A 144179-nucleotide genomic window follows, 5' to 3' on the forward strand; every position below is an offset into this window, starting at 1 on the left:
CGCAATCCACTGCTGATCATGTCACATATTACATCATTCATGACATGGTCAGTGACATCACTGATGACATCACTGATGACATCTCAAATGACATCACTGATGACATCACTGATGACATCTCATTTGACATCAATGACCACATCACTGATGATATCATTCATGTGACAATACAATGCATCTCCTCACATTTTAATATAACCTCTGTTTCACCCAGTGTTAAATACAGAGTATAATTTTTGAAACCATTGACACACCAATACTAGTTACTACATACGTACTCACTGATTCCTACGTCTACACACACATTCACTCATTCACCCATACAATCATTCATACATACAATCACTCATCTTTACAACACTATCATATGCACTCATACACCTATACAGACACTCACACTCTGCCACTCATCCATGGAGTTACTCACACACCTAGTCAGTCCTGTAAAGAATCAATCACACTTCCATTTTCTTGTCTATACAGTTAAACATAGAGCACCTTACATTTTCAAACATATAGTAACACATACTTTCTTATACAATCATTGATACAAGTACACATTGATCTGCACAGAGTCACACACCTCCCAGCCAGCCACACACACACTCAGTCTCCCATACAAATACTTGGACAATCAATCAATAACCCATATAGTTAATCATATAGCTACTGATCAACACATGCAGTAGTTTACAGAACAACAGACATAATGATGCACAAATTAAGACAGTTTAGTCACTAACCCATGCACTCAGTGAGACACATTTAATCACTCACTCATACATTCAGTCATGCACCTACTAAATCCTTCGTCCAGACAGTTATACATCTACTCATTCTTCAATATCTAAAACATATTTAAACTTTACAGAAACACACAGTCACTGGATGATGTCATCAGTGATGTCATCAGTGATGTCATTTGAGATGTCATCAGTGATGTCATCAGTGATGTCACTGACCATGTCATGAATGATGTAATATGTGACATGATCAGCAGTGGATTGCGGGTGCGCGATATATAGTTAGTGCAACTAACTATATATGGAATTTCAATGGTTTTGTGTGAGTAAAATAAGGTTTTTTAAATGCTAATTCCTAACTATATATGGTCTATAACCTATGGTTTTTTCAGTGAATATATATATATACATATATATATATATATTCACTGAAAAAACCATAGGTTATAGACCATATATAGTTAGGAATTAGCATTTACAAAACCTTGAAAATTCACTGAAAAAACCATAGGTTATAGACCATATATAGTTAGGAATTAGCATTTAAAAAACCTTATTTTACTCACACAAAACCATTGAAATTCCATATATAGTTAGTTGCACTAACTATATATTGCGCACCCGCAATCCACTGCTGATCATGTCACATATTACATCATTCATGACATGGTCAGTGACATCACTGATGACATCACTGATGACAACATCCAGTGATTATGTGTTTCTGTAAAGTTTAAATATGTTTTACATATTGAAGAATGAGTGGATGTATAAGTGTCTGAATGAAGGTTTTAGTAGGTGCGTGATTGACTGTATGAGTGAGTGATTAAATGCGTCTTACTGAATGCACGGGTTAGTGACTAAACTGTCTGAAAGTGTGCATCAGTATGTCTGTTGTTGTGCAAGCTGCTTCATGTGTTGATCAGTAGCTATATAAGTAGCTATATGGGTTATTGATTGGTTGCACAAGTATTTGTATGGGAGACTGAGTGTGTGTATGGCTGGCTGGGAGGTGTGTGACTCTGTGCAGATCAATGTGTACTTGTATCAGTGATTCTATAAGAGAGTAAGTATGTGTTAGTATATGTTTAAAAAATGTAAGGTGTTCTGTGTTTAACTGTATAGATGAGAAAATGGAAGTGTGATTGATTCTTTTCAGGACTGACTAGGTGTGTGAGTAACTCCATGGATGAGTGGCAGAGTGTGAGTGTCTGTATAGGTGTATGAGTGCATATGATAGTGTTGTCAAGATGAGTGATTGTATGTATGAATGATTGTATGAGTGAATGTGTGTGTAGACATAGGAATCAGTGAGTGCGTATGTAGTAACTAGTATTGGTGTGTCAATGGTTTCAAAAATTATACTCTGTATTTAACACTGGGTGTAACGGAGGTTATATTAGAGTGTGAGGAGATGCATTGTATTATCACATGAATGATATCATCAGTGATGTGATCATTGATGTCAAGTGAGATGTCATCAGTGATGTCATTTGAGATGTCATCAGTGATGTCATCAGTGATGTCACTGACCATGTCATGAATGATGTAATATGTGACATGATCAGCAGTGGATTGCGGGTGCGCAATATATAGTTAGTGCAACTAACTATATATGGAATTTCAATGGTTTTGTGTGAGTAAAATAAGGTTTTTTAAATGCTAATTCCTAACTATATATGGTCTATAACCTATGGTTTTTTCAGTGAATTTTCAAGGTTTTGTAAATGCTAATTCCTAACTATATATGGTCTATAACCTATGGTTTTTTCAGTGAATTTCAATGGTTTTTTAATAGCAAATATCATAAGCTGTCGAATGTCAAGTACGTGGTAAGTGAAAACATTTTCGTGTTTATGCACACTGATCTGCTTTGAATGGTGCCCCCCCCCTCATTTCTATTAGGAGTACTCTCTCTTTGCAGATAGTGAAAGGTAGTTAACGCAGGCCTTTGCCCCCGTTGTAATCCGTCGTGCCTGCTTCTCTCTCCATTTGATTGATTGTTATCCAAGTATTTACTGTTTTAGAATTAGTTCTCTTTGGTTCATTCTCTATTTACAAACAAACACAGAGTCGCAATACTCTGTTTAGTCTTTGCAGATAACGAAAAATCGTGTAAAAAAAAAGAAAAGGAATCGAGCAAAATCAGTAGGCCACTAATGGGATCTCTTTTTGACCTCGCTAAAATAGAAACATTAGGAACAACCCCTCATGACAAATACAAAACTAGTGAGATGAACTGAACTCCACACAATGATGGCTGCAAAACAGCTCGGCTCCGCCACCCACCCCGCCCAAAATAACGATAAAGAGCGGCTGCCATGATTGGTTGCGGAATGGCCACGACGGAGCTACGAAATGATGCTGCTCTCATGCTAACCCCAGCTTCAGTCTGAAACATCCAGAAACACTGTAGACTACCAATTCGATCAGTTCCGGTAGCGCCCCAATGTAACCCGGTAGAGAAGAACTAGCCCTCCCCTCTTTCACTGATGGTTCTTGTTGCCTGTCCCTTCTGTTCTCATTTAACAGAACTATTTAGCCTGCTGAAAGGGGTTGTGTTCCGACCGCTGGTTGGTGGAGACATTTTGACTATATTCTGGACCTGCGTTGTCGCGTAATGCGTCATATGACGCGCCGCGTTAGCGCATCCGGAAGTCATCCGGGGCGCGCAGCGCGTAACGTAAGCATAACAAGTCATGTGACTTGTTAATAAAACTTTTCATTGGTTCATTTTACTTTTCTTATTGTAATGATGAAAGGCTTGGTCATATGACCTAAAAATTACGCTTTTCATTACTTCCGAACATTATTTTTTCTTAAATATATGTTATAATGTTCCAGGCTAATGTACTTTCCCGGAAATTTTACAACTGTCCTGCAAGTAAAATATATTCTTTTTTCGAGAAAAAGAGCGTTTCTTCGTCCCATGATGGAGCCGTTGAGCAAAAGAGGGTCGACCTGCTGTCTTAGTCGCCGATACGCCTGAATATGAGATTCTTATCGATCACTTTATGTTGCAGGAATAGAAAACACAACAGCCCTTGACCATTTATCTTTACTGCGTTCCTTCGTATTATACCTTTTACCCTTCATGTAATTGGTCTGCTTTATTTCACTTGCCTTTTAATGATTCTAAAACAGTGACTATTATTACAAACTTTACCAATGTATATACTACTACCATGTTTTCTTTTAAAAACCTTTATTGTGAAAATTTCATTATACAAATACGAGCCTATAACCACGTGGGCCGGCCACGGAGCAAACTGTAATCGTATGTGATGAGTAGACATTTACACTGTAGAGGAACGTAACGGGCGGGCCATTAGGTTGCAAGAACTAAGGTGTCTAACAGTTACGGAATCGGTGGACGTACATTTTATAATTAAAATACGACAGGGCCAGTTACAATAAAATTATCTAGATATACATTTGCGGGCAAGTACCATGGGTGACGTTAATTCGAACTTTCAACAGTACAGTAATCAATAACACATCAGAACTTAATATCAATAGGGATGTCGAAATATTCAATCAATTCTCGTCCCCGCCCGCCATGTGCTTCAAAACTGCATACGTATCTCGTGATTTCAAGGTTCTGCAACCAGTACACAACAAGGAGTTACGAGTCCCATTTATTCCGGCGCCATTTTGGGCGAGGACGGGCAGGTCCAGGATATAGTCAAAATGTCTCTACCAACCATCGACTATGATGATGTTCATATGCTGTATTTATTAGAGTAACACTCATCTGTCCACATGAAATTAATTTGCCACAATCTAAACATGTCATTTTAATCTTTCCAAAGTTCTTCTAAATATTTGGGACCGTTTCCCTTGCCTCTGAAGCTCTCAGTGCCACTTCTTTGATGAATGTACTAGCAGGTCAGGGGTTCTCCTCCAAATCTCTCTTTTATGCAGCACTATAATTAATTGGTGCCACCTCTCCATATGACGATGCATGGTATAGTTACCACAACTATATTTTTTTTCGGTTCCTCTGGAGAGTTCATCGTGGCAGATGAAGCGTGTAACGTACCGGGCATTTACCTTTTTTTGCATGTACAGGAAAGGAAAAAAAAATCGAGCGTCCGAGTTCTAAGGTGTCCCAGGGCCATTTTAGTGGAGGACATGATACAGCGATAATGCCCTGGATAAGGACACTTCCTTCGGGCACCCCACGCCGTCTTTCGGCGCAGCATTGTAGGATGGCCACACCAGTGCGGCAACTTGCTAGACACCACCTCGGTGCCATCCGGATCTCGGCGCCCCACTGCAGATGAACTGCCTCCACATGGAGAAGCGGGAGAGGCTCGTTTGCGCCGCCTCCCCCCCCCCCCTTCGGGCACCCCACGCCGACTTTCGGCGCAGCATTGTAGGATGGCCACACCAGTGCGGCAACTTGCTGGACACCACCTCGGTGCCAACCGAATCTCAGCGCCTTGTGTTGTCTTCCATTCCGAAAATATTGTTGGCAGCATTTTGAAAGGAAAGACAAACAGCCGTTTGTGGCCCTCACTACACCGTTCTCCTAGTGAGTCTCACATTGTTACATTTAGGAAGAATGTTGAAGAGTAGTATGTTGAAAATCTGAAGCCATTGTTATACAAACTCTCAACCAGCCTTGGATGGAAAAATCCTGAAGAATGTACAAACTGAAAACCAGTTTTTCTCTGTATAGCATCAGCAGCAACGCTTGAGTCAGCTTTGTGTGAAGCCGCCATTTTGATTCAATCAATAGCGTCCCCCTGCACACATTCAGGGACCTGGTCGTGTCTTCAGGTCAAACGGATTGTGGGACAAGATGCACAAAGGAAAAGGAAAAAAGTTCCGCCGGACCCCGGGAGGTGGCCGCCTATGTCATGGGCGATCTTAGGCCACACCAGGGCAATAGTGAAGCTGCAGCAGGTGCAAATAAGCTTCAGACAGTGTTACAAGCGCTGCTCAGAACTCTCAACTATGACACCACCTCGGTGCCATCCGGATCTTGGCGCCTTGTGCTGGTTCCGGCCTATTCACACATCGGTCCGCTACTGACGCCACCTCACAGGCCAACGGGGCACCCCACGCCGACTTTCGGCGCAGCATTGTAGGATGGCCACACCAGTGCGGCAAATTGCTGGACACCACCTCGGTGCCATCCAGATCTCGGCGCGTTGTGCTGCCTTCGGCCTATTCGCCACAAGTGCGCACGCAACTCAGCTGCATAGCGAGTGAAACACCAAGGGGCGCCCCACTGCAGCCGAGGAACCTCCATCTTGGGGGCGACGCACAGCATCACATTGCTTTCCAATGCAGTCAGATCCTCAAACAGCCCCCACTGACTGACGCGAACTCACAGGCCAACGGGGCGCCCCACGCCGACTTTCGGCGCAGCATTGTAGGATGGCCACACCAGTGCGGCAAGTTGCTGGACACCACCTCGGTGCCATCCGGATCTTGGCGCGTTGTGCTGCCTTTGGCCCCATTCGCACATCAGTCCGCTACTGACGCCATCTCACAGGCTAATGGGGCGCCCCACGCCGACTTTCAGCATTGTAGGATGACCACACCAGTACAGCAACTTGCTAGACATCACCTCGGTGCCATCCGGATCTCGGCGCCCCACTGCAGATGAAGTGCCTCTCAACTATGAAACCACCACTGTGACATCCGGATCTTGGCGCGTTGTGCTGCCTTCGGCCTATTCGCACATCGGTCCGCTACTGACGCCATCTCACAGGCTAATGGGGCGACCCACGCCGAGTTTCAGCATTGTAGGATGACCACACCAACTTGCTAGACATCACCTCGGTGCCATCCGAATCTTGGCATCTCAACGCCTAGTGGTATCTTCCATACAGAAAATATTGTTACGCTGCCTTTGGCCCCATTCGCACATCAGTCCGCAACTTAGACATCACCTCGATGCCATCCGGATCTTGGCATCTCAGCGCCTTGTGGTGTCAGTCAGAAAATATTGTTGCGCTGCCTTTGGCCCCATTCGCACATCAGTCCGCTACTGACACCATCTCACAGGCCAATAGGGCGCCCCACGCCGACTTTTACCATTGTACGATGGCCACACCAGTGGCACAACTTGCTAGACATCACCTCGGTGCCATCCGAATCTTGGCATCTCAACGCCTAGTGGTATCTTCCATACAGAAAATATTGTTACGCTACCTTTGGCCCCATTCGCACATCAGTCCGCAACTTAGACATCACCTCGGTACCATCCGGATCTTGGCATCTCAGCGCCTTGTGGTGTCAGTCAGAAAATATTGTTGCGCTGCCTTTGGCCCCATTCGCACATCAGTCCGCTACTGACACCATCTCACAGGCCAACAGGGCGCCCCACGCCGACTTTCAGCATTGTAGGATGGCCACACCAGTGCGGCAACTTACTAGACACCACCTCGGTGCCATCCGGATCTTGGCGCGTTGTGCTGCCTTCGGCCTATTCGCACATCGGTCCGCTACTGACGCAAACTCACAGGCCAACGGGGCGCCCCACGCCGACTTTCAACATTGTAGGATGGCCACACCAGTGCTGCAACTTGCTGGACACCACCTCGGTGCCATCCGGATCTTGGCGCGCTGTGTTGCCTTCGGCCTATTCGCACATCGGTCCGCTACTGACGCCGCCTCACGTGCCAACGTATTTTCTCCGCATTTTATACCCTATGCCGCATAACAGGTCATGTGACTTGTTTATAAAACTTTTCATTGGTTCATTTTACTTTTGGTTTCCTAATGATGGAAGGCTTGATCATATGACCTAAAAACAACACTTTTCATTGGATGAAAACTTTTTTTTTTTCCAAACGATGAAAGCCCTACCTTGTTTCTGGATGTTTCAGACTGAAGCTGGCGTCAGCATGAGAGCACCACCATCTCGTAGCTCCGTCGTAGTCATTCCGCGAGCAATCATGGCAGCCGCTCCCCACCAGAAGCCTGCAGGAGTCGGGGCCCCCAAAACTTTTGATGAATTCTCAAGGCGGAGGGGACGCTTTCGAGAATGGGGTCCAAGACCTAGCAGACAAGCGTCCGATTTCCAAGGTGTCCCAGGGCCATTTCAGTGGACCAGGCCCAAAAAGGAAAGAGCCTGCCGCCATTTTGAGAGTCCTGTGACAGCCGCCTATCGCTGCACCGCAAGAGTGGGCGCAACTCAGCTGAATTGCGGCTTTTGACACAGTGGACCAAAAACGGACGGAATGGCAACTGAAACGGTAAAGGGGCGCCCCACTAAAACAGATGAGACTCCACCTGGAGAGGCCCGTTCACGCTGCCTCCCCCGGGGCGCTCCACGCCGTTATTCGGAGCAGCATTGTAGGATACCAAAACCAGTGCGGCAACTTACTGGACATCACCTTGGTGCCATCGTTCTGCTGCCTTGGAACTATTCGCACAACAGTTTGCTACTGAAGACCCACCCCCCGCGACGCCCCACGCCGTTATTTGCTGGGTGGCAACTTACTAGACATCACTTTCGTGTCATCTAGATTTCAGCGCGTTCTGCTGCCTTGGAACTATTCGCACAACAGTTTGCTACTGATGACCCACCCCCCGCGACGCCCCACGCCGGAAATCTGGACGTTGTGCTGCGTTGGGACTATTCGCACAGCCGACCGGCTACTTCGTTGTTTTTCCCTAAAAATGTTTATATGTTATTACTATTTTTGTTTTCTTGTATATATTTATAAATTATTAAAGTTTTATAATCTTACTACTTTGTCGGAGTGCTATATATTTTTAATGTGACACATAATTGTAAAAACTTTGATGTACAAAGAGTCATCCCTGGAATCTTCCGCTTCACGCTCGGTCCCCTCCCCAATCACAATACAGGATGGTTTTCAGATAATAGCAACGCTTCTGCTGTGACGGATCTCATCGAGTGTGGGCCTTGATCTACTATAACTCCTTTGAAGAGGGGTGATTCTTTACAGCTGTGGCCATAAACTACATCTGCAGGGCTAGCTGATAGCCTAGGACCGGCCTGGACAATCGGACACAGAGGAAAAGGAGTGTCAGAGGGTGCGGTAGTGAATAGGGCGAAAGGGAGGTGTCGGGCGGGCACAGGGTGTGATTCTCAGGGAAGAGCAGCGCAGATGGGGGGAGGTTTATTACCCATGCATAAGACAGAGAGCGGGGGTGACCACTGCCTGGGGGAGATGCTTGCGAGGGTGGGGAGCCATGCTAAGGATCGACAGCGTGCACAGAGTGGGTCTGGTCAAGGCATCTAAAATGGCTGCCGTGCACGACAAAAGTGTGGCATTTGAAAAAAGACAAGATGGCGCAGACAATGTTTTTCAACACTTCCTGATTTCCTTCGAATCGAACGTTAACAGACGTTGGGGCATATTACCAAAGTTAAGCGATATTTATCCCTAACGATGCATTGCAAAGATTTTTTTACCGTCAGAAATTATCGCAGATAAACCTTGCTATTATCAAAGTTTATCGCAAATACGATAAAAACCGACCGCAATGCATTAATATCGCTGAAAACTCAGCGATATTCATGCATTACCGAGCTAATCCTCTTAGCCATGTTATCCACCTCCCATAGGATAACATGGCTAAGAACTGCTCAGGGCAGCTGTTACTTTTTGGAGATATTCGCGCTTATCTCGAATATTTCCAAAAGTTGATAATAGGAGATAGCGATGTTAGCGACTGTTTCCAGTCGCTAACATCTTGGCATGCCCACTTTGCATGTCATTAGTGATAAATATCACTCACATGCAAAGTGGGGCCCAAGATGGTCGCTATCTCCTACTAGCCGTCGCTAACTGGTGTTAGCAACAGCTAGGTAATACAGATATAATTTTATCTCCGCGAAGCGGAGCGCTGTTACAGATATATATCTTGTTTTTGAACGTTAATTTCTCAAAATGCACTGAAGCACATATATTGAGACCTAGCAAAGGCACATCGGGCTACCAGTCCCTAATATTTTACCAAGTTTCGTGCAAATCCATTCAGCCGTTCGATTATTATTATTATTTATTTTTTTTGCCCCGCGGGGCCCTTTTAAAACCTCCACATCAAACCTAGGGGATCAGCGAGGATCTACTATGCCCCCTTATGGTCATTTGCCCCTTCGCTTTGGCCTCCTCTTGTCTCTCGATCCTACCGAGAGACAAGATGGCGGCCGCTACGGACTGTTTGGAATGTTTACAGACACCGGAGAGCCAATCAGCTTCGCTTCGCAAAGCTCCGTAACGCGAAAAGTACGCGAAGCGGTGCGCTGTTACAGATATATATCTTTTTTTGAACGTTAATTTCTCAAAATCCACTGAAGCACATATATTGAGACCTAGCAAAGGCACATCGGGCTACCAGTCCCTACAATTTTGCCAAGTTTCGTGCAAATCCATTCAGCCGTAAGATTATTATTATAATTTTTTTTTTTTGCCCCGCGGGGCCCTTTTAAAACCTCCACATCAAACCTAGGGGGTCAGCGAGGATCTACTATTCCCCCTTATGGTCATTTGCCCCTTCGCTTTGGCCTCCTCTTGTCTCTCGATCCTACCGAGAGACAAGATGGCGGCCACTACGGACTGTTTGCGGCCACTACGGACTGTTTGGAATGTTGACAGACGCCGGAGAACCAATCAGCTTCGCTTCACAAAGCTCCGTTGCGCGAAAAGTACGCGTCCTAGGCCGCTGCCCGGTCCGCGCTTACAGATATATATCTTTTTTTAAACGTTAATTTCTCAAAATCCACTGGAGCACATATATTGAGACCTACAAAAGGCACATCGGGCTACCAGTCCCTACAATTTTGCCAAGTTTCGTGCAAATCCATTCAGCCGTTCGGGCTAAAAGTGAGGCCAACCGCCCTATGGAAATTAACATGGGAAAAACGCGTTTTGGGACCCCCCTTTTTTCTCGGCCCCCCCTTGACGAACCCCCCCCAAATTTTCAAAGGCTGCTCAGAAACAAAATGTGCCATTTTCCTGAAAATTGCAGCCAATTCCGTCCACAAACGGCAAAGTTATTAGACATAGAATTTTCAAAAATCCCATAGAGAAAAAATCCTAACTATATATACCTACTGGCGACCGCCAGTAGGTAATATATATATATATATATATATATATATATATATATATATATATATATATATATATATATATATATATATATATATATATGTATATATTACCTACTGGCGGTCGCCAGGCAAAGTTGCTGATTCCTCAACCGGCGCCAAAGTTATTCCCAATAGAATGTTGCAATCCTAACTATATATACCTACTGGCGACCGCCAGTAGGTAATATATATATATATATATATATATATATATTATATATATATATATATATATATATATATATATATATATATATATATATATATATGTATATATTACCTACTGGCGGTCGCCAGTAGGTATATATAGTTAGGATTGCAACATTCTATTGGGAATAACTTTGGCGCCGGTTGAGGAATCAGCAACTTTGCCTCGCCGCGCTCCGGTCCTTCCCTGAAAGTTTGGGGGGGGATTCGTCAAGCGGGGGCCGAGATAAAAGGGGGGTCCCAAAACGTGTTTTCTCCATGTTAATTTCCATAGGGCGGTCTGTCGCACTTTTAGCTCAAACTGCTGAATGGATTTTCACCAAACTTGGCAAAATTGTAGGGACTGGTACCCCGATGTGCCTTTGCTATGTCTCAAGATATATGCTCCAGTGGTTTTTATGAAAATTAACTTTGAAAAAATATATATTGGGCTATATATATGTATGAGCCCAAATGTAGCCCAATGTAGCCCAATGTAGCCCAAAGATGGCCACCAGAGACAAAAAAAAACAAATGTAGCCCAAATATCAGCCAGATGTAGCCCAACTATAGCCCAATGACAGAATGTCCCAGAGTGTTCTAAAGAACAACTAGAGCGCTAACAGTCTTACTTATGACAAAAGTATGGCACACCTGAAGTCATCTTGATTGGAATACAGTGTTAACACTTAAAACATTTAATTTGCAAAGGAACAAAATGAGGGGGTTCATTTTGCCATAGAAATTATAATTAGTGCTGAAGAAAGAAGAATTAGGGCACATTTTGAGTGACTTCTCAAATCCTCTTATATTTCATTAAAAAAATTCTGATATGCAGTCTCCCAAGATGGCCACCAGAGACAAAAGAGCCCAAATGTAGCCCAAATATCAGCCAGATGTAGCCCAACTATAGCCCAATGACAGAATGTCCCAGAGTGTTCTAAAGAACAACTAGAACGCTAACAGTCTTACTTATGACAAAAGTATGGCACACCTGAAGTCATCTTGATTGGAATAAAGTGGTAACACTTAATACATTTAATTTGAAAAGGAACAAAATGAGGGGTTTCATTTTGCCATAGAAATTTTATATATATATATATATTCACTGAAAAAACCATAGGTTATAGACCATATATAGTTAGGAATTAGCATTTAAAAAAACTTTTTTTACTCACACAAAACCATTGAAATTCCATATATAGTTAGTTGTACTAACTATATATCGCGCACCCGCAATCCACTGCTGATCATGTCACATATTACATCATTCATGACATGGTCAGTGACATCACTGATGACATCACTGATGACATCTCAAATGACATCACTGATGACATCACTGATGACATCATCCAGTGACTGTGTGTTTCTGTAAAGTTTAAATATGTTTTACATATTGAAGAATGAGTGGATGTATAAGTGTCTGGACGAAGGACTTAGTAGGTGCGTGACTGACTGTATGAGTGAGTGATTAAATGTGTCTCACTGAGTGCATGGGTTAGTGACTAAACTGTCTTAATTTGTGCATCATTATGTCTGTTGTTCTGTAAACTGCTGCATGCAACAACTTTGACACTTACTGAAGCCTCAGCTTCTCCATGCCCCCTACCCAGTCCTAATTATATACATTTTAAACTGACGGTATCTTGCTGGAAATGAACTGAGGCCTATCTTGCAACATGGTGCATCTTTTACACAAAAGTGACGGAACAGCGGCGTAAAAGAGGCACACAGCCTTCATAAAACTGCCCTTAACATTTTAAATGATTGTTTCTAGATGCTGATAAGGTGTAACCTATCCACAGATTTGTTTCGGGTAAGTCCTACTCAGGGTTGCAGATGAAATTTAGGCTTGTTGAAGAGTATAGAGGAGATAATACATGTGCAGGCCTAATAACGAAGTGAGTCATGTCCACTGCACTCTTGAACAAATGTCAGACCTCCTCTGTCTCCTGGAACAGACCTAAACCTCATCTACACAATGTGATGTGTAATGTTAGGAAACACAGGTAATATAATTGAAAAACGTGCAATTTTTTTTGCTCATTCCACAATCACATCACCTGTGTTTCCTTAGCTTAGGTATCTCATTGTGGAAATGTAGTCTATCATATGAAAGACTATGTAGAATGTGAGCACTGTATGCAACAACTTTGACACTTACAGAAGCCTCAGCTTCTCCATGTCTACTACACATTTCTAAATGTATATCATAAGTACAAAAAGTACAGAATTAATTATACATGTTAAATGGTTTATTTTTGCTGTTCTCAGAATTTATCAAATTTCACTAAAAACAGTGACTTGAAGGTATTCATCATATAACAGCGGGGGAAAAAAACCACAATCAAAATGATTGTGTTTAAAAAAACCATATAACATAACCAATCAGAAATCAAAACTCCTCAAAAGTAACTTACTTTCTATGACGTCGAAGGATGTCCTATGAACAGCTTACACTCGGTTGTGCTGTTTTTATTTTCAGCCCGCCACTTTCTGAAAGAAAACCTCCATCGTTTTGAAAAATATGTTACATACAATAAATGACTACCCTTCTTGCTCACTCATGTTCTACATTTCCTATGTCACTGATGCTGCTTACTATGAAGCAGACTTACACTACCTCTATGACTACTACAATTATTTAATTCTCTACATCACTTTTAATCACAAAGCAATATAAAACAGTAGATAAAATTATATCAACCCCTAGAATCATTACACGCCAGTTACCTACCCTAAATTCTCTTTTCTGAAAACAGAAAGTAAGAATATTTTTAAGTAAAAAGACAACATTGTATCGTAGTCAAATGGGAATAATTTCCGAAACAGCAAATTTTTTTACATTTTCAATAAGCTGTGTAATAAGCGGATCTTGTCAAATGACCATCATGCCATATAATAGCTGCAATAAAAATGTTCTTCCTAAAATCAGCGACTGTGTAGCCACAACATTTGTAATTAAAGTTGAAGACTTACTTTCATCAGGTTTATATAGTTGGATTTTTAAAATGACATTATAATCAAAAGTTTGGACCAATAATCTAGACAGCATTGCAGACTTACATTCCCTCTACTCCATGTTTTGATTGGCTGCTTGAATTAGCTTATAAAAAGAAACAGTTTTTCTGAACTCATACAAAGTGCAGTTATTTTTCCATGACGTCAAGTGTTATGGTAAGAACACCGTTTGCTTTGGGAAATACTCTGTTGTCCTTCAACTAATCTCTGCCCACCACTTTCTGTAAGAAAATCTTCTTTTTTTCCAGGAACTATTTAAAACTCAAAAATAACCTTTGACTATGTACTACACTTATCCTCAAGGCCAAATCGTGTAGGAGCCATTAGAATCTCTTGAAATTCCTCAGAGCAAATCCTGAGATTCCTTCCCTAAAATTTTGGTTTTAAAAACACCAGGTAAGAATTTTTAAGGTCAAAAGGCAATTTTTGTTTGAAAGTTAAAACAGAATCATTGCAGAATGACCAGCCATTTCTAGACTTTAAATAAGCTGTGTAATGTCCTGATGTTATTGAAGGACCGTCATGATATATAATTGCTGCAGTTACAAAAGTCCTTCCTGATATTGACAACTGTGAAGCCACAACATTTTTAATTAAAGTTGTCAATTTTGTTCCATCAGGCCTACATCGTTGGAACATTAAAATGACATACTGGCCATATGTTCGTATAAATAATGTTGACAACATTTCAGACTTACATTGGCTACACTCCATGTTGTGATCAGCTGCTTTTACTAGCTTATTAAAGGACACTGATTTACTGTCTGGCAAAGTTAAATATATAAATCTTTCTGAGTCTACACTAGTAGTACTTAATACCCTACAGTTCTCGCAGTCATGCTGCCATTGATAAGAAAGCCCAAACAGGTGATCTACATCTAAACCTTCAGCATGCAATACATCAAGCATATACATTAAAAACTCCTGACAATCTTGCTGAATATTTTGAGAGAATTGTGTTTGACCTGAACATCTGTCTAACAGATTTCGAATTTCAGACACACTTTCTATTTTTGTTCTATCAGTGCTACATTTCTCTAACACAGAATTTAACAAACTGCAAAATCTTTGATCAGAATTGACCACAATCTCTTCTTTTACATTTTCTAGAGAAAACAAAACATTAACCACTACATTAGCATAGCAGTTGACACCAGAACTGTTTTCAAATTGAAAACCAACAACATCTTCAACAGAATCCTTTTTCTTTCTGCTTATAATTTCAGGTTCATCGACTTTTCGTCTTTTTGCTACAACCTCCCTACTATTGGTCACATTTCTTCGTTTCCGGCCTACCACACGTTTCTCAAACAAAGGATATTGAGGCAAATGTGGCGCATACTCTCTTCTTAACCTATTGTATTCCTTAACACAATCTAGATCCGCACAAATGTTTGTGACATCACACTCAATCAAGTACAATCCCGATAAAGTTCTAACTCGTGACAATGCCACATATGCCATACCCTCCTTGAACACAGAACTGCCAATATTCACCAATGCACTGTCTACACTTAAACCTTGCGATTTATGGATTGTCACCGCATATGCCAAGCAAACAGGAAACTGCTTACGGCGAACATATAAGTCTTTTACAAGCAAAAATCTAGCAGAACAACGACCAATTAGCTGTACTTCCTCAATGCCATCACATTTAATTTTTAAAAATTCAATTCCATCTCTATTTCTGTATTTCACAAAATCAACAACATTACCCATTGATCCATTTACCAGACCTCTTTCAACATGTAAATTCCTTCTTAAAATTATACGGCAGTTTAAGCACACATTCAGAGTCTTTTCAAAACCTGCAGTTTTAGATATAGTCTTCTCTAATGAATCCAATTTTGTTTTCAAATTCTCAGACAAAATAATTGTTGATCCCATATGCTCTACTCTGTCAATAGCTTCCAGTTTCACAATCTCTTGGTTTTCTAAATGCAACATTTTGTTGTTGAAGATGGCACATTCTGCAAGAGTTGGCATCAAACATATTCCAGATTTCTTCTCAGTAATTTTCTGAAAAATATTCTCAGGCACAACGTCTTGTTCTGGATATAAATTTGACAGTAATCGTGCATGTAAAGCTTCTTTCCCATGCTCGGTCACTTTTCCAATTCTAACATCTTGTAGAATATTCTTGTAATCTTCATCCTTTGCCTGACGCATATTTTCATGCAGTTCAGCATAATTGAAGTTTAACCATATATTGACGTTGCCAATGCTCCCTAGGCACTTCCTGGTATCTTCATGCGTGAGCATTTTGAACACAGGTTGTCCTTTCACTGGTGTCAGCTGCAGAAGATCTCCGAAAACAATGATGTGTTTGCCACCAAATAACACATCATACTCTGTTTTAAGAACTTCTTGCATTCTCAAATGCACAAAGGCAAGCATGACATTAGAAACCATGCTTACTTCGTCAATGATAAGAAGTTTCATTTTCCTCAAGACTCTTGAAACTTCACAACAAGCATCTCCAGATAACTTGTGGTATTGTAATTTGTTATCATGCTCCACTGGCAGCATCAATAGACGATGCAAAGTAATACCTTTAATGTTATGTGCTGCCAGTCCAGTTGGAGCGGTGACAACACAAGACAGCGATGACTCAGTCCTTTCCTGTAAATAACATGAAATTGCTTTAATGAGGAAACTTTTTCCAGTTCCCGCTTCTCCACTCACGTACTGTCGGACAGGCTTCAACGACGTACATGAGCACTCTTTCTTCTCATGACTTAATCCATGATCAATTTGCTTGGTAACTTCGTCATATATTTTCCTCTGCTCAACGTTGAGTTGTCTTTCCAAGTCTTCTAAGTTAACCACATCCTCTTGAGCATGTGCCATGGCTCTTTCCACTTCATTCATGGCAGTGGCAGCTTCATTTTCGATAACAGGTCCTCCTAGTGGATCCTGACTCAATGAAACAGAACTCTGACTGTCCTGAGAACTGTCTCTGGCAATCTCGGCTGCAATCGTTGCTTCCTGCTCGATTTCCGCCTTCAACATTTCAAGATATTTGGGAAAAGCAGGACATTCTATGGTCTCCTTGGCGGCAGTGAAAGAGTCTTCGTAACAGAGGAAATCTCCAAGCAGTTCCTCTTCTGCACGCCAAGGCTTAAAAAGTTGCAAAAGTGCTAAATAGAAAAACTCCTTTTTTTCAGGAGATTCGCCACTCAATTTTCGATGGTTTACCAAGTGGCATTTTCTTTGCTTGACCAGACATCCCTCACTTCCAATTACAGCATACACTCCTTTATCAATATCTTCTTTGATGTTCCTCTTGAATATGTAATTTTGTAGAACCTCATACAGACAAACATTCTCGAGGTGACTGCTTTGATTTGGATAATATGTATCCAACATGTTGGTCTTCAAAATATCGGTACTGTTTGGCTCCTTTTCCGCCAAATACTCAATTTCCCGCACAGGTTTCAGAACTCGATTACGCGTTGCAGCAAGACCAAGACTCGCCCAAACGATACTCCTAGATTTGGCATAGAGACTTGCTGAAGACAACCGGTCAGAACATTCGTAAGCTCCGATTTCTCGATGCGACAACATCTTCAGACTGAAACTGTACAACTTCTTACTGAGGCTCTTTTCATGGGAAATGTCCTCCCACATATCCTTCAATTCTGTCTTTTCTTTTTTGGTGATGTAAGATGTCACATACCGAGCCACAGCCATACAGTTATCAGCCACAAACTGTATATCCATGTTAGCATTCCACATGGACAAAATCACTGGGTTGTAGTCGTTGATGTACTTGGACTCTTCGTTCCTTTTCAAATTGTATGTGTTTTTAGGTGATTTCTTCATCACATTATGTCGCAGCGAAGACATCAAACTGTTCACTCTTCCTTTAGAAATCACCGGTCGTGGAAAGGCGAAACGACATTTGGTGTAGAACTTGTCCTTGTTTCTGAATTTACGACGACAGTACTTTCCGCAACGATGGCTTTGGAAGCGTAGAACTTGTTCTCTTAGGCTTTTGTCCTCCTTTGCGTTTGGAACAGCACATGTAGAATACTGTTGTATGAAACTCATCCCTAAGTCTTCTGGATCTGTTCCAAACTTAGGTGCATCCTTGATCCACAGCAGCATATGTATATGAGGAGCACCTCTTGCTTGGTACTCCTTTCTCCAGAAGAAATCCAACACCTCTCCAAGAGGTGGATTCTTCTTATTCATGATGAAAGACATCATAGCTTCAAATCTATGATTGAAGTACCTGCATACATTCACTGGATCCAAAGAGCACAGTTCTCCGGGTGTCTTGAATTCGATGTTTTCAATGTTTCCATTTGCCTCTCGTAGAAATTCAAGTAAGTTTTCCCAGCCATACTCGGCACAGCTCAGAGTGAGGAACCATGTGGGAGTTCCTAAGTTCCTCAGCATACATTTTAAATCACCATGACGACGGTACCAGTACTCATTAGTACCACGCTGACACGCCATGAGATTAATCAGGTGACAATCCAAAATACTGTCTTGGACATTGACTTTATCCATAAAGTCACTTGCCGAGATGTTTTGCATCTGTATACCACTTTTCAAGATGTGGTTCACTGCATATGACAGTCCAGACAGATCGCTTTCAAACAGGAGATGAAACAAATAGGGAATGCATTGTCGAAACCTAGCATCTTCTGCATACAATCGTAAAGTCCGGTATTCAGAAGCAGGACTTTGATGAGGTCGCTCATCATATCTTCCTCCTTGACCTGTTGGAAATAGCTGTGGGAAACACCGAGCTTCCAAACTTTCCTCCCAAACACTAATGGGACTCCCTTTGGCTTGTTTCATTTGAAACAACTCAATAGCATTCCCCATGACTTCCTTGGAATGCAAAGGATGAACACTATAATGTTCATATATTTCTTCACTTTTAGAGGGTTCTACTTTCTCAATTTGACCAGCACACAAATCGCTATCCTCTTCCTCACTTACTTCCTCTTCTGCAACATATACATTCTTATAGTACTTATTATGTTTTTTTCAAATACAATGTTGCCTTTTTGACTTTCCTAACATCTACTAAATCTTGCCATATTTTCTTATTCTTTGTCGGAACCCCATTAACTAAGATAACCAGAGGTTCCTCTTCCACTTTTTCTACTCCAATTGTGTTAATGTTTTTCTTCAAATCTAGAGGCAAATAAACAACTCTTCCCTTTAATCCTCTCTGTAAATCTGATGGAGGCAATTTCCCTGTCTTTGGCTCCATTCTTACAATAGCCTGAAAGGGATGGATACTTTGAATCAAAATAGATTCATAAGTATTTAAATCCTTCAATTCAGAAGGAATCTCAACCAATTCCAGATTATTATGAACCGCTCTAGCAGGCATCTGGTTTTGATTTAATTTATTACAACAATAAGTACACACACGTTGATCCAATCCCAAATCAAAACAATTTTCTACCATCAAGTATGTTGCGAAATCCTTCCATTCACTATTATTTTCCCTTTCACTTTTTGCATATAAATCCACTAACTTAGTCTGATTCTTATAATAAGTGCGTCGACAACACACACAAGTGAAATTAGGCCTCTCACTTGATTTCACCTGAAACGTGGCAATTTCCTTCTGAACATTATCTGTACTGGAAACCTGTACACTATCTTCCACATTACCCTCTTCTTCTGGGTCAATTTCAACATTCTCCTCTTTACTTCCAAAGTAACAAAACTCAATTTCTTCACACATATTCTTCACATCTATTTCAGAACCATGCAAAAGAGCAGCGCATAATTGTTTAAGCATAACTGCTGGACTCTTAGCATAATACAACATTCTAACTAATTTCCTCACTTTATTATGATGCACTGCTAGCATCCTGAAATGATGAAAAACACTCTGGCATACTCTCCTGGAAAGACAAGCCAGTGAATGACCATGCAAACCTGTCACTTCTCTCACTCTGCAAGGATCTAATTCTTGCAACAACTTCATTTTCTGCTTCAAACTTTTCTTATTAAATGTCCGTACAAAATCACAAAGCAAATTGATGGAATCCTGTCGCACACTGCAAATACTACTACACTTCCAGGTGTACACAGGTCCCTTAGGACGTCTTCCTAAAACCTCATTACCTAACATCTCTTCTGCCTCTGTTGTCACAAGTTTTTCTTTTTCAACTGGACAACCATCTTTCACCTCATAAGCTCGACCACTGGTGTCAACTGCATGAACCAAATCATTATCCTGGAAATAACTCTCCTCATTAAAAAATGCCTCACAACTTGAACTATGCATCCATTCTCCTGAAAAAACTTCACAAAAATTACTACGATTAACTGTTCTCTTCCATCTACTATTTGTTTTGAAATAATAAATTGCCTTGTTTAGCTTCCTAATTCTATTGATTATCAAAAGAAATAACTTTCGCTTAATTTCGAATGCCTGATCAATAATTTTCTCAACTTTTTTTTTTCTCTTATAAAAAACCACTTTCTGTTGACCTTTCTTAATATTTTTTAACAAATTGCCAATTATCCTGTTGCGGAACATTCGTTTACGAATGTCCCTAAACTGTTGTTTCCTTCTACTATCATGCACAGAGTTATCTTTTGCTCTAGCAGTAACATTTTTGATTGGCCTTTCCTTTCCGTTTAAATTGCTTCTCTTTTTCTGGACTAAAACATTTTCTGTAGTACTACTTTTTTTTTACAAATGTTTCTTATGAATGCTTTCGTTCTCTTACCCGGTGCTTTCTTGGTGACTTGACGATTTTTTATTGTAGAGGACTGCTGCAGTAATTGTTGAACCTGCTGTCTTTGACGTTTTGTAGCCTTTCTGATTCTATCCTTAGACGGCATTCTCAAATTTTGAAATGATCTGCAGTTCAATCTGTGGTAAAATATAATAAAAATTTTTATTAACCACTATTACCAAACAGTAAATCAATAACAGTCATCAAAAACTTAACACACTACTTGTCATTTTTACTTAGAATAATTTTTAGTGCATTGGCAAATTTAGTATTCACAAATATTAGCAAAGAAATTGAATGCTTCTACATTTTACCTGTGCTGTTTTATATGTGAATCTGATCTAATTTTATGAGCATATTTTAATATTTTATTGAAGACACTACACATAACCTGTTTTTGAAGGTGTGTTTAATTTTAAATGAAACGGTTTACATTTTTACTTTTCATTTCTTCTAAATTTTAAAAATAAATGTTTAGAGTTCCATAGGCTCAAGCAGGTCAGCTTCCCACCCTATGTCATACAATTCTGACAAATCGGCATCCTCATCATAGTCTTCATCATCCTCAGGATTTAAATCATCTAAGGGATCCACTTCCACTGACGTTTCAATCACAAGTTCAACGATAAGATCAAGATCAACTGATTGCTCATTATCACTCATGCTTGATGTTGTCGTTATCTTTAAAAAAAGAGAACAACAATGAGATGTTGCAGAGTAAGGCACAAATCTCAGAGACTATAATAGTAAAATTGTTTAACAAGAGTAACATTTTGCAGCTATTATTTAGCCATGTCCAGCGATGCTGAAGAGGTGAGGCCTATGTCCAAGTTTTCAGTAAACAGGACTCATCTCTTCTTAACCTTGGATAAGCCTCACCGACTCTGTGTCCCCTGCACATACTTAAATGTAAAGGGGCAAATTTATGTTAACTGGCGCATCCCCAGGGATGCACCAGTTAACGAGCACCGCTGCTCTGCCACCTATGGTGTGCCGCATTTACAATGTGGAGCACCATTGAGTAAAAACAGCACAGCTGCGTCATGCATCTGTGCCGCAAAAGCAGCACATTGCACGAATCACGTCGTAAACACGACATGTCTACTGCAATGCACAGGAGGAAGCCACACATTGCATGGTGCTTCACTCCTTATGCCTGTTTCAAACAGGCGTAAGGATTTGATTCAGCAATACTATAAAGCTGACTCAGTGAAATCTTCTAAATTTCACTGTGTTAGTTTTACAGGGCTTTCATGCAAATGAATGCCCACCCTGCAACAAAACACCTATATGAAACCTGACGCAGGTTTCATGTGGCACAGGACTTTACAGCATAACACATCTGCCTAGATGCATCAAGTTGTAAATATGTCGCCACATAGCAAATCTTTTGCACCGCCGCTGCGTCACAAAAATGGCGCACAGTGACGCAAAACAGGCATACACCTATCATAAATCTGTCCCTAACATTTTAAATGATTGATTCAAGATGACGATAAAGTGTGGCCTATCCAGAGGTTTGTTTGAGGAGAGGTCTACTCAGGGTTGCAGATGAAATTTACGCTTGTTGAAGAGTACAGAGGAGATAATACATGTGAAGGCCTACCAATGAAGTAAGTCATGTCCACTTCACTCTTGAACAAAGGCCAGACCTTTTCTGTATCCGTGGACAGACCTAAACCTCATCTGCACAATGTCATTCGTAAACTTAGGAAACACAGGTGATGTAATTGAAAAATGTGGAGTTTCTTTTCCTCATTTCACAATCACATCACCTGTGTTTCCTTTGCTTAGGTATCTCATAGTGCAGATGTACTCTAGCATATCAAAGAGTACACATAAGTTGAGCAGTGTATACAACAATTTTGACATTTACAGAAGATTCAGCTTCTTATCTTGTTGGAGATTAAATGAGGCCTGTCTTGCAACATGGTGCATCTTTTGCATCACTGCTGCATCGGTTTCATGTGGCACAGGACTTTACAGCATGACACATCTGCCTAGATGCATCAAGTTGTAAATATGTCGCCACATAGCAAATCTTTTGCACCGCCGCTGCGTCACAAAAGTGACGGACAGTGACGCAAAAGAGACATACACCTATCATAAATCTGTCCCTAACATTTTAAATGATTGATTCAGGATGACGATAAGGTGTGGCCTATCCAGAGGTTTGTTTAAGGTGAGGCCTACTCAGGGTTGCAGATGAAATTTACGCTTGTTGAAGAGTACAGAGGAGATAGTACATGTGAAAGCCTACCAATGAAGTAAGTCACGTCCACTTCACTCTTGAACAAAGGCCAGACCTCTTCTGTGTCCGTGGACAGATCTAAACCTCATCTGCACAATGTCATTCGTAAACTTAGGAAACACAGGTGATGTAATTGAAAAATGTGGAGTTTCTTTTCCTCATTTCACAATCACATCACCTGTGTTTCCTTTGCTTAGGTATCTCATAGTGCAGATGTACTCTAGCATATCAAAGAGTACACATAAGTTGAGCAGTGTATACAACAATTTTTACATTTACAGAAGATTCAGCTTCTTATCTTGTTGGAGATGAAATGAGGCCTGTCTTGCAACATGGTGCATCTTTTGCATCACTGCTGCATCGGTTTCATGTGGCACAGGACTTTACAGCATGACACATCTGCCTAGATGCATCAAGTTGTAAATATGTCGACACATAGCAAATCTTTTGCACCGCTGCTGCGTCACAAAAGTGACGGACAATGACGCAAAAGAGACATACACCTATCATAAATCTGTCCCTAACATTTTAAATGATTGATTCAGGATGACGATGAGGTGTGGCCTATCCAGAGGTTTGTTTAAGGTGAGGCCTACTCAGGGTTGCAGATGAAATTTACGCTTGTTGAAGAGTACAGAGGAGATAGTACATGTGAAAGCCTACCAATGAAGTAAGTCACGTCCACTTCACTCTTGAACAAAGGCCAGACCTCTTCTGTGTTCGTGGACAGATCTAAACCTCATCTGCACAATGTCATTCGTAAACTTAGGAAACACAGGTGATGTAATTGAAAAATGTGGAGTTCTTTTCCTCATTTCACAATCACATCACCTATGTTTCCTTTGCTTAGGTATCTCATAGTGCAGATGGACTCTAGCATATCAAAGAGTACACATAAGTTGAGCAGTGTATACAACAATTTTGACATTTACAGAAGATTCAGCTTCTTATCTTGTTGGAGATGAAATGAGGCCTGTCTTGCAACATGGTGCATGTTTTGCATCACTACTGCATCGGTTTCATGTGGCACAGGACTTTACAGCATGACACATCTGCCTAGATGCATCAAGTTGTAAATATGTCGCCACATAGCAAATCTTTTGCACCGCCGCTGCGTCACAAAAGTCACGCACAGTGACGCAAAATAAGCTTACACCTATCATAAATCTGTCCCTAACATTTTAAATGATTGATTTAGGATGACGATAAAGTGTGGCCTATCCAGAGGTTTGTTTGAGGTGAGGCCTACTCAGGGTTGCAGATGAAATTTACGCTTTTTGAAGAGTACAGAGGAGATAATACATGTGAAGGCCTACCAATGAAGTAAGTCATGTCCACTTCACTCTTGAACAAAGGCCAGACCTTTTCTGTGTCCGTGGACAGACCTAAACCTCATCTGCACAATGTCATTCGTAAACTTAGGAAACACATGTGATGTAATTGAAAAATGTGGAGTTTCTTTTCCTCATTTCACAATCACTTCACCTGTGTTTCCTTTGCTTAGGTATCTCATAGTGCAGATGGACTCTAGCATATCAAAGAGTACACATAAGTTGAGCAGTGTATACAACAATTTTGACATTTACAGAAGATTCAGCTTCTTATCTTGTTGGAGATTAAATGAGGCCTGTCTTGCAACATGGTGCATGTTTTGCATCACTGCTGCATCGGTTTCATGTGGCACAGGACTTTACAGCATGACACATCTGCCTAGATGCATCAAGTTGTAAATATGTCGCCACATAGCAAATCTTTTGCACCGCTGCGTCACAAAAGTGACGCACAGTGACGCAAAAGAGGCATACACCTATCATAAATCTGTCCCTAACATTTTAAATGATTGATTCAGGATGACGATAAGGTGTGGCCTATCCAGAGGTTTGTTTAAGGTGAGGCCTACTCAGGGTTGCAGATGAAATTTACGCTTGTTGAAGAGTACAGAGGAGATAATACATGTGAGGGCCTACCAAGGAAGTAAGTTATGTCCACTTCACTCTTGAACAAAGGCCAGACCTCTTCTGTGTCTGTGGACAGGCCTAAACCTCATCTACACAATGTCATTCGTAAACTTAGGAAACACAGTTGATGTAATTGAAAAATGTGGAGTTTCTTTTCCTCATTTCACAATCACATCACCTGTGTTTCCTTTGCTTAGGTATCTCATAGTGCAGATGGACTCTAGCATATCAAAGAGTACATATAAGTTGAGCAGTGTATACAACAATTTAGACATTTACAGAAGATTCAGCTTCTTATCTTGTTGGAGACGAAGTGAGGCCTGTCTTGCAACATGGTGCATCTTTTGCATCACTGCTGCATCAGTTTCATGTGGCACGGGACTTTACAGCATGACACATCTGCCTAGATGCATCAAGTTGTAAATATGTCGCCACATAGCAAATCTTTTGCACCGCCGCTGTGTCACAAAAGTCACGCACAGTGGCGCAAAAGAGGCACACACCTATCATAAATCTGTCCCAACATTTTAAATGATTGATTCAGGATGACGATAAGGTGTGGCCTATTCAGAGGTTTGTTTGAGGTGAGGCCTACTCAGGGTTGCAGATGAAATTTACGCTTGTTGAAGAGTACAGAGGAGATAATACATGTGAAGGCCTACCAATGAAGTAAGTCATATCCACTTCACTCTTGAACAAAGGCCAGACCTCTTCTGTGTCCGTGGACAGACCCAAACCTCATCTGCACAATGTTATTCGTAAACTTAGGAAACACAGATGATGTAATTGAAAAATATGGAGTTTCTTTTCCTCATTTCACAATCACATCACCTGTGTTTCCTTTGCTTAGGTATCTCATAGTGCAGATGGAGTCTAGCATTTCAAAGACTACGCAGAAGGTTAGAACTGTATGGAACATGGCTATGTAAGTCAAATAATCAAAATCAAAATTTGCCAAGCACACATGGGGGCGTATTTACAAGGACCTTGCACCACAGGGAAAGGTCTTAAATTAAAATGGGAAAAATAACATCAGAGAGACTCAAAGGCCTTATAAATATGCCCCAAGCAACCTATGAAGCTCTAGCATTACATATCAAGAAACCTAATTGATTTCAAAAATCGTTTTTAAATACATCATCTAAATAAATTATATACCTACATTCATCGGGAAGTGACTTAAAATGCCCTAAGACACATGAAAGCGTTTTTTTTAAGCCATTGCTCCATTTTTAGATCACTTTTAACATGGCTATGTAAGTCAAATAATCAAGATCTAAATTTGCCAAGCACAGATGGGGGCGTATTTACAAGGACCTTGCACCACAGGGAAAGGTCTTAAATTAAAATGGGAAAAATAACATCAGAGAGACTCAAAGGCCTTATAAATATGCCCCAAGCAACCTATGAAGCTCTAGCATTACATATCAAGAAACCTAATTGATTTCAAAAATCGTTTTTAAACACATCATCTAAATAAATTATATACCTACATTCAAGGGGAAGTGACTTAAAATGCCCTAAGACACATGAAAGCGTTTTTTTTAAGCCCTTGCTCCATTTTTAGATCACTTTTAACATGGCTATGTAAGTCAAATAATCAAGATCTAAATTTGCCAAGCACAGATGGGGGCGTATTTACAAGGACCTTGCACCACAGGGAAAGGTCTTAAATTAAAATGGGAAAAATAACATCAGAGAGACACAAAGGCCTTATAAATATGCCCCAAGCAACCTATGAAGCTCTAGCAGTACATATCAAGAAACCTAATTATTTTCATAAATCGTTTTTAAACACATCAACTAAATCAATTAGATACCTACATTCAAGGGGAAATGACTTAAAATGGCCTAAGACACATGAAAGCGTTTTTTTTAAGGCCCTTGCAACATTTTTGGGTCACTTTTAACATGGCTATGTTAGTCAAAGAATTAAAATCTGAATTTGCCAAGCACAGATGGGGGCATATTTACAAGGACCTTGCACCACAGGGAAAGGTCTTAAATTAAAATGGGAAAAATTACATCAAAGGAAGTCAAAAGCCTTGAAAATATGCCCCAAGCAACCTATGAAACTCTAGCAGTACATATCAAGAAACCTAATTGATTTCAAAAAACGTTTTTAAACACATCTTCTAAAACAATTGTATACCTACATTCATGGAGAAGTGACTTAAAATACCCTAAGACACATGAAAGCATTTTTGTAAGACCATTGCACTATTTTTGCGTCATTTTTAACATGGCTATGTATCACAAAGAAACAAAATCTATTTGTAAAACACTTGACACGAAGCAACATTTTAAATACACAACTTTCTTCATAATTTTCTCCCTAAACCATACTATTCTCTATCTAAATTAAATGAATCTTTTCTCACCTTAGCAAATACTTTATGAGTTTCAAAACAGTCTCAGAAACACACCAAATTGTCTTTAGCAGAGCAAAAGGTATGCACTCCAGAGTCTGCAGCTATAAAAAGCACAGAAAAGCTGTAATTCATCACACATATCTCTCATGTCACCCAATCAAAACTCTTCCCTCACTTTTTTCAAATCAACACCCTTCCCCCCTCTGCCCTTTCTGCCTTTTTTGCATAGCAACCACCTCCTGAAAGACCTCTGATGTTTGCAAGTTCACACAACAATGTTTCAATTGAACTCTGAACTCTCAGTACACCTGCGTATCCAGTGCAATCTTTCATAAAATTATTTTTTCTTGACCATTCAAATTACATCTTTCAAAGAACTCATCCATGCACCCTAACTTTCTGCTTTCAGCAATCAAAATCCACCAATCACTGCTACTGCTTCATTAACACAGAAACTCCACAGTTTTTTTCATTTTAAACTCTTATTTTTTCAACTGCCATTTCATTGCCACACTTCAACTGACTGCAGCAGAACCTTCTCTCACCAAGTTTTCTGTCTGGATTGTTGGACATAGTTACATCTACTGGGCTCAGAGGTATGCTGATAACAGAAATTTACCTAACCTCAATTTACAAGATGTGGAAATTAAGTGGTTTGGCCACAGAGGATTAAAATGTCACCAATTGATACCATTGGTAAAAACCTTTATGCATTTGCCTAAACCTGACCTGTTAATTGTGCACTGTGGAGGAAATGACTTGGGCACTTTGACTGGGGTAGGTCTGGAAATGCTTTTAAAGGACACCTTTGAGCAATTGATGGCACTTTTTCCTCAAACTGCCTTGGTATATTCAAATATATGCCAAAGACAGAAATGGAGGTGGTCGAACCAATTTTGTCCACAAATTGAGAAATCGAGGAAGCATGTAAACAAATCTGTTTCAGCTTACATGAGAGACCATGGAATGGGCTCCATCTACAACAATAACTTACGTTACTACATGCAAGATATCTACAGAGGAGATGGAGTTCACTTCTCAGATGAAGGGAACAGAGTTTTCATTCTGAATTGAAAACTGTGCATTGGTACCTACTTATAAGTACCTAAATGTACCATAAACCCAAAAGCTCTTCTCAGAGCTACCCTACATCTGATCACTCACAATTATTATTTTACTCTAACTTTTTTCACTAATTTTCAACAAAGTACGCTCCCCGGAGCGCTACCCGGTACGCGAACCGGAAGCTAACCGCGCGAAATTTTTTTTAAAAATGTTTTTTTTTCGCACATATGGGCCTCCTCAGCCACCCTCAGAAAACCTAGGGGGTCAAAATACGTCTACCGTGCCCCCTTCTACCCATTCTCAACATTATTTGCCCTCCATCTTGTATCTTAATTCGACCGAAACACAAAATGGTGGACTCCCGTAACGCTGCCGGTTCGCGTACCGGGGCGCTCACCGGGAAGCGCTCCATTAAAAAAGGTGGGAAAGTAATTTACAGAAGAAACCCTGGAGACACTTTCACCAAATATAGATTAGCTCATACTACATACCAATCCCTACCATTTTCACAAATTTGATTGGAATTCCATTTAGCCATTTAGCCTGTAGACCTCCCTAAATAACCTGAGGTAAATTACTTCACAAAACACATCTGAAGTGTTGGAATTGACAACCAATTAAAATTTTACTTTCATTTTCTACTTTTTTTACCTGACATTTGATTGGTTATGTACCTGAATATATATAAAAAAAGAGAGAGAAACACAGCCATTTTGACCACTACTTCCTGAACTACATTGCAAGATCATTTTCACTCAAAACTTAAACTTGATTTTAAAAGGTAAGATATTATTTTATAAATTTGAAAACATTTTCAGATAGTTATATACTATCCCTCTGTAAGAGTTAGACATTGAGAAAGGCTTGTTTATTATAATTATGGATTGATTTAGGTTTCTGTGGTATAATTATGAATTTACATAGGCTTTTTCACAGGCACTTTTTAATAGTACTACTTCATGCCTCAAAAGTACCTGTCAGAACTTAAACCCAACAGTGCCCTATCTCTACTGATATATTTATTTTTTATTCAAATTTCAGCACAAAAATGCAAGGAGAACAGAACGTTTCCTTTGAAATTGTCCTAGAAATGAACAATGAGGAAATAATTGAACCCATTGACTTGGAATTCATGGATGAATCACGAGACCATGAACTTCTACAATGTGTAGAATCTGTGGATTATTTACTTCATTATGATGACGGTCAAATGTGGGAAGTTATGTTCACTCAACAAGAGGACATATCGGACAGTCAAATGTTAGACGTTCTATTAAATTTTGAAAAAGAATCAGAAAAATAAAATTATATTTAATATTAAAAAATTGTTTGAGTCTTTAATCATTTTTATATGTAATTCATAAACTAGTACCAAATTGATTATAATGTAAAGTCAGACTTATAGTAAACTGTGCACAATTCCAAAAATACATTTATATTTAATAATCATTAATACTGCTACTTAAATAAAAAAAAAACAACAAAAAGAACAATCAATAAACATACACACAATATTTCAAAATATCATAGTCTATCATTCTTTTTTCCTTATAGTATGCTCCTTTTTTTTTTTTGCCCCGCGGGGCCCTTTTAAAGCCTCCACATCAAACCTAGGGGGTCAGGGAGGATCTACTATGCCCCCTTATGGTCATTTCCCCCTTTGTTTTAGCCTCCTCTTGTCTCTCGATCCTACCGAGAGACAAGATGGCGGCCGCTCCGGACTGTTTCGAATGTTGCCAGACACCGGAGAGCCAATCAGCTTCGCTTCGCGAAGTTCCGTTACGCGTCAAGTACGCGAACCGGGGCGCTGCCCGGAGCGCGCTTACAGATATATATATATTTTTTTGAACGTTAATTTCTCAAAATCCACTGGAGCACATATCTTGAGACCTAGCAAAGGCACATCGGGCTAACAGTCCCTACAATTTTGCCAAGTTTCATGCAAATCCATTCAGCCGTTCGGGCTAAAAGTGAGGCCAACCGCCCTATGGAAATTAACATGGGAAAAACGCGTTTTGGGACCCTCCTTTTTTCTCAGCCCCCCCTTGACGAACCCCCCGCCCTATGTTAATTTCCATAGGGCGGTCTGTCGCACTTTTAGCTCGAACGGCTGAATGGATGTTCACCAAACTTGGGAAAATTGTAGGGACTGGTAGCCCGATGTGCCTTTGCTATGTCTCAAGATATATGCTCCAGAGGATTTTGAGTAATTTAGGTTCAAAAAAATTTATATATCTATGGCCGCGCCCCGGTACGCGCACCGGGGAGCGCTCCGGGCGTGCCACGCGACTTGCGCACGGGAAGCTGATTGGTTCTCGGGTGTCTGTAAACATTCGAAACAGTCCGCAGCGGCCGCCATCTTGTGTCTCGGTAGGATTGAGACACAAGAGGTGGCAAAAATCAAAGGGGGAAATGACAAAAAGGGGGCCGGGTAGACCCCCCCTGACTCCCTAGGTTTGATGTGGGGGCCATTTTTTTCATTTTTCGCGGGGGGAGCGCCCGCCCGGTACGCACACCGGGGAGCGTACCGGGGAGCGTACCATGGGGAAAAATAGTGAAAAAAATTATATAATCATAATAATAAATAATAAAATAATCATTTTGAGTGATTACAGGTAGGGTAGCTCTGAAAAGAGCTTTTGGTTCTGTGGCTGTTTTAGGTACCTACAAGTACGTCCCACATACACCCACACACACACAACCCCACACCTCCACACCCACACACTCCCCACACACACCTCACACACGCACACCTCCACCCACACCCAAACACCCCACACCCCCACACCGACACCTTACACATCCACACCCACACCCACACATCCCACACACACTCACTCACACACACACCTCACCCCCCAACACACACACATGCACACACAGATACCTCACAGACACACCTCACACATCCCACACACACACCTCCCCCCACACGCACACACACGCACACCTCACAGACACACCCACACATCCCACACATACACACACATCCTACACACATACCCCCCACACCCACACACACCCCACACACACCTCACACACCCACACCCCCACCTACACCCAAACACCCCACACACCCACACACACAGCTTACACATCCACATCCCCACCCACACCCACATACCCTACACACCTACACACACCTATACACCTCATCCCCCCTCAGACACACACACACACACACCTCACAGACACACCCCACACATCCCCCACACACACCTCACCCCTTCCCCACACACACACACACCTCTGACACACACCTCACACACACACACACACACACACACCACACACCTCATACACACACACACCCACACACACACTCCTCTCACACACACACACCCCCACACCCCCCCACACACACACCCACACACACACCCCACACACACACCCACACATTCTACACACACACACCCCACACACATACCCCCCCACACACACATCCCACACCCACACCCCCACACACACACACCACACACACACTCATTATTTTTTTTATTTTTTTGAGGGGGTGCCCCACACACATACCCCGACACACACACACCCCACACCCACCCCCCCACACACACCCCCCACCATACCTCATACACCCACACCTCCACCCACACCCAAACACCCCACACACCCACACACACACCATACACCCCCACACCCCCACCTACACCCACACACCCCACACACCCCCACCCACACACACCTCACTCCCCCCCACACACACACCTCACAGACACACCCCACACATCCCCCACACACACCTCACCCCCCAAACACACACACCTCTGACACACACCCTCCCACACACCCCACACACACACCCCACACACACACCTCACACACACACACACCCACACACACATTCCTCACCCCCACACACACCCACACACACCCCCACACATACACACACCCACACACACACACCCCACACTGGTTAGAGGCGGCAGACCCGGAAGCAGGAGTCGGCCCGGGACCAGGGTTCAATTCCCGACGCGGTAGGGTCGTGGACCAGGGTCAGCGGACTCGATAAATCTCGCCTCTGTGCCTACTCTAACCAAGGGTCCCACTCGGCAACTCTGGGCATTAGCTTGCCTAATCTCCACAACGGCCCCATCAACGCTGGGGATGCCTGGCTTCACCTTGGGGACTGCCAGTAGGGACCATCCCACAGGGAAAGCCAGGACGGGTTCCCCAGTGGTATACCGCGCCAGGATACTCCGGTAGTAATTGAGCGCGTTACAAAACAGCTTATAACATATAACATATAACTTATAACACACATCTACACATCCTACACACACACACCCCACACACATACCCCCCCACACACACACCCCACACCCACCCCCCCACACACACACCACTCACACACACACTCATTATTCTTTTTTTTTTTGAGGGGGTGCGCGCCCCGGTACACGTATCGGTACACATACCGGTACGCGTACCCTGGAGAAAAAAAGAAAGACAGAGTTTTTTAAAAATGTAGCATTTTTATATAAATTGGAGGTAGTTCTGAAAAGAACAGTTTTTTTATTCTTATTGTTGTTTTATATTTTTTATTGTTTTTTTGTACCCCGCGACTTTTAAAAAAAAAATTGTTTTTATTTATTTTGCCTTTGGGGTCCTTGTGGGACCCCCTGAGCAGGCCTAGGGGGTCAGGGTGTTTCTACTCTGGCCCCTTTGCGAGTTTCACACCTTTGTTTCACTGCGCTCTTGTGCCTTGGTTCGAACAAGGCACAAGATGGCTGCCAGGGACACCCAGTATGCAAGGGGAATTAGTTCCCCCCCTTCAAACATGGACGGGGGCTGCGTTGCAGAGAGGTGTAAAAAAAGGGTGTGGCCTCATTACACCTCTATGCAAATGCAGCCATCTGGCGCATACTGGAGGCTTCTGGTGGGCTAGTTGGCCCCCAGGGACCCCCATTATGCAAGGGGAATTAGTTCCCCCTCTGCAAACGCGCCAGGCGGCTGCGTTGCAGAGAGGTGTAAAAAGGGCCGTGGCTTAATTACACCTCTCTGCAATGCAGTCCCCTGGTGCATACTGGAGATTCCTGGTGGGCTTTCAGGTCTTATATAGTTAGGAATTAGCATTAAAAAAAACTTTGAAATTCACTGAAAAAACATAGGTTTCAGGCTTTATATAGTTAGGAATTAGCATTTAAAAAACCTTTGAAATTCACTGAAAAAACCATAGGTTTTAGGCCTTATATAGTTAGGAAATAGCATTTAAAAAACCTATGAAATTCACTGAAAAAACCATAGGTTTCAGGCCTTATATAGTTAGGAATTAGCATTTAAAAAACCTTTGAAATTCACTGAAAAAACCATAGGTTTCAGGCCTTATATGGTTAGGAATTAGCATTTAAAAAAACCTTGCAAATTCACTGAAAAAACCATAGGTTTCAGGCCTTATATTTAAAAAACCTTTGAAATTCACTCAAAAAACTATAAGTTTTAGTGGTGTTATAGTTAGCTGGACATTTTACTCATACAAAACCATTGAAATTGCTCCTATATAGTTAGTTGTACTAAGTATATATCGCGCACCCGCAATCCACTGCTGATGATGCCACATATTACATCATTCATGACATGGTCAGTGACATCACTGATGACATCTCAAATGACATCACTGATGACATCACTGATGACATCATCCACGGGTGTGTGGGATGTGTGAGGTGTGTCTGTGAGGTATCTGTGTGTGTGTGTGTGTTGGGGGGTGAGGTGTGTGTGTGAGTGAGTGTGTGTGGGATGTGTGGTTGTGGGTGTGGGTGTGGATGTGTAAGGTGTCGGTGTGGGGGTGTGGGGTGTTTGGGTCTGGGTGGAGGAGTGCATGTGTGAGGTGTGTGTGGGGAGTGTGTGGGTGTGGAGGTGTGGGGTTGTGTGCGTGTGGGTGTGTGTGGGACGTACTTGTAGGTACCTAAAACAGCCACAGAACCAAAAGCTCTTTTCAAAGCTACCCTACCTGGAATCACTCAAAATGATTATTTTATTATTTATTATTATGATTATATAATTTTTTTCACTATTTTTCCCCATGGTACGCTCCCCGGTACGCTCCCCGGTGCGCGTACCGGGCGCTTCCCCCGCAAAAAAAAAGCAATTTTTTTTTTGCCCCGCGGGACCCTTTAATGGCCCCCACATCAAACCTAGGGGGTCAGGGGGGGTCTACCCTGCCCCCTTTTGGTCATTTCCCCCTATGATTTTTGCCACCTCTTGTGTCTCAATCCTACTGAGACACAAGATGGCGGCCGCTGCGGACTGTTTCGAATGTTTTCAGACACCCGAGAACCAATCAGCTTACCGTGCGCAAGTCGCGTGGCGCGCCCGGAGCGCTCCCCGGTGCGCGTACCGGGGCGCGGCCATAGATATATAAATTTTTTGAACCTAAATTACTCAAAATCCTCTGGAGCACATATCTTGAGACATAGCAAAGGCACATCGGGCTACCAGTCCCTACAATTTTGCCAAGTTTGGTGAAAATCCATTCAGCCGTTCGAGCTAAAAGTGCGACAGACCGCCCTATGGAAATTAACATGGGGAAAACACGTTTTGGGACCCCCCTTTTATCTCAGCCCCCGCTTGACGAATCTCCCCCAAACGTTCAGGGAAGGACCGGAGCGCCGCGAGGCATAGTTGCTGAAAAATTCAGGCAGATTCCTCAACCGGCGCCAAAGTTATTCCCAATAGAATGTTGCGATTTCCCTATGGAAATCAATCCTAACTATATATACCTACTGGCGACTGCCAGAAGGTAATATATATATACAATTTCTATGGCAAAATGAAACCCCTCATTTTGTTCCTTTTCAAATTAAATGTATTAAGTGTTACCACTTTATTCCAATCAAGATGACCTCAGGTGTGCCATACTTTTGTCATAAGTAAGACTGTTAGCGATCTAGTTGTTCTTTAGAACACTCTGGGACATTCTGTCATTGGGCTATAGTTGGGCTACATCTGGCTGATATTTGGGCTACATTTGGGCTCTTTTGTCTCTGGTGGCCATCTTGGGAGACTGCATATCAGAATTGTTTTAATGAAATATAAGAGGATTTGAGAAGTCACTCAAAATGTGCCCTAATTTTTCTTTCTTCAGCACTAATCATAATTTCTATGGCAAAATGAACCCCCTCATTTTGTTCCTTTGCAAATTAAATGTTTTAAGTGTTAACACTTTATTCCAATCAAGATGACTTCAGGTGTGCCATACTTTTGTCATAAGTAAGACTGTTAGCGCTCTAGTTGTTCTTTAGAACACTCTGGGACATTCTGTCATTGGGCTATAGTTGGGCTACATCTGGCTGATATTTGGGCTACATTTGTTTTTTTTTGTCTCTGGTGGCCATCTTTGGGCTTCATTGGGCTACATTGGGCTACATTGGGCTACATTGGGCTACATTTGGGCTCTAACATATATATAGCCCAACGTAGCCCAATATATATTTTTTCAAAGTTAATTTTCGTAAAAACCACTGGAGCATATATCTTGAGACATAGCATAGGCACATCGGGGTACCAGTCCCTACAATTTTGCCAAGTCTGGTGAAAATCCTTTCAGCCGTTCGAGCTAAAAGTGCGACAGACCGCCCTATGGAAATTAAAATGGGGAAAACATGTTTTGGGACCCCCTTTTATCTCGGCCCCCGCTTGACAAATCCCCCCCAAACTTTCAGGGAAGGACCGGGGCGCCGCGAGGCAAAGTTGCTGAAAAATTCAGGCAGATTCCTCAACCGGCGCCAAAGTTATTCCCAATAGAATGTTGCGATTTCCCTATGGAAATCAATCCTAACTATATATACCTACTGGCGACCGCCAGTAGGTAATATATATATATATAAAATTTCTATGGCAAAATGAAACCCCTCATTTTGTACCTTTTCAAATTAAATGTATTAAGTGTTACCACTTTATTCCAATCAAGATGACTTCAGGTGTGCCATACTTTTGTCATAAGTAAGACTGTTAGTGTTCTAGTTGTTCTTTAGAACACTCTGGGACATTCTGTCATTGGACTATAGTTGGGCTACATCTGGCTGATATTTGGGCTACATTTGGGCTCTTTTGTCTCTGGTGGCCATCTTGGGAGACTGCATATCAGAATTGTTTTAATGAAATATAAGAGGATTTGAGAAGTCACTCAAAATGTGCCCTAATTTTTCTTTCTTCAGCACTAATCATAATTTCTATGGCAAAATGAACCCCCTCATTTTGTTCCTTTGCAAATTAAATGTTTTAAGTGTTAACACTTTATTCCAATCAAGATGACTTCAGGTGTGCCATACTTTTGTCATAAGTAAGACTGTTAGCGCTCTAGTTGTTCTTTAGAACACTCTGGGACATTCTGTCATTGGGCTATAGTTGGGCTACATCTGGCTGATATTTGGGCTACATTTTGTTTTTTTTGTCTCTGGTGGCCATCTTTGGGCTACATTGGGCTACATTGGGCTACATTTGGGCTCTAACATATATATAGCCCAATGTAGCCCAATATATATTTTTTCAAAGTTAATTTTTGTAAAAAACCACTGGAGCACATATCTTGAGACATAGCAAAGGCACATCGGGCTACCAGTCCCTACAATTTTGCCAAGTTTGGTGAAAATCCATTCAGCCAAAAGTGCGACAGACCGCCCTATGGAAATTAACATGGGGAAAACACGTTTTGGGACCCCCTTTCATTTCGGCACCCGCTTGACGAATCCCCCCCAAACTTTTAGGGAAGGACCGGAGCGCCGCGAGGCAAAGTTGCTGAAACATTCAGGCAGATTCCTCCACCGGCGCCAAAGTTATTCCCAACAGAATGTTGCGATTTCCCTATGGAAATCAATCCTACCTATATATACCTACTGGCGACCGCCAGTAGCTAATATATATATGTATATATATATATATATATATATATATATATATATATATATATATATATATATATATATTTATTCACTGAAAAAACCATAGGTTTCAGGCCTTATATAGTTGGAATTTAGCATTTAAAAAACCTTTGAAATTCACTCAAAAAACTATAAGTATTAGGGGTGTTATAGTTAGCTGGACATTTCACTCATACAAAACCATTGAAATTGTTCCTATATAGTTAGTTGTACTAACTATATTTCGTGCACCCGCAATCCACTGCTGATGATGTCACATATTACATCATTCATGACACAGTCAGTGACATCCCTGATGACATCTCAAATGACATCACTGATGACATCACTGATGACATCATCCAGTGAATGTGGTTTGCTTCGTTATTTAAATATGCATTATATATATAGTAATTTGCATTGAAGAAGGAGTGGATATATAAAAATAAATATTTGAATGGAGGATTTAGTAGCAATGTAATTGACTGTTTACTTTAACAATGTATAATGTCTCACTAAATATAGTGGATAGTTACTAAACTGTGTGAATATCTGTATCACTTTGTCAGTTGTTGTGTAAACTGGTTCTCCAGTTGGTTACTAGCTATGTGAAAGTCTATATTAGTTATTAATTAGTTAACTGAGTATTTGTATGGGAGAGTGAATGTGTGTGTGGTTCGGTGGGGGGTGTGTGACTGCCCAAAGATGTGTAAATAGTTGAATCAGTAGATATATGAAGTTAAAACTATATGTTCTAACAGTTGTTTGGGTGAGTGAATATCTTTATGGGTGTGGTGATGAGCAAATATATTTCTCAATGGTACATGTCCAACAAACTAGAAAAATAAAAGGCAGTGTATGTGTCAGTTGTTGTATATAAATAAGTATACATAAGACTCAATGATTGTGTAAGTGACTATATGGATAACTATATACTTGTAATAATGATGTTATAATACACTAAGTGTGACTTACTATCTAAATGAATAGATGAAGTGGTGTTTGTATAAGTGTGTAGCTAAGTAAGTATGTAAGTATGATCCATTGTTTGCATAAGTGAGTAGGATGACTTCATATGTGAATAGGATGCGTGCTGTTGTTTAATGTCGATATAGATGTATAAGTATTTTTGATAGTGTTCTATTGTTCATTGACAGCATGTATGAGTGAATCCATAGGTAAGGGATTAGATGTGTGTATACATGTATGAATCACTGAGTGGATTTTTAGATACTTGTATTGCTGTGTCAGTGGATTCAAATATGATACTCTGTATTTTACAAAGAGTGATGAAAGATTTTACTAGTGTATGAAAAGGTGTATGTGATTGGCACGTGGATGATGCCATCAGTGATGTCATTTGAGATGTCATCAGTGATGTCACTGACCATGTCATGAATGATGTAATATGTGACATTATCAGTAGTGGATTGCGGGTGCGCGAAATATAGTTAGTACAGCTAACTATATAGGAGCAATTTCAATGGTTTTGTATGAGTGAAATGTCCAGCTAACTATAACACCCCTAAAACTTATAGTTTTTTGAGTGAATTTCAAAGGTTTTTTAAATGCTAATTTCTAACTATATAAGGCCTGAAACCTATGGCTTTTTCAGTGAATTTCAAAGGTTTTTTAAATGCTAATTCCTAACTATATAAGGCCTGAAACCTATGGTTTTTTCAGTGAATTTGCAAGATTTTTTAAATGCTAATTCCTAACTATATAAGGCCTGAAACCTATGGTTTTTTCAGTGAATTTCAAAGGTTTTTTAAATGCTAATTCCTAACTATATAAGGCCTGAGACCTATGTTTTTTTTCAGTGAATTTCAATGTTTTTTTAAATGCTAATTACTAACTATATCAGGCCTGAAACCTACGTTTTTTTCCTTGAATTTCGAAGGTTTTTTAAATGACAATTTTTAAATGTATTAATTGTTATTTTTTTCATACTGATTTACTACATTTTTGCAGGCAGGTGCTCAGAGGGCACGCCTCCTTTTTACAACACTCTGCAGCGCAGCTCCATGGCGCTTACTGGAGATACCTGTTGGAATAGTTCCCTCTAAGGGGCCTCTGGATTGAACAGGAATTAATTCCCCAACTTAAACTCTGCAAACGCACCCTGTAGAGTGTTCTAAATTGGGGGATTAAGGTCCCTTGCATACTAGGGGTCCCTGGGGGCCAACTAGTCCACCTGAAACCTCCAGTATGCGCCAGGGTGCTGCATTGCAGAGAGGTGTAATGAGGCCACACCCTTTTTTACACCTCTCTGCAATGCAGCCCCCGGGCGTGTTTGCAGAGGGGGAACTAATTCCCCTTGCTTACTGGGGGTCCCTGGGGGCCAACTAGCCCACCAGGAGCCTCCAGTATGTGCCAAGGGGCTGCGTTGCTTTGCCCCGGGGGCGGCGGTCCCCGGGGCAGTGTGGGGGGGATTGGGGACCCCCCACACTTCTTTATCTCTATGCCCCGTGATTTGGTTCCCCCGGGTGGTAATTTAAAAAAAAAAACAGACCGGGTTTTAAAAATATTTAATTTGGCCCTTTTTTGTCCTTGTGGGACCACCTGGGCAGGCCTAGGAGGTCAGGGTGTGTCCACTCTGCCCCCTTTTTGTGTTCTACACGTTTGTTTTTCTGCTTTCTTGTGCCTCGGTCTACCGAGCACAAGGTGGATGCCAACACTTCCTGGTAAGAAGTGTTGACAGCCAATGAGCATGCAGCTTTCTCGGGAAGGCATGCTGATGACTGCCACTGTCTGTCAACACTCCAAACCAGGAAGTGTTGGCAGCCATCTTGTGCCTCGGTAGAACCAAGGCACAAGAAATCAGTGAAAAAGAGGTGGAAAACACGCAAAGGGGGTAGGGTAGAAGCACCCTGACCCCCTAGGCCTGCTCAGGGGGTCCCACAAGGACCCTCAAGGCCCCCCACATTTATTTATTTTTTACATTTACGGGGTGCGCGTACGGAGCGCGTACCCCGCGATTTAAAAAATAATAATAATACATTTTTTTGGGGCCTTGGGGTTCCTTGTGGGACCCCCTGAGCAGGCCTATAGGGTCAGGGTGCTTCTACCCTGCCCCCTTTTTGAGTTCTACATGTTTGTTTTTCTGCTTTTCCTGTGCCTCAGTCTACCGAGGCACAAGATGGCTGCCAACAATTTCTGTTTTGGAGTGTTGACAGACAGTGGCAGCCAATCAGCATGCAGCTCGCGCACGCAAAGGTACTCGCACGTGTACGCATGGTACACGGACCCGTGCGCGTACAGTGCGCGCTTATAGATATATAGTTCCTGTATATCTAAGTATGTGTTTCTATAAGTGATCGTTTAAGAGAGTCAGTATGTGTATGTTTGTGTGTATAGCTGTATATGCAAGTAAATGGATGTTTGATAGTTTATTTGCATGTGTTAGTATGTGTGTGAGTAACTCTATGGATGAGTATCGGTGTGTAACAGGATGTATAGGAGTACATATGATGATTGAGTACATGTATGAGTGACTATATAGAACTGTTGGTGAATGAGTGGATGTGGAAGTAGATGTTGGAATAGGTTGTTGTAACTGGTATTGGTATCTCCATTTTCTTGAAAATTTGTGTTTCTATTTTCGAATGTGTGTATTAGAGTGAGAGGAGGTCTGCCACTCTTTCACAAGGATGATGTCATCAGTGATGTCATTTGAGATGTCATCAGTGATGTCATGAGTGATGTCACTGACCATGTCATGAGTGATGTAATATGTGACGTCATCAGCAGTGCATTGTGGGCGCCCGAGTAAGAGTTAGCTGAACTAACTATGACGGGGGAATTTCAAAGGTTTTGTATGAGTAAAATGACCAGCTAACTATAACTGGTGTGAAACCTATGGTTTTTTCAGTGAATTTCAAAGGTTTTTAAAATGCTAATTCCTAACTATAACGTGTGTGAAACCTATGGTTTTTTCAGTGAATTTGCTAGGTTTTTTAAATGCTAATTCCTAACTATAACGTTGCTGAAACCTGTGGTTTTTTCAGTGAATTGCAAAGGTTTTTTAAATGGTAATTCCTAACTATAACGTGGCTGAAACCTATGGTTTTTTCAGTGAATTTAATGGTTTTGTAAATGATAATTTTTAAATGTATTAATTGTTATATTTTTATACTGATTTACTACATTATTTTAAATTATTTATTTTTAGATATTTTATTTTTTAAATTACATTACATATTTGTAATATAAATTGAAAAAAAAATGTTTTCACACCTCTCTGCAACGCAGCCCCCTGGCGCTTTTGCAGAGGATTCCCCTTGCATACTGGGGGTCCCTGGGGGCCAACTAGCCCACCAGGAGCCTCCAGTATGCGCCAGGGGGCTGCGTTGCTTTGGACCGGGGGCAGTGGTCCTCAGGGCAGTGTGGGGGGGATTGGGAACTCCCACCCTTCTTTATCACTATGCCCCCGCAATTTAGTCCCCCCGGGGGGTAATTTGGAAAAAAAGAGGCCGGGTTTTCAAAAAAAAAAATTGGGGTCATGGGGGTCCTTGTGGGTCCTTGTGGGACCACCTGGGCAGGCCTAGGAGGTCAGAGTGTGTCTACCCTGCCCCCTTTTTGTGTTCTACATGTTTGTTTTTCTGCTTTCGTGTGCCTCGGTCTACCAAGCACAAGATGGATGCCAACACTTCCTGGTTTGAAGTGTTGACAGCCAATGAGCATGCAGCTTTCTCGGGAAGGCATGCTGATTGGCTGCCACTGTCTGTCAACACTCCAAAACAGCACAAATAAACAGTGGAAGGAGGGTCAAAGGGATACATAGTTTAAAGACCCATGCCTGGTTCTAATCCCCAGCTACTCAGTATGAACAACATAAAGGAACACAGGGAGTCTAAAAAGCCAACTCGTCTGACGAGACTGTCAATCCGGACTATAAAAGTCATAAGGTGCCTAAGTCACCAAAAGACAGCCCATGAAGAAAAAAGAGCAACACCCAATTATCCAACAACACCAGACACCTACACATACACCAAAGGCCATTCACAAAGTGGTTGAGAGAATCCAAGCCATCAGATAATGGGTTACCATCAAAATGACTTAGTGATCAGTCATATCATCTGGCTATCCCCGGTGTGAGTTGGCTAGTCCCCTGATCATTGGGACCGAAATGCCACACTGTTAGTTGCTGGTCTTGGATGTGGTCCACCAGCAATTTCGAACCGCCAACTGATAGCTGATCGTTGATGATTGTATAGAAAGTGCAGTGCAACAAAACAAAAAAGTGGTGAATTAAAATAGGATGATGTGTCCTCCATACATGAACTTTTATTCCTTAGCCGAACAACATCCCCTAATTAAAAACAGAACAGTGCAAAGAAGACAGTAACTACTTCCTGTCTAATAAAGGGCCAACATGTTTCTGCCTAGCGGACAACCTGTCCCATGGCTTTCATCAGGGCCTCTGTTCAATGATTGTTGCACTTGTTATTCAAAAACTAGTGACCAAACAAATATGAAATAATAAAGGTTGGAAACGATACAACCTGTACCAACCGATGTATACTAATCCTCCATATCAATTGGAAAATGTGATTCTATGGAACGAATATAGATATATAAATTATTAGTGTCATGTACCAGTCTCTGCTATTATCAAAAGAAAGCGTGTTACCCTAAACACTATTGAATAAAGTTATCAGTTTTTGCCCACCCGTCTTGACAGGGGAAAGGACCTCACCTGGACCATGCTCAGGTTCTACGAGGCCCCGCACTGTGGAAATAAAAGAGCAGAACAGAGAGTAGGGACACCATAAAGCTATTACATAGGCAATTAAAATAATGTACTCCAATCCCCTCTGCTACATGTGTCAACTTTGTATCCACTTCTAACAGAAAGTCATTCTCATCACATAATAAAATGAGACCCCAGTCTCAAAGTGTCACCCAGAGAATCTAGAAGTTTATCTTCTCATTTACTCTTATTGCAAACGTCCCTTTCACTGTTATTATCTGCTTCAAAACAGTCAAGAAAGAACAAGATAGCATAGTCCGTGTGGTTCAAAATTAGAAATCATGCCTAAAAACAGACCCCAAAAGTATCAGTCTGCAGTTCTCTCTCGTCCTACCTCTCAGTCGGTACCTCCAGCTCATTTCTGAGTCTAGGGGGAGGTACCGAGTCGAAGGGACCGGGCGTTTTTATGTATAGTCATTTACCCGGCGGAAGGTTAAGTAGTTCCTAAATGACTATATGTTTATGTTTATGTTTATGTTTTAGTGATTTGTATTGCGCGCAACTACCCGGAGGTGTCTCGGGGCATGTGTTTTTCAGGACAGATCACACTACATGAATCATTGATCGAATAACCAGGTCTTGAGCTGTTTGCGGAAGCTAGTGAGAGTGGGACAGCATCTGATGGACAAAGGGAGCGAGTTCCAAAGCTTGGGGGCTGCCACTAGAAAGCGTCTGTCTCCCCATCTAGATGTTCTAGTACGGGGGACTGAAAGGAGACAGGAGGCAGAGGAGCGCAGCGGTCTGTTGGGGACATAGACGTGAAAAGCGTTCCTCAGGAACCGTGGTCCTACGTTGTGAGCTGCCTTGTAGGCAATGCACAGTGCTTTGAATTTGATCCTATTTCTGACCCGTAGCCAGTGCAATTGACGTATGGCCAATGAAGTTGGATGACGTTTGGGGATGCCAAGCAGAACTCTGGCTGCCGCGTTCTGGATTGATTGCAGTTTGTTAAGGACCTGTTCTTGTGCGTTAAGGAAAAGCGCGTTGCCATAATCCAATTTGGAAAAGACGAGGGTGGAAATCAACGTTTTTCCTGCAGATGGGGGAAGATATGGGAGTTGTTTCTTAATTTTCCTTAACATGTGAAAGGAGGCAGACACCACCGAGTTCACATGATGTCTAAGTTGAAGTTTGTCATCGAATATGACCCCAAGGTTTCTGACCTTGGACACTGGGACTGGTGGAGGGCCGATTTCACTTGGCCACCAGATGGAAGACCATCTTGGCAGGAGGTTTCCAAAGGTCATAACCTTGGTCTTGTCCGAATTTAACTTCAAGCAGTTCCTCAACAACCAGGAACCTATGGCAAGCATCCCCTCCTGGAATCTTATATCAACATCTGGCCCATCCTTATGCACTGCTACCACCAACTGGGTGTCATCCGCATAGGTGGTTAGGCTCAGCCGTGTTGCTTGATGACCTTTGCCTGGTCCGACACATATATATTGAATAGTGTCGGACTTAGTGCTGAGCCCTGGGGCACCCCGCAAGGAAGAGTGAAGATTGGGAATAGTAATCACCCAACTTTACCGTTTGCGTGCGGTTAGCCAAGAAAGATGCGAGGAGATCCTTTGCCAGGTTTTTGATCCCCAGGGTTGAGACACGGTCGATCAAAATGGAGTGATCAACCGTGTCAAAGGCGGCGGACAAATCCAGAAGAGTGAGAGCCGCCGCCCCCCATTGATCCAAAATTGCCCTGATTTCGTCAGAGGCCTTTATAAGGGCGGTTTCGGTCCCATGACCCTTTCTGATCCCAAATTGGGTATCATCCAGGAGCTGTTCTTGATCAATGAATTCCGAGAGCTGCTGATTCATGAGTGACTCAAATATTTTGGAGGGGAAGGGGAGGCACGCAATAGGTCTGTAGCTTGCGGGGTCTGAGGGATCCAGGGTGGGGTTTTTTTTGCAGCGGTTTGATGACTGCCTTTTTCCATATATCCGGGTAGGAACCTGTTGAGAAGATGGAATTGCAGATATCCGTGGGGGGAAGGGTAATGACCTCCATGATGAGTTTAAGTATGGTAGGCGGACACGGATCTAGGGGAGAGCCTGATCTGATGGAAGTGACAAGTTTGCTGATCTGTTCCGTGGAAACTGCACGAAAGTTGGACAAAGTGGATTGCAGAGGTGAGGACAGGGGGTAGGAAGGGGAGCCCTCAGAACGATGTTGAAAAGCGAAGGCTGAGTATATATTAACAACTTTGGAGGAAAAGAAATTGGCTACGGAATTACAGAGATCTTGGGATGGCTCAATGTCCGGGCGGGACGGGGGGCTAGCAAGGGAGTTCCCTACTTGGAACAGCTTTTTTGCAGAGTTGCGCGCAGACTCAATTTGGGATTGAAAAAAGAACTCTTATGCGTAACAATGGACCGCTTGTAGGATGCTAGCGCAGCTTTGTAAGTTTGTTTCTCATAAAGATTGTAATGTTTGCGCCAGTGCCGCTCGAGGTTCCTACAGTGTTGCCTCTGGAGTCTGAGGTCCTCTGTAAACCATTGCGCAGATGGCATGATCCGGTTGGGGTAGACAGCTTTAATGGGGGCTACCCGGTTGACCGCGTCCAGGACCCAGTCATAATACCTGTCCGAGAGTAGACTAGGGTTGGCAGAGCTCTCATAACGAGAGGTGGTGAGGGTGTTAGACAGACATTGGATGTCTAAGTTTTGCCAGGCTCGAGTGGTCTTAGGCATGTGCGTTCTGTACTGAGGTGGATTAGGGTTATGTGCTTTGACAGTGAACGAGACTGTGGCGTGGTCGGACCATGCCAGGGGGAAGACCATAGGCTGCGTAATGTCGGGGTTTTTGGTAAACAGCCCATCAAGAGTGTGACCTGCTTGATGGGTGGGGCCTGAGACTAGCTGCTGTAGGCCAGCTGCTTGCAAATCGGCGATAAGCTGATATGTGTCCTTATCACTGAGAGCTTCTAAGTAAAAATTAACAATTAACAATAATAATAGTGAAAGGGACGTTTGAAATAAGAGTAAATGAGAAGATGAACTTCTAGATTTTCTGGGTGACACTTTGAGACCGGGGTCTCATTTTATTATGTGATGAGAATGGCTTTCTGTTAGAAGTGGATAAAAAGTTGACACATGTAGCAGAGGGGATTGGAGGACATTTTTTTAATTGTCTATGTAATAGCTTTATGGTGTCCCTACTCTCTGTTCTGCTCTTTTATTTCCACAGTGCGGGGCCTCGTAGAACCTGAGCATGGTCCAGGTGAGGTGAGGTCCTATCCCCTGTCAACACGGGTGAGCAAAAACTGATAACTTTATTCAATAGTGTTTAGGGTAATAGCAGAGACTGGTACATGACACTAATAATTTATATATATATTCTTTCCATAGAATCACATTTTCCAATTGATATGGAGGATTAGTATACATCGGTTGGTACAGGTTGTATCGTTTCCAACCTTTATTATTTCATATTTGTTTGGTCACTAGTTTTTGAATAACAAGTGCAACAATCATTAAACAGAGGCCCTGATGAAAGCCATGGGACAGGTTGTCCGCTAGGCAGAAACATGTTGGCCCTTTATTGGACAGGAAGTAGTTACTGTCTTCTTTGCACTGTTCTGGTTTTAATTAGGGGATGTTGTTCGGCTAAGGAATAAAGGTTCATGTATGGAGGACACATCATCCTATTTTAATTCACCACTTTTTTGTTTTGTTGCACTGCACTTTCTATACAACCATCAATGATCAGCTATCAGTTGGCGGTTCGGAATTACTGGTGGACCACATCCAAGACCAGCAACTAACGGTGTGGCATTTCGGTCCCAATGATCAGGGGACTAGCCAACTCACACCGGGGATAGCCAGATGATATGACTGATCACTAAGTCATTTTGATGGTAACCCATTATCTGATGATTTGGGTTCTGTCAACCACTTTGTGAATGGCCTTTGGTGTATGTATAGGTGTCTGGTGTTGTTGGATAATTGGGTGTTGCTCTTTTTTCTTCATGGGCTGTCTTTTGGTGACTTAGGCACCTTATGACTTTTATAGTCCGGATTGACAGTCTCACCAGACGAGTTGGCTTTTTAGACTCCATGTGTTCCTTTATGTTGTTCAACACTCCAAAACAGAAATTGTTGGCAGCCATCTTGAGCCTCGGTAGACTGAGACACAGGAAAGCAGAAAAACAAATGTGTAGAACTCAAAAAGGGGGCAGGGTAGAAGCACCCTGACCCTCTAGGCCTGCTCAGGGTGTCCCACAAGCACCCCTAAGGCCCCAAAAAACCTTTTTTTTTTTTTTAAAAAATCGCGGGGTGCTCTCACGGTGCTCGCACAGTGCGCGCTTATAGATATATACATTTTTTTCAAATTCGATTTTCTCAACAACTACTAGAGGGATTTACACCATTTAAACAAAAGCGTGATCTGCGAATCAGACTCTACCATTTTGCCAAATTTGGTGTAATTCCGTTCAGCCGTTCGGGCTGTAGCCGTGTCTAATCGTCCTATGGAAATTAACATGGGGAAAACACGTTTTGGGACCCCCCCTTTTTTCTCTGCCCCCGCTTTACAAATCTACCCGAGACTTTCAGGGAAGAAGCAGAGCGGAAAGGGCCATCTTCTTTGAGAAATTTGCGAAGATTCAAGAACCGGCGCCAAAGTTATTCCCATAGAATGTTGCGGATTTCCTATGGAAACTAGGTCCTAACTATATATACCTACTGGCGACCGCCAGTAGGTAATATATATAGCTATAACTGGTGTGAAACCTATGGTTTTTTCAGTGAATATATATATATATATATATATATATATATATATAAATATATATATATATATATATATTGCTTGCACTCCGTTTGACGCTGCTGCATCTCAGTCACACTTCCAGTACTGAAAAAACGGATAAGTCAGACCCAGATTTCGTGCAAATTCAGTGATTTATTCCATAAAGCAGAATAGCACCCAGCAAGCCCGCATGACGCATTTCGCCTCTAGCCAGAGGCTTGATCACATGATACATTGCTTGAAAGTGATGAGGGTACTTATTGAGCATGTTGAAAGAGGGGTGGCGCTAGTTGTTTGTGGCCTTCCCTCATTTAACCCCATGTTGGCCAGTATGTTTACCAACTTACTTTTAAATTATACATAAATGTCTCAGTGCCAAGTGTTCCCAATTGGAAATTTGGTTTGTGCAACATATATGCAGTGCTAAATACGCAAAAATGGTTTAACATCTTGTAAAGTTAGCTCCAATCTTCAACAATAGTTACTTGATGAACATAGTATATGTGCAAAAATGCATTGTGTAAACATTTGCAATTTTATAAAAAAATTAAAAGACTATCAGCCTTATTCATCAACGGGCCGTTTTGCGAGCCCCTAATAGCGATTCATAGCGAATCGCTATTAAGGACTCGCAAAACGGTATTCATGTAGGAATTGCTAAATAAATAGCGATTCCTACACATTCCTTATTTGCGAGTAGCAAATTGCTAATCGCAAATAAGGAATAACTCCCCATTCATTCCTATGGGCCAAAAGGCCCATAGGAATGAATGGGGAGTATTCCTTATTTGCGATTAGCAATTAGCTAATCGCAAATAAGATAGCGATTTAAAGGGTGCCAGGGGTGTCCAAAGGACACCCTGTAGCACCCCTTAAATGCAAATTGAAACAGGTGTTGCGCACACACATGTCCAAAGGACATGTGAGTGTGCAACATGCAACTTAGAAAAATGCTTTTAAAAGCATTTTTCTAAGTTTTTGCTATTTACCGAGAGGTCTGACCTCTCGGTAAATAGCGGCCCAAAATTGCATTTTCGCAATTTTAAAATGCTTCATGAATTGCATTTAGGGAATCTCAAATAGAGATTCCTTAAATTCAATTCTTCGCAAATGTGCGAATTCTTAATTAGCGAATTTTGCATTTGGGATGATAAATCCCAAATGCAAAAATTGCACTCGCAAAAGGCAAGATTCTGAGAATCTTGCCCTTTGCGAGTGCAATTTAGCTTGATGAATCAGGCGGTTAGTGTCTTATTTGTTATAACATTACATGTTCTACAAAAAAGATTGTTTCTTGAGCTAACCCATCAAACCACAATTAATGTATACCAAATTCATAATGTATATACAATTCTATAAAAAGTCTTAATAAATATTATCATTAAAACCATCTTATTGTTAACAAAAAAGCCCAATTGGAAAATCACAATATTATAATAGGGTATAGTTGACGTCCCAATACTATCAAAGTAGTATAAGCTCATGTTGAACAAGTGCAAATCCTCGTTATAAATCCTACCAATAAAGTGCTTAAATAGTGCAAAAATGTGTGATACACATCTTAAAAACTTTTTTTATAGCCATAGGAAGGATATGAAGGTAGGTATTTAGTTGTTAATCTTAATATCCACACCAATTCCCAAAACACTTATAGATGTCTTTGTTCAATTCATTATGCATTCAGATTTTACTGCATTGTGCAAAATGGAGACTAGATATATATTGTATACGTGATTAATGATAGTCATAAGTTGATACCCTTGGTGTGATGGTACTACAAACAAGTATACAAATCTTCACTCGCGTTAAGACCTCGCGGGGTCTTACAGTCCAATTCAATAATATATCTGGTTTCTAATAGACGGAGCTTAGCATCACGATCTCCTCCTCTTTTAAGTGGCATGACGCAATCAATAGCATAGTACTGCAGAACTGAAGGGTCACTGTTGTGTCGGGTCTCAAAATGGCGGGCCACCGGGTAAGCTTGATCTTTTCCCACGATGGCCCTTATGTGCTGCAGTATCCGTTTGTGAACAGGCAAGCGGGTGCTACCCACATACCTGAGTTCACAAGGACACTGCAGCACATAGACTGCGAATTAGTCCTACATGACAAGCATTTTTTGATTTGTACAGGGTTACTTCTAAAAGGCACTGTGTACTGGGTTTTATTACAACCATGTCTGCAAGCCTTGCAGACAGAGCACTTTTTGAAGCCTATATATTCACAGAAAAAAACATAGGTTTCACACCAGTCATAGTTAGCTGGACATTTTACTCATACAAAACCATTGAAATTCCCACGTTATAGTTAGTTGGACTCACTATAACTCGCGTGCCCGCAATCCACTGCTGATGATGTCACATATTACATCATTCATGACATGGTCAGTGACATCACTGATGACATCTCAAATGACATCACTGATGACATCACTGATGACATCATCCAGTGACTATGTGTTTCTGAAAAGTTTAAATATGTTTTACATATTCAAGAATGAGTGGGTGTATCAGTGTCCGGATGAAGGATTTAGTTGGTGCGTGACTGACTGTATGAGTGAGTGATTAAATGTGTCTTACTGAATGCCTGGGTTAGTGACTAAACTGTCTGAATGTGTGCATCAGTATGTCTGTTGTTGTGTAAGATGCTGCATGTGTTGATCAATAGCTATATGAGTGGCTATATGGGTTATTGATTGGTTGCCCAAGTATTTGTATGTGAGGCTGAATGTGTGTATGGGTGGTAGGAGGTGTGTGACTCTGTGCATAGATGTGTGAGCAGTTGATTCACTAGGTGTATGGGTTCAAGAGTGCATGAGGAAACCGCTGTATGGGCCGTTGACTGTGTGCTAGGCTGTGTTGGTGAGTGAATGGATATCTCAATGCTACATGTCCAAGTAAGTACATATGTAAAACACAGTGCATGTGAGAGTTGGCATATATAAATGACTATACATGAGACCCAGTGATTGTGTGAGTGGCTGTATGGATCAATGTGTACTTGTATCAGTGATTGTATAAGAGAGTAAGTATGTGTTAGTATATGTTTGTATAATTGAGGTGTTGTTTGTATAACTGTATAGATGAGGAAATGGGAGTGTGAATGATTATTTGCATGACTGACTAGATGTGTGAGTAACTCCATGGATGAGTGGCAGTGTGTGAGTGTCTGTATAGGTGTATGAGTGCATATGATAGTGTTGTATTGATGAGTGTCTGTATGTATGAGTGATTGTATGGGTGAATGAGTGGATGTGTGTGTAGACCTAGGAATCAGTGAGTGCGTATGTAGTAACTGGTATTGGTGTGTCAATGGTTTCAGGAATGGTATTTTGTATTTAACACTGGGTGTATCAAAGGCTAGATTAGAGTGTGAGGAGGTCCATCGTATTATCGCATGGATGATGTCATCAGTGATGTAATTTGAGATGTCATCAGTGCTGTCATCAGTGATGTCACTCACCATGTCATAAATGATGTAATATGTGACATCATAAGCAGTGGATTGCGGGCGCGCGAGTTATAGTGAGTCCAACTAACTATAACGTGGGAAGTTCAATGGTTTTGTATGAGTAAAATGTCCAGCTAACTATAACTGGTGTGAAACCTATGGTTTTTTCAGTGAATTTCAAAGGTTTTTTAAATGCTAATTCCTAACTATAACGATTGTGAAACCTATGGTTTTTTTAGTGAATTTCAAAGGTTTTTTAAATGCTAATTCCTAACTATACCGATTGTGAAACCTATGGTTTTTTCAGTGAATTTGAAAGATTTTTTAAAAGCTAATTCCTTGCTATATCGAGTTTGTAACCTACGATTTTTAAAGTGAATTATTATTTTTTTTTAGCAGCTGTTTTTTCTAACTATTAATTATTATTTTTTTTCCTAAAATTAATTTTTCAATGTATTTTTCATGTTGTTTTTTTTTATCATATTGTCTTGGAGCGCTCAGGGTGCGCACACCGGTAAGCTCACCCGAGAGCGCAGCGAGATCGCTATTCCTGCGTGCGGAAAAAAAAGTATGTATTTAAAGTAAAAAATAATGCAAGACATTTAGTGGCATACTTATAAAAGTAGTATTTTTGATTTTAAATACCCGTATTTTAACTTGAAACGTATTTCCGAAAAGCTAGCAAAACTTCATACTGGAGACAGAGTTCAAATAAAAATTGTGAAGTAAAAATCAAAAATCAAGCTTGACTCTGCATGCAATATGTGTATCTCTACTCATACTATTTCACTGTGTCTACTGGCAAAAAACAGACCACATATATATAAGCAAGACATAACATTCCTTTTTCATTTCAAAGGCACACCCTGGATCTTGATTGCACAGCTTAGAGCCTATTTCTGAAGTAAGAGGCCTAACACACATGCTACCTAAGATTCCCTACTAGAACATATACTAAAGCCTAACTGACTTTAAAAAAACATGTACTTCCATATATATAAGCAAGACATAACATTCCTTTTTCATTTCAAAGGCACACCCTGGATCTTGATGCACAGCTTAGAGCCTATTTCTGAAGTAAGAGGCCTAACAGACATACTGCCTAAGATTCTCTACTAGTACATATACTAAAGCCTAACTGACATTAAAAACACATGTACTTCCATATTTTTAAAGACATCAACTAAGCATATTATTCACCCAGATCCATTTTAAATCAAGCTTGACTCACAGTGTGATCTTAGGCACATGACCAGGATGTTACATGTAATCTACCATGTCTGTCTCTGCATGCAATAAGTGTCTCTACTGGCAAAAAACAGACCACATATATATAAGCAAGACATAACATTCCTTTTTCATTTCAAAGGGACACCCTGGATCTTGATTGCACAGCTTAGAGCCTATTTCTGAAGTAGGAGGCCTATCAGACATGCTGCCTAAGATTCCCTACTAGTACATATACTAAAGCCTAACTGACTTTTAAAAAACATGTACTCCCATATTTTTAAAGACATCAACTAAGCATATTATTCACCCAGATCCATTTTAAATCATGCTTGACTCACAGTGTGTTCTTAGGCACATGACCAGGATGTTACATGTAATCTACCATGTCTGTCTCTGCATGCAAGATGTGTGTTTGTGCTAATAGTAACTCACTGTCTCTACTGGCAAAAACAGACCACATATATATAAGCAAGACATAACATTCCTTTTTCACTTCAAAGGCACATCATGGATCTTGATTGCACAGCTTGGAGCCTATTTCTGAAGTAAGAGGCCTAACAGACATGCTGCCTAAGATTCCCTACTAGTACATATACTAAAGCCCAACTGACTTTAAAAAAACATGTACTTCCATATTTTTAAAGACATCAACTAAGCATATTATTCACCCAGATCCATTTAAAATCAAGCTTGACTCACAGTGTGATCTTAGGCACATGGCCAGGATGTTACATGTAATCTACCATGTCTGTCTCTGCATGCAATATGTGTGTCTCTGCTCATACTATTCACTGTGTCTACTGGCAAAAAACAGACCACATATATATAAGCAAGACATAACATTCCTTTTTCATTTCAAAGGCACACCCTGGATCTTGATTGCACAGCTTAGAGCCTATTTCTGAAGTAAGAGGCCTAACAGACATGCTGCCTTAGATTCCCTACTAGTACATATGGTAAAGCCTAACTGACTTTAAAAAAACATGTACTTCCATATTTTTAAAGACATCAACTAAGCATATTATTCACCCAGTTCCATTTAAAATCAAGCTTGACTCACAGTGTGATCTTAGGCACATGAGACACATGTCATGACACACACACAAAGAGAGAAATGACACAAAGAAAAAGAGAGATTATGCACGTGCCAAGTGACATGAGACACAGACACAGGGTATCCTTTAGGCTAAGAGAGGCAAACTGTTAGAAGGCACAGCTAACATTATTGAAAAATGTGAAAATGTAATTCCTTATTTCAAACAGACACTCAGTGTGAACCTTGACCAAAATTTAAAAGCCAGACATTTTACCAGAAAACATTTTCCATAGTAAATTGTTTTTGACACAAAGCACTGCCCATTTAAATGACCACTACAAAAACAAAGCAGAAACCTAACTCATTTCCAAAATGCATTTCCAATATGCACCATTCAATTTTTAAACAGCATTACAAAACAACATGACACAGAATGCTAGAATTAAGAAGCATAATATGCTTCTTAATATTCCCCATAGTACATACAGCAGTCTATCTTTATTAAAAGAATCATTACTCACCTTTAAAAGTGCTTTGGAAGATGTAGTACAGTGTCAGTCACACACACCATATTTTCTTAAGCAGAATCTCTGAATAATGCTTCTGTCACTGCAGCCTTACAATAATGGCACAGATTTCCTCTCATTTCAGACCCATGTACATAACCAATCAAAATTCTTCCCACACAAATTTAAAACCAAACTGCACATTTTAATTGGTTGTACATTTCAACACTTTGAAACTCACATAATATTCACCCATCCCCCCAGTGCTCATTCTGCCTGTTACTATGGTAACTCCCACCTAACCCAGCACACAGTTCAAAAGTTCATCATAGTATGTTGCAAAAGAATCCAGCAAGGCTGTTTGACCTCTCAATGTACTAGCTAATCATGTCCATTGTTTCTTTAAATGACCTTTTCTCAACCATTAAAATGACTTCTTTAAAAAAAAAAGCATGAATCCTAATTTTCAGTGGTGAATTTTAAGAAAGCACCAATCATTTCTTGTTTTTCAAGTGCACTGAATCTCAACCACTTTTTTCATAATTCCTACTTTCAAACTGCCATTTCATTTTCACAACTCATCTGAATAGAAGCACATCTACCTTCAAGATGCCAAAAATCTGGTTTGTGGGTCATAGCTTTGTCTACTGGAGTGAAAAATTTGCAAGTAACAGAGGTATTTACAACCTTGATTTACCAAATGTGGACATTGTGTGGATTGGACAGAGAGGATTAAGAAGTCACCAATTGATACTATTGATAAAATCCTTTATGCATCTACCACACCCTGACCTCATAATTGTGCACTGTGGTGGGAATGACTTTGGCACTTTGACTGGCGTTGGTCTGGAAATGCTTTTATAGGACATCTTTGGGCAATTGATGTCACTTTTTCCAAAAACTGCCTTGGTATTTTCTAATATATGCCAAAGGCAAAAATGGAACTGGTCCAACCAATTTGTCCACAGATTGAGAAAGCAAGGAAACATGTGAATAAAACAGTTTCTGCTTTCCTCAGAGACTATGGTATGAGTTCCATATACCACAACAACTTGCGTTACAACATGCAAGGCATCTATAGGAGAGATGGTGTACATTTTACAGATGAGGGGAATAGAGTCTTCCTCTTGAATTTGAGACTCTGCATTGGTACCTACTTGTAGGTACAAAAAACACCCACATAACACAACAGCTCTTTTCAGAGCATTCCTACCTTTAAGCACTCTAAGTTATTTTGTACTCTAATTTTTTACACTGTTTTTCCCCGTGGTGCGCTCAGGGTGCGCGTACCGGTGAGCGTACACGGGTACGCACCCAGCGCTCACCTCGTGAAAATTTCCCAAAAAGAAACATAGTTTTTTTGCCATTCAGGGTCCTTCTAGGCCCCCCTCAGAAATCCTAGGGGGTCAGGGGGTGTCTACCCTGCCCCCTTTTAATCATTTCCCCCTCTTTATTTTCACCTCTTGTGTCTCGATTCTACCGAGACACAAGATGGCGGACTCTCTGGACTGTTTAGAATGTTGACAGACATCCGACAGCCAATCAGCTTTCCGCTCGCGCACTCCCGTAGCGCGCCGGGTGCGCTCCCGGTACGCGTACCGGTGAGCGCTCGGAGCGCGCCTATAGTTATATATGTGTTTTTGAAGTTAATTTTCGAAAAAAACACTGGAGCAATTTTCACCAAATATAGCAAAGGCACTTCTGCGTACCAGTCCCTACAATTTTGCAAAGTTTGGCGTAATTCCGTTCAGCGGTTCGGGCTGTAGCATTGTCAGATCGTCCTGTGGAAATTAATATGGGGAAAACACGTTTTGGGACGCCCCTTTTTTCAAGGCCCCCACTTCACGAATCCCCCCGAAACTTGCAGGGAAGGAGCGGAGCGGAGCTGGCCAAAATTTTGGAAAATTACACCCCAATTCCTCAACCGGCGCCAAAGTTATTCCCAATAGAGTGTTGCGGATTTCCTATGGTAGCTCGGTCCTAACTATATTACCTACTGGCGGTCGCCAGTAGGTATATATAGTTAGGATTTTTTCCCTATGGGATTTTTGAAAATTCTATGTCTAATAACTTTGGCGTTTGTGGACGGAATTGGCTGAAATTTTCTGGAAAATGGAACATTTTGTTTCTGAGCAGCCCTTGGAAATTTGGGGGGGGTTCGTCAAGGGGGGGCTGAGAAAAAAGGGGGGTCCCAAAACGTGTTTTTAACATTGAGTTTTCCATAGGGCGGTTGGCCTCACTTTTAGCCCGAACGACTGAATGGATTTGCATGAAACTTGGCAAAATTGTAGGGACTGGTAGCCCGATGTGCCTTTTCTAGGTCTCAATATATGTGCTCCAGTGGATTTTGAGAAATTAACGTTTAAAAAAAGATATATATCTGTAAGCGCGCTCTGGGCAGCGCTCCGGTCCGCGGACCTTAAGCGTACCGGAACTTCGCGTAGCTAAGCTGATTGGCTCTCCGGTGTCTGTCAACATTCTAAACAGTCCGGAGTGGCCGCCATCTTGTCTCTCGGTAGGATTGAGAGACAAGAGGAGGCCAAAACAAAGGGGGAAATAACCATAAGGGGGCATACTAGATCCTCCCTGACCCCCTAGGTTTAATGTGGAGGTTTTAAAAGGGCCCCGCGGGGCAAAAAAAACTAAAAAAAAATTTTGTTTTTTTTGCGTGGGGAGCGCCCGGTCCGCGAACCGGGAAGCGTTCTGGGCAGCGTACTGCAAGGAAAAATGAATGATAGACTTTTCAAATGCTGTATGTTAATTGATTGTTGGTTTTGTTGATTATTTTTTATTTTCTTTATTTTTTAAGCATTTTTTTTATTGTGATTGTGTTTCATAATTTATTAAACTTTCTAACATTTCATTGTCAGAAATTTCATAATTATCATTGAATATACATTGTAGTCTCTGAGGGTGTAAAATGTCCTCATTTTCAAGGAGGTTATCTACTGCTTGTACACATTGCAGTAGTTCTTTGTCTAAAGTTTCATCGAAAAATTCAATATCATTTTCATCATTGATTTCTTGGCTGCTCTCTTGCAGGACAATTTGAAATTCAACTTTCTGTTCGCCTTCCATTTTGCCTGAAATTTAGATTAAAAAAATATATATTAGTAGAGATAGGGCACTGTTGGGATTAATTTTGGGCAGTGTATAGTATCAGAGTGGAAGTAGGAATATAAAAAAGTGTATGTGATTTAACGTAAGTAAATTCATAATTATACAAGAGAAGCCTAACTCCATCCATAACTATAACAGAGAAGTCTATCTAAATCTATAACTACTACAGAGGGATAGTATATAACTATCAGAAAAAGTTTACCATATTAACTTATAGTGCACAATATACTTCAGTTTTAAAAATAAAAACTTACCTTTAGATAGAAGTTGAAGGAATTAGTGAAAATCCTATTGAAATGTACACCAAGAAGTAGTAGTCAAAATGGCTGTGTTTTCTTCTCTTCCTTTATATATATTCAGGTATATAACCAATCAAATGTCAGGTAAAAAAAGTAGAAAATGAAAGTAACATTTTAATTGGTTGTCAATTCCAACACTTCAGATGTGTTTTGTGAAGTAATTTACCTCACGGTATTTAGAGAGGTCTACAGGCTAAATGGCTAAATGGAATTCCAATCAAATTTGTGAAAATGGTAGGGATTGGTATGTAGTATGAGCTAGTCTATATTTGGTGAAATTGTCTCCAGTGGCTTTTCTGTGAACTACTTTCCCACCTTTTTTGATGGTGCGCTTCCCAGGGAGCGACCCGGTACGCGAACCGTTGAGCGCCCCGGTTCGCGAACCTTAAGCGTAATGGGAGTCCACCATTTTGTGTTTCGGTCGAATTAAGATACAAGATGGAGGGCAAATAATGTTCAGAATGGGTAGAAGGGGGCACGGTAGACTTATCTTGACCCCCTAGGTTTTGTGAGGGTGGCTGAGGAGGCCCATATGTGCGAAAAAAAACCATTTTTTAAAAAAATTTCGCGAGGTTAGCTCCCGGTTCGCGTACCGGGTAGCGCCCCAGGGAGCGTACTTTGTTGAAAATTAGTGAAAAATGTTAGAGTAAAATAATAATTGTGAGTGATCAGATGTAGGGTAGCTCTGAGAAGAGCTTTTGGGTTTATGGTACATTTAGGTACTTATAAGTAGGTACCAATGCACATTCTTAAATTCAGAGTGGAAATTCTGTTGCCCTCATCTGAGAAGTGAACTCCATCTCCTCTGTAGATATCTTGCATGTAGTAACGCAAGTTATTGTTGTACAGGGAGCCCATTCCATGGTCTCTCATGTAAGCTGAAACAGATTTGTTTACATGCTTCCTCGACTTCTCAATTTGTGGACAAAATTGGTTTGACCACCTCCATTTCTGTCTTTGGCATATATTTGAATATACCAAGGCAGTCTGAGGAAAAAGTGCCATTAATTGCTCAAAGGTGTCCTTTAAAAGCATTTCCAGACCTACACCAGTCAAAGTGCCCAAGTCATTACCTCCACAGTGCACAATTAACAGGTCAGGTTTGGGCAAATGCATAAAGGTTTTCACCAATGGTATCAATTGGTGACATTTTAATCCTCTGTGGCCAAACCACTTAATTTCCACATCTTGTAAATTGAGGTTAGGTAAATTCCTGTTTTCAGTGTACCTTTGAGCCCAGTGAATATAACTATGTCCAACAATCCAGACAGAAAACATGGTGAGAGAAGGTTCTCCTGCAGTCAGATGAAGTGTGGCAATGAAATGGCAGTTGAAAAAATGAGAGTTTAAAATGAAAAAAACTGTGGAGTTTCTGTGTTCATGAAGCAGTAACAGTGATTGGTGGATTTTGATTGCTGAAAACAGAAAGTTAGGGTGCACGGATGAGTTATTTGAAAGATGTATTTTGAATGGTCAATAAAAAATCATTAAATGAAAGAATGCACTGGATATGCAGGTGCACTGAGAGTTCAGAGTTCAATTGCAACATTGTTGTGTGAACTTGCAAACACCAGAAGTCTTCCAAGAGGTGGTTGCCATGCAGAAAAGGCAGAAAAAAAAAGTGAGGGAAGAGTTTTGATTGGGTGACATGAGAGATATGTGTGAAGAATTACAGCATTTCTGTGCTTTTGATAGCTGCAGACTCTGGAGTGCATACCTTTTGCTCTGCTGAAGACAAATTGGTGTGTTTCTGAGACTGTTTTCAAACTCAAAGTATTTGCTAAGGTGAGAAAATATTTCTTTAATTTAGATAGAGAATAGTGTGCTTTAAGGAGAAAATTATGAATTATGTGGCGCAAATTGCTTGTAAATATGCTCCCACCTGTGCAAGGAAAATTTAGATTTTTAATGTTTGTGTTACATAGCCATGTTAAAAGTGATACAAACATGCTGCAAAGGCAATTAAAAAACGCTTTTATGTGTCTTAAGGACATTTTAAGTAATTTTCCCATGTGCAGTGTTTTGAAATTATGATTTGAAACTCGTTTTTGGGGAAAAGGAATTGTTTTTAAATTTATGACAAGGACATAATGGTGTATGCTTCTTTATAAGGCAATTGACTGTCCCTGATGTTATTTTTCCCATTTTAATGTAAGACCTTTCTCTGTGGCGCAAATTGCTTGTAAATATGCTCCCACCTGTGCATGGCAAATTTAGATTTTAAATGTTTGTGTTACATAGCCATGTTAAAAGTGACCCAACCATGCTGGAAAGGCAATAAAAAAACACTTTCATGTGTCTTAAGGACATTTTAAGTAATTTCCCTGTGGGCAGTGTTTTCAAATTATGAATTGAAAATCGTTTTGAGGTAAAGGAATGTTGTTAAAATTTATGTGCGCCATATGCCCCCAAATTTCTTTTTCAGGGGTGCAGCAGGGTGTTATTGAGACACCCCTACACCTTTGGAAAAATTCCTAATTTGCGATGAGCTAATTGCTAATTGCAAATTGCACCTTCTTTCATATGGGCATCCTGGCGCATGGAAATGAATGGGTAATTTGCAATTAGCAATTTGCTCATCGCAAATTTGGAATGGTAAAGAATCGCTATTTATTCCTTAAAATTCGCTATTTTGGAAATGCAAAATAGTTATATGATACATATGGCGGTTGATGTCTAACAAGATAAGAAGCTTAGGGATAGATTTATGATGACTGGCGCAATGAAGTGGACATCACTTACTTCATTGGTAGAGCTTTACATGTATTATGTCCTCTGTATTCTTCATCAAGCGTAACTTTAATCTGCAATCCTGAGTAGGCCTCACCTTAAACAAACCTCTGGATAGGCCACATCTTATCGTCATCCTGAATTAATCATTTAAAATGCTAGGGACAGATTTATGATAGGTGTATGCCTCTTTTGCGCCACTTACAAAACACTGTCCATGGGGAAATGACTTAAAATGTCCTTAAGACACATGAATGTGTTTTTTTAAAGCGTTTGCAAAATTTGGGTCACTTTTAACATGGCTATGTGACTCAAACAGTCAAAATCTAAATTCACCATGCACAGGTGGGAGCATATTTACAAGGAATGTGCTCCATGGGGAAAGGTCTTATAATGTAATATGGGAAAAATGACATCAGAGACACTGAAATGCCTTATAGAGAAGCATACACCATTATGTCCTTGTCATAAATTTGCAAACCATTACTTTTCCCCAAAAACGATTTTCAAATCATAATTTGAAAACACTGCACATGTGGAAATGACTTAAAATGTCCTTAATTCAAAATTTGCTATTCCTTATTTTGCGATTGCACTGAAGGATTTGCAAATTTTGCGATTCCTTAAATGCAATGTATCAAACAAAAAATATGTAAAAAAATGACATTAAGGATTTGGAAACTACCACCAACTTCTAGTTTGTGGTAATTTGCGAATTCTTTTCAAAAAGCATTTTTTTCCAAAAAACAAAAGGTGCCATATGACGCCCATACATGCCCTAAGGGCATGTATGTGCGCCATATGCCCCCAAATTTCTTTTTCAGGGGTGCAGCAGGGTGTTCTTGAGATACCCCTGCACCCTTGAAAAAATTCCTATTTTGTGATGAGCTAATTGCTAATCGCAAATTGCACCTTCATTCCTATGAGCCTCCTAGCCCATGGAAATGAATGGGTAATTTGCAATTAGCAAATTGCTCATTGCAAATTAGGAATGGTAAAGAATTGCTATTTATTCCTTAAAATTCGCTATTTAGGAAATGCAAAATAGTTTGATGGTACATATGGTGGTTCATCTGTAACAAGATAAGAAGCTTAGGGATACATTTATGATGACTGGCGAAATAAAGTGCAAATCACTTACTTCATTGGTAGGCCTTTACATGTATTATCTCTTCTGTATTCTTCATCAAGCGTAACTTTAATCTGCAATCCTGAGTAGGCCTCACCTTAAACAAACCTCTGGATAGGCCACACCTTATCGTCATCCTGGATTAATCATTTAAAATGCTAGGGACAGATTTATGATAGGTGTATGCCTCTTTTGCGCCACTGTGCGTCACTTTTATGATGCAGTGGCGGTGCAAAAGATTTGCTATGAGGCGACAAAATTACAAATTGATGCTTTTAGGCAGATATGTCATGGTGTAAAAAAAACGTACCACATGAAACCGATGCAGCAGTGATGCAAAAGATGCACCATGTTGCAAGACAGGCCTCACTTGGGGCCATATGTATCAAGCTAATTAGCATTCGCAAAGATCAAAATTCTGCGAATTTCGGCCTTTGTGAATGCTAATTAGACAAATGGTATGTATCAAACAAGTTTGATGCAAAATAAGGAATAGCAACATTTGCTATTCCTTATTTTGCGATTGCACTGAAGGATTTGCAAATTTTGCGATTACTTAAATGCAATGTATCAAACAAAAAATATGTAAAAAAATGACATTAAGGATTTGGAAACTACCACCAACTTCTAGTTGGTGGTAATTTGCGAATTCTTTTCAAAAAGCTTTTTTTCCAAAAAACAAAAGGTGCCATATGACGCCCATACATGCCCTTAGGGCATGTATGTGTGCCATATGCCCCCAAATTTCTTTTTCAGGGGTGCAGCAGGGTGTTCTTGAGACACCCCTGCACCCTTGGAAAAATTCCTAATTTGTGATGAGCAAATTGCTAATCGCAAATTAAACCTTCATTCCTATGAGGCTCCTAGCCCATGGAAATGAATGGGTAACTTGCAATTAGCAATTTGCTCATTGCAAATTAGGAATGGTAAAGAATTGCTATTTATTCCTTAAAATTCGCTATTTAGGAAATGCAAAATAGTTTGATGGTACATATGGCGGTTCATCTGTAACAAGATAAGAAGATTAGGGATAGATTTATGATGACTGGTGCATCACCAGGGATGTGTCAGTCATCCTGTGCCGCTGTTCCGCCACCCATGGTGTGCTGCATTTACAATGCGGGGCATCATGGGGCAAAAATGGCACAGATGCGTGATGTATCTGTGATGTAAAGGTAGTGATTGCTGGAGTTGTATCGCAAGTGCGATGCAGCTCAAGCAAGGCTCAGGGGTGCCCCATCTCCACAATGTTGCGTCAAGACCTATGCCTGCTTAAAGCAGGCGCAGGGTTTTGACGCAGTTTTCTCCTATCTGATTGTAAATACGGCACACCATGGGTGGCAGAGCAGCGGTGCACGTTAACTGGTGCATGCCTGGGGATGTGCCATTTAACATAAATCTGCCCCTTTACATTTAAGTATGTGCAGGACACACAGAGTCGGTGAGGCTTATCCAAGGTTAAGAAGAGATGAGTCCTGTTCACTGAAAAATTAGACATAGTCTTCACCTGATCAGCATTGCTGGACATGGCTAAATAATAGCTGCAAAATATTACTCTTGTTAAACAATTTTACTATTATAATCTCTGAGATTTGTCTCTTACTCTGCAACATCTCATTGTTGTTATCTTTCTTTAAAGATAAAGACAACATCAACATGAGTGACAATCTGCAATCAGTTGATTTTGACCTCATCATTGAACTTGTAATTGAAACATCAGTGGATGTTGATCCATTGGATGATTTAAATCCTGAGGATGAAGAAGAGCGTGATGAGGATGCAGATTTGTCCGAATTATATGACATAGGGTGGGAAGCTGACCTGCTTGAGCCTATGGAAATATAAACATTTATTTTTAAAATGTATAATTAATAAAAAGTAAAAATGTAAACCGTTTAATTTAAAAATAAAGACACCTTCAAAAACAGGTTATGTGTAGTGTCTTCAATAAAATATTAAAATATGCTCATAAAATTAGATCAGATTCACATATAAAATAGCACAGGTAACATAAATATAAATGTCATTTCTTTTCTGCTATTTCTGTATTGTAAATTTGCCAAGGACTAAAAAATCTTCTATTTAAAATGTCAAGTAGTGTGTTAAGTTTTTGATCATTGTTATTGATTTACTGTTTGGTAATAATGGTTAATAACATTTTTTATTATATTTTACCACAGATTCAACTGCAGATCATTTCAAGATTTCACCATGCCAACAATAGAAAGACAGAGAAAGGCTGCAAAACGTCAAAGACAGCAGGTGAAACAAAATAAGCAGCAGTCCTCTAACAAAAAGATTTGTCAAGTCACGAAGAAAGCACCGGGTAAGAGCACAAAATATTTCATAAGAAATATGTGTAGTAAAAAAAATATTACTACAGAAAATGTTTCAGTCCATAAAAAGATAAGCAAATCAAATGGAAAGGAAAGGCCAATCAAAAATGTTACTGCTAGAGCAAGAGATAACTCTGTGCATGATAGTAGAAGGAAACAACAGTTTAGGGACATTCGTAAACGAATGTTCCGCAACAGGATAATTGGCAATTTGTTAAAAAATATTAAGAAAGGTCAACAGAAACTGGTTTTTTATAAGAGAAAAAAAAAAGTTGAGAAAGTTATTGATCAGGCATTTGAAATTAAACGTAAGTTATTTATTTTGATAATCAATAGAATTAGGAAGCTAAACAAGGCAATTTATGATTTCAAAAGAAATAGTAGATGGAAGAGAATAGTTAATCGTAGTAATTTTTGTGAAGTTTTTTCTGGAGAATGGATGCATAGTTCAAGCTGTGAGGCATTTTTTAATGAGGAGAGTTATTTCCAGGATAATGATTTGGTGCATGCAGTTGACACCAGTGGTCGTGCTTATGAAGTGAAAGATGGTTGTCCAGTTGAAAAAGAAAAACTTGTGACAACAGAGGCAGAAGAGGTGTTAGGTAATGAGGTTTTAGGAAGACGTGCTAAGGGTCCTGTGTACACCTGGAAGTGTAGTAGTATTTGCAGTGTGCGACAGGATTCCATCAATTTGCTTTGTGATTTTGTACGGTCATTTAATAAGAAAATTTTGAAGCAGAAAATGAAGTTGTTGCAAGAATTAGATCCTTGCAGAGTGAGAGAAGTGACAGGTTTGCATGGTCATTCACTGGCTTGTCTTTCCAGGAGAGTATGCCAGAGTGTTTTTCATCATTTCAGGATGCTAGCAGTGCATCATAATAAAGTGAGGAAATTAGTTAGAATGTTGTATTATGCTAAGAGTCCAGCAATTATGCTTAAACAATTATGCGCTGCTCTTTTGCATGGTTCTGAAATAGATGTGAAGAACATATGTGAAGAAATTGAGTTTTGTTACTTTGGAAGTAAAGAGGAGAATGTTGAAATTGACCCAGAAGAAGAGGGTAATGTGGAAGATAGTGTACAGGTTTCCAGTACAGATAATTTCCAGAGGGAAATTGCGACGTTTCAGGTGAAATCAAGTGAGAGGCCTAATTTCACTTGTGTGTGTTGTCGACGCACTTATTATAAGAATCAGACTAAGTTAGTGGATTTATATGCAAAAAGTGAAAGGGAAAATAATAGTGAATGGAAGGATTTTGCAACATACTTGATGGTAGAAAATTGTTTTGATTTGGGATTTGATCAACGTGTGTGTACTTATTGTTGTTGCAAATTAAATCAAAACCAGATGCCTGCTAGAGCAGTTCATAATAATCTGGAATTGGTTGAGATTCCTTCTGAATTGAAGGATTTAAATACTTATGAATCTATTTTGATTCAAAGTATCCATCCCTTTCAGGCTATTGTAAGAATGGAGCCAAAGACAGGGAAATTGCCTCCATCAGATTTACAGAGAGGATTAAAGGGAAGAGTTGTTTATTTGCCTCTAGATTTGAAGAAAAACATTAACACAATTGGAGTAGAAAAAGTGGAAGAGGAACCTCTGGTTATCTTAGTTAATGTGGTTCCGACAAAGAATAAGAAAATATGGCAAGATTTAGTAGATGTTAGGAAAGTTAAAAAGGCAACATTGTATTTGAAAAAAAATAATAAATACTATAAGAATGTATATGTTGCAGAAGAGGAAGTAAGTGAGGAAGAGGATAGCGATTTGTGTGCTGGTCAAATTGAGAAAGTAGAACCCTCTACTAGTGAAGAAATATATGAACATTATAGTGTTCATCCTTTGCATTCCAAAGAAGTCATGGGGAATGCTATTGAGTTGTTTCAAATGAAACAAGCCAAAGGGAGTCCCATTAGTGTTTGGGAGGAAAGTTTGGAAGCTCGGTGTTTCCCACAGCTTTTTCCAACAGGTCAGGGAGGAAGATATGATGAGCGACCTCATCAAATTCCTGCTTCTGAATACCGGACTTTGCGATTGTATGCAGGAGATGCTAGGTTTCGACAATGCATTCCCTATTTGTTTCATCTCCTGTTTGAAAGCGATCTGTCTGGACTGTCATATGCAGTGAACCACATCTTGAAAAGTGGTATACACATGCAAAACATCTCGGCAAGTGACTTTATGGATAAAGTCAATGTCCAAGACAGTATTTTGGATTCTCACCTGATTAATCTCATGGCGTGTCAGCGTGGTACTAATGAGTACTGGTACCGTCGTCATGGTGATTTAAAATGTATGCTGAGGAACTTAGGTACTCCCACATGGTTCCTCACTCTGAGCTGTGCCGAGTATGGCTGGGAAGACTTACTTGAATTTCTACGAGAGGCAAATGCTAACGTAGATAACATCGAATTCAAGACACCCGGAGAACTGTGGGGTATATTATCAAGGGGTTTATCTCCGCTTTTTTGGCTTTAAAAGCCAAGAAAGCGGAGATAAAATTATCTCCCTATTACCAAGCTGTCGCTAACACCAGTTAGTGACAGCTAATAGGAGATAGCGACGATCTTGGGCCCCGCTTTGCATGTCAGTGATATTTATCACTAATGACATGCAAAGTGGGCGTGCCAAGATGTTAGCGACTGGAAACAGTCGCTAACATCGCTATCTCCTATTACCAACTTTTGGAGATATTCGCGCTAAGCGCGAATATCTCCAAAAGCTAACACCTGCCCTGAGCAGTTCTTCACCATGTTATCCAATGGGAGGTGGATAACATGGCTAAGAGCATTTGCTCGATAATGCCTGAATATCGCTGACTTTTCAGAGATATTCATGCATTGCGGCCGTTTTTTATCGCATTTGCGATAAACCTTGCTAATAGCAAGGTTTATCTGCGATAAAAATCGCCGATGTGCGGCGATAATTTTTGTCTCTAAACAAGTTAGAGACAAAAATTATCGCTAGTGGTTGGTAATATGCCCCTGTGCTCTTTGGATCCAGTCAATGTATGTAGGTACTTCAATCATAGATTTGAAGCTATGATGTCTTTCATCATGAATAAGAAGAATCCACCTCTTGGAGAGGTGTTGGATTTCTTCTGGAGAAAGGAGTACCAAGCAAGAGGTGCTCCTCATATACATATGTTGCTGTGGATCAAGGATGCACCTAAATTTGGAACGGATCCAGAAGACTCAGTGATGAGTTTCATCCAACAGTATTCTACGTGTGCTGTTCCAAACGCAAAGGAGAAGAAAAGCCTAAGAGAAAAAGTTCTGCGTTTCCAAAGCCATCGATGTGGAAAGTACTGCCGTCGTAAATTCCGAAACAAGGACAAGTTCGACACCAAATGTCGTTTCGGCTTTCCACGACCGGTGATTTCTAAAGGAAGAGTAAACAGTTTGATGTCTTCGCTGCGACATAATGTCATGAAGAAATCACCTAAAAACACATACAATTTGAAGAGGAACGAAGAGTCCAAGTACATCAACGACTACAACCCGGTGATTTTGTCCATGTGGAATGCTAACATGGATATACAGTTTGTGGCTGATAACTGTATGGCTGTGGCTCGGTATGTGACGTCTTACATCACCAAAAAAGAGAAGACAGAATTGAAGGATATGTGGTAGGACATTTCCCATGAAAAGAGCCTCAGCAAGAAGTTGTACAGTTTCAGTCTGAAGATGTTGTCGCATCGAGAAATTGGAGCTTACGAATGCTCTGACCGGTTGTCTTCAGCAAGTCTCTATGCCAAGTCCAGGAGTATCGTTTGGGCGAGTCTTGGTCTTGCTGCAACGCGTAATCGAGTTCTGAAACCTGTGCGGGAAATTGAGTATTTGGCGGAAAAGGAGCCAAACAGTACCGACATTTTGAAGACCAACATGTTGGATACATATTATCCAAATAGAAGCAGTCACCTCGACAATGTTTGTCTGTATGAGGTTCTTCAAAATTACATATTCAAGAGGAACATCAAAGAAGATACTGAGAAAGGAGTGTATGCTGTAATAGGAAGTGAGGGATGTCTGGTCAAGCAAAGAAAATGCCACTTGGTAAACCATCGAAAATTGAGTGGCGAATCTCCTGAAAAAAAGGAGTTTTTCTATTTAGCACTTTTGCAACTTTTCAAGCCTTGGCGTGCAGAAGAGGAACTGCTTGGAGATTTCCTCTGTTACGAAGACTCTTTCAATGCCGCCAAGGAGACCATAGAATGTCCTGCTTTTCCCAAATATGTAGAAATGTTGAATGCGGAAATTGAGCAGGAAGCAACGATTGCAGCCGAGATTGCCAGAGACAGTTCTCAGGACAGTCAGAGTTCTGCTTCATTGAGTCAGGATCCACTAGGAGGACCTGTTATCGAAAATGAAGCTGCCACTGCCATGAATGAAGTGGAAAGAGCCATGGCACATGCTCAGGAGGATGCGGTTAACTTAGAAGAGTTGGAAAGACAACTCAACGTTGAGCAGAGGAAAATATATGACGAAGTTACCATGCAAATTGATCATGGATTAAGTCATGACAAGAAAGAGTGCTCATGTACGTCGTTGAAGCCTGTCCGACTGTACGTGAGTGGAGAAGCGGGAACTGGAAAAAGTTTCCTCATTAAAGCAATTTCATGCTATTTGCAGGAAAGGACAGAGTCATCGCTGTCTTGTGTTGTCACCGCTCCAACTGGACTGGCAGCACATAACATTAAAGGGATTACTTTACATCGTTTACTGATGCTGCCAGTGGAGCATGACAACAAATTTCAATATCACAAGCTATCTGGAGATGCTTGTTTTGAAGTTTCAAGAATCTTGAGGAAAATGAAACTTCTTATCATTGACGAAGTAAGCATGGTTTCCAATGTCATGCTTGCCTTTGTGCATTTGAGGATGCAAGAAGTTCTCAAAACAGAGTATGATGTGTTATTTGGTGGCAAACACATCATTGTTTTCGGAGATCTTCTGCAGCTGACACCAGTGAAAGGGCAACCTGTGTTCAAAATGCTCACGCATGAAGATACCAGGAAGTGCCTAGGCAGCATTGGCAACGTCAATATATGGTTAAACTACAATTATGCTGAACTGCATGAAAATATGCGTCAGGCGAAGGATGAAGTTTACAAGACTATTCTACAAGATGTTAGAATTGGAAAAGTGACCGAGCATGGGAAAGAAGCTTTACGTGCACGATTACTGTCAAATTTATATCGAGAACAAGATGTTGTGCCTGAGAATATTTTTCAGAAAATTACTGATAAGAAATCTGGAATATGTTTGATGCCAACTCTTGCACAATGTGCCAAATTCAACAACAAAATGTTGCATTTAGAAAAGCAAGAGATTGTGAAACTGGAAGCTATTGACAGAGTAGAGCATATGGGATCAACAATTATTTTGTCTGAGAATCTGAAAACAAAATTGGATTCTTTAGAGAAGAGTATATCTAAAACTGCAGGTTTTGAAAAGACTCTGAATGTGTGCTTGAACTGCCGTATAATTTTAAGAAGGAATTTACATGTTGAAAGAGGTCTGGTAAATGGATCAATGGGTAATGTTGTTGATTTTGTAAAATACAGAAATAGAGATGGAATTGAATTTTTAAAAATTAAATTTGATGGCATTGAGGAAGTACAGCTAATTGGTCGTTGCTCTGCTAGATTTTTGCTTGTAAAAGACTTATATGTTCGCCGTAAGCAGTTTCCTGTTTGCTTGGCATATGCGGTGACAATCCATAAATCGCAAGGTTTAAGTGTAGACTGTGCATTGGTGAATATTGGCAGTTCTGTGTTCAAGGAGGGTATGGCATACGTGGCATTGTCACGAGTTAGAACTTTATCGGGATTGTACTTGATTGAGTGTGATGTCACAAACATTTGTGAGGATCTAGATTGTGTTAAGGAATACAATAGGTTAAGAAGAGAGTATGCGTCACATTTGCCTCAGTATCCTTTGTTTGAGAAACGTGTGGTAGGCCGGAAACGAAGAAATGTGACCAATACTGGGGAGGTTGTAGCAAAAAGACGAAAAGTCGATGAACCTAAAATTACAAGCAGAAACAAAAAGGATTCTGTTGAAGATGTTGTTGGTTTTCAATTTGAAAACAGTTCTGGTGTCAACTGCTATGCTAATGTAGTGGTTAATGTTTTGTTTTCTCTAGAAAATGTAAAAGAAGAGATTGTGGTCAATTCTGATCAAAGATTTTGCAGTTTGTTAAATTCTGTGTTAGAGAAATGTAGCACTGATAGAAGAAACATAGAAAGTGTGTCTGAAATTCGAAATCTGTTAGACAGATGTTCAGGCCAAACACAATTCTCTCAAAATATTCAGCAAGATTGTCAGGAGTTTTTAATGTATATGCTTGATGTATTGCATGCTGAAGGTGTAGATGTAGATCAGCTGTTTGGGCTTTCTTATCAATGGCAGCATGACTGCGAGAACTGTATGGTATCAAGTACTACTAGTGTAGACTCAGAAAGATTTATATATTTAACTTTGCCAGACAGTAAATCAGTCTCCTTTAATAAGCTAGTAAAAGCAGCTGATCACAACATGGAGTGTAGCCAATGTAAATCTGAAATGATGTCCACATTATTTATACGAACATATGGCCAGTATGTCATTTTAATGTTCCAACGATGTAGGCCTGATGGAACAAAATTGACAACTTTAATTAAAAATTTTGTAGCTTCGCAGTTGTCAATATCAGGAAGGACTTTTGTAACTGCAGCAATTATATATCATGACGGCCCTTCAATAACATCAGGACATTACACAGCTTATTTAAAGTCTAGAAATGGCTGGTCATTCTGCAACGATTCTGTTTTAATTTTCAAAACAAAATTGCCGTATGACCTTAAAAACTCTTACCTGGTGTTTTTAAAACCAAAATTTTAGGGAAATAATCTTGGGATGTGCTCTGTGGAATTTCAAGAAGTTCTAATGTCTCCTACACAATTTGGCCTTGAGGATAAGTGTAGTTCAGAGACATAAGTTCTAACCATAAGACTGGACGTCATGGAGAAATAAATGCACTTTGAATGAGTTCAGAAAAACTATTTCTTTTTATAAGCAAATTGAAGCAGCCAATCAAAACATAGAGTAGAGGGAATGTAAGTCTGCAACGCTGTCTACTGTTTTACATTGCTTTGTGATTGAAAGTGATGTAGAGAATTAAATAATTGTAGTAGTCATAGAGTTAGTGTAAGTCTGCTTCATAGTAAGCAGTATCAGTGTCATAGGAAATGTAGAACATGACTGAGCAAGAAGGGGAAGATATTACTATTCCAGGATTGTGAAAATGATCTTCAACATTTTAATTCTGAAAGTTGCGGAAATGCCAAATGATGGGATTGGCTTACAAGAAATCCAAGAGTTATAAATGGGTCTGACAAGATTTGGCCTTGTGGAAACTTGTGGTAGAGAGCAAGAAGTCATTTATTGCATGTAACATGTTTTTAAAAACGATGGAGATTTTCTTTCAGAAAGTGGCGGGCTGAAAGTAATAACAGCACAAAAGAGTGTAAGCTGTTCATAGGACATCCTTTGACGTCATGGAAAGTAAGTTAACTTTAAGGAGTTCTGAATTCTGATTTCTTATGTTGTATGGGTTTTTTAAACACAATCATTTTGATTGTGTTTTTTTTCCCCGCTGTTATATGATGAATACCTTCAAGTCACTGTTTTTAGTGAATTTTGATACATTCTGAGAACAGCAAAAATAAACCATTTAACATGTATAATTAATTCTGTACTGTTTGCATTTATGATGTATATGTAGAACTGTGTAGGAGGCATGGAGAAGGTGAGGCTTCTGTAAGTGTCAAAGTTGTTGCATGCAGTGCTGCACTTCTGCGTATTCTTTCATATGCTAGACTACATCTGCACAATGAGATACCTAAGCAAAGGAAACACAAGTGATGTGATTGTGAAATGAGCAAAATAAATTGCACGTATTTCAATTACATCACCTGTGTTTCCTATCATTACGAATCACATTGTGCAGATCAAGTTTAGGTCTGTCCAGGGAAACATAGGAGGTTTGGACTTTGTTCAAGAGTGCAGTGGACATGACTCACTTCATTGGTAGACCTTTACATGTATTATGTCCTCTATTCTCTTCAACAACTCGAAATTTCATCTGCAACCCTGAGTAGGCCTCACCTCAAACAAACCTCTGGATAGGACACATCTTATTGGCATCCTGAAGCAATTATTTAAAATTTTTGTGTCTTGCGACACTTTTCTGAGACAACAGCAATGCAAAAGATGCACCATGTTTTAAGATAGGCCTCACTTCATCTGCATCAAGATACTGTTAGTTTAAAATGTATATCTTTAGGACTGTGTAGGGGGCCTGGAGAAGCAGAAGCTTCTGTAAGTGTCAAAGTTGTTGAAAAACTGTTTGTCCTTCAATCTTTTCCCTTGTCTTTTGTAATTTTTAAATACATGTTTTAATAGTTTTGAAATGTTTGTTCTCTCTTTCACAGATTGAAAGTATAAAAACAAAAAGTGAGTAATTTAACGACAATTATAAGGTAAATGCTTTGTACTCTTTTCGTTACATTTCTATCACATTCACCTACTATTAGTTCCACTGCTTCATTTCTTTAACCCTCAGTTTCCTGCCTTTGCTACTTCCCTCATTCCTTTCTCTATTACCTACTTACTCAACTCCTTCCACTCTTTTTCTCAGTCCCTCTCTTCTCATAGTTCCTCACTCTTGTTCACTCACTCCGTCTCTATTACTCTTAGTGTCTTTGACTGATCACTCTATCACTACTTGTTCATAATGCTTTCTCTGTGTAGTTGAAGCACACTAAGGGGCATATTATGAATACAGCCAATAAAATTATTGCTCTTTTTATTGGCAGAAAACTGGTGCAAAAGTGGTTTTAGCGGCAGTTTTCTGCCGCTAAAAGCAGCTTTAGCGACACATTTCTGCCAATAAAAGCTGCAAAACTTTTATTGCCTATGTTGATGATATGGCTCTATGTTACTTACATTTCTTTGCTGTTTCAATTAATCTTTTTCTGTTATTTTTTGTTTTCTGTTTTCTATTTTTTCTCTCTGTTATTCCTCATGTTTTAATCTTATTTGGAACATTCACTCACATTCTCCAAGAAACTCTTCTTTGTTAATGTTATACTCTCTTTTTTTTTCTTTCACTTCGTTATCTATTTTGTTTTTCACAATTATACCCTCTTCCGTCTTTTCTTCGGTAAATAGATCTATTAAACAGTATCTCTTCTTTACTCCCTATAGCTGTCTTTCTTTTAACATCACTCTCTGTTTACTTTCCTTATACTTACTCTTTTTTTTTTTTTTTTTTTTTTTGGGTTAGCTCCCGGTCCGCGTACCGGGAAGCTAACCCGGGAGCGAACCAAAAGAAATAGAGCTTGCCAGAGTGCTAAACATTCTAGCAATTTTTTTTGAAAGGGAAGGTAGTTCTGAAAAGAACTTTTTTTTTTATATTTTTGTTGTTTTATATTTTTTTTTTATTTTTTTTTTTTTTTTGGTTTTTTTGTATTTTTTGAACGATTTTATATTTTTTTTGGTTTTTTTGGGGGGGGAAACAACAAAAAACAGGCGTTGAAAAGGGCTCAACAGGAGCAAAAAAAAAATTACTGGGGGCGGTTAGGGCAATCATGGTGTTCATACGCCAGGTTTATAGCATTGATGCTCATGTTGCCACACGCTAACAACGCACGACAGTGCATACAAGAGTGTATCATGTGGCCAAAATGTTCTTGTATATTTGGCACAGTTTCCCGTGCCTCTTCTGGTGTTAATGCAATTGGTAATCTTGGTCTGGCCACAGGAGTTGGTCTTGGATTGTCCTGCATATCCCTTATTTCCGCCCGGCTGTAATTTAGTGGATGCTTCCTTGTCATGTGCCTGTGCATTGTGTGATTTCCGTAGCTATATTTCTTGTCCGTCCCTCTTGATAATTGTTCTTTGCATATGCGGCAGGTGACATACCTCGCATTGACTTTTTTTTGGCCACGAGGGATCGAATAAAACTGCCAGATGAAACTGGCTTTCTTTCTGGAAACCCGGGGCACCTCTTCTAAGAACTGTGGTTCTTCTCCCTCCTCATCCATTTCTTCATCTTCCTCCTCAGTGTTGGTAATGACCTGGGGAGGTGGTCCTCTCTTCCCATGAGGAGGTGGAGGTGGTGGTGGGGGTCCACCAGCTGAAGCTACCAATGAAGCCATTTCTCATATAGTAGTAAAGGTCTTCCTCTCACAATGATGAAAGTCAGAGTGAGGAAAGAAGGAGGGGTTTTCATCATTTGGGAAAAACAATACTTCTCAACCAATGAAAAGTGTTATTTTTAGGTCACCTGACCTAGCCTTACATCATTATGAAACCAAAAGTGAAATGAACCAATGAAAAGTGTTATTAACAAGTCACATGACCTGTTATGCTTACGTTACGCGCTCCGGTCCGCGCCCCGGATAGCTTCCGGGTCGCTGCGCTTCGCGCCTCGGTCCGCGCCCCGGTGCACTTCCGGGTGCGCTAACGCGGTACGTCACAAGACGCATTACGCGGCAACGCGATACGTCGCGTTTTCGCGACGCGCCGCGGATCGCTTCCGGGGAGCTGCGTTTCACGCCTCGGTCCGCGCCCCGGGGCACTTCCGGGTGCGCTAACGCAGTACGTCATAAGACGCATTACGCGGCAACGCGATACCGTCACTATGTTGATTTCTTACCGATTCGCGGACCGGGTCGCGGCTTTAAATTGAGCTAACGGGAAGCTTCCCGGTTCGCGGACCGGGAGCAAAACAAAAAAAATATTTAAAAAAAATTATTAATAAACATATAAAATATATTTTTGGATTTAAAGAAGAATACATTTTACAGCTATAGATATTAGCTTTTAAAAAACCAATGAAATTCACTGAAAAAACCATAGGTTATAGACCATATATAGTTAGGAATTAGCATTTACAAAACCTTGAAAATTCACTGAAAAAACCATAGGTTATACACCATATATAGTTAGGAATTAGCATTTAAAAAACCTTATTTTACTCACACAAAACCATTGAAATTCCATATATAGTTAGTTGTACTAACTATATATCGCGCACCCGCAATCCACTGCTGATCATGTCACATATTACATCATTCATGACATGGTCAGTGACATCACTGATGACATCACTGATGACATCTCAAATGACATCACTGATGACATCACTGATGACATCTCAAATGACATCACTGATGACATCACTGATGACATCACTGATGACATCTCAAATAACATCACTGATGACATCTCAAATGACATCACTGATGACATCACTGATGACATCTCATTTGACATTACTGATCACATCACTGATGACATCATTCATGTGATAATACGATGAACCTCTTCAGACTCTAATATAACCTTATATACACTCAGTGAAAACAGACACTCACAGACTGTCACTCATCCATGGAGTTACTCACACACCTAGTCAGTCATGCAAAGAATCAATCACACCTCCATTTCCTCAACTATACAGTTATACACACCTTACTTATTGAAACATATACTAACACATATTTACTCACTTATACAATCCTGGATACAAGTTCACAATGATCCATACAGCCACTTACACATTCACTGGCTCTTATGCACAGTTATTTATATATGTCAACTCTCACATGTACTGTGTTTTACATATGTACTTACTTTGACATGTAGCACTGAGATATCCATTCACTCACCAATACACTCATGCACACAGTCAACCGCCCATACAGATGTTTCCACATGCACTTTTGAACCCATACACCTAGTGAATCAACTGCTCACACATCTATGCAGAGAGTCATACACCTCCCAGCCACCCATAAACACTCTCAGTCTCCCATACAATTACTTGGGCAACCAATTAATGACCCATATAGTTAATCATATAGCTACTGATCAACACATGCAGCAGTTTACAGAACAACAGACATAATGATGCACAAATTAAGACAGTTTAGTCACTAACCCATGCACTCAGTGAGACACATTTAATCACTCACTCATACAGTCAGTCATGCACCTACTAAATCCTTTGTTCAGACACTTATACATCCACTCATTCTTCAATATGTAAGACATATTTTAACTTTACAGAAACATACAGTCACTGGATGTTGTCATCAGTGATGTCATCAGTGATGTCATTTGAGATGTCATCAGTGATGTCATCAGTGATGTCATTTGAGATGTCATCAGTGATGTCATCAGTGATGTCACTGACCATGTCATGAATGATGTAATATGTGACATGATCAGCAGTGGATTGCGGGTGCGCGATATATAGTTAGTACAACTAACTATATATGGAATTTCAATGGTTTTGTGTGAGTAAAATAAGGTTTTTTAAATGCTAATTCCTAACTATATATGGTGTATAACCTATGGTTTTTTCAGTGAATTTTCAAGGTTTTGTAAATGCTAATTCCTAACTATATATGGTCTATAACCTATGGTTTTTTCAGTGAATATATATATATATATATATATATATTACCTACTGGCGGTCGCCAGTAGGTATATATAGTTAGGATTTTTTCTCTATGGGATTTTTGAAAATTCTATGTCTAATAACTTTGCCGTTTGTGGACGGAATTGGCTGAAATTTTCAGGAAAATGGCACATTTTGTTTCTGAGCAGCCTTCGAAAATTTGGGGGGGGTTCGTCAAGGGGGGGCCGAGAAAAAAGGGGGGTCCCAAAACGCGTTTTTCCCATGTTAATTTCCATAGGGCGGTTGGCCTCACTTTTAGCACGAACGGCTGAATGGATTTGCACGAAACTTGGCAAAATTGTAGGGACTGGTAGCCCGATGTGCCTTTTGTAGGTCTCAATATATGTGCTCCAGTGGATTTTGAGAAATTAACGTTTAAAAAAAGATATATATCTGTAACAGCGGACCGGGCAGCGGCCCAGGACGCGTACTTTTCGCGCAACGGAGCTTTGTGAAGCGAAGCTGATTGGTTCTCCGGCGTCTGTCAACATTCCAAACAGTCCGTAGCGGCCGCCATCTTGTCTCTCGGTAGGATCGAGAGACAAGAGGAGGCGAAAGCGAAGGGGCAAATGACCATAAGGGGGAATAGTAGATCCTCGCTGACCCCCTAGGTTTGATGTGGAGGTTTTAAAAGGGCCCCGCGGGGCAAAAAAAAAAATAATAATAATAATCGAACGGCTGAATGGATTTGCACGAAACTTGGCAAAATTGTAGGGACTGGTAGCCCGATGTGCCTTTGCTAGGTCTCAATATATGTGCTCCAGTGGATTTTGAGAAATTAATGTTCAAAAAAAGATATATATCTGTAACAGCGCTCCGCTTCGCGTACTTTTCGAGTTACGGAGGTTTGCGAAGCTGATTGGTTTTTCGGCGTCTGTAAACATTCCAAACAGTCCGTAGCGGCCGCCATCTTGTCTCTCGGTAGGATCGAGAGACAAGAGGAGGCCAAAGCGAAGGGGCAAATGACCATAAGGGGGCATAGTAGATCGTCCCTGACCCCCTAGGTTTGATGTGGAGGCTTTGAAAGGTTCTCGCAGGGCAAAAAAATATATACCGTTTTTTTAGTTTTTTTGCGTGGAGTGCGCTCGGTTCGCGAACCGGGAAGCGTTCTGGGGAGCGTACTTTCTTGAAAATTAGTGAAAAAAGTTAGAGTACAATAATAATTGTGAGTGATCAGATGTAGGGTAGCTCTGAGAAGAGCTTTTGGGTTTATGGTACATTTAGGTACTTATAAGTAGGTACCAATGCACATTCTTAAATTCAGAGTGAAAACTCTGTTGCCCTCATCTGAGAAGTGAACTCCATCTCCTCTGTAGATATCTTGCATGTAGTAACGCAAGTTATTGTTGTAGAGGGAGCCCATTCCATGGTCTCTCATGTAAGCTGAAACAGATTTGTTTACATGCTTCCTCGACTTCTCAATTTGTGGACAAAATTGGTTTGACCACCTCCATTTCTGTCTTTGGCATATATTTGAATATACCAAGGCAGTCTGAGGAAAAAGTGCCATCAATTGCTCAAAGGTGTCCTTTAAAAGCATTTCCAGACCTACCCCAGTCAAAGTGCCCAAATCATTACCTCCACAGTGCACAATTAACAGGTCAGGTTTGGGCAAATGCATAAAGGTTTTCACCAATGGTATCAATTGGTGACATTTTAATCCTCTGTGGCCAAACCACTTAATTTCCACATCTTGTAAATTGAGGTTAGGTAAATTCCTGTTTTCAGCGTACCTTTGAGCCCAATATATGTAACTATGTCCAACAATCCAGACAGAAAACATGGCGAGAGAAGGTTCTGCTGCAGTCAGATGAAGTGTGGCAATGAAATGGCAGTTGAAAAAATGAGAGTGTAAAATGAAAAAAACTGAGGAGTTTCTGTGTTAATGAAGCAGTAAGAGTGATTGGTGGATTTTGATTGCTGAAAACAGAAAGTTAGTGTGAATGGATGAGTTCGTTGAAAGATGTATTTTGAGTGGCGAAGAAAAAATCATTAAATGAAAGAATGCTCTTGATATGCAGGTGCACTGAGAGTTCAGAGTTCAATTGCAACATTGTTGTGTGAGAGGTCTTGCAAGAGGTGGTTGCTATGCAGAAAAAGCAGAGAGGGGGCAGAGGGGGGAAGGGTTTTGCTTTGAAAAAAAGTGAGGGAAGAGTTTTGATTGGGTGACATGAGAGATATGTGTGAGGAATTACAGCATTTCTGTGCTTTTGATAGCTGCAGACTCTGGAGTGAATACCTTTTGCTCTGCTGAAGACAAATTGGTGTGTTTCTGAGACTGTTTTGAAACTCAAAGTATTTGCTAAGGTGAGAAAAGATTTCTTTAATTTAGATAGAAAATAGTGTGCTTTAAGGAGAAAATTATGAAGAAAGTTGTGTTTTTCAAATGTTGCTTTGTCTCAAGTGTTTCACAAATAGATTTTGTTTCTTTGAGAAATTGTAATTGGAGAAAATGTGAAGTATTAGTACTGACAGGGCTTTTATGTGCATAGGAGCTGTGGAGTGTTTTCAAATTATGACTTGTAAATCGTTTTTGAGAAAAAGCAATGGTTTTAATATTGATGAGAAGGACATAATGGTGTCTGCTTCTTTATAAGGTAATTGAGAGTCTGTGATGTTATTTTTCCCATTTCAATGTAAGAAGTTTGTCTGTGGAGCAAATTGCTTGTAAATATGCTCCCACCTGTGCATGGCAAATTTAGATTTTGAATGTTTCCGTTACATAGGCATGTTAAAGGTGACGGAAAATGCTGCAAAGGCAATCAAAAAATGCTTTTATGTGTCTTAAGGACATTTTAAGTCATTTCCCCATGTGCAGTGTTTTCAAATTATGAGTTGAAAATCGTTTTTGAGGTAAAGGAATGTTTTCAAAATTTATGTGCGCCATATGACCCCAAATTTCTTTTTCAGGGGTGCAGCAGGGTGTTCTTGAGACACCCCTGCAACGTCGGAAACATTCGTAATTTGCGATGAGGTAATTGCTAATCGCAAATTGTACCTTCATTCCTATGGGCCTCCTGCTGCATGGAAATGAATGGGTAATCTTGCTGAAATGCAAAGTCGAATCTGTATTTAAAAGGGTCTGCACCTCTGTACGGGTGTTCGCTATGTGAAGCACGAAAGTTTCACGGGCCGAACTCAAGGCCACCTCTCTCTGAGACAAAATAGCTCTTATTCTTGCCATGCCGTTGAAATGTGCTGCCAAGGTTGGTATTTGTGGCCAGATTGAAAACTCCCTATGTTCATGTGTGGGAGGAAATAGAACATTTCTGCAGCAAATAACCCGTTCATTTACTGTTACGATAAAATGAATACTTTTAATTAACCCAGAACAATCTTCATTATTGAGCATCAAATAACTACCATTTTCCAAGAACTTGAACGTGGGGATGATAGCAGGAACTGGTGTGCCTTGCAACACGCAAGCCATATTTGGTCGGTGTTTGTTGCATGAACCGTGTAACTGTATGTGCCTACACATTAGTGAATGATCTGGCGTCTCAGTGCATTCCTCTCCATTCAGATAAAGTTCTTGATCATCTTTGAAAATCTGTATGTGTATGGAAGCGACCAGACTTGATGAAGAAAACCACTACCTAAAGGTTAATAACGACCTATTGGTATATATTTCATACAATTTGAAAACTTATATAAAGCAAAAGGCAGCGTTATTAAACCGTGGATAAGGCACGTTGCCAAAGCAGTCAACCTTTTGGATTTATACTGGAAATGTTAAAGGAAGAATTACGGAGTAGGGCCTGTAAATCTTTAATAGACAACGAGTAAAATTACTCCAACCATCGTATTCCTCTAACTCGGGATAGTAGGGGTGTTTAATTTTTTAGAAGTAGCCAATCCAAAGCATTTGGTCTGGGAAATTGTTTCATTCACAAACAACATATGTTTTGGGATGAGACATGCACGGTGGAAAGCCTCAGTGCCTTGTACCTGCCAGGTTCGTGAACCCCAAACTGATGTAGATCCTGGATATTTTTACTCTGTATTACGTTAGCATGGTCTCATTACTGGTTTAAACGCCATTTTTCCTTTTTTGTAACTTCTGCACACGACACTTAGTTGTTGCTTTAGCTTTCAGCCTACCTGCGTCAAGATCTATGCCTGCTTCAAGCAGGCGCAGGGTTTTGATGTAGCTTTGTCCTATCTGATTGTAAATGCGGCACACCGTGGGTGGCAGAGCAGCGGTGCACGTTAACTGGTGCATCCCTGGGGATGTGCTAGTTAATATAAATCTGCCCCTTTACATTTAATTATGTGCAGGGGACACAGAGTAGGTGAGGTTTATCCAAGGTTAAGAAGAGATGAGTCCTGTTCAGTGAAAAATTGGAGATAGGCTTCAGTATATTATATACTTAAGTAGTGTGTTAAGTTTTTGATGACTGTTATTAATTTACTGTTGGGTAATAGTGGTTAATAACATTTTTTATTATATTTTACCACAGATTCAACTGCAGATTATTTCAAGATTTTAGGATGCCTAGCAAAGAAAGAGTAAGAAAGGCTGGAAAACGTCAAAGACAGCAGGAGCATGGAATATTGCAGCAGTCCTCTAACAAAAAGATTTGTCAAGTCACCAAGAAAGCACCGGGTAAGAGTCGAAAAACAGTCATAAGAAATATGTGTAGTAAAAAAAATATTACTACAGAAAATGTTTCACTCCAGAAAAGGAGAATGAATTCAAATGGTAAGGAAAGGCCAATGAGAAATGTTACTGCTAGAGTAAGAGATAACTCTATGCATGAAAGTAGAAGGAAACAACAGTTTAGGGATATTCGTAAACGAATGTTCCGCAACAGGATAATTGGGAATTTGTTAAAAAATATTAAGAAAGGTCAGCAGAAAGTGGTTTTTTATAAGAGAAAAAAAATAGTTGAGAAAGTTATTGATCAGGCATTTGAAATTAAACGTAAGTTATTTATTTTGACAATCAATAGAATTAGGAAGCTAAACAAGGTAATTTATGATTTCAAAAGAAATAGTAGATGGAAGAGAATAGTTAATCGTAGTCATTTTTGTGAAGTTTTTTCTGGAGAATGGATGCATAGTTCAAGCTCTGAGGCATTTTTTAATGAGGAGAGTTATTTCCAGGATAATGATTTGGTGCATGCAGTTGACACCAGTGGTCGAGCTTATGAAGTGAAAGATGGTTGTCCAGTTGAAAAAGAAAAACTTGTGAGAACAGAGATAGAAGAGGTGTTAGGTAATGAGGTTTTAGGGAGACGTCCTAAGGGTCCTGTGTACACCTGGAAGTGTAGTAGTATTTGCAGTGTACGACAGGATTCCATCAATTTGCTTTGTGATTTTATACGGTCATTTAGTAAGAAAAGTTTGAAGCAGAAAATGAAGTTGTTGCAAGAATTAGATCCTTGCAGAGTGAGAGAAGTGATAGGTTTGCATGGTCATTCACTGGCTTGTCTTTCCAGGAGAGTATGCCAGAGTGTTTTTCATCATTTCAGGATGCTAGCAGTGCATCATAATAAAGTGAGGAAATTAGTTAGAATGTTGTATTATGCTAAGAGTCCAGCAATTAAGCTTAAACAATTATGCGCTGCTCTTTTGCATGGTTCTGAAATAGATGTGAAGAATATATGTGAAGAAATTGAGTTTTGTTACTTTGGAAGTAAAGAGGAGAATGTTGAAATTGACCAAGAAGAAGAGAGTAATGTGGAAGATAGTGTACAGGTTTCCAGTACAGATAATTTCCAGAGGGAAATTGCGACGTTTGAGGTGAAATCAAGTGAGAGGCCAAATTTCACTTGTGTGTGTTGTCGACGCACTTATTATAAGAATCAGACTAAGTTAGTGGATTTATATGGAAAAAGTGAAAGGGAAAATAATAGTGAATGGAAGGATTTTACAACATACTTGATGGTAGAAAATTGTTTTGATTTGGGATTGGATCAACGTGTGTGTACTTATTGTTGTAACAAATTAAATCAAAACCAGATGCCTGCTAGAGCAGTTCATAATAATCTGGAATTGGTTGAAATTCCTTCTGAATTGAAGGATTTAAATACTTATGAATCTATTTTGATTCAAAGTATCCATCCCTTTCAGGCTATTGTAAGAATGGAGCCAAAGACAGGGAAATTGCCTCCATCAGATTTACAGAGAGGATTAAAGGGAAGAGTTGTTTATTTGCCTCTAGATTTGAAGAAAAACATTAACACAATTGGAGTAGAAAAAGTGGAAGAGGAACCTCTGGTTATCTTAGTTAATGGGGTTCCGACAAAGAATAAGAAAATATGGCAAGATTTAGTAGATGTTAGGAAAGTCAAAAGGGCAACATTGTATTTGAAAAAATATAATAAATACTATAAAAATGTATATGTTGCAGAAGAGGAAGTAAGTGAGGAAGAGGATAGCGATTTGTGTGCTGGTCAAATTGAGAAAGTAGAACCCTCTACTAGTGAAGAAATATATGAACATTATAGTGTTCATCCTTTGCATTCCAAGGAAGTCATGGGGAATGCTATTGAGTTGTTTCAAATGAAACAAGCGAAAGGGAGTCCCATTAGTGTTTGGGAGGAAAGTTTGGAAGCTCGGTGTTTCCCACAGCTTTTTCCAACAGGTCAGGGAGGAAGATATGATGAGCGACCTCATCAAATTCCTGCTTCTGAATACCGGACTTTGCGATTGTATGCAGGAGATCCTAGGTTTCGACAATGCATTCCTTATTTGTTTCATCTCCTGTTTGAAAGCGATCTGTCTGGACTGTCATATGCAGTGAACCACATCTTGAAAAGTGGTATACACATGCAAAACATCTCGGCAAGTGACTTTATGGATAAAGTCAATGTCCAAGACAGTATTTTGGATTCTCACCTGATTAATCTCATGGCGTGTCAGCGTGGTACTAATGAGTACTGGTACCGTCGTCATGGTGATTTAAAATGTATGCTGAGGAACTTAGGAACTCCCACATGGTTCCTCACTTTGAGCTGTGCTGAGTATGGCTGGGAAGACTTACTTGAATTTCTACGAGAGGCAAATGCTAACGTAGAAAACATCGAATTCAAGACACCCGGAGAACTGTGCTCTTTGGATCCAGTCAATGTATGTAGGTACTTCAATCATAGATTTGAAGGTATGATGTCTTTCATCATGAATAAGAAGAATCCACCTCTTGGAGAGGTGTTGGATTTCTTCTGGAGGAAGGAGTACCAAGCAAGAGGTGCTCCTCATATACATATGTTGCTGTGGATCAAGGATGCACCTAAATTTGGAACGGATGCAGACGACTCAGTGATGAGTTTCATAGAACAGTATTCTACGTGTGCTGTTCCAAACGCAAAGGAGAAAAAAAGCCTAAGAGAAAAAGTTCTACGTTTCCAAAGCCATCGATGTGGAAAGTACTGTCGTCGTAAATTCCGGAACAAAGACAAGTTCTACACCAAATGTCGTTTCGGCTTTCCACGATCGGTGATTTCTAAAGGAAGAGTGAACAGTTTGATGTCTTCGCTGCGACATAATGTGATGAAGAAATCACCTAAAAACACATACAATTTGAAGAGGAACGAAGAGTCTAAGTACATCAACGACTACAACCCGGTGATTTTGTCCATGTGGAATGCTAACATGGATATACAGTTTGTGGCTGATAACTGTATGGCTGTGGCTAGGTATGTGACATCTTACATCACCAAAAAAGAGAAGACAGAATTGAAGGATATGTGGGAGGACATTTCCCATGAAAAGAGCCTCAGCAAGAAGTTGTACAGTTTCAGTCTGAAGATGTTGTCGCATCGAGAAATCGGAGCTTACGAATGTTCTGACCGGTTGTCTTCAGCAAGTCTCTATGCCAAGTCCAGGAGTATCGTTTGGGCGAGTGTTGGTCTTGCTGCAACGCGTAATCGAGTTCTGAAACCTGTGCGGGAAATTGAGTATTTGGCGGAAAAGGAGCCAAACAGTACCGACATTTTGAAGAGCAACATGTTGGATACATATTATCCAAATCGAAGCAGTCACCTCGAGAATGTTTGTCTGTATGAGGTTCTGCAAAATTACATATTCAAGAGGAACATCAAAGAAGATACTGAGAAAGGAGTGTATGCTGTAATAGGAAGTGAGGGATGTCTGGTCAAGCAAAGAAAATGCCACTTGATAAACCATCGAAAATTGAGTGGCGAATCTCCTGAAAAAAAGGAGTTTTTCTATTTAGCACTTTTGCAACTTTTTAAGCCTTGGCGTGCAGAAGAGGAACTGCTTGGAGATTTCCTCTGTTACGAAGACTCTTTCAATGCTGCCAAGGAGAGCATAGAATGTCCTGCTTTTCCCAAATATGTAGAAATGTTGAATGTGGAAATTGAGCAGGAAGCAACGATTGCAGCCGAGATTGCCAGAGACAGTTCTCAGGACAGTCAGAGTTCTGCTTCATTGAGTCAGGATCCACTAGGAGGACCTCTTATCGAAAATGAAGCTGCCACTGCTATTAATGAAGTGGTAAGAGCCATGGCACATGCTCAGGAGGATGCGGTTAACTTAGAAGAGTTGGAAAGACAACTCAACGTTGAGCAGAGGAAAATATATGACGAACTTACCATGCAAATTGATCATGGATTAAGTCATGACAAGAAAGAGTGCTCATGTACGTCGTTGAAGCCTGTCCGACTGTACGTGAGTGGAGAAGCGGGAACTGGAAAAAGTTTCCTTATTAAAGCAATTTCATGTTATTTGCAGGAAAGGACAGAGTCATCGCTGTCTTGTGTTGTCACCGCTCCAACTGGACTGGCAGCACATAACATTAAAGGGATTACTTTACATCGTTTACTGATGCTGCCAGTGGAGCATGACAACAAATTAGAATATCACAAGCTATCTGGAGATGCTTGTTTTGAAGTTTCAAGAGTCTTGAGGAAAATGAAACTTCTTATCATTGACGAAGTAAGCATGGTTTCCAATGTCATGCTTGCCTTTGTGCATTTGAGAATGCAAGAAGTTCTCAAAACAGAGTATGATGTGTTATTTGGTGGCAAACACATCATTGTTTTTGGAGATCTTCTGCAGCTGACACCAGTGAAAGGGCAACCTGTGTTCAAAATGCTCACGCATGAAGATACCAGGAAGTGCTTAGGGAGTATTGGCAACGTCAATATATGGTTAAACTTCAATTATGCTGAACTGCATGAAAATATGCGTCAGGCAAAGGATGAAGTTTACAAGACTATTCTACAAGATGTTAGAATTGGAAAAGTGACCGAGCATGGGAAAGAAGCTTTACATGCACGATTACTGACAAATTTATATCCAGACGAAGATGTTGTGCCTGAGAATATTTTTCAGAAAGTTACTGAGAAAAAATCTGGAATATGTTTGATGCCAACTCTTGCAGAATGTGCCAAATTCAACAACAAAATGTTGCATTTAGAAAAGCAAGAGATTGTGAAATTGGAAGCTATTGACAGAGTAGAGCATATGGGATCAACAATTATTTTGTCTGAGAATCTGAAAACAAAATTGGATTAATTAGAGAAGAGTATATCTAAAACTGCGGGTTTTGAAAAGACTCTGAATGTGTGCTTGAACTGCCGTATAATTTTAAGAAGGAATTTACATGTTGAAAGAGGTCTGGTAAATGGATCAATGGGTAATGTTGTTGATTTTGTGAAATACAGAAATAGAGATGGAATTGAATTTTTAAAAATTAAATTTGATGGCATTGAGGAAGTACAGCTAATTGCTCGTTGTTCTGCTAGATTTTTGCTTGTAAAAGACTTATATGTTCGTCGTAAGCAGTTTCCTGTTTGCTTGGCATATGCGGTGACAATCCATAAATCGCAAGGTTTAAGTGTAGACTGTGCATTGGTGAATATTGGCAGTTCTGTGTTCAAGGAGGGTATGGCATATGTGGCATTGTCACGAGTTAGGACTTTATCGGGATTGTACTTGATTGAGTGTGATGTCACAAACATTTGTGCGGATCTAGATTGTGTTAAGGAATACAATAGGTTGAGAAGAGAGTATGCGCCACATTTGCCTCAGTATCCTTTGTTTGAGAAACGTGTGGTAGGCCGGAAACGAAGAAATGTGACCAATACTGGGGAGGTTGTAGCAAAAAGACGAAAAGTTGATGAACCTGAAATTATAAGCAGAAACAAAAAGGATTCTGTTGAAGATGTTGTTGGTTTTCAATTTGAAAACAGTTCTGGTGTCAACTGCTATGCTAATGTAGTGGTTAATGTTGTCTTTTCTCTAGAAACTTTAAAAGAACAGATTGTGGTCAATTCGGATCAAAGATTTTGCAGTTTGTTAAATTCTGTGTTAGAGAAATGTAGCACTGATAGAACAAACATAGAAAGTGTGTCTGAAATTCGAAATCTGTTAGACAGATGTTCAGGCCAAACACAATTCTCTCAAAATAGTCAGCAAGATTGTCAGGAGTTTTTAATGTATATGCTTGATGTATTGCATGATGAAGGTGTAGATGTAGATCACCTGTTTGGGCTTTCTTATCAATGGCAGCATGACTGCGAGAACTGTAGGGTATCAGCTACTACTAGTGTAGACTCAGAAAGATTTATATATTTAACTTTGCCAGACAGTAAATCAGTCTCTTTTAATAAGCTAGTAAAAGCAGCTGATCACAACATGGAGTGTAGCCAATGTAAATCTGAAATGATGTCCACATTATTTATACGAACATATGGCCAGTATGTCATTTTAATGTTCCAACGATGTAGGCCTGATGGAACAAAATTGACAACTTTAATTAAAAAGTTTGTGGCTTCACAGTTGTCAATATCAGGAAGGACTTTTGTAACTGTAGCAATTATATATCATGATGGTCCTTCAATAACATCAGGACATTATACAGCTTATTTAAAGTGTAGAAATGGCTGGTCATTCTGCAATGATTCTGTTTTAATTTTCAAAAAAAAATTGCCATATGACCTTAAAAACTCTTACCTGGTGTTTTTAAAACCAAAATTTTAGGGAAAGAATCTCGGGATGTGCTCTGAGGAATTTCAAGAAGTTCTCATGGCTCCTACACTATTTGGCCTTGACGATAAGTGTAGTACAGAGACATAACTTTTTACCATAACACTGGACGTTATTGAGAAATACGTGCACTTTGAATGAGTTCAGAAAAACTATTTCTTTTTATAAGCTAATTGAAGCAGCGAATCAAAACATGGAGTAGAGGGAATGTAAGTCTGCAATGCTGTCTACTGTTTTACATTGCTTTGTGATTAAAAGTGATGTAGAGAATTAAATAATTGTACTAGTCATAAAGGTAGTGTAAGTCTGCTTCATAGTAAGCAGTATCAGTGTGATAGGAAATGTAGAACATGATTGAGCAAGAAGGGGAAGATATTACTAGTCCAGGATTGTGTAAATGATCTTCAACATTTTAATTCTGAAAGTTGCGGAAATGCGAAAAGACGGGATTGGCTTACAAGAAATCCAAGAGTTATACATGGCTCTGACACGATTTGGCCTTGTGGAATCGTGTGGTAGAGAGCGAGAAGTCATTTATTGTATGTAACATGTTTTTGAAAACGATGGAGGTTTTCTTTCAGAAAGTGGCGGGTTGAAAGTAATAACAGCACAACAGAGTGTAAGCTGTTCATAGGACATCCTTGGCCGTCATGGAAAGTAAGTTAACTTTAAGGAGTTCTGAATTCTGATTTGTAATGTATGGGTTTTTTAAACACAATCATTTTGATTGTGTTTTTTTTTCCCCGCTGTTATATGATGAATACCTTCAAGTCACTGTTTTAGTGAAATTTGATACATTCTGAGAACAGCAAAAATAAACCATTTAACATGTATAATTAATTCTGTTCTGTTTGCATTTATGATGTACATGTAGAACTGTGTAGGAGGCATGGAGAAGGTGAGGCTTCTGTCAGTGTCAAAGTTGTTGCATACAGTGCTCATATTCTACGTAGTCTTTTATATTTCATTACTTTCACTGTTTCTGACAGATCTAAAAAAAAATTTTTTAAAAGAACAGTAAGTATAAGGGAAGGAAACAGACAGTTATGTTAAAAGAAACACAGCTATAGGGAATAAACTAGGGATACTGTTACCCGCAATCCTCTGCTGATGATGTCACTGAGCATGTCATGAATGATGTAATATGTGACATCATCAGCAGTGGATTACGGGTAATAGTATCTCTAGTTTACTCCCCTATAGCTGTCTTTCTTTTAACATAACTGTCTGTTTCCTTCCCTTATACTTACTGTTCTTTTTTAAAAAAAAATTTTTTTGGTTCGCTTCCGGTTCTCGTACCGGGGAGCGAACTGGGAAGCGAACTAAGAGAAATAGAGGCTGGCACAGTTGCAAATATTGTACCAATTTTTTTATAACGGGGAGGTAGTTCTGAAAAGAACTTTTTTTTAAATTGTTTTTGTTGTTTTATATTTTTTTTATTATTTTTCTGAACATTTTTTTACTTTTTTTGAATTTTTCTGAACAGTTTTATATTTTTTTTGTTTTTTTTTCGGAGGGGGCAACGAAAACGATTCATTGTAAAGGGCTCAACAGGAGGAAGAAAACAAAAAAAAGAATTTATTGTTTGGGGAGTTTCGGACAAACATGAGCATGATTGTTAATAGCTCTGTTGATCAGAGTGATGCTACTTTCTGCGTAGCAAATGATTCCACTGCAATGTACGCAGACTTTTTTTACTTCACGAAATCTCGTTTGTATATTTGGCACCATCTCCCTGCCCTCTGGTCCCGTTACTTCCGGTACAACAGATCTTCTGGCCATAATAGGGAGATTATCTAGGTCGTCCTGTTCCTCTTCTTCCTCTTCTTGCTGAATTATAACTTTAGCAGGTGGTCCACTCTTCCTTGGATGTGGTGGAGGTGGTGGGGAAGCACCAGCTGAAGCTAGTAAAGAAGCCATTGCTCACTGGTAACAAAGGGTCTTTCTCTCACAATGATGAAAGTCAGAGTGAGGAAAGAAGGAGGGATTTTCACCATTTGGGAAAAAAAATAGTTCTCAACCAATGAAAAGTGTTCATTTTAGATCATATGACCTAGTCTTACATCATTAGGAAACCGAAAGTGAAATGAACCAATGAAAAGTGTTATTACCAAGTCACATGACCTGCTGTGTTTACGTTACGCGCTTTGCAGGGCCTCCCGGTTTGCTTCCAGAAACCTGTGCTTTGCGACTCGGTAAGCGTACGAGTTCGCTAACGTAGCACGTCATATGACGTATCACGCGACAACGCGAAACGTCATGCGGACGGGAGGCGTCACGATGTTGTTTTCTAACGCGGCAGTTGCGGTAAAGAAACGTTTACCGGCTCGCGGTCTATTTCGCGGCATCAAGGTCAGCTAACGGGAAGCTTCCCGATTCGCGAAGCGGGAACGAAGAAAAAAAAATATTTAAAAAAAAAAATATTCATAAACATATAAAATATATTTTTGGATTTAAAGAAGAATACATTTTACAGCTACAGATATTAGCTGTTAAAAAACCAATGAAATTCACTGAAAAAACCATAGGTTATAGACCATATATAGTTAGGAATTAGCATTTACAAAACCTTGAAAATTCACTGAAAAAACCATAGGTTATAGACCATATATAGTTAGGAACTAGCATTTAAAAAACCTTATTTTACTCACACAAAACCATTGAAATTCCATATATAGTTAGTTGCACTAACTATATATCGCGCACCCGCAATCCACTGCTGATCATGTCACATATTACATCATTCATGACATGGTCAGTGACATCACTGATGACATCACTGATGACATCTCATTTGACATCAATGACCACATCACTGATGATATCATTCATGTGACAATACAATGCATCTCCTCACGTTTTAATATAACCTCTGTTTCACCCAGTGTTAAATACAGAGTATAATTTTTGAAACCATTGACACACCAATACTAGTTACTACATACGTACTCACTGATTCCTACGTCTACACACACATTCACTCATTCACCCATACAATCATTCATACATACAATCACTCATCTTTACAACACTATCATATGCACTCATACACCTATACAGACACTTACACTCTGCCACTCATCCATGGAGTTACTCACACACCTAGTCAGTCCTGTAAAGAATCAATCACACTTCCATTTTCTTGTCTATACAGTTAAACATAGAGCACCTTACATTTTCAAACATATACTAACACATACTTACTTTCTTATACAATCATTGATACAAGTACACATTGATCTGCACAGAGTCACACACCTCCCAGCCAGCCACACACACACTCAGTCTCCTATACAAATACTTGGACAATCAATCAATAACCCATATAGTTAATCATATAGCTACTGATCAACACATGCAGCAGTTTACAGAACAACAGACATAATGATGCACAAATTAAGACAGTTTAGTCACTAACCCATGCACTCAGTGAGACACATTTAATCACTCACTCATACATTCAGTCATGCACCTACTAAATCCTTCGTCCAGACACTTATACATCTACTCATTCTTCAATATGTAAAACATATTTAAACTTTACAGAAACACACAGTCACTGGATGATGTCATCAGTGATCTCATCAGTGATGTCATTTGAGATGTCATCAGTGATGTCATCAGTGATGTCACTGACCATGTCATGAATGATGTAATATGTGACATGATCAGCAGTGGATTGCGGGTGCGCGATATATAGTTAGTGCAACTAACTATATATGGAATTTCAATGGTTTTGTGTGAGTAAAATAAGGTTTTTTAAATGCTAGTTCCTAACTATATATGGTCTATAACCTATGGTTTTTTCAGTGAATATATATATATATATATATTACCTACTGGCGGTCGCCAGTAGGTATATATAGTTAGGATTTTTTCTCTATGGGATTTTTGAAAATTCTATGTCTAATAACTTTGGCGTTTGTGGACGGAATTGGCTGAAATTTTCAGGAAAATGGCACATTTTGTTTCTGAGCAGCCCTTGAAAATTTGGGGGGGGTTCGTCAAGGGGGGGCCGAGAAAAAAGGGGGGTCCCAAAACATGTTTTTAACATTGAGTTTTCCCTAGGGCGGTTGGCCTCACTTTTAGCCCGAACGGCTGAATGGATTTGCACGAAACTTGGCAAAATTGTAGGGACTGGTAGCCCGATGTGCCTTTGCTAGGTCTCAATATATGTGCTTCAGTGGATTTTGAGAAATTAACGTTCAAAAAAAGATATATATCTGTAACAGCGGACCGGGCAGCGCTCCGGTTCGCGGACTTTACGCGGTACGGAGCTTTGTGAAGCGAAGCTGATTGGTTCTCCGGCGTCTGTGAACATTCCAAACAGTCCGTAGCGGCCGCCATCTTGTCTCTCGGTAGGATCGAGAGACAAGAGGAGGCCAAAGCGAAGGGGCAAATGACCATAAGGGGGCATAGTAGATCCTCGCTGACCCCCTAGGTTTGATTCGGAGGTTTTAAAAGGGCCCCGCGGGGCAAAAAAAAAAAATAATAATAATAATCGAACGGCTGAATGGATTTGCACGAAACTTGGTAAAATATTAGGGACTGGTAGCCCGATGTGCCTTTGCTAGGTCTCAATATATGAGCTCCAGTGGATTTTGAGAAATTAACGTTCAAAAAAAGATATATATCTGTAACAGCGCTCCGCTTCGCGTAACGGAGGTTTGCGAAGCTGATTGGTTCTCCGGCGTCTGTAAACATTGCAAACAGTCCGTAGCGGCCGCCATCTTGTCTCTCGGTAGGATCGAGAGACAAGAGGAGGCCAAAGCGAAGGGGCAAATGACCATAAGGGGGCATAGTAGATCCTCCTTGACCTCTTAGGTTTGATGTGGAGGTTTTAAAAGGGCCCCGCGGGGCAAAAAAAATAATAATAATAATAATCGAACGGCTGAATGGATTTGCACGAAACTTGGCAAAATTGTAGGGACTGGTAGCTCGATGTGCCTTTGCTAGGTCTCAATATATGTGCTTCAGTGGATTTTGATAAATTAACGTTCAAAAACAAGATATATATCTGTAACAGCGCTCCGCTTCGCGGAGATAAAATTATCTCTGTATTACCTAGCTGTTGCTAACACCAGTTAGCGACGGCTAGTAGGAGATAGCGACCATCTTGGGCCCCACTTTGCATGTGAGTGATATTTATCACTAATGATATGCAAAGTGGGCATGCCAAGATGTTAGCGACTGGAAACAGTCGCTAACATCGCTATCTCCTATTACCAACTTTTGGAAATATTCGCGATAAGCGCGAATATCTCCAAAAGCTACCACCTGCCCTGAGCAGTTTTTAGCCATGTTATCCAATGGGAGGTGGATAACATGGCTAAGAGCATTAGCTCGGTAATGCATGAATATCGCTGAGTTTTCAGCGATATTAATGCATTGCGGTCGTTTTTTATCGTATTTGCGATAAACCTTGATAATAGCAAGGTTTATCTGCGATAATTTCTGAAGATGCTTAGCGGTAAAAAATTCGTTGCTAAACATCGTTAGGGATAAATATCGCTTAACTTTGGTAATATGCCCCAACGTCTGTTAAGGTTCGATTTGAAGGAAATCAGGAAGTGTTGAAAAACATTGTCTGCGCCATCTTGCCTTTTTTCAAATGCCACACTTTTGTCGTGCACGGCAGTCATTTTAGATGCCTTGACCAGACCCACTCTCTGCACGCTGTCGATCCTTAGCATGGCTCCCCACCCTCGCAAGCATCTCCCCCAGGCAGTGGTCACCCCCGCTCTCTGTCTTATGCATGGGTAATAAACCACCCCCCATCTGCGCTGCTCTTCACTGAGAATCACACCCTGTGCCCGCCCGACACCTCCCTTTCGCCCTATTCACTACCGCACCCTCTGACACTCCTTTTCCTCTGTGTCCGATTGTCCAGGCCGGTCCTAGGGTATCAGCTAGCCCTGCAGATGTAGTTTATGGCCCCAGCTGTAAAGAATCACCCCTCTTCAAAGGAGTTATAGTAGATCAAGGCCCACACTCGATGAGATCCGTCACAGCAGACGCGTTCCTATTATCTGAAAACCATCCTGTATTGTGATTGGGGAGGGGACCGAGCCTGAAGCGGAAGATTCCAGGGATGACTCTTTGTACATCAAAGTTTTTACAATTATGTGTCACATTAAAAATATATAGCACTCCAACAAAGTAGTAAGATTATAAAACTTTAATAACTTATAAATATATACAAGAAAACAAAAACAGTAATAACATATAAACATTTTTAGGGAAAAACAACGAAGTAGCGGTCGGCTGTGCGAATAGTCCCAACGCAGCACAACGTCCAGATTTCACTGATTTCGGCATCCGGCGTGGGGCGTCGCGGGGGGTGGGTCATCAGTAGCAAACTGTTGTGCGAATAGTTCCAAGGCAGCAGAACGATGTCACCAAGGTGATGTCCAGTAAGTTGCCGCACTGGTTTTGGTATCCTACAATGCTGCTCCGAATAACGGCGTGGGGCGCCCCGGGAGAGGCGGCGTGAACGGGCCTCTCCTGGTGGAGTCTCGTCTGTTGTAGTGGGGCGCCCCTTTACCGTTTCAGTTGCCATTCCGTCCGCTTTTGGTCCACTGTGTCAAAAGCCACAATTCAGCTGAGTTGCGCCCACTCTTGCGGTGCAGCGATAGGCGGCTGTCACAGGACTCTCAAAATGGCGGCAGGCTGTTTCCTTTTTGGGCCTGGTCCACTGAAATGGCCCTGGGACACCTTGGAAATCGGACGCTTGTCTGCTAGGTCTTGGACCCCATTCTCGAAAGCGTCCCCTCCGCCTTGAGGATTCATCAAAAGTTTTGGGGGCCCCCGACTCCTGCAGGCTTCTGGTGGGGAGCGGCTGCCATGATTGCTCGCGGAATGACTACGACGGAGCCACGAGATGGTGGTGCTTTCATGGTGACGCCAGCTTCAGTCTGAAACATCCAGAAACAAGGTGGGGCTTTCATCGTTTGGGGAAAAAAAAAAGTTTTCATCCAATGAAAAGTGTTGTTTTTAGGTCATATGATCAAGCCTTCCATCATTAGGAAACCAAAAGTAAAATGAACCAATGAAAAGTTTTATAAACAAGTCACATGACCTGTTATGCGGCATAGGGTATAAAATGCGGAGAAAATACGTTGGCACGTGAGGCGGCGTCAGTAGCGGACCGATGTGCGAATAGGCCGAAGGCAACACAACGCGCCAAGATCCGGATGGCACCGAGGTGGTGTCCAGCAAGTTGCAGCACTGGTGTGGCCATCCTACAATGCTGAAAGTCGGCGTGGGGCGCCCTGTTGGCCTGTGAGTTCACGTCAGTAGCGGACCGATATGCGAATAGGCCGAAGGCAGCACAACGCGCCAAGATCCGGATGGCACCGAGGTGGTGTCTAGCAAGTTGTCGCACTGGTGTGGCCATCCTACAATGTTGAAAGTCGGCGTGGGGCGCCCCGTTGGCCTGTGAGATGGCGTCAGTAGCGGACCGATGTGCGAATGGGGCCAAAGGCAGCGCAACAATATTTTCTGAATAGAAGACACCACAAGGCGCTGAGATGCCAAGATCCGGATGGCACCGAGGTGGTGTCTAGCAAGTTGTGGCACTGGTGTGGCCATCCTACAATGGTAAAAGTCAGCGTGGGGCGCCCTGTTGGCCTGTGAGATGGTGTCAGTAGCGGACTGATGTGCGAATGGGGCCAAAGGCAGCGCAACAATATTTTCTGTATGGAAGATACCACTAGGCGTTGAGATGCGAAGATCCGGATGGCACCGAGGTGATGTCTAGCAAGTTGCTGTACTGGTGTGGTCATCCTACAATGCTGAAACTTGGCGTGGGGCGCCCCATTAGCCTGTGAGATGGCGTCAGTAGCGGACCGATGTGTGAATAGGCCGGAACCAGCACAAGGCGCCAAGATCCGGATGGCACCGTGGTGGTTTCATAGTTGAGAGGCACTTCATCTGCAGTGGGGCGCCGAGATCCGGATGGCACCGAGGTGATGTCTAGCAAGTTGCTGTACTGGTGTGGCCATCCTACAATGCTGAAACTCGGCGTGGGGCGCCCCATTAGCCTGTGAGATGGCGTCAGTAGCGGACCGATGTGCGAATGGGGCCAAAGGCAGCGCAACAATATTTTCTGAAGAGAAGACACCAAAAGGCGCTGAGATTCCAAGATCCGGATGGCACCGAGGTGGTGTCTAGCAAGCTATGCAGCTGAGTTGCGTGCGCACTTGCGGCGTATAGGTCAAAGGCAGCACAACAATGTTTTCTGAATAGAAGACACCACAAGGCGCTGAGATTCGGTTACCACCGAGGTGATGTCTAGCAAGTTGCCGCACTGGTGTGGCCATCCTACAATACTGCTCCGAATAACGGCGTGGGGTGCCCGAAGGGGGGGGGGGAGGCGGCGTGAACGGGCCTTCCTAGGTGGAGGCTCGTCTGCTGTAGTGGGGCGCCCCTTTACCGTTTCAGTTGCCATTCAGCTGAGTTTTGGCTGCTCTTGATGCTACAGCGACAGGCGGCTGCAACAGGACTCTCAAAATGGCGGCTTGTTCTTTGGATTTGGGCCTGGTCTACTAAAATGGCCCTGGGACACTTTAGAACTCGGACGCTCGATTTTTTTTTTTCCTTTCCTGTACATGCAAAAAAAGGTAAATGCCCGGTACATTACACGCTTCATCTGCCACGATGTACTCTCCAGAGGAACCGAAAAAAAATATAGCTATGGTAACTATACCATGCATCGTCATATGGAGAGGTGGCACCAATTAATTATAGTGCTGCATAAAAGAGAGATTTGGAGGAGAACCCCCGACCTGCCAGTACATTCATCAAAGAAGTGGCACTGACAGCATCAGAGGCAAGGGAAATGGTCCCAAATATTTAGAACTTTGGAAAGATTAAAATGACATGTTTAGATTGTGGCAAATTAATTTCATGTGGACAGATGAGTGTTACTCTAATAAATACAGCATATGAACATCATCATAGTCGATGGTTGGTAGAGACATTTTGACTATATCCTGGACCTGCCCGTCCTCGCCCAAAATGGCGCCGGAATAAATGGGACTCGTAACTCCTTGTTGTGTACTGGTTGCAGAACCTTGAAATCACGAGATACGTATGCAGTTTTGAAGCATATGGCGGGCGGGGACGAGAATTGATTGAATATTTCGACATCCCTATTGATATTAAGTTCTGATGTGTTATTGATTACTGTACTATTGAAAGTTCGAATTAACGTCACCCATGGTACTTGCCCGCAAATGTATATCTAGATAATTTTATTGTAACTGGCCCTGTCGTATTTTAATTATAAAATGTACGTCCACCGATTCCGCAACTGTTAGACACCTTAGTTCTTGCAACCTAATGACCCGCCCGTTACGTTCCTCTACAGTGTAAATGTCTACTCATCATATACGATTACAGTTTGCTCCGTGGCCGGCCCACGTGGTTATAGGCTCGTATTTGTATAATGAAATTTTCACAATAAAGGTTTTTAAAAGAAAACATGGTAGTAGTATATACATTGGTAAAGTTTTTAATAATAGTCACTGTTTTAGAATCATTAAAAGGCAAGTGAAATAAAGCAGACCAATTACATGAAGGGTAAAAGGTATAATACGCAGGAACGCAGTAAAGATAAATGGTCAAGGGCTGTTGTGTTTTCTACTCCTGCAACATAAAGTGATCGATAAGAATCTCATATTCAGGCGTATCGGCGACTAAGACAGCAGGTCGAACCTCTTTTGCTCAACGGCTCCGTCATGGGACGAAGAAACGCTCTTTTTCTCGAAAAAAGAATATATTTTACTTGCAGGACAGTTGTAAATTTTCCAGGAAAGTACATTAGCCTGGAACATTATAACATATATTTAAGAAAAAATAATGTTCGGAAGTAATAAAAAGCGTAATTTTTAGGTCATATGACCAAGCCTTTCATCATTAGAATAAGAAAAGTAAAATGAACCAATGAAAAGTTTTATTAACAAGTCACATGACTTGTTATGCTTACGTTACGCGCTGCGCGTCGCGCCCCGGATGACTTCCGGATGCGCTAACGCGGCGCGTCATATGACGCATTACGCGACAACGCAGGTCCAGAATATAGTCAAAATGTCTCCACCAACCAGCGGTCGGAACACAACCCCTTTCAGCAGGCTAAATAGTTCTGTTAAATGACAACAGAAGGGACAGGCAACAAGAACCATCAGTCAAAGAGGGGAGGGCTAGTTCTTCTCTACCGGGTTACATTGGGGCGCTACCGGAACTGATCGAATTGGTAGTCTACAGTGTTTCTGGATGTTTCAGACTGAAGCTGGGGTTAGCATGAGAGCACCACCATTTCGTAGCTCCGTCGTGGCCATTCCGCAACCAATCATGGCAGCCGCTCTTTATCGTTATTTTGGGCGGGGTGGGTGGCGGAGCCGAGCTGTTTTGCAGCCATCATTGTGTGGAGTTCAGTTCATCTCACTAGTTTTGTATTTGTCATGAGGGGTTGTTCCTAATGTTTCTATTTTAGCTAGGTCAAAAAGAGATCCCATTAGTGGCCTACTGATTTTGCTCGATTCCTTTTCTTTTTTTTTACACGATTTTTCGTTATCTGCAAAGACTAAACAGAGTATTGCGACTCTGTGTCTGTTTGTAAATAGAGAATGAACCAAAGAGAACCAATTCTAAAACAGTAAATGCTTGGATAACAATCAATCAAATGGAGAGAGAAGCAGGCACGACGTATTACAACGGGGGCAAAGGCCTGCGTTAACTACCTTTCACTATCTGCAAAGAGAGAGTACTCCTAATAGAAATGAGGGGGGGGGCACCATTCAAAGCAGATCAGTGTGCATAAACACGAAAATGTTTTCACTTACCACGTACTTGACATTCGACAGCTTATGATATTTGCTATTAAAAAACCATTGAAATTCACTGAAAAAACCATAGGTTATAGACCATATATAGTTAGGAATTAGCATTTACAAAACCTTAAAAATTCACTGAAAAAACCATAGGTTATAGACCATATATAGTTAGGAATTAGCATTTAAAAAACCTTATTTTACTCACACAAAACCATTGAAATTCCATATATAGTTAGTTGCACTAACTATATATCGCGCACCCGCAATCCACTGCTGATGATGTCACATATTACATCATTCATGACATGGTCAGTGACATCACTGATGACATCACTGATGACATCTCAAATGACATCACTGATGACATCACTGATGACATCTCATTTGACATCAATGACCACATCACTGATGATATCATTCATGTGACAATATAATGCATCTCCTCACATTTTAATATAACCTCTGTTTCACCCAGTGTTAAATACAGAGTATAATTTTTGAAACCATTGATACACCAATACTAGTTACTACATACGCACTCACTGATTCCTACGTCTACACACACCTTCACTCATTCACCCATACAATCATTCATACATACAATCACTCATCTTTACAACACTATCATATGCACTCATACACCTATACAGACACTCACAGTCTGCCACTCATCCATGGAGTTACTCACACACCTAGTCAGTCCTGTAAAGAATCAATGACACTTCCATTTTCTTGTCTATACAGTTAAACATAGAGCACCTTACATTTTCAAACATATACTAACACATACTTACCTTCTTATACAATCATTGATACAAGTACACATTGATCTGCACAGAGTCACACACCTCTCAGCTAGCCACACACACACTCAGTCTCCCATACAAATACTTGGGCAATCAATCAATAACCCATATAGTTAGTCATATAGCTACTGATCAACACATGCAGCAGTTTACAGAACAACAGACATAATGATGCACAAATTAAGACAGTTTAGTCACTAACCCATGCACTCAGTGAGACACATTTAATCACTCACTCATACAGTCAGTCATGCACCTACTAAATCCTTCGTCCAGACACTTACACATCCACTCATTCTTCAATATGTAAGACATATTTAAACTTTACAGAAACAAAAAATCACTGGATGTTGTTATCAGTGATGTCATCAGTGATGTCATTTGAGATGTCATCAGTGATGTCATCAGTGATGTCACTGACCATGTCATGAATGATGTAATATGTGACATCATCAGCAGTGGATTGCGGGTGCGCGATATATAGTTAGTGCAACTAACTATATATGGAATTTCAATGGTTTTGTGTGAGTAAAATAAGGTTTTTTAAATGCTAATTCCTAACTATATATGGTCTATAACCTATGGTTTTTTCAGTGAATTTTCAAGGTTTTGTAAATGCTAATTCCTAACTATATATGGTCTATAACCTATGGTTTTTTCAGTGAATATATATATATATATATATATGTATATATATATATATATATATATATATATATATATATATATATATATATATATATATATATATATATATATATATATTACCTACTGGCGGTCGCCAGTAGGTATATATAGTTAGGATTTTTTCTCTATGGGATTTTTGAAAATTCTATGTCTAATAACTTTGGCGTTTGTGGACGGAAGTGGCTGAAATTTTCAGGAAAATGGAACATTTTGTTTCTGAGCAGCCCCTGAAAATTTGGGGGGGGTTCGTCAAGGGGGGGCTGAGAAAAAAGGGGGGTCCCAAAACGTGTTTTTAACATTGAGTTTTCCATAGGGCGGTTGGCCTCACTTTTAGCCCGAACGGCTGAATGGATTTGCACGAAACTTGGCAAAATTGTAGGGACTGGTAGCCCGATGTGCCTTTTGTAGGTCTCAATATATGTGCTCCAGTGGATTTTGAGAAATTAACGTTTAAAAAAAGATATATATCTGTAACAGCGGACCGGGCAGCGCTCCAGGACGCGTACTTTTCGCGCAACGGAGCTTTGTGAAGCGAAGCTGATTGGTTCTCCGGCGTCTGTCAACATTCCAAACAGTCCGTAGCGGCCGCCATCTTGTCTCTCGGTAGGATCGAGAGACAAGAGGAGGCCAAAGCGAAGGGGCAAATGACCATAAGGGGGAATAGTAGATCCTCGCTGACCCCCTACGTTTGATGTGGAGGTTTTAAAAGGGCTCCGCGGGGCAAAAAAAAAAAAAATAATAATAATCGAACGGCTGAATGGATTTGCACGAAACTTGGCAAAATATTAGGGACTGGTAGCCCGATGTGCCTTTGCTAGGTCTCAATATATGTGCTCCAGTGGATTTTGAGAAATTAACGTTCAAAAAAAGATATATATCTGTAACAGCGCTCCGCTTCGCGTACTTTTCGCGTTACGGAGCTTTGCGAAGCTGATTGGTTCTCCGGCGTCTGTCAACATTCCAAACAGTCCGTAGCGGCCGCCATCTTGTCTCTCGGTAGGATTGAGAGACAAGAGGAGGCCAAAGCGAAGGGGGAAATGACCATAAGGGGGCATAGTAGATCCTTCCTGACCTCTTAGGTTTGATGTACCATTTTGTCAAGTTTGGTGTGATTCCGTTCAGCCATTCAGGCTGTAGACGTATGTAAATGTCCTATGGAAAATTGCATGGGGAAAACACATTTGAAAGTGTTGAAATTTAGAACCAATTAAAATGTTACTTTGGTTTTGTATTTGTGTGTGATGAAAGTTAATTGGTTATGTATATATGTCAAATGAGAGGAAACCACAGCCATTTTGTGATACTACTGTCTGAGGTACATTTGTGAGGAATTTTTGGTGGTGAATTTCTGGTGTTTGATTTACACAGTACTAACACTTCTGCTACTTTTAAAAAGGTGAGTTGTTAATTTGTAAGGGGAACTATGTTGTACACTTGAAGATAATTTGAAAAATGTTTTCTGTTATTTATTTGCAGTCCTTCTGTTATACTAAATACTTGATAAAGTTAGTTTTATATTATGTATTACTAAAAACGATAAATGAAAGTGATTATTTTTTTCTGCAATTTACAGCAAGCAATTTCAAAATAAAATGGCTCACAATGAAGAGACCGTGGCAATTTCTTTTGAATTGTCCACTACATTGATTGAAATTGAGAGCACCAATAATGAAATATTGTCACAAGGAGGACATGACTTGTATGATTCCATTAGATTGATTGAAATGGACAGCACCAAGAATGAAATATTGTCACAAGGAGATGACTTGAATGATTCCACTACATTGATTAAAATTGAGAGCACCAATAATGAAATATTGTCACAAGGAGGAGATGACTTGTATGATTCCATTAGATTGATTGAAATGGACAGCACCAATAATGAAATATTGTCACAAGGAGGAGATGACTTGAATGATTCCACTACATTGATTGAAATTGAGAGCACCAATAATGAAATATTGTCACGAGGAGATGACTTGAATGATTCCACTACATTGATTGAAATTGACAGCACCAATAATGAAATATTGTCACAAGGAGGAGATGACTTGAATGATTTTTTTGATCAATCTCTTGATGGCGAATTTATCGAGTGTTTGGAGACCATAGAGTTACAAGAATCATCATTGGAGACTTTTAATGAGGACATTGCTGATGAGGACATGTTACTAGTTCTTTCAAATTTAGAAAATTCTGAAGAATAAATTTATATTTAGAAATCAAAAATTGTTTGAGACATTATTCATTTTTATTTTTAATTTATGAGGTTGTAGCGAAGTGATTGTAGTATAAAATGAGACTTATAGTATAGAGTGCAACATTTTTATGTTACATGGTAAGTTTACTCATATTTACTTCCCTTCTGCCACTATATTATCTCCAATGTGTATTTGACATCTCTTCTTCATCTCCGGCCTCCTTTCTCTCACTGTGTGTCTCCGATGCATCTTATCGCTGCTATTTTGTGTAATTACAGAAGAGAGTAAAATAAAATAGTTCGGAACGTATAAAGGGGGCAAAGTAGAGTACTCCTCACCCCCTAGGCCTTTTTAGGCGGTCCCAAAAGGATCAGTTTCTGCTTTCCTGAGAGATTATGGTATGAGTTCCATATACCACAATAACTTGCATTACAACATGCAAGATATCTATCTCCTATTACCAACTTTTGGAGATATTCGCGCTAAGCGCGAATATCTCCAAAAAGTAACACCTGCCCTGAGCAGTTCTTAGCCATGTTATCCAATGGGAGGTGGATAACATGGCTAAGAGCATTAGCTCGGTAATGCATGAATATCGCTGAGTTTTTAGCGATATTCATGCATTGCGGCCGTTTATTATCGCATTTGCGATAAACCTTGATAATAGCAAGGTTTATCTTCGATAATTTCTGACGATGCTTAGTGGTAAAAAATTGGTTGGTAAGCATCGTTAGCGATAAATATCGCTTAACTTTGGTAATATGCCCCAACGTCTGTTAACGTTCGATTCGAAGGAAATGAGGAAGTGTTGAAAAACATTGTCTGCGCCATCTTGCCTTTTTTGAAATGCCACACTTTTGTCGTGCACGGCAGCCATTTTAGATGTCTTGACCAGACCCACTCTCTGCACGCTGTCGATTCGTAGCATGGCTCCTCACCCACGCAAGCATCTTCCCTAGGCACTGGTCACCACCGCTCTCTGTCTTATGCATGGGCAATAAACCTCCCCCCATCTGCGCTGCTCTTTCCTGAGAATCACACTCTGTGCCCGCCCGACACCTCCCTTTCGCCCTATTCACTACCGCACCCTCTGACACTCCTCTTTCTCTGTGTCCGATTGTCCAGGCTATCAGCTAGCCCTGCAGCTGTAGTTTATGGCCCCAGCTGTAAAGAATCACCCCTCTTCAAAGGAGTTATAGTAGATCAAGGCCCACACCCGATGAGATCCGTCACACCACACGTGTTCCTACTATCTGAAAACCATCCTGTATTGTGATTGGGGAGGGGACCGAGCCTGAAGCGGAAGATTCCAGGAATGACTCTTTGTACATCAAAGTTTTTACAATTATGTGTCACATTAAAAATATATAGCACTCCAACAAAGTAGTAGGAATATAAAACTTTAATAACATATAAATATATACAAGAAAACAAAAACAGTAAAAACATTTAAACAACGAAGAGACCGTGGCAATTTCTTTTGAATTATCCAATAGATTTATTGAAATTGACAGCACCAATAATGAAATATTCTTGTCAGTAGCGGTCTGTTGTGCGAATAGTTCCAAGGCAGCAGAACGCGCTGAAATCTAGATGGCACGAAAGTGATGTCTAGTAAGTTGCCGCCCAGCAAAAAACGGCGTGGGGCGCCGCGGGGGTGAGTGAGTCCAGTAGGCACCACAGCTATTCTTACCGGCATTGCAGAATTACTGCTGGGGACAATGCCTGTGCTGTAGCAGAGTCACAGCAGAAACAAAAAGGATTCTGTTGAAGATGTTGTTGGTTTTCAATTTGAAAACAGTTCTGGTGTCAACTGCTATGCTAATGTAGTGGTTAATGTTTTGTTTTCTCTAGAAAATGTAAAAGAGGGGGAGGCAGTCCAAAGTTCCGTTAAAAGGGCAAAGGAAAGGATCGGTGGTTTGAACTATCAGTCAAAAAGGGGAGGGGGTGCAATAATTTTTCCTACCGGGTCACACTGTGCTTTCACCGGAAGTGAGGTCTGCAGGATTCTAGTAATTCAAAGTGAGGCTGGCGCCAGCATGGGAGCGCCGACGTCCCGCGGATACAGTTTCATCACTCCACGGGCGATCATGGCAGTCATTCCCCATCGGGGGTCGGAGACTCCCGCGGCTCCTCTAGAATCTTCAAGGTCGTGGAGGACTACGGTGGTGGAGTCAACCAGTGACCGGGCCATTTCTTTATGCTGGGCCCGCTCTTGCCAGGTCGACCGCCATTTTGAGAGTTCGGCAGCTACCGGCGATCGCGGGGTCACATGAGCGGACGGGCTCCACCCTGCCGGGCGAGACGTTGCAGCATGGCCACAGTGGAAGAACCCTTTTCCGGGCGCCTGGAGCGCTGAGGGTGCAGCTGGGAAGCCTCCACCTGGGGAGGCGGGAGAGGCCTGTTCGCACCGTCTCTCCCTCCCAGTGCACCCCACGGCGTCTCGCTTGAGATTTGTTATGGCCGGACCAGGCGATGAGGACGAGGGGGGGGGGGGGTCGGAGGCATGTGCAAGACATCCCCCCCCAGTGTTGTCGCAGCCATTATGAAAAGAAAGAAGTGTCCCGTCCGTCTTCGGGCCGGGCTTCCGGTGGATGTCGGCCGGACGCCCCTGGCTCTGGCCCCATGAACGGGTTTCTTGGTTTATCGGCTGCAGCCGGATCCCGTCGGCCTCGGCCCCCCGACCGTTGGTGGCCGGACCGGAAGAGCATGTGGCGGGACTACCTGCAACTCTCAAGGGCCACCGCGGCCGGACTGGGAGAGAGAGGGGAGGGTCGAGGAGACATTCCCCCCCCCTGCAACTGTTCAGCGTTGTAAAGGCAATCCCCTGGCCGGGTCCCGCTGGCCTCGGCCTCTCCTCCGGCTACACCCTACGTTAGGATCTCCTGGCCGAGGCGTGGCAGCAGGACCTGCCTTATATGGGCTGCTCCCGGCTGGGCGTAGCCGGAACCCTGCCCCACCTTGGAAGTTTCCAGAGTGGGGGCGGATGTTCTACTGACTTGCATTTTCCCTAGTCTATCGATTTTTTTGGCGTGGCAGGCGGTGGGACAGCGAGGGGTGATTTGGTTTCTCTTACTGTTTTTCTGGTCTCTCACCACTGGCATATTTTAACGTTTTCTTGTTTCTAGGACATTAATAGGTTTTATCATTACGTTATGTTATCGTTTCTTTGTTCGTTGTTTAATAAAAGTTCATGTTCATCAGTGGCCTACTGATTTTCGTTTTCCTATTTTTTTCTTTCCAGGTTGTTTCATGGTAAAGTTTCTGTTAACAGGATACAGTGATCACTTCGTTATTATTGCATATGTCCTTTTCACTAGGGGTGCTCTCTGGTCGGGCCAGATGACGTATCTCTAGTAAATGGTCCGGGTGAAAAAGGTGCATCAATCAGTGGGGAGTAGATAGGCATGACAGATTACAACGGGGGAGAAAGGTCCGCATTACGTACCCTTTCACTACTTGCAAAGATTTTCCTACGTTTATTTGCAAACAGGGAATACCTCCAAAAAGAACTAATTCCCAAACAGTCAATGTTCGGACAATCAATCAATCAATGAGGAATGAAATAGGTACGACGTGTTAAAGGCTTGCGTTACCTACCCTTCACTATCTGCAAAGGGAGAGAGAATATTCCTATTCTTCCTCGTTTGCCGGTAGAGAAGATCCTTAAGAGAATTAACTTCGAACAATTCAATGCTCGATTGAAACAATCAACAAGGGGTACTGTGAACACAAATGAACGCCGCTTATGTACATACGCATTGCTATTTTCAACAGGTTGTTCCTAATGTTTTTTTTTAGCGAGGTCAAAAAGAGATCCCATTAGTGGCCTACTGATTTTGCTCGATTCCTTTTGTTTTTTTACACGATTTTGCGCTATCTGCAAAGACTAAACAGAGTATTGCGACTCTGTGCTTGTTTGTAAATAGAGAATGAACCAAAGAGAACAATCAATCAAATGGAGAGAGAAGCAGGCACGACGGATTACAAAGGGGGCAAAGGGCTGCGTTAACTACCCTTCACTATCTGCAAAGAGAGAGTACTCCTAATAGAAATGAGGGGTGGGGAGCAGCATTCAAAGCAGATCAGTGTGCATAAACACGAAAATGTTTTTACTTACCACGTACTTGACATTCGACAGCTTATGATATTTGCTATTAAAAAACCATTGAAATTCACTGAAAAAACCATAGGTTATAGACCATATATAGTTAGGAATTAGCATTTACAAAACCTTGAAAATTCACCTGAAAAACCCATAGGTTATACACCATATATAGTTAGGAATTAGCATTTAAAAAACCTTATTTTACTCACACAAAACCATTGAAATTCCATATATAGTTAGTTGCACTAACTATATATCGCGCACCCGCAATCCACTGCTGATCATGTCACATATTACATCATTCATGACATGGTCAGTGACATCACTGATGACATCACTGATGACATCTCAAATGACATCACTGATGAGATCACTGATGACATCATCCAGTGACTGTGTGTTTCTGTAAAGTTTAAATATGTTTTACATATTGAAGAATGAGTAGATGTATAAGTGTCTGGACGAAGGATTTAGTAGGTGCATGACTGAATGTATGAGTGAGTGATTAAATGTGTCTCACTGAGTGCATGGGTTAGTGACTAAACTGTCTTAATTTGTGCATCATTATGTCTGTTGTTCTGTAAACTGCTGCATGTGTTGATCAGTAGCTATATGATTAACTATATGGGTTATTGATTGATTGTCCAAGTATTTGTATAGGAGACTGAGTGTGTGTGTGGCTGGCTGGGAGGTGTGTGACTCTGTGCAGATCAATGTGTACTTGTATCAATGATTGTATAAGAAAGTAAGTATGTGTTAGTATATGTTTGAAAATGTAAGGTGCTCTATGTTTAACTGTATAGACAAGAAAATGGAAGTGTGATTGATTCTTTACAGGACTGACTAGGTGTGTGAGTAACTCCATGGATGAGTGGCAGAGTGTAAGTGTCTGTATAGGTGTATGAGTGCATATGATAGTGTTGTAAAGATGAGTGATTGTATGTATGAATGATTGTATGGGTGAATGAGTGAATGTGTGTGTAGACGTAGGAATCAGTGAGCACGTATGTAGTAACTAGTATTGGTGTGTCAATGGTTTCAAAAATTATACTCTGTATTTAACACTGGGTGAAACAGAGGTTATATTAAAACGTGAGGAGATGCATTGTATTGTCACATGAATGATATCATCAGTGATGTGGTCATTGATGTCAAATGAGATGTCATCAGTGATCTCATCAGTGATGTCATTTGAGATGTCATCAGTGATGTCATCAGTGATGTCACTGACCATGTCATGAATGATGTAATATGTGACATGATCAGCAGTGGATTGCGGGTGCGCGATATATAGTTAGTGCAACTAACTATATATGGAATTTCAATGGTTTTGTGTGAGTAAAATAAGGTTTTTTAAATGCTAATTCCTAACTATATATGGTGTATAACCTATGGTTTTTTCAGTGAATTTTCAAGGTTTTGTAAATGCTAATTCCTAACTATATATGGTCTATAACCTATGGTTTTTTCAGTGAATATATATATATATATATATATAGATATATATATATATATATCTATATATATATATATATATATATATACATATATATTCACTGAAAAAACCATAGGTTTCAGGAGTTATATAGTTAGGAATTCGTTTTTAAAAAACCTTTGAAATTCACTCAACAAACTATAAGTTTTAGTGGTGTTATAGTTAGCTGGACATTTTACTCAATCAAAACCAATGAAATTGCTCCTATATAGTTAGTTGTACTAACTATATTTCGCGCACCCACAATCCACTGCTGATGATGTCACATATTAGATCATTCATGACATGGTCAGTGACTTCACTGATGACATCTCAAATGACATCACTGATGACATCACTGATGACATCATCCAGTGAATGTGGCTTGCTTCGTTATTTAAATATGCATTATCTATATAGCAATTTACATTGAAGAATGAGTGGATATATATAAATAAATATTTGGATGGAGGATTTAGTAGCAGTGTAATTGACTGTTTACTTGACCAATTTATAATGTCTCACTAAATATAGTGGATAGTGACTAAACTGTGTGAATATCTGTATCACTTTGTCAGTTGTTGTGTAAACTGATTCTACAGTTGGTTACTAGCTATGTGAAAGTCTATATTAGTTATTGATTAGTTAACTGAGTATTTGTATGGGAGTGTGAAAGTGTGTGTGGTTCGGTGGGGGGTGTGTGACTGTCCAAAGATGTGTGAATAGTTGATTCAGTAGATATATGAAGTTAAAACTACATGTTCTAACAGTTTGGGTGAGGGAATCTCTTTATGGGTGTGGTGATGAGCAAATATATTTCTCAAAGGTACAGGTCCAACAAACTAGAAAAATAAAAGGCAGTGTATGTGTCAGTTGTTGTATATAAATAAGTATACATAAGACACAATGATTGTGTGAGTGACTGTATGGATAACTGTATACTTGTAATAATGGTTTTATAATTCACTAAGTATGACTTACTATCTAAATGAATAGAAGAAGTGGTGTTTGTATAAGTGTTTTGCTAAGTAAATATGTAAGTATGATCCATTGTTTGCATGAGTAAGTAGGATGACTTCATATGTGAATAGGATGCGTGCTGTTGTTTAATGTCGATATAGATGTATAAGTATTTTTGATAGTGTTCTATTGTTCATGGACAGCATGTATGAGTGAATCCATAGGTAAGTGATTAGATGTGTGTATACATCTATGAATCACTGAGTGGATTTTTAGATACTTGTATTGCTGTGACAATGGATTTAAATATGATACTCTATATTTTACAGTGATGAAAAATTGTGATAGTGTATGAAAAGGTGTATGTGATTGTCACGTGGATGATGTCATCAGTGATGTCATCAGTGATGTCATTTGAGATGTCATCAGTGATGTCACTGACCATGTCATGAATGATCTAATATGACATCATCAGCAGTGGATTGCGGGTGCGCGAAATATAGTTAGTACAACTAACTATATAGGAGCAATTTCATTGGTTTTGTATGAGTAAAATGTCCAGCTAACTATAACACCACTAAAACTTATAGTTTCTTGAGTGAATTTCAAAGGTTTTTTAAAAACTAATTCCTAACTATATAACTCCTGAAACCTATGGTTTTTTCAGTGAATTTCAAAGGTTTTTTAAATGCTGATTCCTAACTATATAAGGCCTGAAACCTATGGTTTTTTCAGTGAATTTCAAAGGTTTTTTAAATGCTAATTCCTAACTATATAAGGCCTGAAACCTATGTTTTTTTCAGTGAATTTCAAAGGTTTTTTAAATGCTAATTCCTAACTATATAAGGCCTGAAACCTATGGTTATTTCAGTGTTTAAAAAAAAAAAATTGATTGGTTAACTGGCTTATTAAGTGTATCTTAGTGAATACATATATTAGCGAGTAATGTTTAAATATTTAAATATATGCATGAGTGATGTAACGTGGGAATTTCAATGGTTTTATGCGAGTAAAACTTCCAGCTAACTATAACTGGTGTGAAACCTATGGTTTTTTCAGTGAATTTCAAAGGTTTTTTAAATGCTAATTCCTAACTATAACTGGTGTGTAACCTATGGTTTTTTCAGTGAATATATATATATATAAAATTTTATGGCAAAATGAAACCCCTCATTTTGTTCCTTTTCAAATTAAATGTATTAAGTGTTACCACTTTATTCCAATCAAGATGACTTCAGGTGTGCCATACTTTTGTCATAAGTAAGACTGTTAGCATTCTAGTTGTTCTTTAGAACACTCTGGGACATTCTGTCATTGGGCTATAGTTGGGCGACATCTGGCTGATATTTGGGCTACATTTGGGCTCTTTTGTCTCTGGTGGCCATCTTGGGAGACTGCATATCAGAATTTTGTTAATGAAATATAAGAGGATTTGAGAAGTCACTCAAAATGTGCCCTAATTTTTCTTTCTTCAGCACTAATCATAATTTCTATGGCAAAATGAACCCCCTCATTTTGTTCCTTTGCAAATTAAATGTTTTAAGTGTTAACACTTTATTCCAATCAAGATGACTTCAGGTGTGCCATACTTTTGTCATAAGTAAGACTGTTAGCGCTCTAGTTGTTCTTTAGAACACTCTGGGACATTCTGTCATTGGGCTATAGTTGGGCTACATCTGGCTGATATTTGGGCTACATTTGTTTTTTTTTGTCTCTGGTGGCCATCTTTGGGCTACATTGGGCTACATTGGGCTACATTGGGCTACATTTGGGCTCTAACATATATATAGCCCAATGTAGCCCAATATATATTTTTTCAAAGTTAATTTTCGTAAAAACCACTGGAGCACATATCTTGAGACATAGCAAAGGCACATCGGGCTACCAGTCCCTACAATTTTGCCAAGTTTGGTGGAAAACCATTCAGCCGTTCGGGCTAAAAGTGAGTGCAACCGCCCTATGGAAATTAACTTGGGGAAAACACGTTTAGGGACCCCCCTTTTATCTCGGCCCCCGCTTGACGAATCCCCCCCAAACTTTCAGGGAAGGAGCGGAGCGCGGCGAGGCAAAGTTAAGGAAAATTTCAGGAAGATTCCTCAACCGGCGCCAAAGTTATTCCCAATAGAATGTTGCGATTTCCCTATGGAAAACAATCCTAACTATATATACCTACTGGCTATCGCCAGTAGGTAATAAAATTTCTATGGCAAAATGAAACCCCTCATTTTGTTCCTTTTCAAATTAAATGTATCAAGTGTTACCACTTTATTCCAATCAAGATGACTTCAGGTGTGCCATACTTTTGTCATAAGTAAGACTGTTAGCGTTCTAGTTGTTCTTTAGAACACTCTGGGACATTCTGTCATTGGGCTATAGTTGGGCTACATCTGGCTGATATTTGGGCTACATTTGGGCTCTTTTGTCTCTGGTGGCCATCTTGGGAGACTGCATATCAGAATTGTTTTAATGAAATATAAGAGGATTTGAGAAGTCACTCAAAATGTGCCCTAATTTTTCTTTCTTCAGCACTAATCATAATTTCTATGGCAAAATGAACCCCCTTATTTTGTTCCTTTGCAAATTAAATGTTTTAAGTGTTAACGCTTTATTCCAATCAAGATGACTTCAGGTGTGCCATACTTTTGTCATAAGTAAGACTGTTAGCGCTCTAGTTGTTCTTTAGAACACTCTGGGACATTCTGTCATTGGGCTATAGTTGGGCTACATCTGGCTGATATTTGGGCTACATTTGTTTTTTTTGTCTCTGGTGGCCATCTTTGGGCTACATTTGGCTACATTGGGCTACATTTGGGCTCTAACATATATATATAGCCCAATGTAGCCCAATATATATTTTTTCAAAGTTAATTTTCGTAAAAACCACAGTAGCACATATCTTGAGACATAGCAAAGGCACATAGGGCTACCAGTCCCTACAATTTTGCCAAGTTTGGTGGAAAACCATTCAGCCGTTCGGGCTAAAAGTGAGTCCAACCGCCCTATGGAAATTAACATGGGGAAAACATGTTTTGGGACCCCCCTTTTATCTCGGCCCCCGCTTGACGAATCCCCCCCAAACTTTCAGGGAAGGAGCGGAGCGCCGCGTGGCAAAGATAAGGAAAATCTCAGGAAGATTCCTCAACCGGCGCCAAAGTTATTCCCAATAGAATGTTGCGATTTCCCTATGGAAAACAATCCTAACTATATATACCTACTGGCTATCGCCAGTAGGTAATATATATATATATATATATATATATATATATATATATATATATATATATATATATATATAATATATATATTATTCCGTTTGTTTCCAATCAGCAGCACGCCTACCATCAGGAACCGCCGCAGAAGAAGAAACGGAAGACCCAGAATGCAGGTGAGTTTTTTATTTTCAGGCACACCTCGTCATCATATATATATATATGTATCCTTTAGTTAACTGTTGTATATGACATTTTGTGAGAGACTACATCATCTTGTTCAAAATCGCCTTTCCCACAATACCCTCCCTAAATACCCTCCCCTCGTCTGGTCACTCTGAGCTTCTATCAAAATATTTGTGCAGAATTGGAGCTGCTGGAAGGTACGCATACTGACGGTACTGCTTCCGAGTAACATACAGGTTGTGACATTAGGTAATTCCAGTGTTAGCCTACGGGAGGGGTAGGTCTTGCAGTAGTGAAAAACAAATGTAGGGGGTTTTAAATTTCAATTCCAGTACATGTAAAACTTAAAAGTGCAGGTCCTACTTTTTAAATAAACTCTACTGCACCCTGTCTTCTGGGCAGTTCAGGGCCTACCTTAGGTGTCTTATATGTATTAAAAGGCAAGGTTTGGGCCTAGCAAATGGGTTATTTTGCCAGGTCAACATGGCAGTTTAACACACATGCTGCAATGGCTGACCTGAGACAAGGCATGTTTACAGGCTGTTTCAGTGGGTGGCACAATCAGTGCTGCAGTGCCACAAGTAGCATTTAATTTGAACGCCCTGAGTAAATGGAGTACCACTTTCCAAGGGACTTATTAGAAAATTAAATATGCCAACCGGGGATAAACCAATGCTACCATGTTTTAAGGAGTGATTGCATACACTTAAGAACTTGCTAGCAGTGTTAAAGTGAGCAGAGTACTAAGGCCAGATATAAAGGATTTGCAAAAATAGGGGAAGGAAGGGAAGACCACTCTAAGGCTGACAGGTCTAACAGACCCAAAGAGTTTTGGCTCACTCTATTTGTTTGGCCTGAGCAGTAAGGCCATTCTCAGAGAAAATAGAGAGGAAGTTAAACAAAGACAGATCCAAACAACTATCCATTTATAAAATAAAGAATATTAATGGTCATGTCAAGTTCAAGTGCAACTCAACAAAGTTTGCTTCTACCAGAAGCATTTTAAGTAATTTATAGAACACCAATTCATTACGCATAGAGCTATGTTTAACAAACTATTATATAGTAACAGAACTCATTGTAACAGAACAAACCAAATCAAGCATTTCAGTAATTATACCTAGACATGTTTAATCATCAGTTCAATATGAGGGTGATAATTCATTGCAATATAGTACAATTTTCACACAGCACATTTACCATTGATATACATTGACTATAAGAAAGGATTTCATGAAAACATAAATAGGTAAGCATTCAAGATTGAACATATAACAAAAAAGAATGAGGATAAAGTGGCCACAATACTCTACAAAACAAAAAAAATCACATGAAGAGGAATTAGCTATTCAGCATTTCAGCCCCCTCCAAGGTGTCTTTTGGAACCATCTTCAGGACACATGTGAAATCCTAACTAATTACTCCTCCAAGCTAGAGGCAAACAATATTTCATGCAACAGTAAATACACAACTCATATTCATCAATGCAGCTTAACAATATTATTTATTTGCATCATAAGCATCACTATGTCAATCCTACTGAGAAATCAACCAATTGTAATAAGGTTGAAAGCTACAAATAAGAAATCATAATTTAAGTCACTTTACATGGAAAAGGGTTAGGTAGACTCACCATGGAATATCTCATATTTAATTGATATTCACAGAACAGACTATATAATTCAACTAAAATTGTAGCTGCACAGTTCAGCAAAGGCGTAAAGCAATATTTCCTATGGGATTTAAACTTGAAAATGCTAGTGTTTTGTACCCCAATCTAGGCCTAAGTCGCTAAACAACCTTTGACCTGCATTTTTCCTACCTTGCTCTGCATGACAGTGCTAGCACTGATGTTTACCTAGTTATGTGCTGAATAAATGTTGATTGGTTTCCTTTAAACTAGCCTCATTTATTATGCAGAAGGATTCTTATGAAAGTCCACTGCACATGATGTACATAATGGGATTAACAAACTCTGTATAAAAATCATGGTCATCTTCATCCTATGATGAAAGAACTACTTTGCATAATTGCAGGTATTGATTTAGGCTCATTTATATAAGAGTACTCACAATATATTGATTGTGATTGGACCCCAAGGCTATGTTTATGGTATAAAAGAACCATAACTTCACTAGATGGACAAAGGAGAACCTTCCACGCTGACACAAGATACTAAGGACCCTGCACGCAGAAGCTCCAACACACAGTCGTCTGACATTTCTTGCATGGTGTCCAACTCGAGATCAAGATGGGGTCCTTCATTCTCTCCCATCAGGTAATGGGGTGGCTCTTTCCCAGGGGATTCTTGGCTTCACACCCACACATATGCTAGGTAAAATTAGGTATGGTTGCATCGTAGGAGTACGCTTTATTACTGTCATTTTATATGCCTGCATATATTGATTGCTTTAGTACCATGGTAGAATTCTACCTTCTATTTACACTGTTGGTGCTTGTAATCGCAGTAAACATGTTTTATACTAGAATGATGCTGGTTCAATAAATGATTATTGAAAACATAGCCATCAGTTATTCTGTATATCTGTCTGAGACTGAGTGAGTACAATTGACTGAGCAAAAAGTACTGTACCGTTTCACCGATCCCTGAAAGATCAAGGATTGTCATGTTTGATAGTTGTCAGAAACTATTAGCTACGTGGTAAGGTTAGGGGGCTTATGGTGGCACTGTGAGTTAGCTGGTCTAAAGGCTAACATATCCTTCGGGGTGTCTTGAATCAGTCTAGACACCAGTACCTAAGTTTATGTTGTCTAAACATGCAGGTCCTATGTATTTCACTAGTTTTGTGACAACTCGCTGCGAATCCCCCAAACTCCATTACTTTTTTTCAACTGGACAGATATGCACAAAACGTCACATGCCAAAATTAAGCCAGATTTGCCTTTTTGGAAAGGTTTGTACAAAAAAAAAGTGTCTTTTAATGGTAACTCATATCTAACCATAACTACAATTGCTATATCTCTATGCTTTTACATGGAATCATAAACCTTAACAAAACACAAAAACTGGCACCAGAATAATTCAGATGTAATTCTGCTTGAATGTTTCCATCAAGCTGACAGATAATAGATTCAAACCTAACCTGTTAATGTTTGGCAGAACATTAATGTGGTGACAGGCAAAGATTAAATGCAATTGAACTCAAACTGCAGCAATTTCAAATGATTGACAAACAGATCATCTGTTTCTTGATATTGTAGCAGGTATTGTGAGACTTTCTGTTGGTAAAATCATCTTGTCCATGTTAGCACCCAATACCTTTATTGTTTACTTGCTTTCTCAGAAACTAGCTTTTCAGGCTCAGTAGTCTGTGAAGTAAGTAAATAAAATAGGATAGTTGTATCTTGTCAAATAACCAATGACTCATCAGGAAAATACACCTTTTTTCCTAACAAGGAAAACTTTGGGAGGATTAATTTAGAATTATGTATGTTAAAGACTAAGGCAAGGAAGGATAACACAAATCAATGTGGGTATTGCCAATGCGTATGATCACTGTTATCTACCAGTAGTGTCACAAACTATTCCACGCCAATTGGATAATCAAGTCAATATATTTCTTCACTTGACTTGAAATGGATCTAGAAAGACATGGTTTACTCCAGAATGTGGCAGCAGATTTGAAATTCATGCACATTTTGTCACAGTAATCATATGCCAAAAAATACCCAGAAAAAGCTATTGGTTTTAAAATGAATAGGCCTGTCTCACTCTCCTGACAGCCAAGTGCAAAAAGATGGACTAAGGACCAGATGTATAAAAGGTCTATTTTGTGATGGCTAATTTACGATTAGTTGTGACTCGCAATTAGGGAATTGCAAAATGAAATGTACGTATTGTTTCTTATCTATAATTGCGACTTGCAAATCAACCGAGTTGCAGTTCTAAAAATTTGCAATTTGGGATTTCCTAAACTTCGAATACCGGCATAACCAGGTTTGAGGCTCAAACATTCCGTCTTTGTGGGCAAATCACCTAATCCCCATGTGCTTAAAAATAAATGAATGTGTCCATCTGTAATGCAACTGATGCTCATGTAAAGGTCTCTGATACCTTCGGCTCGAATTTGTGCTATATAAAATTGCAAAAAGAAAACACTTCCTGGTTCAGGAGAATGACTTTTAAACCAGGAAATACTCTGAATTGCCAGACAGTGAAGCATAGAGAGAGGATGTGCTGCAAACTGCAAGTGCAATTTGTGTGCTTGGTGGAGAACACAACTAAAAAACAAAAATGGCAACCCAATGTGGTGATAATGAGGCTGAGGCCAGAAAACGAGAACTGAAATTATCTGAGAAAGAGATAGAAATTCTAACTGAAGAATGCTGCAGTAACAACGATATGCTGTTTGGGAAGGGCTCAATGACTGTCCCTGAGGCACAAAAAACAAGATCTGGCTGAACATGCAGGCGAGAATAAATGCAGTTGGTGTGATGCATCGCTCAGGGGATGAAATCCACAAATGTTGGTATCACCTTAGGACGAGGACCAAAGAAAAAGTAGCCAGTCACCTGGCAGAGAGTCCTGCGGAGGAGGAAGACATTCAACGGTACCCCCACCCAAAGCCATTGGAATGCTAGTAGAGGGCACTCTGGAGCCAGAGGCAGTTGGAGGATTCGGGCACATAGATACCACGATATCAGGACCAAACCCAAGTAGATCCAGCATGTCTATTGTACTTCAAACAAATGTATCATTCTTTAAGACATATGTTGTGTTAGCATTGAATCTAGCCAGTTCAGTGCATCATAGGACACGCAGTACATTAAACATATTGTTTGATATTGGTACATTTTATTTTGAGTAAACAACAAAGGTATGTTTGGTGTGTTTAAATCATACACAAAAATGTAATTGCAAGTTTCTTCTGCGACACAAATGACATTGCATAACACATATAAAGGGCAGAGTCTGAGGAAAGTGATGACTCTAACATGGATGAGGAGGAATAACATAATGAGCCTGTTAGACCTGTCACCCTTAGGATGGTCTTCATCCAAACATTTTGCCTGCTTACCTCCTGTTTTTGCTGATTCTTTTTGTTGGCCAGAGGACTCTGAGCACTTTACCACTGCTGATCAGTGCTAAAGTGGATGGGGTTCTCCCCTAACCATGGTAACGTTGGTGTATACACAATTGGCAAATTTAGCTTACTTATAAGTCCCTTGTAAAGTCGTATACCATATACCTAGGGCCTGTAACCTAAATGCTATAAGTGGGGCTGCGATACAGAAAAGGGGGTGGTGATGAACAGAGTGTCTGAATTAAGCATACCACTCTTACCCAGTCCAAAGATCAGGGCTTGATCCATCACCGTTATTTATCTCACTGCCCCATCCCAGCTCAGAACCTGGCTATATGCAAATTAGTCTGTCCCTGGCCCAGTGCATCATGGGAACAGGGCAGACCAAACTACCAAGCCAATTCTTCACCAGAAAGGAGACAAGCTACCGGGGACCGGTTTCTGGCATTTCAGCCTCTTCGGCCCAGCTTGCTTGAATCCTGATGGAGCAGTGAGAAAGGGACTCATGTCTGAGTATACCCTGCCACACCTATAGTGGCCAAAAACGATACAGAAAAGGGGGTGGTGATGAACAGAGTGTCTGAATTAAGCAGACCACTCTTACCCAGTCCAAAGATCAGGGCTTGATCCATCACCGTTATTTATCTCACTGCCCCATCCCAGCTCAGAACCTGGCTATATGCAAATTAGTCTGTCCCTGGCCCAGTGCATCATGGGAACAGGGCAGACCAAACTACCAAGCCAATTCTTCACCAGAAAGGAGACAAGCGGTTGTAAATAATTTTGTCCACCCTAAGCGTGGAAGGGTATACTCAGATGTGAGTCCCTTGCTCATTGCACCATCAGGATTCAAGCAAGCCGGGCCGAAGACGGCTGAAATGCCAGAAACCGGTCCCCGGAAGCTTGTTTCCTTCCCAGTGTAAGAATTGGCTTTTGTAGTCTGGTCTGCCCTGTTCCCATGATGCACTGGGCCAGGGACAGACTAATTTGCATACAGCCAGGTTCTGAAACTGGGATGGTGCAATGAGCTAAAAAACGGTGTTGGATCTAGCCCTGATCTCTTGACTGGGTGAGAGTATTCTGCTTAATTCAGAGACTCTGTCCATCACCACCCCTTGTTGTAAATAATTTTGTCCACCCTAAGCGTGGAAGGGTATACTCAGATGTGAGTCCCTTGCTCATTGCACCATCAGGATTCAAGCAAGCCGGGCCGAAGACGGCTGAAATGCCAGAAACCGGTCCCCGGAAGCTTGTTTCCTTCCCAGTGTAAGAATTGGCTTTTGTAGTCTGGTCTGCCCTGTTCCCATGATGCACTGGGCCAGGGACAGACTAATTTGCATACAGCCAGGTTCTGAAACTGGGATGGTGCAATGAGCTAAAAAACGGTGTTGGATCTAGCCCTGATCTCTTGACTGGGTGAGAGTATTCTGCTTAATTCAGAGACTCTGTCCATCACCACCCCTTGTTGTAAATAATTTTGTCCACCCTAAGCGTGGAAGGGTATACTCAGATGTGAGTCCCTTGCTCATTGCACCATCAGGATTCAAGCAAGCCGGGCCGAAGACGGCTGAAATGCCAGAAACCGGTCCCCGGAAGCTTGTTTCCTTCCCAGTGTAAGAATTGGCTTTTGTAGTCTGGTCTGCCCTGTTCCCATGATGCACTGGGCCAGGGACAGACTAATTTGCATACATCCAGGTTCTGAAACTGGGATGGTGCAATGAGCTAAAAAACGGTGTTGGATCTAGCCCTGATCTCTTGACTGGGTGAGAGTATTCTGCTTAATTCAGAGACTCTGTCCATCACCACCCCTTGTTGTAAATAAGTGGGGCTGCAGCATTGATTGTGTCACCTGCACAAGAAGCCTTTCAAAACTGACTCAGGCCTGCCATTGCAGAGCTTATGTGTGCACTATACTACCACTTAACTTTGCGTTAAAAAGTACAAACCAAGCCTTAAACTTCCCTGTTATTACACATACGTCACCCCTAAATTAGGCCCTAGGTTGCCCATAGGGCAGGATGCTGTGTAAGTAAAAGGCATGTACTATTAAATTTTGCATGCACCCAATTTCGTCTTTCACTACTGTGAGACCCATGCCTCTCATAGGTTAATATTGGGAATTCCTTGATACATTTTTAAGCTGTAATTCCTGATCTGAAAGGAGTAGCTGCATTATGTTTTATATCTTTGGAATGGTAATTATAAACCCTCTTTACTGGTAAGGTTGGATTTAACATTACTATTTTAGAATTGACACTTTTAGAAAGTGGAGATTTCTCTGCTTGTACTGCTCTGTGTGCCTGCAACCTGTCTCCAATTCACGTCTGGGGTGGGTGACAGCTACACTTTGTACATTTACTCTAGAGAGCCACAAACACAGGAAGGTTAGGTGTGTCTGCATACTCATCTGCATTCTGAAGTCTCTTCCTGAGCAGGAAGGGAGGGGAGAGCTGACACTTACACCTGAATAGGCTGTGTCCTGCTTCTCACACAAAGGGCTGATTACCCCCTATTGATAGTCTGGAGCCAGGGCTGGGAAGAAAAGACTTGTGTGCACATCAAAGACCCTTCTTTGAAGTCGCCCCCACTTCAAAGGCACATTTAGGTATACGTCCTGGGTCCCTGACCCCACCAGATCAGACACTTCTGGACCTACAACTGGGCTCTGTCAGAAGAACTGCTGTGCTGAATTAAGGATTGACTGGACTGCTGACCTGGAAGGCAAGTTTTTCTTGTATGCTGTCCTGCTGCCTCCTGCTCTCTGACTCTACTGAGGAGAACTGGACTCTGACTTGCACTGAAATGATCTCCAAGGGCTTGCTTGCTTCCTTCCTGTTGCTTGAGGCTTAGGGGTATCAAAGTCTCTACCCCTACTTTGGCACCTGGTTCACTGGACAAAGGTACTTTGTTCACCGGGGCCTGCGTGGGACCTGTAGCTGGCCTGCGCTCCACTATGGTCAGCCTGAACTATTGGCTTTGCCCCAATCCAGTAAGACCAGATAATCTCCATAGGCGCCTATTGCTAGAACTTCTAATCTTTAAAGACTGATAACTCAACTGCTATACATTGGATTTTTGTCATGCTGGTCTTGATTGATTTACACCCTTATTGTCTATTTTTCAAAACCAGTGTGGAGTCTTTTTGTGGTGGTTTCATTGTGTTACTGCGTGTGTGTGTGTGTTGCACAAATACTTAACATGTTGCCTCTTTAGATAAGCCTGACTGTTCTGTGCCAAGCTAACAGAGGGTGAGCACAGGTTATATTTTAGTGTGTATCTAGCTTACCCTGACAAGGATTGTGGTTCCTGCTTGGACAGGTGCATACATCTTCTGACACGTGGTCGACCAAAACGTAGGCCAAGATCTGTGCCACAACCATTGCCATCCAATGCACAAACAGTTGAAAATACACATGTATTTGGGGCGCTTGAGAGCTCAATGTTGCAGGTTCAACTCCTGCAAAAAGCAATTAAAACAGTGAATAGGAAGTTACAGACCATGCAATAAACAATATCATTTGGATTCAGAAATGTGGCCAGACCATTGGCTGAAAATCAAAAACAAATGGACAGCATGACAGCTGCTCTTGAAAAGTTGTGTGTCCAAATAGCAGACAATGATGCTTACCAGAAATGCAGGGAGAATCATATTACAACAAAAATAGACTCTCTAATCTGTTCAATCAGCAAACTGGCACATACAACAGCAACCCTGTGTAGTAGAACAGTTAACCTACAAGTTGAAATGGGCCACTTTACTGGTGACTTATCAAAGGTAGGGCTGGACTGGCCATAGCGGGCACCGGGCATTTTCCCTGTGAGGCGGAAGGGTGGGGGCCGGTTTTTGACCCGTGGGGGCCGGTTTTGTTACTGGAGGCTGGTTTTGGTCATATCTGGTGAATTAAGCAGCATAGCAGAAATTGTTGATTCTTTGCTTGTATTTAAAAAAATTATTAGTAGATATCTGACATTCAAGGAAATTTGCTGTCAGGCATCAACATGGTTTTGTGTTGAATTCATATGCCCAAAAACATAATAACTGTTGACTTACCTTCCAAATAGTTGTAGGGAATGTGGTCCAGTTGCCGTCTTCCCGTAACTGTTCTCTTTTCTTTTGCTCACAGCTGTGCTTGAGGTACCTTGTCATCATCTTCAGACTCAGAGTCTGACACTGTCATTTGTAGTTTTCTCCTGGTGGCAATATTGTGAAGTATTGCACAAGTTGCAAACATGTTGCACAATGTTTCTGCAGCATTCTGTAGTTTTCCACCACTCTTAGGTAAGCACCAAAATCAGTTTTTTTAACAGGCCAAAAGTTCACTCAATCCCCCCGCTGGTGCATTTCTGTATGTGCAACATTGTAGCGCTGCTCATTGGGGTTATTTGCTGAATGGTATGCTGCCAGTATCCAGGGCCATCAGGCATACACACTGCCACCTGTGGAAGACATGCACATGAGTGTCTGGTCTCAACATGAATGTTACACTACACTTCATCACACATTGCAGTACAATTCATTACCAAAAAAAGTTATCCATCATTAAAATTCCCTCGTTCTAGCCATCTGTAGATGCCACTGCGCCTAAACATGAAGGAATCATGGGTGCTTCCGGGGACTTGGGCTACTATGTCAGCGATGATGCTGTTTGCAGTACACACAACTTGTATGTTAAGTGAATATGTGTTTTCCTTTTTCACAGTCTATATTCCAGTTCAGATGGATGGCATATGGCCATATGAGTCCAATTCACACACTCCATCACATGCAGAAAATTAGCAATCCGATAAAAATCCATTTTAGTTGCTTGGATAACAGTGGCATTTATGGTTAGATAGATATATTGGTGATATGTATTAACATGGCATCTAGGAATGAGCAAAAAAATGTCAAAACACCTTCTGAGACACCCCAGTAGCAACAGCAATGACACCCTGGTAAATATCAGATGCTAACAGGGGTAGATGACTGGTGATGGAATTACTTTGCAGTGTGTTTCTTTTAAGTTGTGGTCTCAGGAGTGCAATAATATCTAAAATGACTGTGCTACTCAGCCTGTATTTGTCATAGATTTCCTCCTCTGTTTTGTGGAAGATGGCCAGCTTACTCTGAATATCCTCTTCGGTCTCCTCCTCTGCCTCCTCAACGCAGCCAAAATCCTAAGTCACCTTGCAATATTATACAAAGTCACCATTTGGGAAAAACCCCGATGCTTTTAGGGCCTATTTTTATAGGTTGCAGTCAGTTACCACGTTTCTAAAATTGCATGTGCTATTTTGCAACACTTCTCCTATTTGCAAATTGCCACTACCTTGAACATACCATTTGCAAATCTAAAATTCGTATTTTCAAATACAGATTCACAAAAACTGTTTGCAAAAAAGTGGTATTCGCAATCCATTCTCATATCAAAAAATGATTGTGAAGCGGTTTCGTACATCTCAAAATACTAAATAGCGGTCGCAAATCACTTTGCAATCGATTTGTGAGTATGTCCGTCTCTTAGTTTGCAATTTGGAGACACGGAGACCTAGGGACACCAGCATTAAACGACAGCCATTGATAGTATTGATACTCAGTAATCCATTGCTACTCTGGAGGTTCCCTGCCTGCCTTTCTCACACTGTACATTCTGAGTGATGGTTTTGGTGTTTCAGCCTGTAAGATTAATTTGCTCTGAGGGATAGGTATGTTAACTCTACAGTCTGCAATATTCATGTAACCGGAGTGCTTGCTCAGTTGTCTTCTTTACCATTTCTAGCGTTTCTCTAACACAATGGTATCTGTCTAAGCCTTTTTAGAATAATGCTCATATGGCTCACACTACATGCTCTTCCTCACAAGGGGCATCATTATGATGTTGATCCGTTGCGGTGGGACCAACATCTATTGATTTCACATACAACAATTATGGGGTCATGGAGTCACGCCCCTGCCAGTCAGCAACTTTTACAAACAGTTTACTTCGGATATAAGTATGGCAACGTATAATATCCAAAGCAGCAGTCCGTTCTAGCTGTGGGATTAACACAATAGTTACTTTCTAATCTGCACTTGCATTAGTATGCAATTCCAGCTATAAACACCCTCCCAAACCTCCCGTCCGCCCCTCAGGCGTGTCAATTAAGTCGAGATCATCAAGGTGTGGGAGACCTTTGTGTCTATTGGGGCGTCAACATAAAATAGGAGAGCGCCACAGTAGAGCGCAACCCAGCTAGGGAACACAATGCTATCTCTAGCAGTTAGTCTTCAGCCCCTAATAGCTCTGCCTCTGCCCACGCACTATTCTGCGGCCGCTCGGGGTTCCCCAACGGAGGCGTTGTCTGCATTATCTTCGGGGGATTTGAGTGCTACGACCAGCGCCTCCCAAGCGTGGAACATCGTTTACGACGTGGTTTTTACACCGCAGTGCCTTTACCCCGCAGCTATTACAACGCAAGTCGTTACTACGACTTGCGCTGGATGGCGCTGTGGGATAAGGAATCTTGCAATTTTATATTCCAACACCTTCCCTACTGTTACGGGGACTGGTATTGGAATATAAAATGATAAGATTCCTAAATCCACGCCCTCCAACGCAAGTCGTTGTAGCGACTTGCGTTGTAAGACTTGCGTGGTAAAGGCATGCGTTGTTACAACATGCGTTGTAACAACGTACATCCCTCCCAAGCTCTTGCCGCTTCTGGTGCCTTCTCACTCCCCGTGCGTTTTGCAATCACGAGTCTGATCACTCCTTCACATTCACCCCATTTAAGGAACCCTGCTTTTCACCTTGCCATGCTTAGACCCTGCTTCGCTTTCAATTGCATGGTGATATTTCTCTTGGCCAGGAGAAGTCCCAAATCCACAAACTTACTAGTAATTGTATTCTTTGTCGTGTGAGGGAATCAGTGTAAAATGCAATGTTTCAGGGTTGGCTCAATTTCTCTGTCAGTGAGAGCCGACAGTAGCATCGTTAGCTCCTACAAGTAGGTGTCGAGGAACAGGCAGTAGCAAAACATGTGTTTAAAATCTGCGCCTCCTGCGTTGCATCGGGTTGGGAAGTACTTTTTGAGCTTTGCTGGTGTGCTAACTGGAACCTTGCATTCTGGATGCTCTTCCAGGCTGTCTCCACCACCTCCCCCAGTTTTACTCTGGGATATCCTCCCCAACATCAGTTTCCCACTTGAGCTTCAACTCAGTCAGGGGAAGTAATGATTCCAACGTCATGTGCCTATAAAGGCAGGTCACTGCTTTGAATGTACCTGCTGCCATTACCACGTACTGGCAAGCCAGCGATGCTTGGGCTCAGTGAGACCCCCTCCCCAGTGCTTCCGGATAGCCGCAGTGAGGGCTGTGTACATCAGAAAATCCCCCCGGGCATTTCATAACTAGTTTGGAGTTCATTAAACAAGATCATTGCTCCCTCTTCATACAGGTCTCCTATGCTACCATAGTTATTATGATGTCCTTTACTCACAGCCTTTCTATGGTGGTCAGACCACCATAGAAAGGCTGTTGGAAAGGGACTTTGGGAGCACCCGTGCTGCACCCCTAAACATCCATGCATCGTGTGGCAGGCACTGCACTCCATGGTGCCTGCCCCATGGTGCATGGGCTTTCAAAAAGTGTATGTTTACTATTGCTGCCTGTGCAGCGGCTCGAGCACAAGCCACAATACTAAACATATAATTTTAGGCTGCTGTAAAGGCAGCCCCATCACAATTCGGAATGCGGGACCCTTGGCTCCTTGTCAGGTGGTCCCGTTTCTGACATGATGCCGGTCCGACGCACGTCCAGCCGGTATCGTAATAGGGCCCAAGATGTCTTGTCACTTGTCCATCTAGCTCTATTAACACACTGCATAAAATTTGTGATTTGACTATCAGTGATTGGTAACTTTAAAGGCTTTGATGTCCGGAGTCTGGATAGTATAACTGTATGAAGGAATGTCCAGGGATATGTTTGCAAGAGTTAGTAGGTTAGTGGAGTTTGTAGGTGCCCTAATTCCTAGGGAACACACCAACTTCAAGTCTGGTGTTTCTCAGAGACACAGCTGGTGTGCCTCGATTTTGAGGATAATTTCCATTAGTCTTAGGACCGCTAGTCTTCAAGGTCGTATGACAAAATACCATCCATAAAAATATCATGGTACAAAAATATTGTTGTGAAAACAGCAACAACCCAGACTTTATATACCATAAATTTATCAAATATAAACCTCAAAATACATTGGACAAAATATTTACATTACATTGGCAACTATATGTGTTTAAATGCAATTAACATTATTGTAATTTAAAAATGACTACAATTATTTTCTTACACAATGTAATACTTAAAAAAATACATTGCAAAAGTAATACATAAAGTATACTTTATTTACTTTTTCAACATGTAATTCTTGAAAATACATATAACTTTAAAATAAACGTAATACAACAAAATTCATTGAAATAAGCTTAAACAAATAATATATTTTGCAAGTATGAATGCATTTAAATTTAATTAAAAGTGATATAAAGAATTAATATTTTCAAAAAGACTTGAAAATAATTAATATTAAACAATTAAAAATAAATATTCTAAATATATAACTAAAATTAATATTCTTAAATACATTGGGTGAGATGTAGGTGGCCGAATAGCGGACGCTAACGCTGAAATTCACAGAAGATATTTGGCAGCAAGCAATGTAGGTCAGTTGAAACCTACTAGCAAAATAAGGAATCGCAAAATTGCAATTCCTTATTTTGCTCTTGCATTTAAGGAATAGTATTTTGAGGTTCCTTAAATGCAATGTAAGTAGCACAAAAGAAAGTGCACTTTTGCCATAAGGAATCGCTAATTACCACCAACTTCAAGTTGGTGGTAATTAGCGATTCCCTTTAAAAAAACACTTTTTTGCTTTTTTTAAGTGCCATGTGGCACACATTCATGCCCTTAGAGCATGTATATGCGCCACATGTGCACACATGCAAATTTCAGGGGTGCAACATGGTGTCCATTTGGAACCCTGGCATCCTTGAGATTGCACCCGCAATTTGCGAGTGCCTCTTGGTGACTCGCAAATTGCGGGAGCAATTCCTATTCAGCCGATAGGAATGAATGGGAAGGTATTCCTTAATTGCGAATTGGAATTTGTGATTCACAATTAAGGAATATTAAGGAATTGCAAAAAATATTGCGATTCCTACCTATATGGCATTTTGCAATTCCTTAATAGCGATTCCCTAAAAATCGCTATTAAGGAATCGCAAACATGCATTTACCTACATCTGGCCCTAAATCACATAACAAAATAGGAAATAATTTAGAAAACAAAACAGTATCAAAATAAAATAAAATAAATGAAATAACTTTACAAATATTTGGTTTTAAATGAAGTACCCTCAAAATAGCCTATCAAAGTCCAGAAAGAATTAAAAAATAGTAACCTAACTTCAATCTAAAAACTCATAAAATCACCAAGTATTAAGTTATACATTGAAATAAGCGTTTTCAAATAACTATGATTCTTAAATAAAAATAAAATACATTTATATTTAATACAAAACAACATAAACATGTATAAGTATCACTATTTTTTAAAAGACTTGAAAATATAATTTACATTAAACAATTTTTCAAAAGTAAATATATAACAAAAACTAATAATCGTAAATACTAAATCATAAAAACAATTAGGAAATAATTTATTATAGAAAACTATATCAAAATTAAATAAGTGAAATAATTTAAAAAATATTATGTTTTCAATTAATTACCCTCAAAATGATTTATACAATTCCAGCATGACAAAAAAAAGAGAAACCTAACTTTAATCTAAAAAGATTGATAAAATTACCAAATAAAAATAATTCAAATACAGTACTCTAAATTCAATCCTATAAACATTTGGGAAAATGAATACATTTGTGGGGTGGGGGTGGTTACTTTTTAACTTGTCTTTAGCAATAATCCACATCCCTATCATCAACCCCGCCTCTTTCCCAATGTGTACCTGTTGCATAAATTTCAAGCGGCCAAAGTTTTCGAAAAGCAATTTATGCTGACATTAAAATGCTTGTTCTACTTGAACACTTGTACTGCTGTCTAGGGTTGTGCCTGGCTGATGGAGACTGAGTCGTGAGACGCAAGACTCGCTTCCGAATCTGCGCTACTCCCGCTGGGCCGTTGCTGTTGTCGGAGCTATCGGGGCTCAGATTCCTTGAAGCTTTGGGCACCGAAGGGCGTGACACTGTGACACCGAGGCACCAAGGCATCGAGAGGCATCGATGTGCTGCTGCCTGTGCTTTCAGCGGCCCGCTCTGTACAGCACACCACTTCCCAGCTGAGGGCACAGACCTCCACCGCCGTCTACTGCATTCCTTAACCCCTCCCATGCTTATGACGGAACCACTCCGTCACGACCCTCGGGTGGGCTGTGCTGGTGACGGAGCGGTTCTGTCATGGCCCGCTCGCCGAGCCTGCGCGGCGCGTTCTATTGAGCGGGCGGGTCATGACGGTTCCGTCATAATCATCGGAGCGCCGTGCGCCCCCCCTTGCCCCTTAGCACTGCGGCGGAATTGCCGCCGCAGCGAAAGGGTTAAGCAGCCCTGTAAGTCACAATAACTAGTGACTGTGGGTGCGGCTGTGCGGCTGTGGACGTTGTGAGGCAGAATCTCTCTGCGAGCCTGTGGCGAAAGCAGAGAATTCAAAATTCTAAAACGATCTGAACATGCTTCACAGTCCCAACGTGCTCAGCATTTGCTCACTGTTAAGCAGAGAGTGGCCTTCAAAACTTTATGTATTATGCATAAAGTCTATAAGGGCTGGGAAAAATGACTTACTCCCTGCTTTAAGCAATATAAACCATTAAAGGCTCTTCGCCTCACCAAGTTATTTTTTCATATACCACTTATCAGGAAAACTAGTCACAGGAAAATCTGTCTCCCTTCTTGATCCAAAACTATGAAATGATGCCCGCAAAGGGACCAAACCCATAATCTGTCATGCTTCTTTAAGGAAAACTCTAAAAACCCATCAATTCCACTAATTAAGCTGTTACCTCACTTTAAGTCTATTGGTATTTCTGTTTGGCACCAAAATGCCTTGTTGGAGAATGTTGCACTTTAGTTCTATACTATACAATTCAATTCAATTCTATTCTATTCTATTCTATTCTATTCTATTCTAACCTTTCTGCAAAGTCCCTGACTGGTACCAACATTTCAATGTTTTGCTGAGTAGCAGCTGCACCGAGGAGGATTTGCACTGGCAACCCTGCTTAAAATAATTTGAATGTGGGACAGATGGACATGTTTGTCTTTGTGTGCTGGAAATGTTTAACAATCATTGCAAAATCTTGCAAAAATAGTGCAATGTTCGAAATACATGTACACAGGTGTGTTCCAGTTCACCTTTCATTTATTGGGGTTACACTTCAGTGAACGTGAAAATGTTTAGAATTGTCAGATTGATGTTTTCAGAGTTGAGGATGCATCCTGCCCACAGAGACAACAAAACGAGTCCTGTCCCCACTCCTTTTTCTTTCTCACACATTCCTTTTAGATATACATAGTTGCCACTAAGTAGTTTTATGGTGTGTCAGAGGTTTCATTGGAAGAGCATTTATTGCTTTGCTAATAACTTTCGCACCATTTGACAAATCTTTACTAAACTTTCTAAAACAAAGCTCCTCCACCATCGTTCCTTCCGGGAAAGTTTCCGGTTGATCCATCAAGCGGGGTCTGAGAAAAATTGAGGGTCCCAAAACACTTTTTTACCCATGCTTTTTCCATAGAAAACACTAGACTATATGATACAAGAAAACCGTCTTAACAGAATTACACCAATTCTGTTCAGCTGTTTTATAAAACTTAAGGGGCTGAATATAATGTCACTGGGACCGCCATCAACATCTGTAGCCACCAACAGACAGCCATTTGGTACGACTGCTGCTTGATGATGCAGACTTTTGAACCAAAACCATTGAGGGGGAAGACCGCTGACTCTGTAGGACCTACAATCCCGAGTGGCAGCGCTCAGACTCATATCCATAGAATGGCAGCAGTGATGAGGCAGACAACGCAGTCGGGATTACGATGTCCATTTTTCACAGCCTTTTCTGCTGGTCCCACCACCATGGATAGGCTGTCTAAACAGGATCCCGTTCCTCTTGGGCCACTGACCCCCTAACCCTTGTAGGGTGAGGGGGATTCCAAGGACCAAAAAGAAAATGAACCATTTTGCACTGTTGAGATCCTGTGTTTTTTACTTTTTTTATTTTTAAACTGTTTATTGACAAGGTCACAGCTTTACACAGCTTCTCGCCTACAACCCTGGGGCCGGCGGCAAACCAACAATAAATTTAAATAGAAGAAGGCACAGCAATTAGGCCAACTACCCAAAGAGGCAGGCAGCATGTAGGAGCTTAAATAGTCAGGTGAAAGTCTATACAGATTATGACTAATGCACTCCAAGTTTTCCTGCAATTCGAAACCATTATAAAACACATTGGCCTTCAAACACAGTCACTGAATGGAACATTTTGTGGTCAGGTGCAAAAAGAAGCACATCTATCAGGCGCAATACTCAGCACCTCAAAGAGGACCCGAGCTCGTCAGTTGACCCCTCTCAGTCCATGATCCGCCCCAGGAGCCAAAGCAACTCATCGTTCTTCCATCCTAACAGGCAATACAGGATCTCGACCGCAAACCACCATCTAATCACCAACGGGAGGCGCATGTTCATCAGGTGCAACAGGGTCAGCTGCGTTAAGTTCGGCATTTCTGTTGAGTAAGTACGTGTTGTAAAGCCCCCAGAAGTTCTTAGGTCTACTCTGAGGTGGAAGTAATTCGCTAAAGGTCTCGGACTGTGTACAGCAATAAAGTATATCATGGGACCATTGGGACATCATGGGCGTCGGGCCCTTCAACCAGCACATTGCTACCCTACATCTTGCAGTGAGCAGCCCCATGTTCACCACTCTGCGTATTGCTTTAGGTAATGGTTTAGAGTAACCCAGAAGAGCCAAGGCTGGATCCAGGGGGAGCTCAGAGCTCACAATCTTTCCCAATTCTGAAAAGATAGATACCCACAATTTAGAGATCCCGGGGCAAGGCTAAATGAATACAATTGGCATTAGGAGTGCGGCAGTGGTCGCAGGTCGAATCATTCCGCAATCCATACCTGCATAGCCGCTCCGGGGGTAATAAACTCTATTGACAAATTTGAAATGTATCAATCTGTGCCTACCATGCAAGGAGATACGGCGCATGGATGTGCAATGATAGTTCCACATATAGTCATTTATGGTGAGTTGGAGATCATGCTGCTAAGCGAGTCTGCCTTTAGTATAGTGATGCCTCCTGTGAGACATTGCCAACTTATATATATTAGAGACTGTCTTGCACGGGGTGGTGGTCTTAATTATATAGGTCAATTCTGGAACCCCGGATGGCTCCAGGAGATCATCACCCAGTAAGTCTTGCATGGCCCTTCTCACTCTGTGAAACTGAAACCGTTGCAACTGAGTACCGTTTTTCCCTCAACCTCCACCCATGTTATAGCCGTGCCATCCTGGAACAGGTCTCCCGTTGTCGATTTATTCAATGTAAGCAGTGCTCGGATAACCCCGATATCCCTGCATGGGGTCAACCACCAGATCCACGCAATCGGCATTTTTGGGGAATACAACAGTGCCCCTGCCTGCCGTTGCAGTAGGGTGTGCCAGGCATGCCGTGTCTAGCTAATAGCATCTAGGATCTCAGCCCTGCGGTCGATGGGATCAAAAAGAGGGGAAGCAGATCAGCAAACAGCTGTTCCATACGTAGAAACGGGATGTCTGGGGAGCCATGTATCCAGTAATGCGCAAGTGCACTTTGCGGTTTCTCTTTGGGATAAACCCTGCCTGCTCCGGGGCGCTCTATAATAAAGATCCAGATCTGGCACACGCAATCCTCCCATGTGGTATGGGAGGGTGAGCGTCTGCCACAGCACTCCAGCATGTTTACCTGCCCAAGCCAATTTAATCAGTGACTTGTTAACTCTATGAAACTAGGAGCGAGGCAGCACGATGGGTACATTGCGAAAAAGAAACAAAAATTAGGGTAGAATCACCATTTTTTATAAAGGAGACCCGGCCAAGTAAAGGCAGCGGTAGTTTAATCCAGGCCTCCACGTCTTCCTCCAGCCTGCTGACTGCCGTGCCATAATTCTCGTGCAACACAATCTCCGAATCCGTGTGTAACCATTTGCCCAGATAGTAAATCGCATCTGTGGTCCAGAGCAGAGTGTAATCCGCCTCAAATGCCATTGTGGCCGGGGAGAGTGGGAAAATTATGGACTTAGGCCAGTTGACCCGCAAACCGGACAGCACCCCAAAATGCACCACCTCTCTAAGAACAGTAGACAAATTGCCTTCTGGGTCTTCCACATATAATAGCGTATCATCCCCGTAGGTGGACACTATTATCTTAAAGGTAGGGAAGCAGATACCTTTGTTACTGTGATACTCTCTTAACACGCATGCAAGCGGTTCGGCTACCAAGGCATATAAGATAGGGGAAAGTGGGCAACCCTGCCTGGTTCCTCTGCAGATCACAATAGTGTCTGTAACCAAGTTGCCCACTCTTATTCTAGCCCTGTGTGTGGTGTGCAATAAGCCAATCAACTGGAGGTAGACCTCGCCCACACCCATCCTGATTAGTACCTACCGCATGATGGGCCATTCGACTGAGTCGAAGGCTTTGTCCATGTCCAGGAATATCGCAACTGCTTTTGTGTCCTGTTTAACATGTTGTGTGATCCCAAACACCATACGGAGATTGTAGGTAAGGTTTCTCTTTGGGATAAACCCTGCCTGCTCCGGGGCCACCAGCACCGGCGACAGGGGGGCCAGACGATTCGCCAAAATCTTAGCGAATAGCTTGGTATCTACATTTAGCAGGGAAAGCGGTCAATAAGACCCACATTCATCTAGGAGTTTACCGGGCTTCGGGATAGCTACTATCGCCGCCTCTCTCATTGACTCTGGCATCAAGCCCGATACACACCGATCATCAAATAATGTGGAAAGATGTGGAAGGAACAAGTTGAGGAAAGCCTTATTAAAGCCGTTCGTGAGGCCATCCGCCCCAGGAGCGCTGGTTACATTCATATCTGTTAAGGCCAGGATTATTTCGTCCTTTTCTATGGGGCGCATCAGGAATTCACAATGGGTGTTGGTGAGAAAGGGCAATTTTATATGTTCCAAGTAATCAAGGATTTCTTCCTCCGTGCCGGAAGAGCGAGAGGTATATAGCGCATCATAGAACTGTTTAAATCTGTCAGCAATGTCAGCGTCTCCAGTTAGTCTCTCACAACTCTCCGACTTCAGTTCAGTGATTAGAATTTTGCTGCACCTATCACCCTCCCTGTAAATGCGAGCTGTGCATACTTTCCTAAAGGCTTGAGCTCGGTATCTGGTGCCTTTTGATACTCTCCCAGCAGTACTTTGAGTTCGCTCCTAAGCCCCTCGACCAAGGAGCCCATCTGCCTTTCCAGGTCAGTCAGACGCTGACGTATGGAGCGCAGGACCCCTGAATGTGTAGCCATAGCCGCTACCCGAATGTAAATCTTAAAGGTTTCCCAAACCATCTGGAAGCTGACCACTGACCCCACATTTGTAGTGAAAAACGTGTCTATGGTGTCAGCTAGCTCCTCCTTAAAAAGAGGGTCAAGCAAGGAGTATGGGGGAACCGCCATGTAAATGGTGGGATGACCTTCCCAGGCATCTCCAGCACAAGCAAAAGAGGTGAATGGTCTGCAAGGGTATGTGGAAGTGGCAAACAGTCCCTAACATGCAGCAGATGTGTGGAAGAGATCAGCCAATAATCTATACGAGTGTGCAGGTTGTAAAAGGCGGAGTAGTGCATATAGCCGCCCCTACCAGGGTGGCGCGAGCACCATACATCGCTAAGCGCCATGTGCAACATTACGCCGTCAAAAGCCCTAGCTGCTGCAGAGGGTCTCCTATCTGGGCCCCCCCAGCGGTCCAAGGACGGGTCCCAGATCAAGTTGAGATCGCCCCCCCAGAGGTACTGTGATCCCGGGAATGTATCGGTCACGTCACGGTCACGTCAGCCAGTGTGGTGAAGAATGCCGGGCAGTCATAGTTGGGGCCGTAGATGTTTACCAGGATTAGATCTATACCCATACCCTGGCACCTGGATATAATGAACCTACCATCCCTGTCGGTGTGCAACAGTACCAGTGTGTAGTTAGAGAGTGGATTAACCCAAGTCAACACTCCACAGGCATGAGTTGTGAACCCGGATGCATGAATGTTGCCAAGCAGCACTCTGCTGCACAACATAGCGCTGCTCAATGGGAAATGTGTCTCTGTAATAGGGCTATGCCAACTGTCTGCCTTTGCAAATAGTTCAGCACTTTACGTTGTTTACGGAAGTCATTTAGCCCTCGAACATTCCATGGTAATTCACGGAGGGAGTCTATAACCTGCAGGCTAGTGCCGACCCTGGATCCAGCCAGCCTTGTCATCATAGCGCATATTGCAACCTGACCTAACCAACTGAGAAAAAGCATGCATTCCATGTACTTACCTTATAACACCAACAAACAAATGAAACAAAAGAACAAACCCCCCCTGCCCTCCCTCTCCCACGTCAGACCTACCCCAACTTGGTCGCGTTGCAGTTAGAAGAGACCCCGATTCCCCCCCACCTCCCTATCCAAAATCATAGCAGTCACCCTTGCGGGTTACACTAGTGGGAAGAGGCCGCTCGGCTACTGTGATAGTAATAAACCCACTAAACAGCCCCTCCGTCTGAATTTCATCCTAAAAGTGTGCACAGCATCTTGCATTTAAGAACATCAATGCCCCTGGGCATCTGTAACTGAATCGCAAAAATGAGTCACTGCTCCCCGCTCATCCATCCATTCCCGAACCTTGCGTGCCGCAGCCACAGCCACAGCAAACGAGGAGGATAACATGTCACCCGCAGGCAGGAGGCACCGGCCTGTTTCACCTGCACTATACTCAATCAACACAAACAACCAAACGAGAGGTTCCGGGTTGACTCCCACCCCGAGTTAAAGCGGGGACGATATCCAGAGAGGCCTAGGATGCCCCCCCAGGCAAGCAAACACATAGGGAACAACAACCAGACACATCAGGAGTGTGCCCAACCCCCCTCAGTACCAGTCTCTCCCTCTCCCGTTCTGGCCCCATAGCGATACTTATCATCCGGCAGGGGCACGCTCTCATCAGTCTTGCTCCTCCAGGGAGCCCAAGGCTGCCTCGTCCAGCAGGCATCGGTCCGGACTGTGTCGCTGTTCCTTAGCCCAGTTCTTCAGGGCTTTCTGCAGGGTCTTCAGGTCAGTAAAGATGGGAGAGTGACCCTGTCTATTGACCCGCATTTTGGCGGGGTACAGCATAGGGTAGTCCAGGCCCTGATCACGCATCTGTTTTTTCATCGGGGCAAACTGACGGCGGGCTTCCTGCACCAGAATGGTGAAGTTAAGGAAGAAGGAAATCGTGGAGCCTTCGTACACCAAGTTCTGCTTTTCTCTCGCCAAGCGTAGGGCAGCGTTCCTGTCGCGGTAAATGATTGGGCGCAGTGGAGCCCCCGGGGGTGGGCGCAGGCCCAAGCAGCGGTGAGCCCTCTCCACAACGAATATCGCTGAGAAGGTCCCCTCACCCAGCAGTGTAACAAACAGCTGCTCCACGAATTGTTCCATATTGCCGGTCTGTGTTGTCTCCGGTAGGCCGGTGATTTGAATGTTGCAGCACCAGGAACACCCTTCCAAGTCTTCAGTTTTATCCTGGAGGACCTTCAAAACTTGACCAGGTTGTTTATGATCCGAGTCAAGTGTGGTGTGAGCTTCCTCCACTTCAGTCAGCCTCCGCTCCGACATGTCCAACTGCTCAGAATATTTATGTAGGCGTTCCCCCCTAGTTTTGTGCCCAGAGAGGTAATACCGCCTTGCAAATTCTTCTCCATGGTCAGCAGTAGTGCGTGGATGTCGGCGCTAGGATTACTCGTGGTTGGAACAGGCTTCCTGGCCGCCTCCTCTGATGTTGCATCATGAGATTGCGATCACTTCTGCCCAAAGGAGAGCTTGGGCTGTCCCTTGTCTGCTCTGCCCATAGTGCCAGGGCCCAGCTCCCGTCATCGTTGTGGGGGGTCTCGGGCCTCCACAGGCTGGTGGCGGTCTCCGCACGTGTGCCCCTGGGGGTTCCGTGTAAGACAGCCACAAGACCCGATCGGGCCACCACAGCCGTCCACCACAGCCGCAGCAGAATACATCCCAGCCCCCTGGGCCTCCTTCTCCTGCACCACACAGGTCTGAGTCCCTGAATCCTGCTGCTCTCACAGGGGCTGCACGCAACCCACTCTCAGCAAGTGCCAAGCTACTAGGTCATCTGGGTTGTGCAGCTGCAGGTGCGAACCCCACCGTGCCTCCCACTGATGTGGGCACTCAGTCCCGATCGCACCTGTCCAGGGAGAGCCCTGTCCGCCATGGTCCCCAAGCCACCTCAGCCCCTAAGCTTGTTGTAAGAAGGACGTCCATTGTAGAGTCACCTGCACCTGCTGCCGGTAACCATGTCCGGCAGCTGCCGCTCCAGGCTCTGTCCGCAGGTGACGAATGATCAGGCAATTTGAATCCTCAACTGGTGGTCTACCGGCATCTCGAGCCCGCTGAGTCTCCCGCAGCTCCAAGCACTCCTACCACATCAGTGCCCTCAGCACGAAGCCAGCAAGGGTCAGATCCGCCCCAAGAAGGTGTCCACGCCAGCAGGCCCAAACAGATGCAGGATCACAGCACCGCCCACGGTGCGAGCACCAGACGCTCCAGATGCCCACAGAGGTCGCTCCGTGGGGTGTGCGGCTTATGTTGCTACGGGGGCCTGAGACACTCCCCCGATGTCGGGGAGCACCAAACATGGGCCGTGGCATGCCTCTCTTGTCCGCTATGTGTCATCGTCGCTATCCTTCTGGATCGCTCATCCATGCAAGCCCGGGGATTCGGACCTTGTAAGTGGGGCCGCGTCAAAGCCCCGTATCTCAGCGGTCCACTGCCACAGTGGCTTTGAAGTGCCTGCTTTGTACTCTTGGCGTATTCCGGTGTGCCGATCTAAGCACTGGTGGTGCACTAGTTCAATGATGCTGCAGGATTTTGACAAATATTTGGACGAAATGCGGAGCTTTAGGCTCAAGCGGCCATTTTGGTCATGTTCTAGAACCCCCCCCCGAGGTTCTGAGGTTCTGTGGTTCCTTGGGACCCAGTTGGGCCCCTTTGTTCCCAGGGGTCTCCTGCAACAGTCCAACAGAACAAAAAACATACATTTTTTTAATGTCACCCACCCTTACGGCCAACCCCATGCCCTCACTGTGCATGACCTTATGTCAAAGAAAGTTATACTTTTGTCAGTTGCATATTTTAAAAATCATCAAATAGGCAGTGGGCACCATAATGCATTCTGGGGCAAAGATGAGAGCTCTTTTCACAGACACCTGTCTGCAAATAGAAACTATGAAGGATGCATAAACTGTGATTTGAGACGAATGTTCAACTGTTATCCTTGAACACCTACTTTGTTGTGGAGAATCAGCCAGCACCCAGTTGGATTGTGAACTAGCCAGATCACAAAGGGCCTCAGTGGTCTAGTGTGGGCAATATCTGCATTTGGAAATTTATTGTGGGTTCTTTGTATCAGACTGTGGTCTACCTCACTACACCATTAAAGTATGCCACCCTTTGAGTGAAGATCTGCTGACCCCAAGAAACCAAAAATATCCATTTTTAAAGCAGTGCTTAATTTAATAAACAATAAGTGCAGGTGCCCAGATTTTTTAGTATGCCGCTTCTTTGTTCCCTAACTGGTACTGCCCACTCTCATCACTGCACCACACACTTCTTGCATACTGAATATCAGAGCTAGATTGCACTGAGCATGTGTAGCAAGGGAGCAGTTTCCAGCAAGGTGTGGTTGGTGGGTGATTCTCACTCCTAGAAAAGGTTTCCCTTGGCTCTCTCTGCATTTTGAAAGCTGATTCCTACCCATAGAATTGTAATTACAATTGGCACATAGATGGCCATTTCCTTGTGCGCTCTGCAAAGAGGCCAATGATTGGTTGATCTGGTAGTAGGAAAATTGTCTTTGTACTTTGGCTGACAATCTCTGAAACTCACAGTGGCATAAGCCTCAATTTTGGATATCTCAGTCATGGCGTCATCAGCACCTATTCACTTACAGAACTCACCCAACACACAAAGGCAAGTCAGTTTGGAGTATGCACTATACAAGACTCATATGTTACTTGAAAACTGCATAAATACATCATCTAGAAAAATAAAACACTCAGGAAATAGAGACACATATACCATGCAACATGAAAATAAAATCAAACATATGAAATCTAACAAATAATATATCAAGGACTTTGATTACCTTAATGGTTCTTTCCCACATTGTCAGGAAATAAATCAGTCTGTTTTCTTGTACAGTGATGGACTTGAAATTGTATATCACTCTATGACTTACATTGGAGTTAATTACATTTTAGGAGGAAGAAAATGAAACAAAAAAAGTTGAAAAGTTGTGTAATGCTGAATGGTCTTGTTGTCCCTGAATAAAGGCTGAATAGTGACATAGATTGTACATAAACTGTTTCTGAGATAAAGGAATGTTGCTGCCCTATCTGAAATGCGTTTTGTCTTAGACAAGGAGATTTAAAAATAATTCTCTCTTCAACTGGGGGCCAAGGAAGCTCAAAGCTTAGAGTCAAACGTAGTTTAGTTAAAATTTCAATTTAACAAATGTAAAGAGAGGGACCCCTTGTAGGCCAAAGGAATAGTGTTCTGTAATCAGCTTAAAAATGTAAGTTTTTCCTGTGGCAGACCACTAATGACTCTGTGCTTACCAAATCATCATGCCTCAAACAACCACACAAAACTTTCATTCTATTCCAAACAAGGTGGAAACTATACTTTCCCAAATAATGTGCCACTACACAACAATAGACATATCATCACATCAGATATTTTATTTTAAAAACATATAAAAGCAGACAATTCTTGGTTTTGTCATAAAAACACAATACAGGAGTAGGATTAATACACACAATATTTAATTCAAATCCGAGCAATACAAAAGTTAGCAGCTCTGTGTCGTAGAATTTCTTGACGCACATCTTACCAGGAAAAATAGAACATAAGAGAGAAAAAAAAACATGTATCTCTTCCTCCAATTCCTGAAACAACCTACCCTGGATAACTATGAACTATATCATCCTTTTTTTTAATATATTTTGCCTTGTATGTCTACTATTTTTCTTAAGAATTCCTTGCAAATGATCTGTAAGCACTGTAAAGCACTGTTCAATCTCTGTAAAGCACTCATACCCTAGGGTCAAGTTCATGCTATATAAAACTTGATAAATAAATGAACAGATAAAATAGAAAAGTGTTTCTGTCATTTATACTACACTACTGTAATGCAATATATTTGGCTTTACCTGCCAAAACAATTTTAAAAAATGGGACTTGTGCAAGGCTTAATTTGAACTTTAAAACATAAGTATTTCCTTTGGCAGACAACTAATCACTCTGGGGCAGATTTATGTTAACTGGCGCATCCCCAGGGATGCGCCAGTTAACATGCGCCACAGTGCGCCACAGCTCCGCCACCCTTGGTGCGCCGCATTTATGATGCGGCGCACCATGGGGCAAAAACGGCACAGATGCGTGACGCATCTGTGCCGTAAAGGTGACGCATTGCTGGAGTTGCGTCGCAAGCGCGACGCAGCTCCAGCAAGGCTCGGGGGTGCCCCATCTCCACAATGTTGCGTCAAGACCTACGCCTGCTTCAAGCAGGCGCAGGCTTTTGACGCAGCATTGGCCTGAAAGTGACTGAGTGAAATCTTATAGATTTCACTCAGCCACTTTTGCGAGGCGCACCTGCCCCGGAACGCCCACCCTGCGCCGGAACGCCCACAAGCGGCGCAGGGCTTTACAACGTGACGCATCTGCCTAGATGCGTCACGTTGTAAATCGTTCGTAGGGATGCGCCACGTTTACGCCGCCTTGCGTGACGCAACAGCGGCGTAAACGTGGCGCAAGTGCCTCATAAATCTGCCCCTCTGTACTTACCAAATCCTCATGCTCAAACAACCACACAAAACTGTAATAATTAACTCCGGGTAGCTGTGGTGTACTTCAGGTAGAATTATTAGGTTGTAGTTACAGTTGTAAAGTTCATGTGATGCAGACCAATCAGAAGCAGTCTACCTGCTGCTTAGACCATACTCCAAACTGTCACACTCAAGTATCCAAGCACCAAAACATTCTATTCATGTCCATCACACCAACATTCCATGCATCACATTCACACTGGCTGAGCAGCTAGGGAGAAAGTAACAAGATAAATACAATACAGGTTCCTACATATCCTCCCTCCTTCCACAACACAAAATAAAAACCGCAAATTAAAAAAGGGTTCAAACAAGAAAAGCCCATGTGAGAGAAAAGAATATCAGTAGAGAAAAAGCAGGAAGAAAATGAACCTAAAAGTGAAAGAATCACAGCATAGACAGCAAGAAAAACCACAGTGAGCATGAAAGGAAATAAATAGGGGATATGGGATACGCATGAATAACAACAAGAGGAAATGAAACAGATGATATGGAAGGAAGTACAAGAGAAAGAAAATGCAAACAAAAATATACTTGAGATATAGATGAAGAATAGAAAAACAGAGGAGATGCAAAGACAAATATCCAGAATATTATATCACCCATTCTCCTCCTATATAAAATGTAATAAAACATAGTCCCTGAAACCAAAGAACAGTAAAAATTAATGAAGTACACCTGAAAGAACCTCCCCAACAACACAGGTGAGTGAATGAACCTGAAACAACAAGGGACACCGTCACCTAACAACATCCTATATATATATATATACATATATATATATAAATTAGGGGAAGAAAGACAAGAAGGTTGACTGCTATCCATACTGCCACTATGACCTAGGAGCAGAAAACAAAGTGTGTGGCACATGATGACATATACATCATAGAGCAAACATGCAACACAAGGAGACTTACACACTGCAAAAACAAAAGTGTACATGTACCACAAGGTGACTTACAACATAAATATCCCTCAATGAAGGGTATGCAAAAACAATTTGCAAACATGGGATTCGTACCCGTAGGACACCCCTATGTGGAGTTAAGTAGTGTGAGAAAACAGCTTGCATGCATGGGACTAGTACCCATTAGACACCTCTAAGCAGAGGTTGGAAGCATGAACAAACAATTTGCACACATGGAACTCGTACCCATGGTGCAAACTGTGTAGATAGGACTAACACCCATTACAAACTACAGCGATAGGACTAACATCCATTATAAACTGTGTAGATGGGACTGTTGCAGGGATTCTATGTGTGCACAAAACTCTGTGAAGGATACCAGGACCTCGGTGACTTGTGGTATACCAGAAACTCACCTCAGTACCCAGAACACCTATCCGACTAGCATCAGTGTCTCATTCGTTCTCCATCCTATCGTGAAGCTACCAATGATTAGACAAACAAGAACAAGCGACTTAGAATACTCGCAGGAATGGTGGGAATCGAGAACACCCTTTTGTTTGTATTTCTCATATAAGTCCACAACATGAGTAAGTAGAGACACGATAAAGTTTAAAATATTTATTTCAACGACGTGCTCTAAGATGCAGTATCTTGACTAACATAAGCAGGCATATGATTAGAAATAATACAATCGGCATTGTTACAATTCCATAACACACAAAGGGAGAAATCATATTATACTGATAGTGGAACCAGGTCATATAGCTCCTTGTGTACCACCCTCCCCTTGCTTTAAGCTAAGTTTTATAATAATAATTGAAGGTCTCTAAGTTTAGACGGGGAACCCCATACCTCAAAGATCAGCTTAGGTGAATGACATCAAAGGATCAGCCAGCTCTCTTGTAGAAGGAAAGGTTTTTCTCCAAGTGCCTTCAAACCTGCATGCAGTGTAATATTAAAGGCACTCGAATTTCAGCTTCTTGCAGCTGGATGCCTATTATGTCTAGAGCGTAGGTCGATCGCATTGAATCAACAGCATACATTGTTATTTGACTTTGATGCTGTGAGCACAAGCTGTACAGACAGAGGCTGCCATGTAAGTCTAGGGATGTGTAAAGCAGACAGTTCTCATGTGAAGAAAATAAAGCAAGTTAAGCTTACAACAACAGATATCTGTAGTGTCATGTGCAAAAGCTGCAAAGTTGCAAAATGGCATTTAAACTTCTAATGTGGTTATGCTAACCCAGCAATGTGTGCAGGCAGGCATCGGTCATCACTACAGGACTAATACCCATTACAAACTGTGTAGATGGGCCTGACACCCATTACAAACTGTACTTCAGGTAGATTTGTAAAGTTCATGTGATGCAGCCCCACCAGGAGCAGTCTACCTGCTGCTCAACCCATACTCCCAACTGTCACACTCAAGTATCCAAGCAGCCAAACACTCCATTCATGTCCATCACACCAACATTTCAAACATCACATTCACACTGGTTGAGCAGGTAGGGAGAAAGTAACACGATAAATACAATACAGGTTACGACATAAACGTTCATTCTATTCCAAACAAGGTGGAAACTATACTTTCCCAAATCAGGTGCCACTACAAAACTAGGATGCTTGTTTCCGGTCCAGGAAGGACCTAGCTTGGTAGTTCGGGCTGGACTGTTCCCATGAGGCAGGGGCCAAGATTGATTTGCATATGGCCAGATCCAATCTGGGGTGGCATGGTGAGCAAAAGAATGATGGATTTAACCCCGATCTCTTGACTGGGGGAGAATGTTTTGATTTGTTTTGCATTCCGTCCATCAATTGAGTGTCTTTTGCTTTCACACCCTAAGTGCGCCGGGTATGCCCAGACGTGGGTCCGGGGCTCACTCTGCCACTGGATTCAAGCTATCCTGGCTGAAGAGGGGGAAACCCCAAAAACCAGTCATAGAATGCTTGTTTCCGGTCCAGGGAGGACGTGTCTTGGCAGTGTGGGCTGGACTGTTCCGGTGAGGCACTGGTTCAAGATTGATTTGCATGGGGTGGCATGGTGAGCAAAAGAATGATGGATTTAACCCAGATCTCGTGACTGGGGGAGAATGTTTTGATTTGTTCTGCATTCTGTTTATTAATCGTGTGTCTTTTGCTACACAACTATAGACATACCATCACATGAGATGTTTTATTTCAAAAACATATAAAAACAGACGATTCTTGGATTTTGCCATAAAAACACAATACAGTAGTAGGTTCAATACACACAATATTTCATAAAAATCTGAGCAATACAAAAGTTAGCAGCTCTATGTCTTAGAATTTCTTGAAACACATCTTACCAGTAAAATTAGAAAATAAGAGAGAAAAAGAAAACAGAGATAGAAGAGAGCATCTAAAACACAATACAATTTGTCCTTAACCTGACATATCTGTGACACAGTTAAAAGCTGGAACTTGATAGGTGATCAGTTTTAAAAAAATCTGTTTTACCAGCCAACGTCACAGATTTATGGCACTAAGCGTTGATGCGTTTCAATAGTATCGTCCTCGTTTACACTATCTTTATCACGACAATCCCATAGACTCTCAATCTGTTTATTATTTATGAGTGCAACGGTATAGGACACCTGTGTATAAAAGAACACAATTACTTAGAATACCCAAAAAGTCCCTATGTTACCGAAACTGTCAATAGTAATAAAAATATGTACAAATTCATGCAAAGTTACAAACAATGGATCAATAAACAATCCATTAAATTCTTTTTTGTTTATATGATTGCCTAGTTGAATGCACAACCTATTCACATTCACACCCACAAAGGCATGATTTTTTTATATGCATCTTAACTTATGGACACCTTATTTTAACACTTTATATAAATTACTATATGGGGCCCACGGTGAAAAAAACGTCCTTCACGGTCTGACTCGAGGTGTATATTAACAACTGTAGCAAGGACTTACCTCGCAGGTAAAGTCCAAACCCATGTATATAATGCTGATGACAATCTCTTTTTTATTTTATATAAAGGTTGTCTCTTGGTTGGAACAAACATCCTAGAATGTGTCTTATTCTGTATGTGGACTGGCCACTACATGTACATATTTCTAGAGGAAAAAATAAATAAAAGAGTGGAAAAGATACCATATCATTTCCTGTATCTCATAGAAACATAATCTATCTAATCACTTCTAACGTTTCTGGTACCTCCTTTATTCAGGACGGTATATCTCTATATTTTTATTTTTAGAGGGACACATATCCAGCCACGTATTTCCAGAAACAGGCGTATCAAAATCAAAGTTTTTAGCCTTTCTTTCACCAATGGGTAATAAATACTTCCCTAGTCTCATGGTCTGAAACAGAATTAAGAATTTTATGCTAATTTCAGACATGAATTCCTACATGTTGTTCCACTAACTACTGGCAGAGATACCCCATTACTAAAATTTTACCAAATCTAACGCAGTAGGATTGTGTTTGACGCACACACCCCCAATTGTATGAGGAGATCTCTTTAATTACATTTAAACTGACCCTCCCATGTGGATTTAGCCCTACCAGCTGGGCTATGAAAACGGGGCCAGTTTGTGAAATCGGTGTTTAATCTCTACGCGTCCCAATACAATAGACACCCCCTAAGGTAGATTATCTTTATCCTCTTCCTCTTGTGTGACACAAATTAATGTCCTTAACAGCTTATGGTACCCGATAGCGAATCAGCCACCTAGCGGTCCACTATTATATGCTGCCAGAGCAGAGGTAGTGCTTCTGGTGCATAATGGGGAACACCTGTAATAGTTCCACGTTGTAGCGTGTATGGGGCCCACCATCTTAGGATGGTACCATTTGCGCTGTATTTACGATGGTTACAATGGAGGATGGCGCCGACTTGCAGCGGTTAGTCTGAAGTCAGGTATTCATTCGCATGCCAGTCTGTTTTAAAGAAATGTCTTACTTGCTAGGAATCACTCATGTAGGTTCTTACTGGCACGGAATCACTCAAGCAGATCATTAAAAAGTCCCTAACCCATTGTCTACATCTCGGATATAAAGCTTTAGCATTTGGAATGCTCACCTTTGTCACTGCCTCTAAGGCAGGTACAGGAGTTATGACCATAATGCGTTTTCCCTGTGCTAGGGCTCTTTTTTTTGCTACAGCGGTTTGAACAGCTGTAAGAATTTTTTCTGTAGAAGTGAATTTAATTTTTGGTTGTGTGTACAAGTGTGATTTGTAAGCAATTGGAACCTTTTCACCTTCATTAAAAGTTAAGTAGGTAAATCCGCATTGACCTGGAATGATCTGGATCACTAAGTTGCGTTCGTTTACGCGTGTTTACAAATGTTTGGTTGCTAACATGTCTGTTTGCAATGATTGCAAAATTTCTGTGTGTTTTTCTGTCCAATTTACTGTTTTAAAATCAGGTTTTATCAATTCATAGAGAGGTTTAACCCTTTCTGCGTAGTTTACAATGTACGTTCTTCCAAAATTTAAGAATCCTGGAATCAACTGTAGG

This window comes from Lissotriton helveticus, chromosome 4_1 (genome assembly GCF_964261635.1).
Source record: "Lissotriton helveticus chromosome 4_1, aLisHel1.1, whole genome shotgun sequence".
In the NCBI taxonomy this organism is placed as follows: Eukaryota; Metazoa; Chordata; class Amphibia; order Caudata; family Salamandridae; genus Lissotriton; species Lissotriton helveticus.